This window comes from Hirundo rustica, chromosome 11 (assembly GCF_015227805.2).
Source record: "Hirundo rustica isolate bHirRus1 chromosome 11, bHirRus1.pri.v3, whole genome shotgun sequence".
In the NCBI taxonomy this organism is placed as follows: domain Eukaryota; kingdom Metazoa; phylum Chordata; class Aves; order Passeriformes; family Hirundinidae; genus Hirundo; species Hirundo rustica.
This window is the reverse complement of record NC_053460.1, coordinates 14,064,666-14,208,844: the sequence shown is the minus strand read 5'-3', so window position 1 is coordinate 14,208,844 and position 144,179 is coordinate 14,064,666. Positions and strand designations below refer to the sequence as shown.

Here is a 144,179-nt window from a genome sequence, read left to right as displayed (position 1 = left end):
TTCTGCTATGGATCAACGGGATCCTGAATGTTTTGGTCATTACCCCAGGAAGGAATAGACACATTTTTGAAGATACAGCCTACTGGCATTTCTGATAAGTTACTTGCATTTAGTAGTAAGAAGTTACTTATGCTTGCCACTAAGCATATGAATGTAATTAATTTGCTAGGGTAAGATACTACAGCCCCTCAGAAGACAGGAATCAAATCTACACCATTTTACAGACAAGAAAACCAAGCAGCAAGTCAGTGAAAATTCTGGACCAGAAGAGTGGAATCCAGCCAATTTTCCATCCTACCTGCCCAGACCATACCATTCTCTTACTCTTTATGCAGCAAAGTCTCACAAATTTGTTGGTTTGTGGGGTTTTATGTTTTGCTTTGTTTTATTTCTAATTAGAACTTTTTACAGAGTTACTTCAGTTTTGCATTCTACTTACAATTAACAGCAATTCTCTCTGCTTTCAGAGTATGTGGCTTGTAGACATCTCTTGATCCCAGTGTTGCAGAAATTTATTTCATCTTTGTTATAAAATCCCTACAAAACTTTGTGCCAACATCCAGATGTGTTTTGTTGCCTGTACTAACACTTGTGCTGTAATAGTCACCTTCTGCCATTTTCTCAGCTGTTTAAGGCATCAATTAGTCAATCACTTTTCATATTGCTATAGGGCAATAGACATGGTTTCCTCTGTATTGTACTTCATTTGACACACTCGAACACCTTACAAACCATTTCATTATAGCAGAAGAAAGAGTAAGATCTGAACTAGATTACCTGGTCATCTCTGGCACTCCTCCTCTACTGAAATCTCATCATAAGAGATCCATTCATTTCCTCCCTGGGGCAGAAATACTTCTGTTGCTGGGCACTACACAGCTTATAGGAAGTCACGTGTCCAGGGAAATGCAAGACTGACTGAAAATGAGGAAACTGCTCTGCTACAAGCCTCTGATCACCACTGTGCTCCTTATACTACACTTTATTCACTCTTTGAATGGAATCACACTTGACACACAGAATTATAGTTATTTTCATTTAAAGTTCTTATTCTCTCCTTGGGAATCTAGCTTGTGTTTGGCTGCAGTGGTGAAAAGCAGAGAGGAAAAGAAACACTGGAAGAAGCTTTTCTTCACAGAAGCAACCAAGTGGCATCCACACAGATCCCACGGACTCTTAGCAGCTGAACCATAATGCAAGTCAATAAATGGTTGGACATCCTGTCTGTGGTTATTAAACTCTTAAACTTCAGCCAGCCAGAGATGGGTGGGCACAGGGAATCAAACCATCCTCTGCAAGGACTGCACAGGCTCTGCAGGGAGATCTCTGCCTCTGGTCCCACCCTGGCACCATGGGATATGGACCTCAAAACCACAGGCACAGACCACCTGTAACAGGAAAAAGTTCAGCTCAGAGTCATTTGTCTGTTTTTTAAATTTTGTGAACGCAACAGCAAAATTTAAAAGCCTGAAAGCTTCCCTAACACTTTGGAAGCAAACAGAAAGCTGTGGTACATGGTGAGAAATTCTGCTAGAGAGAACAGCAACATCTCAGAGTCAGCAAAGAGATCACGATTATTACCCCCTCAGGGTACCACAGAATAATAGGAGCTCATTTGAAAACAGATAAAACCATGTGGCTGAATGAAGTTGAGCCTTTACTGTGGACTCCGACCTGTAAAAGACATGGCTGGTTCTTTTAGCAATATCTGCAGTACGGTTTTATGGTGCACACTCAGTCTGGCTGTAAAAAGAGATGTTACAGATGAAGTAGGAAAAAAAAAAAAAAGATTCATTCAAAATAATATTGATCAAATTGCAAGATCAGTGAACAGTGAAACAAGTACGTTTTCCTGTAGGTCTTTGTCACTGATTGACTGTAGAGCCATTAGTGTGAATGTGCTTTCCTAATGGGTGAGCAGAATTGACTTCTGAATGACAATGTTTTTCCCCCAGGCTTATACAGCCCCAAAAGTGCAAGTTTTCCTGGACTTTAAAGAACAAAGTTTCTCACTGCCCCAGAGAGAATGCAATTTCTATTTGCAAAGTATATTTGACAGTAACTTACATTTTAATTCTGATGGTGAAGTAGAAGGGAACTATAAACCTCTGTCAAAAAGCAAACCAACATCTATTCCCAAGTGGGCTTCTGCACTTCGCTTCTGACTTTTAATGTATCAATTACATGGGCAACTCACTTTGCATCTCATCAACGGTGGCTTAGCAGCGCTCTAGCAGGCATGCTGGCTCTCCTAGAGCATCCAAAGGACCTCGAAATGTCAAGAAGCAGGTTCCAAGTTCAGCAGACAATGTGAAGAACTGAAAAGGACCTAAAAATGCTTCAGCCAAATGACAACGGTGCGACACTGACACGGCTTAAATTTTCCCCTCCACCAGTGGATGCACACAGGTCATGGGAGCAGATGTGAGGCAGGGGCTGTAACTGGGGCCAGAGGCACCCGTGGGTGCTGGGGAATCTCTCCGGCGGGAGCCCCTGCAGCAGAGCCGCTCCCAGCTCCGGGGGCACCCGGGTGGGCACGGCTCTCCTCGTGTGGGCACCCCAGCACATGGAACTGTTCAGCCCCCTTCTGTGCCACCACGCAGAGTTCAGCTCTTAGTGGAGAATAAAGGAAAACTCAGCTCTGTGTCTGAGCAGCACAGCTGCCAGGGGTCCCACAGAATATTTAACAATTAGTTTTCACAGAGCTTTGTAGGCAGAAACCTTGAAGGCTGATGAGGTTTAACACCAGTATTTCACTGTCAGAGACAAGAAACTGCTCTGGTTATTGCTCATAGTGACTTCATGTCCAGTTAACAACCATACCAAATAAATTATCTGTCGCTTCTGATATTCCTGTCATTTGCAGAGATACTGCAAATTTTCACGCATTTATATAGTGGGTAATTTATCAGATATGCTTATAAGAACCCAGACAATCTAGAGAGCACTAAATCCTCAGTCATTGCTGAGATCCACTACAGCTAATCTGAAAGACTGGAGAGGAGCACTATTGCCCAGCTGGTTTCTGCTCTGCAGCTCTGCCCTGCACTCACAACCATATCACAGATTACTCTTTAGACCTTCGTCTACAAAGTGCAGTTCAATTTAAATAAACTGATAAATATTCCTGAACCACCATAACAGATTGTTACAGTACCTGGCACTAACATTTAAGAGCAGATAGCTGCAAAGAAAATTAAAGGTGTTTTTCTCTATTAATCAGGAGGCAAAAATAATAATTTTTTTTTAAAAAGTCCCTTTGGCTTTTTCAGAATTTCCCCCCCTTTCTGCCTCAGCCAAGGAAACATGATGTACTGGCAGTGGCATTTCTTTTACTTACAAACCTCATCAGAAAGAAGTTGCATTTTGAGATTAGTTTAGCAGTTATCACAGAATCTTATTGTTATTTATCCCCTAAGGTGCTTTTTAAATTTTTTAATACGGCATATTTCATAAACTACATACAATTAAAATATAAAACATATATAAAAATCACTTCAATTTTCAGCCTTACATTAATAAAAATACATAGACAAGCTCCCTTGTGAGAGACTACTAAAATACATAAATACATGATTTTTAAAAATCACCTATATAGATTGATTTAATGATGAAATATATTATTAAACACTGATAGTGATCAAAGGAGACCCAACACAAATAGGAAATATTTAAATATAGATTGCAAATATACATTTAATTAAAAAATTAAAGAGGCAAGCCTGTGTTTTGTCTGTCATACAAAAATATATATTTCAAGGTGAGAATAGATATGTGATATATATAAAAACACACACAGACACATCTGCTTCCAAGAGTGCTGCTTAATTGCCAACCTGAACAGCAAAAGTAAAGTGACACTTTAAGCATATTTGGTAAAAAGCCTGTTATGCAGGAAATTGGGGTTATGACACCAGGAGACGAACTATTACTAACAACATAATGCCAAGGGGTACAGTCTTAAGAAGCCCTATAACCAGAAAGTTATTTTTGTACTGATGGGCAGAGATTTTTCCAGCGGTCCCAGAGCAGCTCGAGCAGGAGCAGGTTTGGTTTGGCTTCCTCTGTCTGTGTGTGGCACAGGGAGCAGCCCTAAGCCCAGGGCAGCCCCTAGCTCCAGCCCAAAGCCAAGGCACACAGGGACCCTCCTTTTTCCCAGCTGCACATCAGATGTCTTCCTCTGATACTTGTCTTCCTAACAACCTTCTCTGACATTTCTAGACTTGTCTATCACCATTCTTCTAGTCAAACAAAACAAAACAAAAAAAAAAAAAAATCACAAGCAGCAAGTTAATCTTGCTTTCACCGTCAGAGTTTGTCCTTTGCTTGAAGACTAAATTCTCAGGTGTCTACATGAAAGACAAGTTTGTTTTTGCAATCCTAAATCAAGGAGCCTTTCCTTTTCTGTTCGGTCCCTTTCCAACCCCCCCCGTTCTGACACTTGCCTGTCACTGAGTTAAAGAGAGTAAACAGGTTAGACTCCTTACAAGACCATCCCTCCTCCAGAAAGGTTCCAAACAGCCTTTGGCTTCAAAGTCCTGAGTGGCCCCAACTGCTGATAAAATTAATGGGAAATGAGTGCACTGCAGCTTGCAGAATTATGTCAATTCAATAATACCCAGGCAGCCTCAATCGCTTTCTCAGTACAGAAATGAAACCACCCCAAAGATAAAATATGGAGCAACAAGAACATCTTTCCCCCTTATTCTTCAAATGCAGCACCACATCCCAAGTGGGAAGGGAAGGGGAAAATTATCACCAGGTCTGAACATCTGCCTCTGAAACAGTTTCCTGCTCCAAACCTCAACAAGTGCGGCATTAAAGAGAAAAAAAAAAAAAAAAAAGGCAAAACCAAAAAAGCATCTAAGTTCAAAAATTAAGCTTCATTAGAGTTTGAAATAGCAGATACACTACATAGAGGCCATTCTCTCCAAAAGGAAAAATTCATCCCTGTACAAATAATAAAATGCAATCCTAGAATCACAAAAATCAAAGTAGGTGCAGCTGGTTCTTTTCATACATTTTGAAAGCATAAGAAAATGAGATCAAATACATTATGAAACAGATGTTCTATATGAAATAGATGCTCTGCTAATTTAAGAGGAAATTCAAAGCAGATATTAAAGGGCTATATGGTGTAGAAAATTGTAGGAGACTCCTACTGATAATTGCTAATTACAAAGCATTCCTAATGCTTTGTCATGCAGGAGTTATAGATCAGTCCCTAATTCTAGACCCAATTCCATGTTCTTGCTATATATAAAAGTGACACATTTGTACCACTGTAGGGAAGTTTTGTAGCCCTTCCACTTTTGGACCAAGAGTCCAAACCTCTTACTGGACTTGAAACTTTGTCATAAAAATGCATGTTGGGGCATGGAAAGTCTCAGTCTACCAAAATCACAGTTAGCATCTTGCAAATATAAAATCAAGGAATGGCTGAGACAGGCCCTGTGAAGACCTTCTTGTCCAACTACCTCAGGTTGCTCAGAGCTGTGTCCAACTGAAACTGAGACACGATTAACTCTGTGCATGGAGAATCCAAAAAATTTCCAGGGAACCTATTCTCTCATTTAATTATCCTTACAGTAAAAAAAAAAAAATCTCTTATGTTTATATAGGTTGTATTTAACTTATGCATCATATATCGTATACCACATTTAAGCAAATAGATTCTGAGGGGGCCAGAATTAATGTTATTGCTAGCTGACCATGATCTGATTACCTGCAAGGATGTAACTGTAATTCATCACTGAGGTGCCTCTGTGTTGGAGACCAGCTCCTTGTGTTACTCTCATATACTGGGCACCTGCCATTCTCAGTGTTACACTTGACATGGCCTGAAATTCAATTAATTTGAATTTTCAAGCCAAAAGACATGACCCTAATGTTTGAGAAAACACTGTGTACACTTTTTGCCTAAAGGTGATGACTTCTCTCAGTAACCCAGCTGTAACGAAAAAAATGTGCAGTGGAATATGATTTTCTTTAATCCTCTTGACATAAACAATGGAATCATTTTACTGAAATGAAAAATGAAGAAATATGGCCTGGCACTTACTGTGAGAGATTTCAAGCAGGTAGTCAAAAGGATAAAATTCCAATAAATAAACCAAGGAATGTATAAATAATGAAGTTTAACATTTGAAGAACCTGCACTGGAAGGGAAAATACATTTATTTATATACAACACCATAATACCACCTAGTAACATGCACTGTTACTAGGATTACTCATAAAATATGGGTTTTTTTATAGAGACTGGTATAAGCACACTATACGAAAACGTGCAAAAGCTAGTTAACTCATTCATCTAAACTCCATGTTGTTATAACAGTTTTACAATGTTTCAATCACTTTCTCAAATTACATCAGTAAAGTTCTCAACTCCTTTTTTCTTAGTCCATTGTGGAAAAGTTATTACAGTGATAAACTTTTAAATCTTATAGGCAATTGTAGGATCATCCATGCATTACTTTTCACCTGCTTGTTCTATCATTTCAATCTCCTTTCAAAGTTTCCCATTATCTTGAGCAGATGCTTACAAATCTTTTCTATAGTTTTGCCTTTACTTGTGGAAAGATGAACTTCTTTTGGTCCCTCTAGTTTGATCACCACTGGGGTTTTTGAGATTTTTTAATGATAGGGATGTTCACATTTCCTTTTATTCCCTTTTTATTGGGAACATCTGCACATCATCTCTTTACATCATCTCTTTACTGTTATAATCATTGCCTGCTTAAAAGACAGATAATGTTGGTTCTGACAATGGAGTGATATGCTCCTAGATATGTATTTGAACTAAAAGTTTTACTCAGGACCCATTTGAAATTGGGGTTATTTATGGTGTTCCTCAATTCTCTTCTTTCCCATACGTTTCTTGGAGGCCACAGAGACAACACTAAATCTTCTATACAACATGTTTAATCGTACTGATATCCTGGGCTGATATAACCTCCGCAATCCATTCTCTCAATATGCAGCTCAGAAAAAGCCATGCCGGGTTTCTGGACTTCATTCAGGACTGGCAAATCAGGTGTGAAACTGCTCTTCCATTTAACTCACCCACTGAAGGGATGAGCCTTCCTCCCCAGCATAAAAAGCAACAGGTTTGCACTGCGCGTCTGCAAATCCAGGGCTGCCACAGGGCATTTAACAGGAACTCGGTGGCTTTGTTAAAACACTGATTCTGCTCACATACACAGAGAAAGAAAGAAAATCCATTTTGAGGGAAGGCTATAATTAACAGATCTCACTTCAGCACAGATGAGTACCCAGAGATGAAAAGACTTAGATTACCTACTTCACTCTGATAAAGTGCAAAATAAAACCCTGATCAGCTTTGGAAAGGCGTTTCACTGCATTTAGGTAAGCCATTAAAAACTGTACAAATAAAATTTGGCTGAAGTTACTTAATAAGAAATGTAACAAGGAGGTGGGGAGTATTTGGTGGAAGTTTTTTTGTTTCTGCTTTGGAGCTTTTCTGGTTTAGTTTTTGTTTGTTTGGTTTGGTTTTAGCTTTTATTTATAAACTGCTCCAGCAAGATGCAAAGTTAATTTTCAAACCTCTTACAACTCTGAGATATTCTTACTGGTCTGCCCGATTATTCACAGTTCTGAGCTTCAGTGAGAGCTCTGCATGCCCCCAGGTTACCTCTATAAATCATCTGTAAGGTGCTGTGGCTGGTTTCCCTCAGCTTGAAATCCCAGCTATCTATAGAAGAATGCATCTCCCTGCCCAGCCCCGGGTTGTTCCCTGTCTCCCATCAACACGGGACTGTGAGTAACAACACACAGATTTGGGAAGGGATCCCTGAGCTGCAGAGCTGAGCTGTGCAAACAGGCTGGAGACCTACAGGTCACTCTCCCCAGAATTCTCCCCTCCTACAGAACAAAACCACCACACTTTTGTATTCTCTTTGGGCGCTTTGGGCGCTGTGCCCATGCCTGTTCCAGCACCCCCTTCAAATTCCTCCCAAACCAGAAGTGCAGAGATAGCAAAGCCCGCACCCGACTTCTCCACATCCTTTTGGCCCTTTCAGCCCGGCAGTCTGACGTGTGACAGAAATATTAAATTGTAGCAGCTAACAGTGCAGTGAGAGTAAGTCCAAGTCGGGCAAGTGCAGCACTCTCAGGCCTTACAGTGACTCTCTGAACCGTGTGACAACTGGTGCTAATGCTTAACAAATGTCTTCCAAACACTGTGGAAAGAACATGCTTCCATCATTGATATGCTGCTCTGATGGATCTGTGGAATGAAAGGCACTGCATAGCTGCATTTCTGAGACAAGTTTTATACTTCATTAATGCAGTACATAAGCTGTACAATTATACACCCATATGTCACTGCCAAATTTATACACTTTTACATACTGTTAGATTAGGATGGTTTCATGTCGTTGCTCTGCAAATGGACTTTTGAAAGGATATTTCACTCAATTTTTTGTGCAGTACTGACAGGCAAAGCCCATGGAAGGCATGGAGCTCCTTGTGTAAATGCAGCACATACCCTAAAATAAAAAACATGATACCAACCAACAATTTTTACACTCCTCCAATGCAGTGGCCTTTTTACAGTGTAGGCTGCAGCCCAGCGTCCCCTTCCCCCACCAAGAGGCGCCATTTTAGAATCAATTCCACTGGATTAGGCGATAATGCACTGAGATGTCTCTGGATCTGACCCACTTCTTCAAGTCTGATGGGTTTTTGTTTACACTGGAAGACATCTGATCCAAAGCAGCAAGAGGATTACAGCATTGTCTAATTAGAATAACTTTTCAATTTATAGTGAATGATGAATGCACACTATTGGACACTGCTGTCTAGTGGGTGGGGCTAAGAACCAGCAGAACTGAGCTCTGCCCCTTAAGGCAAAAATGACCAAAAATTAAAAAGAAAAAAACCCACAGACATTAGCTGGTATTCTGTATCTAGCTCTCTGTCATGCAGCCTGCTTTTACATCTTTGGCTGTCATTTCTTTTTCTCCGGAAAGAGGCTGCTTTGCTGAGCACACTCTTCTGACAAGAGACTGGACTGTCAGCTGCAGCAAAGCGAGATTCACCCCGTGTTTGAGACACAGCTGGTGAAGGAGCACCACACCCACAGTGCAGGGCCACGGTGCTACAAGCAAGGAAATTAAAATGACTCTCCCCACCTGGTTATTGCTGTGCTGCGTGAACTTGGCCACAGCCGGTCACACCTTGTGTTTGAGAGCTCGAGAGTGTGCTGAGGTGGCCCCTGAGAAGTCTTAGGTACTCGTAGGGTCCATCTTCCCAAAAGCTGCCAAGGAACAAGCTGCTGGTGCTCCTGCTGCTCTCACTGCCCTTAGTTCCATGCTAACTACCATCCAGGCAAATCCAGAGGCACAAGTCTTTGTCATTACCAGGGCAGGAGACAGAGTAGAAACTGCAAAGGCATCATTGCCCTCCCCTCGACCCTTTTCCCCAGCAAGGCAATCATGGGAGCAACTTAAGTGGGCCCCTAAAACTGACACCTTTGTATGGCTCTGGCAAAAGCAAAGCCATAGGTTTTAGTGTAGAACAATTTCAGGAAACCATGCAGAATCATACCATCCTGTAACAATAAATATAACTGCATAGAGCATGCAAGGGAAGAGTCAGGGGTAGGAAACATATTGGATAATGAAAGGAGGGAGGATAGTAAGTAGTAATCATGAAAGCTTAAAGGAATTATTAATACCCTGGACAGATTTTTTTCCCAATAAGTGACTAGAGAATGTGTCTGCAACTGTTCTGCCTCGTTTTCAGAACAGAGATGCATTAATTGCATGTAGCTCATTCTCATGGCAAAGCCAGATGGAAAGTATGTCGGGCTGCTGCTTAGCACAACTGCTTACAGGAAGCTGCATTATAGGAGAAAGGCTGTGTGAAAAGGATCAAAATGATGAAATGCATCTGGCTTAGCACACAGCGGTAAACATTGGCAAATATATTATCGTAGTTCAATTACTGATAGGATACTAGAGCCTATTCAAGACTTAATACTTAATTATCTTTAGACTACATCAGTTGTTAAGCTGTCAGCAGCATCTGTAGAGGGTACACAGGTGGACATCTGCTACCGACTAAGGATGCCATACACCAGCAGAGCTGTTTGCCACAAACACACACAAAGAAATTCAGGAGCTTGCATTGCAACCACATCTACCACATTAAACATATTTACAGCAGGGACAGCAGCTTGGGGTACACTGGGGCTGGTAAGAGGCCAAAGGACAAACTGTGGGCTCACTGAGGGCAGCAGTGAATTGCAAAGCAGGGGAGATGAAAGAGCACTGTTTAAATAAATCATCTGCACTGAACCACCCAGAAATCCAGCTGAATATCTCTCTTGCATGCAAAACAGTGTTGTAAAAGATTATTCAGTTTGCAAAGTCAAGTCCAGTTAAGCTTAATTCGGCTTCTTCAAGAAGATATCACAACACTGTGCAGGCATATTTCTATGGATGTATCCTTTTTTGCTACCCTGGGAATATCCTGGGTTGGGTGATTCTCAGAGACGGGACTTCTAAGTACTCTGATCCCAGAGCTGCTGTTACCCTGCACACCCACCACCCACACCAGTGCTTATGGACCTTGCTTGATTGAATTCATAGGCACTCCCTTGCCAAGAGTCTTCCTCCAGCCACGCTAAGGCACTCCGCACCTCAGTACTCCTTTTTTTAGCTTCCAGCATTCTCTGTCCAGCCCAAGTGTCTGTCCTGAGCTGCAGACCTTGCTGCTTGTTCAGTCTTTGGGAGTTACCCTACCTCAGAACCCCAGCAGTGCAGCATTGCCCCCTGGAAGTCAGGATGTCTTACCAGGACCACAGAGCAGCTGTGGCTCTGGATGTATCCCTGAGCCAGGGCAGATCCAGGATAAGTGATGTCTTCTCACCTGTGCAGCCTCTAATGAGGCACATGCAATTAAAATCAAACTCAGTAACATGACTAGATTTAGCTGGATTCTTAAGAGAATAACAACAGACTCATCCCCAGTGACAGAACAACCCTCTAGACAAAATCTCTGGTCTGAAACACAGAGGTGTGAGAGCTTTCCGGACAACAATTAAGAATGTAATCCTCCTGCAAGAAGAAACTCAATTATTTCTGCTGATGAAGCCTCAAATTCATCCCATAGCAGCAAAGCCTACTTCAGCTTGACAAAGCTCAGCTCAGCAGAAACAAACCTTAACTCAAGGAAGCACAAGCAGCTACGCCTACATCTTCCAGGCTCTTGGCATTTCTCTGCTCTGCAGAGTGGCAGCAAAGCACTGCAGAGTTAAGTGAATCGTTTTTAAATGATCTTTGAGGAGGTAAAGGGGACAATAAGTTCCTTCCTATCTAAGCCATATGTCTAAAATGTTGAGGAATGTGAACACCTGCAGCAGATTGAAAACACCTTCTTGCACTCCAAAGTGACGCTGCACCATTAATGTTCATTTGGGAGACTGATCAGTTTTCAGCAAGCCCAAAAGCAGAGACATCATTTTCCAGTGGAGTACCTCGTGATCCTAGAAAATGGAGCACTCGGGGTTTGTGTTTGCACACTGAGCACTGTTGAGTATGGAATTGTCCAGGTGTCCTGCGAGCAGTGAGTGACCCTCTACCACCACAAGTCAGTGTATTTTTACTGTCCTCCAGAAGGTCACTAAGTGTGCTGGGGAGACTTCTAGCAATGGATAATGGGAAAGGTGACTTTGCAATTTTGCACAAAGAAACTGAAACCTTTCATTCCTTCTTCTCAAGTCTCTAGGGCAATTAGGATTTTGTACTGTAAATGAACCTTAAAGATCTGTTTAAACAACAACTGAATTTGCCTAAGTAAATTTATTTTTAGTACAAACCATTGCTTTTTCTTCTGCAAGGTCATACAGCAGGGAATTAGGGTTGTTGGGTTTTTTCCCTTTGTCTATGTTCTGTATTTTTTTTAAACATAAATTTTTATATATATATATATATATATTTTATTTTTTTTTTGGGGGGGGGGGCTCTAACCTTCCAGTGTTGGTTAAAGATGCAAATATCAAAATGCAAAGTCAAATACAAGTTATTTTCACAAGCACTAATGTAAAAAAATGTCTATTTTCTCATTTTCTAGACTAATATTTACCATCTTTGACAGCCCTATTGCTGAGCAGATTGTTGCATATTTCAGCATTATCTTTTCACAACTTGACAGATCCGCCTATTTTCCTGTGATTATTTTATCCCAAGTTGGAAGCCTAATAGTTGAGCATTTTGACACGCTGAATCACAGGATTTGCAGCACAGCATACAGACCTGTGATTTGTGGTTAGGATTTTGATGATGCCTCGTGAAGCATATTTGGATTTCCAGCAGTGTTGCTTTGTTTGGCCTGATCTGGTCAGAAATCCAGGCAGCAGCCCCAGTAACCTCGGGATGATCTAGGAATTGAGGATCAGAAGGTCACTTGGGAACCACTGATGGCTGCAACAGCAGGGAGTTCTTGCTTTCTTAGCAGAGAAGGAAATGTTGTACAGCTTAATTGTGAACATTAAGTAAATGCCAGCAGTTTCTACTGCCAATTATTTAAATATACAGTGCAGAGGCATGGGATGGACAGCTAAAAATGCACAGAGATACAGCACAATAGAAGAGGGAACACATGCGAGATGTGCTGTAGTAAATGCAAGCAAAGGATATACAGCAAATTGCTTTAATAGCAACTACCCTTTCAAGGAAGTGTATCAGAGACAATTTAGCCACCCAAATCCAGAAAGCAAAAGTTTCTGCACATTGCTCCTTCAGTCACTGCAGCTTTATGTATCTTCAGATTGTAACTGGCAATTCTACTAATTATTTCCAGCTAGGTTCCTAGGGTTATTACAGAAAGAATTTTGCACCCAGTGAAGCACACAAGAAGCTTTATTTATTTTCCTTGCATGTGCAGAGGGAGAAAGACTGGAAAGGACCTTCTGGGTCATCAAACACAATTCCCTGCTATCACAGGCAACCACATAATATGAACACTTCATAAATGAGAAAGTTCCATCTTAGAAGTGATTTGGTTTCTTGTCCCCACTACTCAAAATGGAAAGTTGCTCCAGAACCTCCCCACTCTAGTGTTTAGTGCCCTTATCATTGCTGAATTAAATTAACTTTTTAAAGTTTATTCCAGTTCTGGTGCCAACGCAGCCAGTTAACTCAAACAACAGTCCTGCCTTCCATTTGGTCCTTTTACAGAGAGCAATCACAACCACTCCCCAAAACACTTCCTTAATCCCTGGGTGACATTAGAGCACCCAACCTGAGGCTCTTTTAGGGTAAGACATCCTGATCTATTGGTGTTTTGTCAGCCGTACCAATTTACATCAATCGAGAGGGCACGGAAAGAAACACAAATTACCACATCTAACAGATGTCTCATGACATGCAAGCGAGCTCTGTGGAGTCAGCCAAAGCCTGCAGATGCCTAAAAGAGTGAATGGAAACTGTTTATCACTATGAGATGTTAAGTGGAAGGCACATTTCTCCAGATCCCTCATCATGCCAGGGACATTACAACACAGCACCAGACTTACACTGACATCAGACCCTTAAGTTTCATCTTGAAACTCTAATTAGAGTAACAACAAGGACATTACATTTTGTGTTTTGAGGACACCAGGGCATAATTCACATTAAAAAAACCAAGTATCAAATCTTTATGAAACAACATTCAGTATAGGTTATGTAACCCTAATTCTCTGTGTTGTAGCACACAAGACGACTTGTACCTATCTGTATAAACATATGTACACAAATCAACACTTTCTGCTAATTTTACCAACACATGCTTTACATAAATATATAGATAAGTGCAATAAACTAAAACAGGCTGAGAATGAGGAACAAAAATGCATAGTTTGGCTACAGAAGAGTTCCCACTTATCTCTAGCTTTACCCATGTGAGATCCGTTTCTGGCTTTTTTATCAGCATAACTGTATATAATATAGATGTTGCAGGTGATGTAGATATTTGTGATATTATACAGCATTGCCTCTCAAAATACTTGATGAGGATTGGGAAGTCAGGTCTAAAATGTGTGTCTTAAAAAGCGTAGATGATTTCTTGATACTTAAGAGCAAGTAGAAAATTTCATAGTAAAGTCCTGTCAACATTTGGGAGAGGGGAAAATTCATTTACAACAACAATGACAGACCTATTTATTACTCAGAAAATACTGATTGGTTTAGAAGGGAATTTTGTGGTATTCCCTATAACATAAGAGATTCTGGTTACAAATACTGCAATGTAAAATAAACTGTTACATCATTTGAGCAACAAAGTCTGAGAACTAGAAGAAAAAGAAGCGTGACTCAAAAGAAATTTTTGGTCAACAAGGTAGAAGTGAAATGTGTTACTAAATATGAGATCTGTCAGACAGAGAGAATAAGCCACTTCAATAAACCTGTTTGTGTCAAGTGATAACCAAGTAGATTTGAATCAAGATTATGATAATTTGAAAAGCAGACAGTTGAAAAAAGAAAGCAAGTTTGAATTATGAGAAGATAAACATGCACAGAGTGTGTTTTATGAAGAAGATTAGGACTCTGTTGTGAAATAGTGTGTTGTGAGCTCTGTAGATTTCTTAATAAAAGTGCATTAACAATAGTATCAGAAATGAAAGAAAAGCACTCATTAAAACCTGGGAGGTTTGAACTGGGCCCAGGCACTGTGGTAAGATGAGGAGCTCTCTTCATATAAAGATAAGACTGAAAATGGATGCAAATAAGAAAATTAAAGAGAGAGATAAAAGAATCGCTGATGGGAGAGACTACCTCCGACCTTGGCAGATAGGGGTTTTGGTTGGGGTTTTTTTAATATATAAATAAATACTTTTCCATGTGTATAAAAGGATATGGAGAACCAAGAAGAGGAAAAATAAACTTCTCCCCTCTTGCTCTCCTCCGTCCATAGGACCCCAGAGCTGGGGAGGTGAACGCCTGGCAGCGCCTGGCAGCGGGGCTGGAAGCGGCACAGCTGCAGCTCTCCCGCTGCTCCTCAGCTCGGCTGCAGCCCCCTGCTCAGAGGCACCACGCTGGAAGCTGTCACACTCCAAAGAGCCCCTGGAGAGGTCAGGCAGAGCTAAAGCACCAACCTACTGCCTCAGACAGCTTCCCATCAGTGCATCGACAGGGAATGGGCAGCTTTGGGACAAACTCTGGAGGTATCAATTGAAATTATTTGCTCCACCGCAGAACTGTCAGGTACCTTCAGGCAAATCGTTGAAGTTCAGGCTTTACAGCTTGGGTAACCAGGCACAGGAGCCCAGATCAGCTAAATCTTCACACAGGCCAGCCCACAGCAAAGCCCCCACACACTGCTTCACTTTCCAGGGTGTTCCAGTCACGGAGTTATTGAACTCAATCTGGATGGCTTCAGAGTGACAGAGAGTAGGTTTAGATTAGGTGTGAGGAAGAAATTCTCCCCTGTCAGGGTAGGCAGGCCCTGGCACAGGGTGCCCACAGAAGCTGTGGCTGCCCCATCCCTGGATGTGCTCAAGGCCAGGTTGGATGGGGCTTGGAGGAACCTGGGATAGTGGAAGGTGTCCCTGCCCATGGCAGGGAGGATGGAATGAAATGACCTTTAAGGTCCCCTCCAATCAAAACCATTCTATGTTTCTGTGATTCCCTTAGGCTAAAATTATGGAAATTATCTGGGTGACCTTGTAGCACACTTGTTCTGCCTTTTCTCCAGGTGTGATCCAAAACAAAGGTATTCTGTTCAAAAGTTCAGACCTGTGACAATGTGGTCCTAGGAGATACGAGAACTTTAAAGATAAAGTACCTCGAAAGTTTCCTAAGAAGTTTATCTGCATGGGTGGAGAGAGATGGGAGGTTAAGCCTCCATTAAGAGCAGATGGTAAGAGCTCTCTGTCTCTCAATCTTCATTGACAAAAATGGATATTAATATCACCTAATTCACTGAGAAGAGTGAAGTGATCCAGGATTATTACAGCTATGAGCTGCTATATAAGCATAACAAATGGCTATATATTCCACTAATTCATCATCACACACTTACAGCTGGATAAAATATTCTTCATTACATACTTTTAGATAAATTAGTGCTAACTATAGCTTTCAGGCAAACTCACAAGTACTTTGGTTGGGTTCTTCAAAATAACGTTCACAGAGGAAAAAAAATTGTTCTTATTCATGCAAATCAAAGGTATGTTGCTTTAGTTGAAATTGTACCTCCTCAACAAATATAACGTTGGTATTTCCAGATTTTTGAGTGCTTTTTCATATAGATACTTTCATCTTTGCGAGGAATAAATCTCATTTTTGCGTCCAAGTGTTTGTAGTGTACCTTAAATGCTCTAAGTAAAAATCAGCTATGCTTGGGAATAGATTGCATGTGTAAAGGAGTGTGTTCTGTAGGTTGAATAACTGTAGATAATAATTGAAAGCTTGTCTTTTGCTGGGGATGTATTCATCAGTAGACATTTCCAGAACTTAAAAAGATCACTCAGTTCATCCTGAAGCATCTTCAGGAGCACAAATTTGCCTCTGAAATCTGTATATCAGTGTTTGTGCCATTCTTCTACCTCGTGTTTGCCTGTACTACACACACGGCTCTGCATCCTTTTACACTGCTGGGAGGACGATCCTCTGGGGAACGATACCTGTAAATTACTGTACAACTCCAAATGGCAATCTCAGGAACACATTCTTCTACAATTGTGTTTAGATTGGTGCTTTAAAACTATTCAAATCATTAATTCTCCATTTGGAGCCTGAAGACAGTTGAACATCTTACTACAAAGACAATGTCCAAGAGAACAGATTAGAAGGCCCCAAATGGATTTTTTCAATTAACAAAAAAGAGCAAAACCACCACCATCAGCAAACTCTTTAGAAGGGGCTTTTCCCAAACATTTGGTGTCAGCCCCTATGGATAAAGATGCAATTCATTTTTAAGGACTCTTCATTACACATGAAGGTCCTAAATCTTTAAGTGTTCAGTCCATTCTCTCCTTAAAGGTCTCTGAAGGGAGAGAGAGACAACATTTATTAACTTCATAATGTTAAGTTAATAAATCTAGATTCCAGCAAGAAAGATTTGATGCTTCACAAAAGATGTCCTTTTCACTCATGATGAGATCCATTTATCTAGAATAGACAAAGTAATTTAGAGGGTACAGAAAGGAAAAGTTATAGCATAAAGTTATTAAGTAAAATTTAAATCACAGCTTTGATTATAAGTCTAGTCCACAGCAGCAAGTGCAGTTTTTAGAAACTTTACAAGTGCCATTTAGGCCTATCATTCTTACTGCTGAAATACTCCTTTGAAAGAACCTCCCTTTAATCCATGTTAATCCATAAATTGCTTTCATGACCACCACTTACCTAAAACGTGACCAGAATTTTTGGGACTATGGAGATATGTATAAAGCACTAAATCTATCAATTACACATGCTTTGAAGTTGCAAAGTTCAGTCTCACTCAGAAGAGTTTAATTAAAAGCAATGACTTCATATTCTATCCTCTGCACCAAAAGAGCTTGTTTTTCATTGCATGGCTTACTCTTAACTTGGAAAGTTTCTCACTGACAGAGGCAGTGTGTGCTCTGAGTCAGTCCTCTTGCAAGATTTGGCAAATGGGCTGCCAAAACATTACTGTGCTGCTGCTGTGTAGCCCCATCCATCATTGTACAGGTAATTTCAACAATTCTAAACTTGCAAAGTCAAGTCTCAGAACCTTAACCTTGATATAATTTCTTTGTAGAGATGTCCTTGACTAAAAGGAATGGAAGAAAACAATAAATTGATCTGAACCTGTTCTTTTAGTTCCCTCTAACATTTGTTGATTCAGCCTTATATTAATGCTCGTCTCAAAGTTTAATGAGCAGTGTTGAATGCACACCATTGTGTAAAGAAAGCAAAGGGACATAAGCTTAGAAAATCCCTGTAAATTTCCTGGGAACCCATTAACAGACAGCAGAGATATCTGTGGTTTTGCCCCAGTTCTGGTGGGGCAGACAGCACTAACACATGCTCTTGTTTACAGTGCTCCTCCATTCCCCTCATCCTCAGGGTCTTGTAGTGTTGTGTTCACCTCTGCTCTGTCACAGCCGGCAGCTCCTGTCCACTCCAGCCTCACCAGACTGCAATTCTCACATCACCTTCATCCTCTGTCTCCTGTCTAACCTGATTTTCCCGAGTGTTAGGGCAACAAGGACAGGAAGAACATCACTGGTTTTGCCTTAAGGTCCAGTCTAATCCCACCCCCAGTGCCAGGGCAGATGTGCTGGAGGAGCTCAGCTCATTCCCTGCAGCCCTGGGGCAGAGCTCACCAGGCAGCCACAGAATCCTCAGAACATTTGTCAGCCAAGTCCAATAAGCCTCGTGCTTCCTGTAGTTCTGCCAAAGCTGGGAAAACTTTCATGCAAATAGCAGCAAGAACATTTCCTGCATTCCCATCAAATTTAATCTCTTCTCAAAGGAGGACACTACAGTTTATTAATGAAACATCTGCAAGTATTTTTAACCAAGACAAAAATGAGTGCCATTCATTCTTTGGAACAGCTGAATCTCTCTCATTGAAAACTTAACATACTTTTTCTTTTTTTCGGTTGTCAAACACACAGGAAAGAGGCACAGTTGGAGTGACGTTAACTCCTTCCAAAGCTCAGTTAATGTTTATATAAAGTCCAGAAGAAGTTTTGGCCAAGATCTATTGGAACGGTGGTATTAAAGAGTTCAGACACCATTTGTCCCAAAAGCTTTAAAAAAAAAAAAAAAAAAAAAAAAAAAAAAAAAAAAAAAAAAAAAGGGGGGGGGGGGCGCAGTTTTCACCTGGTAAAATAAGAAACTTTCTATGTCAAATTACGACTATGTACTAGAGCAGGACTTTATGCTGCAGTAATGAGTAAAGAAAATTATATATGTTTAACTCCACTATCATTAAAGATTTAAGATTATTGCAACAATTTTCTGCTTCTCTTTTGCTTTATTGAGCTTAGTCAAACTGATATATTGCTGCGTACTTCATTCATTCCTCCTGATGGATGACATGAAGTACATAGACAATGCTGATGTCCAACTAAAAAGAGGAATTACAGAAAAGAGAAGATAAGCAGACGTAGATGATGAAGGGCTGATTAATAGATTACCCCCATCCCCATCAAGTCCAAACCCATATTTTAAACTGCCAACAGCATTGTAACTGAATGAACAAGTACTTCTGGAATCCAGAAAATGTTGAGGAGCTGACCTTTCTCAAAATTAATCCTTAATCCAGCTTCTCCCAAGATTTATTTCTTTCTCTTAGCTTCGGACAAATTCAGTAGTGGTGTGACCTGAGCTTTATGATTTCTGGCTGTGAATGAATAAAGTACTTTCTGGCCTAGAGGCTTGACGCTCTTGCCTTAGTTTTTCACCTAAGCTCTTGAGGCAGAACTGCTGACTTTGGCACCATTCATTAGGTGTGGGGTCAGAAAAGAGGTGACATCACAGGACAAATCCACAGAATCCACTCTGGTTTGTATCAGCAGTGCCAGCAGACCCCGGTGCAGGGGACATCACACAGCCCAGATCCAGGGTGTCCCAAAGGGATCCTCCCTGATCCATGGGGACTCTAAAACACCACACTTGTGACCAAGCCAAAGCTGCATCTGCTCGAGCCTGGTTTCAAATACCCACACGGGCTCTGACTGGGGACACTCTCACTCTTAATTATGATGAGGCCAAGCAGGACTGGCTTTTTAATCATGAGGGAGCTTAAACACTCACAAGTGCTAAACACCTGAGAATAAAAAGCCTGTGAGCATGAGCAGGGATAAATTAATATTCCCAGTTTACTAGCTCCAACATTTTCAAGTGAAAACTAATTTTCCCCATAGACAGTAAGCCACAAGAACATTTATTTGTGCTAATTTACCAGACATTTATTTTGGCACTGTTAAAGCCACAATGTCAAGTTTCCACTCTAAGCTATATGCAAAGAGATTCTGTCATAAAAACAACGTGCTATTTAATCATAAATATTGTGTTAAGTGTAACAAATCCTAATTTGTCCTGAAAAAATTTGTGACTTTTACAGCACACATTTTTCCCCACAGTCTCACTCAAGATCAGCAGGGTGGTTTTGAGAACAAGGATGACACAGTGATGATCAGAGGGTGCACAAGCCCAGCTACACAAACACATTCCTTAGCAGGAGGAGCAGGCGCTCTCTGATGCTGGAAATGTCCTCATTACAGCAAGGTATTAAGGACGAATCACCTGCTCCCCATTCCATTTAAAGACTTCTGGTGTTAAATTTCAAGAGACTACATTTTACTTTCAAGTATGGCTAATTATATCAACTGCAGATTACATGAAAACATGTTTATTAAAAGTACTATTGAGAATTATTCTGGTTTCTGCAAGACAACTTTTAAAGCTCCATGTTTTTGAAAATTCCAAGATATTTCAACAGTATAGGGTGAAAAGCTAGGTTTTTAATTGCAGTTGTTTTGAAATAGATGTCTGAAAATTTGAAGTCAACATTTAGCCTACAGAAAATATTTAGGACAGTTTATTATCAAATTTATTTACGTATAAAATCCACTTTTTTATATAATGATACAAAAAATGCCATTTATCAGTACCGCTTGAACTAATAAGGTGAAAAGCAGCGTACAAAATACTCCTCATGAAAATTTACTTGCTCAAATGCAAACAAAAGAACCTCAAATCTAACCCATATCAGCTTTACAATTGCAGCACTGGAAACAGAACCTCAAGAATTAAAGGTGGTCTTAATTTTATCAAATGCCTTGAAAAGACAACTTCATTTCAAAGAGACAAAATTCCCTCCCGAAGCTCAGACTCCATGTTCAAACACTAAGAATCCAGGGAATTTCAGCTAAATTCAGTTTTGAGTAGGCAAATTAAAGCCATATGAAAAACACTTCACTCAAGTCATGTGCTCATGTACACAATACATTACAGCCATGTCCCAAAGCATCTCAAAATGCCTTACATTAAAGCTAATGCAATTCCTTGAGGGCCTGGGTAGAGGATAAATTGCACTAATGTAAAACCCCGTGGGCAGAGTCTGCTGGTCAGTGCCTGTGTGTTCCGTGAGGCATTTGGGGCAGACTGACAGAGACCAGACTGATTCAGTCATTAGTGCTGCTGAGGAAGGATTTCTATTCTCTTTGCATTTTAAACTGGATCTGAAATCAGCTAAATACTCCAACCAAGTAATGCACAGAGCTATTGACAGCTCATCTAGAGACTGCTCCCAGCACACCACAGTCCTCTCTCAGACACAAGCACACTGCATGATCCATCACAAATGATGGCATCCTGCTTCCCAGTCTGGCAGTCCCCGTCTGTACCCCCATAGGACTCCTCTTCTCTTGCAGAACTCCACAAAGTATAGCAAAAGCAAGTTCAGGAGGCAAATGGGATGCACTTCCACACAGCATAAATAGCCAAACGTGGAACAAGCCAATGCAGAATCCTGGGGCTTTTTGTAGGCAGTCACATAATCATAGAATGGTTTGGATTAGAAGGGACATTAAAGATCACTTATTTCCAATCCCTCTCATGGGCAGGGAGGGATTAGATCAGACTCCTCAGAGCTCTCTCCAGCCTGGCCTTGAACCCTTCCAGGGATGGGGCAGCCACAGCTTCTCTGGGACACCTGTGCCAGGGCCTCCCCAGCCTCACAGCTGAGAGTTTCTTCCTCACCTCTGACCTAAACCTACTCTCTGTTTGAAGCCATTCCCCCACCTTGCCCTAGCACTACTTGCTCTTGTAAGTACTCTCTCGGTAAACAGTCTCACAGGTGTTGTGTTATAATGAACTTGTACGTGAAAATATTTACAGACACCTTCACCTAAACCATTCCCTCTCTACCCAGCCTGTTCTCACACTGCTGGCAAGGCACAGCCTGCAGCTCATGAATCCAGAACAGAGGGATCTGTTTGCAGGAGGAGGTGGTGGTGCTTAAACAAGAAATATTTTGGTTTGACCCTCTCAGAAAACTTAATGAAGTCCATTATCTGATTTCCCAAGCACTCAGCCTTTAGCTGGCAAACTTTTACATTGGTAAGCCTTTCTTAACAGAGACATAAGTCTTCATTAGACTCAGAGTACTCCAGAGTAATTTTGGAATGCTTTACATGTAAGGAAATTCTGTTGTAAGATGATAAACTGTAGTTACACCACAGCATTCCTCAAGAAAGTGCAGCTGTTTTAATACAGTCTGAAGCCAGAAATTTAAGAAGTTGTTTCACTTAAAGGAATTAATGATAGAATTATGTATTTCCTCAGGCACACAGAAACCCTATTCCTTGGGCATTGTTTGGGGTCAAAGAATAAGAGACTAAGTCCTAATTCCCACCAGTGGACTCTCCTTCCTTCCATGTTTCAATATTCTGAAGCCACCAGACTCTCACGAAAACCAGCTGTCAGGGGAAACCTTGCCAGAATTTGTCTCCTTTTTTGCTTCATTTATTGTCAAATCAGGATTATTTTCCTTTTTCATTCTGGTACATGGTACTGCCTGATAAAAGCTATTAACACAAAGTCAGGAATAGGAATTAGACTGATAATTAGCAAAGTTAAGATTAAGTTTAATGCAATTTTGTAACTCCTGAAGTATTTTAGCACATTAATCACGGTGATATTGAAAATAGTTTACTGAGAATTTTGAGATAGTAGAGAAGTGATTAAGCAGATGCCCATGACGTTAAAACTGACTCTCTTTTACAAGGACGTGTTCAGACCCAGTGCTGTGGATGTACTTGGGCAAGTTCAGCGAGCACCCTCCCGGCACTGGAGAGGCAGAGATATCTTTTCCCCTTGCTATCACTGACTGCAGTGAATCTCAGATAAGCAAGGGAGCATCAGCTGTTCCCGGGGAAGCCCAGCCCGTATCACCACGGTGCATCTCACAGATTGTGGGGTTTGTGTTTTCACAGGAGGCAAAGGAGTGCCCACAGCAGCTCCTTTGCTTTGCTCACTGAGCAATCTGCACAGGGCAGGAGCTGAGCTCTCTCCTCTGCCCCCAGCCCCTGAACATAAAAGACAGTCGGGATTTGCATTGGCATCTGATTGTCTCCTACATGAAGCTTGAGAGTGCTGGCAGTCACAGCACTGCAGGAGCCTTCTGTCCTTCCCTCCTCCTCACTCCTTTATTTCACAGAGCAGCCTGGAAGTTGGTACCTGCAAATCAGCTGCCCGAGTCCCCTTCAGGTGGTTCTGAAATGGGGTCTATTGATCTTTTCATAAGCATTTCTTACAACAAATCTTTCAGCAGTGAAAGTAAAATAAATGGTATCTATAACAGCAAATTTTCACAGAGGTCTGAAGCAACCCCACAACATTTATTTCTGGAGATGCGCTTTAAATGTAAGGAACAAATGAAAAACTTTTGCCTGATATTAATTGCCATTTTATGCCAATAAAAGTTCTCACAGTACATTTCTCTAGAAAAATGGTAAATATCATTGAAAATTGCTGTTATTACACAAAGCCCACCATTACATCTGCTCTCTCAAGAGAGGCTGGGACAGAATTAATACCTGAGAGCAAACTTTATTCTGTGTCTGCAGTGGCATTGCTGCCTGCGCTGGCTCCTGCCCCACCACTCCAGCTGGACTGAGGATGGAGGGGAGGGCAGGGATGTACAGACAGGATGGCACAGGATTATTTATCTACAGCTGGAAAGCAGGGCTGTTCTAGGCATGGACACGGTGGTTCCTTCTGCCGTGCCATTGTAGGAACCTGGCCCACTGTGCAGAAAGCAAACTCAGTGTGCAGTCCGGATTCTGACCTGTAGATTAACCAAAAATGTACAGGATGGCAGGAAAATTGGCCACATGTCCACAAAACTTATTTCTACCTCCTAAAGCAAAGGTTTATACTGTATTCTCACTGCCTTTACAACCACCACCAAGATTCACCTTCAACAGTCAATGCTGTTCTTGTGTCTCACTTCTGTGCAGATTATCTCAGGAACAGACATCACTGAGCAGGAAAGGTACAGAAGGACACAAAGAAAGAAATTAGTGGAATTTCTCAGATTGGAAAAGACTGAGGAAAAGACACAAATCTCATGGAGAATGGCCATCAAAACAAGGCAATAGGTTTAAATATAAATGCATACAGAAATAATGAAAATATATGCACCCTCAGTGTTGGATTTACTAATACAATAAACAGAACTGCTCAGGATTATTCTTGACTTTTTACATTGTTTTGTTTTAAACTGAAAAACAATGAGTAAAATTCTGTAAAAAATAAGTACAGCCCTGCAAAGCAATTTTATAGATACACTGCAGTTTCATTATATTGCACTAGTGCAATTTTAAGTTTCTAAATTAAAAAAAAAATTTAAAAAATAAAATAATAATAATAATTATTATTATTTATTTCACAGTAACCATACACTGCTGAAACCTTGAAGGCATTCTTTACTGAACAATCAAATCAGGTAGATTTGAACAAATAATTTGCACGTTACTAAATATATTTACAGAAAGTAAAAGTTGACTGATTTACCTTTTTGCTTTAATGAACAAGCATTTCCAAAATAGATCAAAGTTCGTAATCAGCTTTAGAAAAAGTTATGTAACTAGTGATAACAGTCTAGGGGAGAGCTCTACAACTGAGATTCTCATTTCCTGAGGGAATTGCTTGCTGGTCCCATCCTCAGCAGAAACAAACTGAGGTCCCAGAATGTCTGTCTTGCCTGGCAGCTGAAAACAAACTGCTACTGGAAAAGAGCAGTAAAAATCCAGTCGTTACTCTTTTGTTCAGAAATCCCAATAACCAGAAAAACTCTCTGCAATGATCAATTCCATTAAAAGCTTTAATGAGATTACTAAATTTAATTACACTTCTGTGCTGCATTAATTTATAAAGGGTGGGTCCTCGATCTGAACGTTTAATAGTTTCCAGAAATAGCAAATCCCATTTGAAAAGAAGCAGAATGATTTTTTTTTTTTTTTAATTGAAATAATCTAGCACCACTACAAGCTCTTTGGGCAAGATTTCTAGGAGTACTCTAGTGCCTAGGAGGTGGATATTTCCTAGGTGTCTATTTTAATTGTCATATGCTCAAAGGCCTTTTAAATGTTCACCCTCTGTATCTTAACACATAAAAAGATTGAACAGGGTTACATTTATGCTGTTTCAGTTTCGTAAATGTGATTTTACAAATTATACCACTAGAAAAGATAAGTGGAAGTAATTTTTAATACACAGCAAGATGCATTTCTAACTAGATTAAGCAGCTGTTAACATTATTTTTCTGCGCAGCAAGAGCAAATGTCTACAATAACTAGACCTTAAAGGAAGAGGCAATCCCATTTGGTGCACATTGTATACATTTGATGTTATTCCCCAATAGCATTCAGAAAGAAATAAAAAAGAATTAGATAAGGAAATTAATTTGCAGCCGTACTTCAGACAAGCACATTTGCAAAAGCATAAGAATGTTACAGGCATTAGGAAGGAGTCTTTGAGAAGCAAGAACAAAAGCATTACACTCAACTCCAACATTCAGCTCCACTGCCAACTTTTTCCCATGTAAAAATGTCAAGTTGTTACTCAAAAAAATAAAATTCAACAACCCCCCCTTCCCCCAGATATATGTGCTAGGGAAAAGGAAGGTAAGCATTTACATGAGTTGGAAGTCTGCCACTGAAACAGAAAACTACATATTGCTTGGGACTTTACCCGAACCTTATGTGCCTAATTTTCCAACAAAAGCATCATTTTGCTGAAATGCTGAGCGTTAAAGCAAAAGGCAGCTCTTCCAGGAGCTGCACAACAAGGACAGCAATGAAACAACAGCCAAAGGAGGGCTGAGATAGAACAACAAAAGGTGTGAATGAGACATTGAGGAAGCTACTAAAGAGCAGCTACATCCTGTAGGGCTCAATCACAACTAGGATGATTCTACCAAATTAAAGGCAATAAAAACCCCGTAATATAGAAATTTAGGCAAGAAGACTTGATGGTAGTGAAATGCATTCTATTTAGCCAACACAGGAAACCCCCCAAAGAATAAGGAACAGGCCCTTTTCTATAATTTTTCTAAATATTTGCTCTCTGTACACTAACGGGTTTGTAATTCTCTGTGTGGCTAAAATAATTGATAGACGGGAATTCTACAAAGCGCAATCACCACTCTTTACCAGACTGCATTGACTGCCAGGCCCTACAGGGCAGGGCAGGGCAGGGACCAGGGCATCCCCCAGGCCGGCCCCGAGGGGCACAGGATGCCCTCCAGGCAGAATTTCTGCACTGCAGGGTCTTGGCCAATTGAAACCGTCTTAACACCTTCTAAAAACCACTTGTAGCCAACAGATGGCTTGTTCATGGAAATCACAGACTGGAGCTTTCACCTGGCCAAAATGATTTTTCTCCACAATGTGTATTGGAAAGCCACTTGCACAGTGGTAATTTCAGAAACTTAACTATAAACAATTACTAAGAGTTTCAACTACAACACCTAATTAGAAGAATATCAGAGTTATGCTCCTGCACAATAGGATTCAGCCAGCTTGGTGGAAATTTGTTATTTCTGAAGTACAGCATAACCTAGTTTGAGTATAACAGTTAATTATAGAACTGACCTTAATTATTTTGTTTGTACTACAAGTATCTCTGCATTTGAATAGGTTCAACTTTCCTTGCCACATGCACTGCTCCTTTAACCTGAGTATTTGCCACATTCCAACCATGAACACAATAATCCAGAATCAGTCTTATAAAACAGTAAATCCTGCTGCAAGACATTAAGGTACATCTGTCCAGCTGAAATCCTCTTACAGCAAGACACTCATTATTGCAAGGAGACAGTGCTTAGCAGAAAAAGATCAAGGCCTGGTGACCTTACAAAAGTACAAATGCACAGATGAAACTTGTAGCAAGAAGGTAATGCATACTATGCTCTCTGACTTACAGCTTTAAAAACACTTTCTATATGGTAGTTAGAAGAAATGATTATTTTAAAACTGGACAAAGAAAAGTCTGCTCAGACCAGAAAATTCTTAAGCATCCCCAAAAATCCCCGAGTGGATGATTACTTTAATTAGTTTTAAAAAACAATTACTACAAGCAGAATTGTAGTAATCTTTTTGGAACCAAGATCTGTCTAAAGTTATTTTGGTTTTAGCAACAAAACCAATTTCTAAAAGAAACCCCATCTAGTTTGTTGCCATCCACACCCTGCAGTCTGCACAGCCCAAGGTCCACCCTCCCTCCCCAGCCCTCACCATGGTGTGAGCAGCCAGATGCTGAGGGCTCATTATTTTGAAGTCTTCATTACTTTTCAAACCTATGCCACCATAATCCAGGCTCCAAAATATTACAAAACATAAATAATCAAAGCTAAATGTAATCTGTCAACACTGCAACCATGGCATGAGGCTTATTTACTGGAGAATGGAAGAGCTGAGTCACCTTTGCACCTCCATGACCACAAAGCAGCAACAAGGACCAAAATCTGTCAAGACCTGCAATTTCCCCCAAGTCTTCCTCCATTCCTGGGCTCAGAGCAGCCCTCCCAGCTGCTGGAAGGAAGCAGCAGTGCTGCTGCTGTCACTTCACAGTTTGGCACAAAGTGAAAGATAATAGAGTTTACAAGAAGCTTTGTAGTCTATTTTTCAAGATAAGATGAAAACAAGCAAGACAAATGAAAACAAAAGGGTAGGAACCTCCTGAAAATAATGAAGAAATCTGTGTTTCTTTCCTTATCTCAGTATCACACTCCTACCCAAAATCAGAAGTGGTTTCCTTTGCTCACAAAAATATTTGTAGATTTATTTTCATTCCACAGCCCTCTGCTCCATCTGGCAGCAGCCTGGGTCAGTGTATGGAAATGAGATCCTCTGTGCTGCTAAATATTCCTGCCTACAGAGCTCCCACTGGAGAGCTGCCAGCATGCTTAATTGCAAATGGAGAGAGCGTTGGCCAAATGATTCCTTTATTTCCAAATGCACAGATGAGGGTCAGCTTAGGAAATTTCTTTGGGTTGTAAGAGATTAACCCTCAGCATGATCTGGAGTATCTCCTCTTTCAGCTGACTGTCCATATTCATCTCAAGTGAAACAGAGGCAATGGAGAACCAACAGTGCTTCACTTCAACTGGGTGAAATCAGCAGCCACAGATTTGACACATTTATTTCCTTTAAATTTTCCGTTCATCCGTGCCTGTGACAATGATTTAAGTGAAACAATTCCCTACAGAGAAATTATGGGAAGCAGCACCAGCAATATCTCTGTCCTGATCCGATTCCTTCCAGGCTCTTGGGCAGGTGGCCTGCCCTGGGCTGTCTCCTCAGCAGAGTTGCTCCTGAGCCAGGGGGTGAGACAGCAGCCCTCTCTTTCCATCCTTTAACATGGAGTTAGAGAATTCACTTTTTCCACAGTAGATTGTTATTTAATCCCCATTTAGATATTCTGCCTTTCTCCCCAGCCCAGATATGAAAAATCAAAGGTAATGAGCGTGCTTGCTTTTGGCTTCCTAGCAATAGCACCTTGTCAGATTTAAAAAAATAAAAATAATTTATAGAAAATGACACCACCACCAAATCCTGCCTGGATAGCAGTGCTGGGGCCCTTGCATACAACCCTGCAAATCAAGTCCAAATTTAGACTCACTGCTGCATGGAAGAAGGTTGAGATGTACTTTCCAAAATGATCCTGATGACCAGGGCAGCACCAATGACAGATGAAATTATGTTGCCCAGCACAAATATAGCAAACCGTATTTTTGGCATCCCAGTAAGTTTTGCTAAGGAAGAAACAGTGAAAACATTAAGGAAAATTTGTATTTCATTAATTATTCAGAACTGACACTCATCAGCAACTTTACCTTTGAACAGGATACATAAAGTGATAATAAAAAAGGCTCTCATTTCTTCACTCCTTCCAGCAGCTCTAGGTAAGAGTATTTTATTGCATAGGATGAGAGAGAGGTCTGTTTCTCTGTATATACATGCTCTTTTTTTTTCTTAATCCTTTTTTTTATGCTATTTTAAAACTAAAACTATGCATTCATATTTATCTGCATGAAAGATCATAAACAAATTTTATGAAAATTCTTGACCAAAACCCACAGAGAATAAATGTAAATACCAATTACACAGGTAGTATGGAAAAGAAAGCCGTGAGTAGAACACTTGAAAACCTCACATGACAACTTCTTTGAAAGCTGAGCCTCATTCAGATCTCCAGTTTTCTACTTGGACTAATTGCTGAAAGACTTTTGATTGATTGTGGTTTTCTTTTTTTCCCTAAAAGATTTCCCTGTGTTCTCATCAGAGCTGATGCAATTAAATACTTTTTCCTCAATTACCAAATGCTAACAGAAAAACCAGAACTTTATTACAGCAACTTCTCATCCTCAGGAAGAAGCTGTTTTCAGAAATCAATTGCAAGCTAAGGGATGGAATTGCTGGTCAAGAAATATGAAGCAAGGATACAAGTTCAGATGTTCCAGATTCTGGGTAATTGTCCAGACACTAAATCCAAGTCATCTCATCAGTCTCTGGTCCCACAGTATGCAAATCATCCAACATTCTTCTCTACTTCACAGTTACTAACCCCTTTGCAATATTCCTCACTTTCCATGAAATATTTTTAAATGCCCTATTTGTTGCAGTTCAAAGATCCCAAATCTTATTACTTATTACTTGTTACTTGACCAAATTCTTAGCTTTTTGGATAATCACAATTCCATTACTCTCCTTGGGAGAATTTTTGCTTCCTGACCATCACACTACATATTTCTGAACCCAGCTGAGTTATGAGACACACAGAGAGCCTATTAAGTTATAAACCTCAGCTATCAAACAAGCAATAAAATGCACACTTTTTAAACCCAGCTGGGTTTGTGCAAAGGGCAGAAATCTGGACTGCACGTGGAGCCCACCACAGAGCAGGAGTGCTGCTCCTGGCAGAAGCAGTGGGGAATTCTGCCCCTGGGTGTGTTGGGAATATCCAACACAAATCTGTGCTGTGCCACGTGCACATCTCTCATGAAAATTTCCAACAGCTCAAGGACCAAATATCAACATTGTTTCAGAAAAATGACTGGAAGACAGTGTTCGGGTTTTTTTCCATAACAACTATTCATACCAATTGCACCTTGCTAATCCATTTTCCTCTGAAATCTAAGATCTTTTGGGATTTGAAACTCTCTCAATAGCCCAAAGAAAGTCAGAGACTCAGAGACTGAAACAATTCGCACGTTTGTTTAGCCATAATATTTTTACTCATATTTCATTGCTCCTTATTTCCTGCAACTTCAGCTCAGTAAATGTATCAGAACCCAGCCCCCTCAGGAATTTCTGTTCCTCTGTTCCACTATCACTAAATAAATTTTATTGTTTGCTGTTATTAAACATCCAGAAGTGAACTGTGGAGCCACAGATACTCCTCCAAGGTATTCTGTGCCATAAAAGATATATAGTGCACAGAAAATCCTTCAAATTTAAAAAGCAGACCATAAATTAAGACTTTCATGTGTCCCACCAGCAGATGCAGAACATCACCAAGCTGCCAGGCCCCTCTGAGACACACACAACACAGTAATTTTATACAGAATGAAGAGAATATTCTCCACAGATTTGACTTCTAGCATATCAAGCAGTCATTTTTATCCCAGGAAAAAAAGAACATTAAAATAACTCTAAGGTTGCACAATAATAATAAAGAAATATATTACCTTAATTTTTCTACAGATTTTATTTATAATAATACTGCAACATCCATATGTTTGTACTATATCTGTACTATTTTGTCAATTTTTATATCTTTAGATATTGTCTTATCTGTGTAAATAAACCAACTTTTAAATTCATTTTATCCAAACCTATTCTGCAGTGTATGAATGAAACAATTTATAGAAAGAATAAAATTCAGCTTATGAAGAAAAAATTCTACCTTGCAAAATTTACTTTTGAATCATTTCCCCTTCACTTGATCACAGATAAGTGAATTTTAACAGCATTTTAACAGTCTGCTGAGGTCACCAAACACGGAGAAATTCAATGGAGGAAACAGCACTTCAACTATAAACCAGCAGGCATATGGCAAGTGAACCTAGCTTGAAGGGGTAAATGTATATTTATGAATCATATGCATTCTGTGCAATTAACTTTAAAACATTTTTAATCACAGCCATCTTTAGGCTACCCTAAAATAAAAATGGGAAAAAATGCAGCACACAGGGAGTCAGCAAGAAAGGAACTTGAAGTTTACTTTACCAGCATGATTTCCTTTTTCCACAAGTAGTTAACGTCACAGCAGTTTTGTTCCTCTCTGCAGCCATTATGTTGACCATTTTCTTCTTTCATTTGATGACTTGTCCGACTACAAAGGCAACAAGAGGTGGGGGGGATCAACCCTGAATTACACTACAGATAATCAGTATAACATTTTTCAGCGCACAAGATAGGAGCAGCAATATGGATCTCAGGTCTACCAGACGTTATAATCTCTTAATGGTCCATGTTTGTTATATTTAACTTATGTGATTTCTTTTATGGCAACCAGTAAAGTTACATAATGTATTAATTTTGATGGAGTCAAAATGAGACATAATATTCATCGGATAGCACCCGGAAAAAAGTGTTCAACTCTTTTTATCATCTTACTGCCATTTCAAGTTGCTAAGGTAGGAGCAGAGGAAAAATGAGGAAGATGGCATAGAAGGGTGTCATTTCTGAAATTATCAAGCCAACTCAAAAGAAAGAGAGAAGTCGACACCTGCAGAGATGGAGGCACGGGTATATTTTGAACATAAGCACATGAAAAGTGCATACGGGTCTCAAAAATTTCACATTCTTCATCTTTCAGAAAGGAGAAAGAGGTGGAATTGTGTCCTATTTTAGTCCCTTGCTCTGAAATTCCAGTGGCCTTAAAATGGCTTTTAACTTGCTGTTTGTAAGATTTTGGCCCAGAAATGGAAGAGAGATGATCATTAAAAAATTAACTCCCTATTGACTGGTCAATCACATCCACAGTGCTGATTAAGGACTGCTGGCAAACACTGGGCATTTTTGGCTTGTTATTAGGCATCCTTTCATCTGTGTGTGTTGGAAACACCCTTGCTGCACTTGCACTCTTCTCTGTGCCTGGAGCATGGATAATGGATCCTGTTTCCCTTTTATGCAGTGTACAGATTCTTTCTTTTCCTTATGTCAAACCTGATCCTACATCTCCTCCTCATGCAAGGGATCCTCACTAGTATGAAGAATGCAGGCTATAAACCATGCTTTCTTTTTCAGGGGATCAAACACGATTCATCCTGGTCACACCTGATGCAAATTTGAATTTTCATTTGTGAATTGAACTGTTTTTCAGGATTACATACGAAGCATTTGATATTTATTAACAAAGACGTGCATTTATTGCACTGGTGGACTCTGGCCCTGGAAAATCTCAACCCCCATCGCCATCTTAACTGATTTGCAGCCATGGGCTGGAATAAAAATGGAAATATGGTCCTTGTGCCACTGTAATTTTCACTGGGAAGCCCATTATCCCTCAATAACTGAGTTTGACAGCACTCTGGATGAACACCTGTATTCTATTTACAAGAGTCTACTTCATTTTCATAACACATTAGCAGAGTCATGGATCTCTGGGCACTCTGTTGGGGGTTCTTATTGATGCAGATTTGATTATTAAAAGGAAAAAGCTGGACTTTTGGAAGCTGGGCCCCCTAAGTCTTGAGACCTGTGGCAAAGCTCAGGCTCTGATTTGGAAGGAAACCTTATTGGAGCAGGTTCTTCTGTTTCAACACATCAAAAGAACTACTTTCTTGATCTATTTTTCTCTACAACCAGGATTCACTGGCTGTGCCATTTTACCTCCATAATCATGCATTGTTAATGGAATAAAAGGGGCTCTGTACACTAGGAGAGATATTCAACAGCTAATTCTTGTATTTTTTGAGCAACTGGAAAAGAGATGGGCTTTCATGTAACCTTTCAGTTATTTCATTGTGTTAAAATTAAACAGAATAAATAACACATCAATGCAAAAAAGGTGATACAGTATTTGGATCTGAGAGTATTCCAATGAGTGCAGAAAAAACAGTACATTCTCCACTTTTTAAGATTACAGCCTTCAAACACAGAGATTAACAAACAGAAGCAGCCTGCCCTGAGAGCACAGGGACTACTGCATTTGCCCCCCTACAGGAAACACCACTAAACATCTCTGGGAAATGCTCTACTCACGGAGGCAAAGTGAAAAACAGAAATTAATTTTTCATCAAATTTCAGCGCAAACATGGACCTTGTTTTCCCTTACACACAAACTCCTTTCTGAATCCAACTCCGTGACCAGCACTTAGTGCATTTTGCCTCCTTCTCCTTAACCCCATGCACCTGAGCTGTTAAACTGGTCATGACTCCTCTTCTCTCTGCCAGCCTGACTGCAGCCCAGCAGTGCCAGCTCCTCATTCCCCTCCGTGCAGCTCCCAGGGCACAGCACGTGGGGGGATCAGGGGCAGAACCAGAGCAGGAGCACACATACAAGCAGCAGGGTATTGCTGGAGCACCCCATAAGTAATCCCTTAGGTTACAGAAACAGTTCATAACATTACCCAGCACATATTACAGCAAACTTTAAAAATTAATATCACTAATAAATTGACTAAGAATGTTTTCCTAATACATAGCAGCAAAAGGAATTGCCAGAAGCAGATAAAACCAAGATAGGTTTAATAACCTCATTAAAATAAGCTATACAGTGCCAAATTCCTAAAGCACAGATATTTCTTTGTGACAACAAGGAAATAATGATAATGAGTAACGAACCAAATGGAAAGGCTGACACAAGATCCTGTGTGACTGCAAAATGTAAAGCACAGCCTCCTTGTAGCCAAACGGCATCAGCAGGGTCAGGTGCCCGACCTGTTCTGGTTAATCACATTTCCTGGGGCAGCAATAAGTTCTAAAGAGAATATGATGAGCACAATTTACTACTGGGATCATGGTTTATATGCAAGTACCAAAAGAAGCTCAACAGTGATTCAGAGAATCTCAAGGAACACACAGAAAAGGAAACGGGCTGAAACTTGTTGGATTCCCAAAGGATATCATTATGGAACATACATTTAAATCATGAACTAATGAGTTTACACACCAGGTATATACTTCTTTTGTATGCAGTGTTAAGATGAATTAAAACTCGTGTTATAAAGATTGTTTCTCCCACATTACAAGGATGCTCACGTAGACCATTATTTTGTTGAAGCAGTAAAACAAGTTTTTCTCTTTCTTCTTGTACCTATTGGATTTAAAGGCCCAAGAGAGATCAAGTATGTGTCTTATGTAAGAACAGACCTTCTTCAAAAAGCCGCAGTATGACCATATAACCTATTTAAGTTTTTTATTTTAACAATTTTTTTATTTCAATGAATATGCATACAGGTGTACAAGTGCCGAAGAGGAAAGCAGTACTGTATTTGTATTTGAAATATTTTTCCTGACATACAGTTTTTTTCTGGACTGCCTGAACAATGGCTAATCCTGTCTCAAATATGAAAGGAAAAATATAGTGTTAATTAACTTTTTAAAGAAAAAAAAGGGAGGGGAAAAAAAAAAAAGAGTTAATACTAGTATAGTTCAATACTGCTAGTATTAAAGATCTTGCAAATCCTGCGCAAGAACGGGGTCATTAGGAAACATTAATTATTTTCTATGACACAATTCTTGAACCACATCACTATTCCCTGGAACGATCACCTCTGCTGAGGCTGCTGCTCACACTTTTAAGCAGTTTTTTATATTCTGCTCAAACACTGCTGCTACAACACAGCTCCATCAGCTGAACGTGCGGCAGCTTCCCGCACCTGATGTGCAGAGGTCCCCACTCACTCTGCTCTGAAGTTATGTGTCACCAGACAGATGAGAGGGGCAGAAGATTTAATCTCTGTGTTTTGTTTCCCCACGGGATATTTAACCCAGCTTTGTGCAGCAAACCCCAGCGTTCAGTCACTTCTGGGAGCAGAGTGCAGCTGCCTCAGTGTTTGGGTCAGCAGAAGAGAGGGGCCTTGAGGCCTCCCTAAGCTCCTCTCTACAGGGCCAGGAAACAAAAGGCTGAGAACACTCCCCTGCACCCCCAGACCATGCAGGTTTTTGCTGCAACAGGGCAGCAAAGGGGCAGCAAAACCCGAGGCATCCCAGCAGTTTATTCGCAGTGTTTTGTTTCGGTTTCCAGTTTTGACAAGCTGTTGGCACGCTGAGGAGCAAAGTCCTGCGCTGCAGCTTGGTGCCCACGGCTCTGCCTGCAGTTATCTCTGGGCATCCCAGCCTTTTCCTCTGAGGAGAGCAGTGGCTGCCAGGCAGGACACTCCCCCCTCTGCTGTCCCTGCCAGGTTCAGCCTGGTGGCATTAAAGCTGACAGCCCGCCACGCTGCCACGTTAGCGCTGCACGGCTCCGCAGTGCCGCGGCCGGTTAGGGGCTGTCAGGGTTTCTATTATAACCACGCTTTTCCAGGGGCTGATAGCTTTGCTGTTTGAAATTGAACAAGGCTAAAGCTCAAAAATATAAATTGTCATTCCTCCAGTCTTTTAAATAAAGCAAGCTCCCAACCAAAATGACAGATTCTGTCCCAGTTTGACAATACATCTGTGTCTTAAATGTTTTTTCTAGGTACTTTCAGGCCCTGTTTTGCCCTCTGAAAAGCAGAGAAAAATTTCCCTGTAGATGCCATGCCTGCCTCCCTGACCCACACCACTCAGAACATTTGAAGGCAGTTCAAAGATTACTTCTGCAATTTAGAGGCCTACACAAACACTGCAACGTGTGATTCAGGTCAAATATACTTGAAACTCTATTTCTATGCAGCTTGACAACATACAGAAGAACTGACTTCTCTTACATTCCCCCAAAAAAGAAAACAAAACCTAACAGTGAGTTCTGCATTATGATACTATTTTGAAGTATTTCTTCTCCGTATATTTAGAGAACCTTTGGGATACTTGTTCCACCCCCTCTTCAGACATATTTCTATACATTGTTCTGGGCAGATGTGTCACAAATATTCAGGAGCAATGGGGCCTTGACTGAGTTCCTCTAACTGCTAAAAGGGTCACAGGTCCTTTTGCAGCTCCTAAAAGTAATCTCAGGTATGCACAGGGAGATGCACACACCAAGGGAGTGCAGAGAATGCACCCAACCTGCTGCAGGGATGGTTTTCCTGGGGAATAAGTAAATATTTTATAAAGTGTAATTATCAGAGCATGTCTGAAAAATGAAAGTTACTAAGATTACTGTACTCATCATTTTAAGTTTTGCAAGTCTCTGATAAGCCTCTCCTCTAACAGTAACCAAACAAAAGAAGTATTGATAAGGTATTGAACCTTGGAATTTGTTTTTGTTTGTTTCTTTATGAAGTTCAGCAATGTTTTCAATAACAAGACAAAAGCAGGTAGGTATTGCTTAGCACTTTCTCAGAGTCCATGAATGTTTAATAAAAGATGACTCATTGTCTTGTTTATTTGAAATAACTGTAATTTCAAAATAATGTTTAAAAATGCAATTTTAAGCAAACACTTAAAAATAATAACTTTTCTGTTATAAATGCCAATTTCAAAAGATGTTTACAGAAAGTAGATTTAGCAAAAATATAATTTCCTTTTAAAATCAATTTCTTTTTGTTTTCTTTTAAAAATTTTTCCTAGATAAGTGTTACTGACCCCAAAACCACCAACACAATTGAGCATTCCCAAGCCTAACCCATACTTGGAAGGATTTGCCTTTCTTAGGGATTTGAAACTTTTCGTAGCATGGCTTCTGATTAAAGTTAAGAGAAAAAAACTCTGCATAGAGACTGGTATTTTACTATAACTGCTGTCTAGTTAGATCTCTACAGTTTTAGTTGCAAAATGTCATGCAGAAAGAAAAGGAAGGGCACTGAACAAAGTTACCAGTCATACAAAAATTACTTAATATCAAAATATCAGTGACTTAATTCAATTTGAAGCATTATTATTTGACTCTGTTTGATACACTCCAGTATGTAATACTACTCTTAACTTTGTACGTTTTATCCATAAAGAGTGCTCTAGGACTGAAGTCAAGATGCTTACACAGTGCCTATTGCAGGCTAAATGCTTTCCCCATTCCTATTTTCAGAACAAGAGGAAAGAAGAAAATTTGATTTAAGGAGGTAGAAAGCAACCCAAAACTTCTGTCTGTGCATAAATATGAGAGTACAGGTTATATTCACAGAATCACAGGATGAACTAGGTTGGAAAAGACCTCTGAGATCATCAAGCCCAACCTATTACCTAGCACCTCCTCATCAGTTAAACCATGGCACTGAGTGCCATGTCCAGTGTGTTTTTAAACGCGTCCAGGGTTGGTGACTCCACCACCTCCCTGGGCAGACGATCCCAGTGTGCAGTCAGTCTTTCCATGAAAGATTTTTTCCTAACATCTAACCTAAACTTCTCCTGTAGCAGCTTAAGACTGTGTCCTCTTTTTCTGTCAGTTATTGCCTGGGAGAAGAGACAGACCCCCACCTGGCTACAGCCACCTTTCAGGGAGTTGTAGAGAGTGGTAAGGTCACCCCTGAGTCTCCTTTTCTCCAGGCTAAACAACCCCAGCTCCCTCAGTCGTTCCTCACAGGGCTTGCGTTCCAAGCCCCTCACCAGCCTCATTTACCCTCCTCTGGACGTGCTCATGTCGCAACGTCCTTCCTAAACTGAGGGGACACAGCTGGACACAGCACTTGAGGTGCAGCCTCACCAGTGCCGAGTACAGGGGCAGAATGACCTCCCTGCTCCTGCTGGCCACACCATTCCTGATCCAGGCCAGGTATCATTGGCCTTCTTGGCCACCTGGGCACACTGCTGGCTCATGTGCAGTTGGCCATGGACCAGTACCCCCAGGTCCCTTCCTGCCTGGGCACTGTCCAGCCACGCTGTCCCCAGCCTACAGCACTGCAGGGGGTTGTTGTGGCCAAAATGCAGGACTCGGCACTTGAACTTGTTAAATTTCATCTTGTTAGACTCTGCCCATCCATCCAACCGTTCCAGGTCTTTCTGCAGAGCTGTCCTACCTTCCAGCAGATCGACACACGCTCCCAGCTTAGTGTCATCTGCAAATTTACTAATGAAAGACTCCATGCCTTCATCCATGTCATCAGTAAAAATATTGAACAGAGCTGGTCCCAGCACAGACCCCTGAGGAACACCACTGCTGCCTGGCTGCCAGCTGCATGCAGCACCGTTCCCCACCGCTCTCTGGGCCCGGCCACGCAGCCAGTTCCTAACCCAGCACAGAGTGCTCCTGTCCTGCCAGCTTTTCCAGGAGTGTGCTGTGGGAGACAGGGTCAAACGCCTTGCTGAAGTCCAGGTAGACAACACCTTTGTGAGAAAAGAAAAAAAATCTGAAGTCCTCATATTCCCCATTCCTCTCTTCAATTTTGTTTAATACAAACATTTACATAAAAATTAGGATCGTGTTTAGATTTTTTTTTTGAGTCCCTATACTCCTTCCGAAGTTAAAACCTTATAGAATATGCTAATTTACACAGCAACCAGCAACCATTTAACATACACAAATGGGATAAATATTATGCTGAGGATTAACTGAACTACAAAGAAACGAAAGATCCCACTTTTGTGCAAATTTGAGTACTATTAAAACAAAAACAGTGAGAGGATGAAGAGTTTGTGCTTTTACACACTGAACTACATTGGATTTTCCTAAATGTTTTTGCTTTAGAAAATGCTGACTTGTCAGGACCTACAAGTGCTTTTATTTCCAAAATCTAGGATAAAACTTCAGAAGTCAGAGGACTTCTTCCCCTCCCTATCCCCCCACTTCCTGATCCTGTTTAGCTTCACCCCTTTCCCAAATCCAGCAATCAAAACTCATCCAAGGCCCGACAAGAAATTCTTCACCCTCTTTACCAAGTGTGTTTACAACCTCTTTGCTTCAGGGAAAGTCTTCCACCAACTTACTTCTGGAAACTCTCAATCTGGTTTTCACAAAATATAAACTGGAAAAACATGATACTTATTTAAAAAAAAATAATTTCTAATGACAAGCTTCAAGGATCTTAGTAACTGATAAACCAAACAAGATTTTGTGGCACTCCTTGGAAGCGCTGTAACAGCTTTGGTTCTGAGTCCACATTCAGGATGCCACTGGAGCAAATAATACTACTTTAGGTTTATGTTGCTTTCAGTTTCAGCGACAGGAACTTAAACATGACAGATTCTGAGTCCCCAAGTAATTAATTCTAATCAGCCACCTGCCTCATCTGTCTGTTGACATACCATACACAGAAGTGGTTATTGAAATAGTCACTCAAGGAAACAAAGTTATCCTCAGAGTGTATTCAGCCAGCCACCCACCTGGCTCACACAGAGCTCTCAGAGCTGAAATTGAGATAAAAGGGGAAAAAAATATTAATTCCTGTGTTAGTATTACAGGAGTCACATGCCTCTAACTTGTTAGCACACTGTTTAAAATCAAAAGTCAGGAAAGCTGGCACACTGGTGAGGTTTTCCTATGGTTTTGCTGCTTGAGATAGAATGAATTTTGCTTAGAAGCAGGCTTCTCCCAGGGAAACGGCATCCACTCCACAGCACTGCTCTTCAAAAATCCTGGGCCTCTCCCATGCAAGAGGGGATTTTCCAGAATGCACAAACAGAAACCTGCCACCCAATGTTCCTGCAGCAGACACTGCCCGTTTCTCATATTGACTCTCCAGTGCTGAGCTCTCATTCCAGTCCCCCCAGCAGGGACAGCACCCAGGCAATAACGGGATGGGAGCTGGAAGAACAAAACTGGCCCTGCTGTGCTGTTAGTTGGTAAAGAGAAGTTTCCCTAGGAGGCAGTTTTCTTTAGTTCAATGACATGCATTAAAAAAAAAAAAAAAAAAAAAGGCAGAGCTGAGTTGAGAATCATCCCCCAGGTCTGCCTTTTTCTCTTCTCTGAAAATGAAAAGAAATGCCAGGATAGGTACCTTCAAATGAAAAGGAAAGCAGACTGCAAAACATAATCTTACCCTAAACATTTTCCTGCTGCTGCTTCTCCTCGGTCAAAAATATTCAATTCAATCAACATTATACTTCTAGCATAAACATAAATCAATGCTAAGATATTTTGGCTTTATTATCAGACATGCTATTTTAATAAGAAATACATAAATACAATTAATTTTAAGATTCCACCTTTTTCAGGTTATCTGTTGCCATTTCTAGCCCTTCATAAGCCATTTTGCTGCAGTTTATGGAGGACAGGGAGTCTGGGCAGCTTTTGGGCTAACAGAAGACATTGAAATACAAGGAAAAGAAAATCTAAATTTATATGCACACAGGCAGAATTAGCTTCCTTCTCTTACAGAAAGCAGAAAAGACAGAGAGGCAGCACATAAGAAAACCTCTGTGAAAAGCAGTTTGGCACTTTGCTACTGTCTAGGAGCTAGATTGGCAATAAGTCACTTATGTTTTAACACCAGGCAGCAGCAGCTTGAGTCTGGAGATGCAGAGTTTTTAGAATCCACTCCAGCTGCTGACAACTCAGGCAGAGAAATCAGATTATTTCCAGTCATGGAGATACCCCTGCTGCTGCACACACACACCTGGCCCCAGTCCTGGGGACAGGAGCTGCTGCCTGTACACAGCACCATTTGTGTGACAACATCCCTGGGGGACTTGCCAGAATGGAGTGAAGTGTGGGGAGTGACACAGGCAGCTTCAGTTTTCTCTGAGAGAGAAATGTTCAAATACTGTCATAGAGGAAATCAATAAAGAAACAAACAAAACATCAGAGAGAAAAAAAAAAAATCAGCAAAGGCAGAGCAGGTCTGTCAGTTCACTGGCCACTGCTGTGCCATGGTTATCAACTCTGGAATGACACTCGAGGGCTGGAAACAGTTGTGCAGTTAATGAAAAGAGAATGGGGATAAAGGAGTTGAAGTCTTCATTTAGATCCTAAGCACTTTTTGACTTCACCTCCAATTCCTTCATAAAGGAACTCTGGAGAACAGGCTTCAAATTCTACACCTGTCCCTGCAGTACCTCCCAATCTCACACCCTCCCCATTCCAAATTCAACTAGCAAATTTCCTCTTCATTCAGTACAGGCTATTGCTGAGCCAAACATGGTTACTTATCTCCACTAGCTTTCTTATATTCCCCAAATTCCTGGGCTCCCAAGCTCTTCACCAGCTGCCTGGCATTCCAGCCTCTGACACAAGCAATTATCCAGACCCCTCATGTCTCCATTATGTCTAACTTCTATAACATCACCTCTGAGAATCTCTCTCCTTTTTTTTTTTTTTTTTTTTTTTTTTTCTTCCCTAGCAAAATGTTTACGATACTCTCATTACATATCTCAAATCTGCAGCTTCCTATTAGGTAGGAAACACAACCTGACACATTTGTTAACGTGGGATTCGGAAAAAAAAAGGCCCTGAGAACATTTTCTCTATCACTATCTGACTTGTTATCATTAACATCCTGTTCTTCCTCACAATTCTTTTCTTCTCCTGCCTTCCCCTGGAACACATCCCTGCATCACCTCGGGCTCTGGGGCTGACCCTGCAGCTGTCTGTAATGTCACAGAAGGGCCTTAAGTGCTCTCCTGGGGCCAGGCACTGCCTCTGCGACATGGGAGGCTCAGAGGCTGCGGGGCTGCAACTCTGTCCTGCAGAGGCAACCGGAAAGGAACAAAGAGCAATTAAGAGAGGAAGATGTGAAGGAAAAAAATCCAAAGGGCTGCAGACTCATGACATTTGGTTTGGATCGTGAAATTAGCAGGATCCTCTGGAAGCTTTGGGCAAACGGCTATTTCCAGGTATTACAAATGATGGATAATGTTATGCTGTGTTTGCACGGGGTTTAGTGGATAATTTGACAAGTTTATTGCTTCTGTGGTGTAAGAGACCAAAATATTATGGAACTTCACATCCGAGATATTTCATCATAAACCAAAGCAACTAAAACTGCAAAGCAAGGGGAAGACAACGCAGCTAATGCTAAGCTTCAAGGTAAAAGATGAAAACTGTTATAGTTACCAATTAACATTTAGATTGCATGTACAAAGGGATGCCATAAATTCCCACACCTCAGGTACAATAATTCCTTTTAATATCTCATTGTATCACTGCCAAAAGACTGTCCCTGTGCTGTGTACCATTGCAAGGCACATTTGTGCACTTTTTGGTTCCCAATAAGTATTGATACAGGTAAATGACATCAGCCAACACGTTTCCTTGTAATCCAACTAGCCCAGAGTTAGCCTCTTCCCCACAGTACCTCTCCCAGAAAAAGCAGAGACAGCTAAAATTCTACTGAGCATTACTCCAAAGGAAAGGCACCAATTTAATGGCACTGAGTAAATTCAATGTTGTTAATGGAAATAGGTAATTTCTCACAATTCTCTCCTAAGTTCTGCATAATGTTCCCATAAATTTCAGCTGCAGCCTGTACTGAAAGCAGAATATGGCTGTGCCTAGACACTGTGTTGTGAGCTCACTAAACCTGTGAGGGAATATCTGAAAAGCTTTTCGACTGGTTTATTTGGGTCTCCATCAGATACTCAGAACTGTAACAAAAGTGCTACTCTGAGCAATTCTTAGTTACAATACAAAATAATTGTACATTCATGTAATGGAATTTCTTGTTGGAAGTTTTATCATAAAATCCTGCAGTGTGATCTGAAGGGTAACTAATTTGAGAAAGGGTTATCTTTTTAACCAAAAGCACATCATATTCTACCTCCTGATTTTGCACAATTTTGCGTTTGACACATAAATACAATTTTATTATTAAATACAAAACAAAACAAAAAGTAACAAAAAAGTCCAACCAAACAAAAATCAAACCAACACCGCAACCACAAACTTAAGGAATTTCAAATTAGGAGCTAATTAATCCCTTTGCACTCACAGACAGAATTTTCACAACACGAGTAACTCAAGGGGTCAGAAACATCACTCTCACTGTTTTCAATTACCTGTACATGTGATCCTCAAAAAAAAAAAAAGGAGCCAGGCAGCTCCTCAAAGTTCAGTTTCTGGAAAAAGAATAAAAATATAGGACCCAACCAGAAAAAAAAAAAAAAAATCCAGATGAGAGCAATAAGAGGAGCAGGCTGAAAATGTGAGTCACAAGGAAAAAGCAGGAGAGCTGAACACAGAGAGGAGCAGAGGAGATGAGTATTATGCCTCAAATACATAAAGGATCTCTGCAGAAAAGAAGGGAAGAGGACTGTTTTCTATGGCCACTTCTGTGAGGAGCAAATGAATCCAGTTCTGCTAAGGGAGCTGCAGGGATACTGGAGCAGCGAAAGATGGGCTGGGAGCTTTGAGGGTTAGGAGGTTTTAGGAAGCCATTGGGTAAGTACCTGTTAAAGATGACACCAGGTTACTGCTCCTGACTTCAGGTGAGTAAGTGCTTTAGGCCTCTTCCAGCCTTGTATTACATGATTTCAGGGAAATTATGTCAGGAAACAATCCATTCCTCAGCTGAACCCAGGCTTGGAGGTGCAATTTGCTCCAGATTTTGGTCTTAAGCTGCATTTCTCTGTACATTTGCCTATTGCCAGAGAGCTTAGATGAGCCTACTCAGACCTGACAAAGCAGATATCTGGTGCAGGAAGCTCTGATATCAAATATGATGAGAGTTTAATCAGGAAGTCTGCCTAAGATTCTACAGCAATTAAACCCTACATGAAATCATCTTCAGTGAAATAAGCCAGTTGCACATAGAAACTTTAGTAGGTTTTTTAAGGATGCCTGTTAGGCATCAAAAGAGAAAAAGTTAAAAACTGGAAAGCATTAAAAAACAAAACAAAAAACACGTTAAGCATCAATCCTACACATTTCCTTTTGGAATGGGTCTCTGCTACTGAAGAGCCCACAAGAATAAAACAAATAAAATAAGAACCTAACTGTACATTTGTACCAGCAACTCAGATCAAGTCTTAGATTTTTGTGGGTTTTGGAACATGTCAGGTACTTTGCATGTAAATTTATATGTTTTTATGTATGCAAATTGATAAAATATAATCAAAGAACCAAATTCAAAACAACAAAATTCTGACTTTTTCACAGACCACTGTATCTTGGTAAGACCGGAATCTAGCAAAACCATGTTACTTGTAAGTAACTGGAAGAGTCTGTGATATTCTTGCACATTCAGTTTTCCACAGCTGTAAGCTAACGCTGATGCAAGCAGAGAATTTAATAGACACCATTAGGGAGGCTCAGCAGGACAGGGTACAACTGAGTGTTGGTTTTTTGTTCATTTGTTCTGTTTGGGTTTTCCATTAAAGCATTCACAGATAAGGAGGTGGATTTGCTTGTGGTCTCCTCAGTTTTCTGTGAAAGAGCTACTAAGGACACTCTGATATCAACAAGAACCTCCTGTCACCCAGTGCTGAATGCTCTGTGAAGAGCAGACAAAGTTGAAGTGCAACAAAAAGCAGAGTCCAGAAGACTCAGATATAAAAACTAATACTGGCAGTTGCCAATAGTCATAGAAATGGTGACAATGGTTGCCAATAGGTAAGGAGAACACTGAATTACAGATTCCAGGATCTTGGAGAAGCTGAGCACTTCCTTGGAGTGATCTTTGAATGTTCCAATTTTTTGCTTAAGAATAATTTGCCTAAAGGATAAGCAAAACTCAACTGTTTCCATATCAATGACTGGATTATCAAGAATAAATCAAGAATAAAATAATTTATCAGCTACATCTGCATAACTAATTCCTGATATTGATCAGGAATTACTGACTTTATCAACTTTGCTGGACTTGCTCTTGCTGACATAAGCAAAATCATAATCTGACAAGAGACATTTGGGCTAGCTTTGCTTCCAGTGCAGAGCTTTGTTTTCTAAAACATTTGTTCCATTTTTTTGGCAATATTTATGGTAGGTTTTACAGCAGACAGTTATTACAACTAATTTGTACTCACACAACTCATTATGAATGAGAATAATGCTGCTTACAGTACTCTCTCACATCTGGAGAAGGCCAGAAGCATACAGCAGCTGTCTGGATGCTGCCATGAATTTGTTGCAGCTTGTTCACTGAATGCTGATTCTTTTCTCTCCTGATAAAAGGTCAAAGGCAGCCTCATCCACCTCCCATCACCCTGCATCAGTGGTGTGCTGAATTACTGAGCAGGCAAATCACATTCACTTGACAAAGATGGCAAACAAAATAACTACTGCATGCATATGAATATCTTCATGCTAATCAATACACACACATAAACTGCCTGACCACCTTCCAGGAACCTTGCTCTTGGTTTTTTCATTCCTCCCTTAGTTCACATGGAATCAGTTATCTCATCTCCCCTGCCTGAAAGAACTTTGGGTCAAAATTTTTAGGACTGTTTAATTGTCTTAAGCAATAAAACTCAACAAAAAGCCCCAGCCCATTGTAACTGCAAAGGTGATGTTTGATAGTCCCAATGCAAAAATTGAAGAATGTTAATGGGCTGCAATAATTAGGCACTTTTCTGATTTTTTTTTTTTTTTCCTCTTGGACATTTTAATTTCATTTTTAGCTCATTTCTCTTGGCAGAAGGATAGGAAGAATTGGATAAATACTTTCTCAAATCCTGGATTTATAATAAATCTAAATTAAAAAGTGACTATCCAAAGCATTTTACCAGATGCACAACTACTCTTGAAAAGAAATACATTAGCATTGGTTTTTTTTCCATGTTCAGAGGTCATTAACACCACCCCCACACCACATTTTGAACTTTCAGCAGAGAGAACAAACAACAGCTTCAAACTACACAACTTTACAACAATTAAGCTGTATGAACAATATGGAATGTTCTTCTAAAGCGCTTCAGAAAATGACTATTATTGAACCTGCAGTCTTTGAGGCTATAATTCAAGTACTACAATTCCAGCCACACAGCTCAGGTCAAAAAGGAACAAGTCAAGCTGACAGAAAGCAAGTCGATGAATTCTTACATGATTTTTTCCACACAGGCACAGGTGGACAAGAATAGAAGTCACTCTACAATATAATACTTCTGTGCTACTGTTTCTGATGCAAACATCAACTTCTCTTGCTGTTACTGTCTTTCACAGGTTAAGGCATTCTCACGTTATAATTTATCAGGATTTCTAACCCCCAATCTCTCCCCTGCATCCACTATATTAGGCAATAGCATCAATTTAGTGCCTGTGAAAAGTGTGCAAGAAAAAAAAAAAATTAAAAAAAAAAAAAATCCCTAAACTACCCTATAAAGTGAATTGCACTGTGCAAAATCAGAAAGAGCAGGCTGAGGCTTTAAAACCTGACTCCAGTGAAAGGCACTTCAGAGAAACTTTCACTCTGTACCAACACAGCAAATTTTTTACTCAGATTTTAGAGTTCTACATTGCAGGGAAGTTAAAAGAAACAAGATTACCCAACCAAACAGAAGATTGGGTTGAATACTAAGGAATTGTTGTATTTTAGTGTTTGGTTTTTTTTAAACTGTGGTATGATTGCAGCATTATCTAAAGAGTGAGGCCAAGGAATGATCTTCAATTGAAAGGTCAGATAGCAATCATTACGAGCTTTGCATCTTTTTCTTCTTTTCACAGGAATTAAAAGCTCCAGCTGGTTGAACAAGGGCTCTCTGGTCGTTTTTCCCACCTGTGCTTGCTTTCCCATGGAACAGCCAGGCAGAAGGACAGCAGTGCCCCTGCTCTGGCACCCACCCTGCCATCGCCAGCCCTGCCTTGCCCTCTTTCCATGCCCATCCCTCCCCGTCCCAGCCCTCACAGCTCCCACCCTTCTGTTTGGAACGTGGATGCCCAGGATGCAGGGAGCAGCTCTGCTGCATCCCTGACCCAACCTCCAGACAGTGAAGGGCTCCACTCCACCTCAGGGAACATCTCCCAGCACACCAAAGGTAAACCAACATTATCTCCCCTGTCTGGAGAATAGGGACAGAGTCCCTTCTCTGGGCAGCACAAAGAGCAGACTGAGGGGACACAACTGTGACTGTCAGTGTTTCTTTGTCTTTCCCATATTTGTGGTATTTTTCATGGCTGTGCCCTGGATTCTGTCCATTTGGACTCCAGATTGCTTGTGCTGTCCCGTTGTGCTTGCTCAGAGTCTGCAAACAGCAGTTTTTGCCTCATCGTGTTTCCACTAGTTTCTATTATTCCAGCATTTCCATTTCTTCCTGATTCATGGCATGCAAGTGAGACCTCAAGTTTCCCAAGGAACAAATTGAGCAAACACAGACTTAGCACTAAGGGAGACAAGTATTCAGACCTTTTTCATCTTTTTCATCCTGAGACTAACTGTCAGACAACCAGAATTTCCAGTGTGATACAAGGAAACCACAGAGGAGATGAAGTACTAACATAGAAAAAACACAGGGTTTCTCGACTCCAGCCTGTATGAACAGCACCACATTCTGGGCCCAGAAACATGATATATCCCCAGCATATACTAGAGAAGTCAACAAAACTAAAGCCTTGTAAAACTAGAATGAATAGACACTTAACCTTGTCATTTCTTCTACTTTTAAGTCTTTGCAAACAAATGGTTTCATCCTAAAACAGGATTAAGGCTTAGTATTCACTGAGCACAATATGAAATGTTTTTACCTCTGTTTTACAGTCGCTGTCCAGGCTGTAAACAGTTTCTCTGGAATGTCTGAGGCTAACAGGATGCCACTGCTCCCTGCTGTGTTTAGAGAAACGTTGGAAAAGGATTTGTACCGATTATTTAAGAACAGCTCCAACCTGTATCCTTTCTTCTGCGTGATGGAACTCTTTAGAAATGTCCCTGTCTCTGCAGAAGCTCTAGAATGACACTGAACCCTCTTTCTCTCCTCCACATTGCACTGTGTGTATTCCAGTCCTCTAGGAGTGTCCTCTGTTCATAAGCATGTCACAGCGATTTCAGAAGCAAAATTCTTGTCACAGCATGCAAAGGCAGAAGGATCTGTGTAAGATTCTCTTGAGTTACAATAACCCAAAGCACTGAATCAAACTGAGCCCCCAGAGCAGAGCAGCCTTTGGTGCTCCCATGGCCAGATCCCAGAAAGTCACTGCACAGAGCTGATCAATCATAGCTTTTAATCTCATTACTGCCCCAGGGCCTTCTTTTCCCTGAAACAAGTTTTCCTGCTCTTTGGTAGCTTAGGAAACCACACAAGTGACTAGCATTAAATGACATCATTTGTCTCCTCTATATCCATTTACACACAAACTATGAGATAGTTCAAACTCAAGATGTCGTGGAGTTTCACACATGTGTCTGCTGCTAGCACTCATCAAACCCCAAGTGACTCCACATCCACTGCATTCCATTAAAGAAGGGATACAACAGAAAATATTCAGTTCTTAAAGCTTGCAAAGGAGGCAAGTGCAGCGTGGTGTCTAAGTTTAGGCTAATGGTGCCGTTAGCATGAATATATAGAGCACACATCCAGTCACTGCAAATAAAGTATTCCAGCAAATTGCTTTGGAAATAACTCTCAGGATAACACAACAGTCTGACACATGAACATTTAAAGAGATTCAACTCTCAGGGCCCCAAATCAGTTCAGCTATTTTAAATCATTGTTGTAAATATTGAATATTAAATGAATAAAACTAATTTGACAATAAAAATGTTACTTATTTCCTTAGAGCTGTTTTATATTTAATTCTTCCCAATAAAATATTTCTTGTGAGGTCTATGACAGCTCTCTGAAAAGATCTTAAACTTTACAGAAAGCAGTAAGGTAACCCAGCACATCTTCCCACACACAGACTCTTTCAAAAGGAGAAAACTGTACGGAAATCAACTCTGTGCACAGCCAGCTGGAATTGCTGCTGAATTTCAACCTACAAGAGAATACCTGCACCAGTTTTCAATCCTCTCTTGGTCCAGGTGTGTTACCCTGGTTTTTCTGAGCCTTTTGATTTTCTTAAATGGAATCAGATCTTTTAGTTATTGTACAATATTAAGAGCAGTTTTCTACCTTTCCCACAGATGTAACATAAACAAATCCTTTGGTTTTCATTCTCTGTCCTTTGTTTGCATATTTCTAACCTGAAAACAATTGTAACTGACAATTAGTCTGGCCACTGAGGCTGAGAGGTGGAAACTCCAAAAATCCAATCTTCTACTAGACCCACAAATGTATAAAAAGTAAGAAATAAACAAAGGGCTCTCTTCTCTCTGCTCTCTCAGCTGGGAGCCAGATCGGAAGGACCTCTGCGAAAATCTCTCGTCTGCGTGTGATTGCTTTGTGTGTCTCGGTGACACAGGTGCCAGTTTGATACTTCAGAAAGCTTTCAACAGTTTTATCATTCAAGAAAAAACACATCTACAGTAGAAAGAAACCCAGTCTCTGAGAAGACAAGAGCTTCTGGATTTTCACAATTTTTTAAACAAAGTTAGTGCATTAGAATAAATATCTATCATTTGGAGACCTTGCCATAAACAAAAACACGCTGAATGAAGGGGAGAACTGTTGTGAAATATTATGTGGATAGCAAAAATAACATCTTCAGCTATAAATTTTAAAGTGATCTTTACTGTATGTTATGGCAGCTTTCTACAGATGAGATCTGAGATTTGAATCCAAGTTGTCACATTTAATTACTAAATAAATCTTGGACAAAATCTTCTCAGCCAATTTTAATAATTGAAGAATTTCCTCCTACAAATCCTTCCAAAAGAGAAAACTCATTTTGTTTAATAACACTGTATGGCTTTCTGAGCCCCATAACAGGGAAATACAAACTGTAAAGCATTACTGTAACTCTGGAACATCTTAGGTTTATTTAGCATTCACATTCTTTTGTTGCCTATTTTGCTGTACAGTTGTCTTACTGTGGTCACAATCTCTCAAGAGTTTCAGACAGGTTAGGCTTGAATAAATCCCCAGACTTTACCACTTCCATCTTTAAAGATCAACATTTGACTTTCAATACAGAGCTGAACTTGAGTTTAAGCCTCATTAAACAGCATCTGGGACTTTGAAGAAACTGAATTTCTAAGCAAGGGAATGATTTTGTAGGTAAAGACACAGCCTCTTTTTTTCTGTCCTTTCTTTCTTCTTTTGTTTTTTGTACAATTGCTTCCATTTTCTGAAAAATGGATTTCCCTAGAATATGCTTACACACAGTCAGGCTGCTGCTGCTGTCAACCCTCTTACCAGTTTTCAGATAAAAATATATCCTGCTTTACTTCAAATCTGTAAAAGTCAGTGAATGATAGTTAATTGCTCAGTCATGTAGCGCATACAGCTGCAGACAAATAATGTCTGCTCATTTCCCAAGCTTATTTTAAGCGTGTTCTCATGGGTCCCTCTGTAATTCCCTCCACTCCATCCCTTATGCAGACATCATCCCTCCCCGTCCCCTCAACCAATTTGTCCTATTTTTGTTACCACTTTAGATTTAAGGTAATGATGAGTCTTTTGTCCTGGGTCTCCAGACAGCTGAAAATCTGGGTCTGGATTCTTTCAGCTGCTCCTTGCACAATAATGTGCCTGCACTGAGCCCCACTGCTTCCTCAGCAGGGCCTAAGAAGAGCAGGTTTCTATATGCACGTGGCCAATGGCAAAAATCTGCATTATCTTTCCAGCACACAAGTATTTTCAATATTTATGATGCACAAGTGTCTCTTTCAACACCAAGATGATCAATAAGATCTCATCATTTTAACAGGAACATTCACAGATATAGCTTAAATACTTCATAGTGCTTACAGATTTCTGGGTACAGTATATTTTCATTCATTTATGTTTGCTAAGTCGCAAGACTATTTTTGCATTATTATATCACAAATAAAAGCACATACTTGCTAGGAATTTAATGAAGATGCATTAAGGGTATTTTTAGTGTGCTTTTAAGGAGGGGTACTCCAGAAATCTAAAAGGCTAATAGTCTAAATTTTTTCTTCAGGTACTTTTGAAAAATCCCACTATTCAAAATTATTCCTTCACTATGTAAATACTTCTATTTGGAATAAGACTTGAGAATTCATACGCTTTAGGCTCTCTGACAACAAAATTTCCATTTCAATTTAAAAAACCAACCAAACAAACCACAAAGCCAGCTAAGAGGAAAAAAAAAAAAACAAACCCTACATTTTTTTTCCCTTCCATGTCAAAGCAGATATCTAGATAGGATATCAGTGCTTACAGCTGAAAGTCTTATTTTGTCTTTGCAAAGACTGAACTGAGCAACTACAGTGAGATGTCTGCAGTGTGGTACAATACCGGTTAATGGTGAGATGTTTTATTTGTATCTCACAATGCCTTCTAGATTATCTTATTGGATCAAAGATCAGCTGGAAGGTCTGTTAATAGTTGTGAGGAACCAGTCCAAAAGGAGAGGAGACTGCTCAGATCTGGACATTATGATTGTGCACCAGTTACATACAAGGGCTGAGAGGAGACATAATGTGTGTTTCAAAATAAAGCAGAGTTATCCAGTTCTCTCCCCTGAGGTGTCCCACAGCAGCACTGAGGCAAGAGGAACACTGGAGCCAGCACAGACAGGGCTGATCCCAGCTCCAGCTCACAGCCAGGTTCTCTCTGTGCAGGATTTATGCATTGTGTTACATGGCAGAGCAGAGCCTGCCTCTTCTGACCTAGCTAAGAATCTCAATTTCAGCACAAAAGGAACACAAGAGGTCCCTTTTGGAAGGGCTAGATTTGAGATCAGGAATGGACAAGGGCCTTGCCCATTCCCCCAGGATTGCAGGAAGCTGTACATCTTCTGAGGCCATTGACTTCACACACTCAGTGTGAAGGACCTTTTACTGACATCTCCTTGAAACTGCCCTCGCTGAAACTTGTGTCTTTTGTCTCTCGTCCTTTCACTGCCCATCTCTGAGAGGAGCCCTGCTCTACTTTCTCTCGAGCTCCTCATTGCCCTTTCTGTGAAAGACAGAATTGATCCCCTGGAAACAATGCTTCCATAATCCAAAAGTTATTTGCCTTTCACAGATGGTGGGTTAAAAGCCTGATTAAGGAAATCCTTGACAGACTGGAACAGTTACGTGGGACAGTGATACCCACACACCGCCCCCAGATTAAATCAACCAATCAGTTTCCCAGAGCAAAGCAAAACTGATCCAAAGACATCAGGAACTGATGGCTCCTGTAGTTAGAAATTACTCAGTCTACACTTGTAGGAGATGCTCTTAAACCTACCAAACCTACCAAAGCTAACAAAGGGCACAGAGCAGCAAAGGGGTCTAAAGGGACAACATAAAGTTATTTAATGCACCAAGCTGCTCACCAAACTATTACATCGTTGAATGGGAAAACTGCAACAGAGCAAAAAAGTTGTTTGTGAGAGATCATGTCTCACTGCTGCCTTATGACTGCTAACAATATTGGTGCTCTCTGAAAAAATAATGATGATTCTGGAAAATTCCAGACACATTGCAAACATATACAACAGCAGGCATAATTTCACTACTATTTATTACAAAGGAAAACATTTTAGGAATACAAGTAGCCAAAGAATAAAACAAAAGTAAAATGCTGCTGAATTTCTTTATGATTGTTTTTCTTTTCATAGCATTTATTTATTTGTATTTTAATTTACTCACAGAAAAGGAACTCACCCCTCTCTTTCCAATGGGAGACTTGTCAGCCAGCAAACTTAGAGCTGGAAATCTTTATCTCAAAAAGGCTAAAATACTAAATTATTTACATTTTAACTATAACCTATTCCAAAGGAACTGTGCTTGTACAGCATTTTTGTTATGCAAGCACAGGCCAGCAGAGAACAAACAAGGCATTAGCTGCATACGATTCCAGATTCCTAATTAACCATGCACACTACAACAAGCAGCATCACTGCACTAAACAAGTTAACATGCAAATTATGCTTCTATCAAGCCAGTGTTAGAGACAACAGAATTTGGAAGCACAGCAGAAGAACCAAGACTCTGGTTTAACTCCCCTTCATTATTAGGTAATCCAATTTGCTTTCCTAAACATTTGTATAATAACAGCATGCACATGCTAAAACTAGTCTACAGTGTTGCTTTTGGTATTGTAAAAATAAAAGGATTAGTGGTAAAAGTTTTGTGCTTATGAAGAAGTAACCATCTATTTGCACAATCTTTCATATGCTTTACAGACATATCCAGACATCAGATGTACTTTTCATCCAAATTCCTTCCCATGCTCATGTAAGACCTGCCTCTGAACTGAACACAGAATCCAACTAAGACAACCATTTTCCAGCTATTCAAGTTTATACTCTTCAGCTCAATACAAATAAATTCAAAAGTCATCAACAGCATCCTTCTAGAAGAAATAGAACAACCAGGAATTGCTACACTCAGTGGAAATACGTAATAATTTAAAATAGCGAGACAAAAACATTGTGTCTTCCTGAAATGAAACCTCTACGAAGGTGTGCATCCAGAAAAACAGAATACCATAGCACATGCCAAAAATGGATCCTAAACCATGCTCCTCCTACCTCAAAGGCAGGGCTTTAGGCTATATCTGGATTAACAGCAAAAACTGAGCAGGATTTGATTATTCCCTTTCCTGGGATGACAAGAATGGCTGCAGGGCAGGGAAGCAGGCAGCAGTGCTCAGCAATCACTGGCTCTTCTGCATCCTGCAGTGCTGTGTGGACCTTATAACCTTCAGCTTAAGCCATTCCCTGGTGATCAGAACAGTCATACTTGCTGGTGCTGAATTACTTTGTCACTGGTAATGCTGCAGGACGGGTCACATCCATCAAACCAAGTGAAACCCCGCACAGAAAGATTGATACATGGCTTTGCTGTACAACTGCTCACAACAGGGAGGGAGCAGCCAGGATCTGACACCCCGTGTGTCCCTCCTGAGCAACAGCAGATGAGTCCTGGAGAAAAAGAGGGCAACCAGAAAACACCTCAACTTCTTTAACGTTCTTCAAAGAGGAAAAAAAGCACAAATATATATATATATATATATATATATATAAAAGGACATGCCACTACAATGCAATGTTCAGTGTTTTGCAACTGAAAACAAAACAAAACAACAAAACAAAGCAATGGATAGGACAAAACACAATTATCCCAAACTAATCTCCATCAGAGAAACTATGCACTTGCTGTTCACACATGCCTGCTTCTGCTGATCTTTTCCTCCTGGAGCACAGGAACTCCTCACGAGACAGCATCAGCTCTGAGCAGCTGTGCCTGGGTACAGAAGACCCACAGGTCTCATTTCATCTCACTGCAGTTCAGAACAGAAGAATGACAGAAGAGGATTACACTGGGGCCTGTTCTGCCCGTTTTAAAATATCCACTAGTGAAAAGCAGACAGATGAAGGAATTACTTGGATAGGTGGGTGGAAATACAGTAGGAGCTCTCACACAAACAGTGGTTACAGACACAGGCTCTTTCTGTAACACTGACTATAAACTGATCTGAAATACTGCACTGGAGAACTTGGCCCTTAACAGGGGTAAAAAAACAGAAGAGCTGTAAATTATGGATGGGAAAACTATCAATGAAAATCACTGACTACTTTCCATAATCATATCTGATTTGAGTCCTTTTGGAACAAGCCCCTCAAGAAATATATTCTGTAAAAGCTATTAAACATTAGTAATCCAGAAACCTTGGGCAGGACAAATAAACTAATCAATAGCTGATGCCCCACCACCAGCTGCACAGTGCAGATCTCTTACCAAGACAGAACTGGTCCCACATTTAAAAATAACTAGAAGGAGATGTACAAGGTCATAGTCCAACACTTACTACCACACTAAGAGACCTCAAGCACCTCCATCCTCACACGTGGGGTTGCAGCAGGTGCCCAGCAAGAGCCTGGGGAGGCAAATGCAAACTTCTACCAGCTGGCAGCAACTCAAGACATCCTGACCTGTGCTTTGTAAGTCATTGCTGAAGAGCTCCCAGATGAGCTACATTAATAAAGCTGTAGCCTAACCAAACCACATCCTTCACATCGTGCTCCCATGAGTCTGGGAAGATCAATGCAAACCAAGGCAACCCAAGTGGGAATCATTAAATGCATCTGTGAGCCACGCCAGATCAACAAACAATTAGACACACGACGTACCAATCAGGATAACAAACCAGCCTTATGGCTATGATCCCCTCAGCTTAGCTTTCCTCAAGTGTACCTCCAGTTAATTATAAAACATTTCTACACACACAGTGGCATCTCTAAGTGTCTACTTTAAACATTATTAACACTGTAAATAGTCTAATTTCTATAAGTAAACAACACAGCCTTTCTCTTGACAGCAATGTCTTACCCCACTGAAACTTTCTGTGCTGCTCTGCAAGTACATAATTACTCTGACCTAGTTGCAATCCCCGAAGGAAGGGAATGGGAAATATGTGTGAACATACTAACCAGGACAATAGGGTTCCCCAAAAACCAGTGATTAATGCATTTCAATGAATATCAAAAAGAGACGACACCTCAGTGATTTTCAGGAACGCACTCAACAATCTACTTAAAGTTTTTAAAAGCCAAAATGAGAAACACACGTGCCACAGCTCTGCATTCCTGGAGCTCACACCTTTTTGCAAAGATCAGTGCTGCCACTTTCTGGACGAGTGCCTTTGCCCATTTCCCAGAAGGGTGAAAAGGCTGTGCAGTGCTGCACTTGCTGGCCTGGAGGCTGGAGCAAGCAGGCACAGCTTGGCTGGGAGAGCAGAGAGCAACACAGCAACACTGACGCTTTTATCAAGTCAGGAAAAGGTATCTTATAATCTAATGAAAAATCAAAGAAACAAATATGTTTAATATATTGAAAAGAAGAGCCTTTAGGAGCTAGGGAAGCATAAATAAGAATAGAATGCAACTATCATCCTTACAGCCTGCACAGATCTTTGCATCCTCAAAAAAAAAAGAGAAAGGACTCGTCAAAGAAATCCTCCCCATCTCTGTCCTGTGCTACTCTGGGTCAAATGGCTGATCCCAGAACACCAATATCCTGATAAATGCTCTGCTCTTGTCTTGTAAACACAAGACTTTTGCTACAGCCCCCAGACACTCAACACAGAGAATCCATCTGTCCCTTTCTCTGAAAGCCCTGACACATTCAGAACATTTTGTTTGTTTTGTTCAGAAAACAAACAAAACTACAAAAAAAGAATCTCCAAACCCTAGCAAAAGCTGAACTAGGTAGGCTAAATTATTACCAATTGCAGACCAGATGGATTTCTTAGTCTGCAGTACCATGGGAGAGACATTAATTTTTTACTTGCATATTTTTATTGCATTTATTTGTTTTTTGTTTTCCACAGTGCCTTAAAGAGTCTCCTTTGCTGGCATTTATCAACAAATGTTTGAAGACTAGAAGAGTAATAGTCACTTATGATTCAATCCAAGCAGTTTCTGTAGCTGGACACGCTTATTTGGTTTGCAATACTAAAAATAAAACACTAAGCAATAACCCCCCCACACACAGCTGCATACGTTAGCACTGCCAAAAAAACCCAAACAATTCAGATCAGCTAAGGTGACTTGGGATCATATGCTAACTCAGTGGGTCTTAAAATGAAATTCAGTTTTCTGTAGAAGTGGAAAAGCAGTTAAATCCATAGAGATATTACAGGGTGATATAACACCAATACTGTAGTATCAAATACTTACTTCAATCAATATTAACTGTTGAATGTTGTAATAATAGCAATGTCTTGTACATTATGGGACCAGCAATCTTTGGTGATCCAGGACAGGAATGTGGTGAATAGAAAGGAATGAGGTGTACTCTGAGCAGAACAGTCAGCTGCATCATCTCTGACTATCAGGGATTCTGATTTGGAGTAAGGATTTAAAATAGTATTTTTCACTTTGACCTGACTGCCCTGAACCATCAGTCCACACTTGCTCCGGCAGAACAACTTCTCCCCACCCCCCTCACACTGATCTCTATAAAGAAGCAGCATTAGTGCTGTTCAGATGACAAGATTTCCAGTTCTCATGTAACCACAGAATGAAGAAATCTGTCCATTTGTCCAGGCAGATATTTCAATGAATAGCGTGTCTAACCATTTCCTCTCTTAGGGTATCTTAGAGAAGAGTCTAAAAAGAACTTAAAACAAATCCCACCCATTTTAAAACTATGGCAGGGTTATGACTTTGCATCTCACTTCCAGTTCCTGTTTTGAGCCTTACTAAATTGCATTTGGTAACAGCTGTTTTCCCATCTTTAGGTTTTAGGAATCTCACACATGTTAGAACTTGCCAAGTGAAGATCTTGTCCACGTCAGAAAACTGTAGCAATTTGCTTATCTTCCTGCAATCAAGAGTGGAAAAGATGCTCTATCAAAATAAGAATAAAAGTCACTTATACACTGAGATAACTCCTCCATTTGTCTTTTCCTGAAGCTATCATTATAACTGCACTTCAGGAAAAAACAAATCAAATCTAAACCAGGTAGGACAGCCAAGCTGATGCACATTGTATTTAGTGTTACTGTTTACCTTAGCAGGCAGAAGATGGGAAAAAAATTAAATTTGACACATTGTTGTCCCAGCAGTAAACACAAAAAGAAAAAAATAATAAAATAATACACTCTACAACACAGCCACATTTATGGCATTTGTTACCATCAGAACAATACAGTGGATGCTAATGTTAATCACTACATGACTGCTTGATTGCTTTCTTCATATTTGCTACCTTATTTTTCCCTCTTTCACAAAACATCCAGAGTTATCAGTATGAACAAGATAAGCCTAAATAAAGGGTTAGAAGAATAGAGACAGAATCCAGAGGAGTCTTCCTCACAAGTGAAACAAAGAGCTGTGAGGAAGTGTCAGCTCCAAATACTGCATCACTATCCATGGTATATCTGGGGAAGCCAAGATATAAACAACAGGGTTTTGTTGTAAAAGCAACATTTAAATAGGTGTGCTCTGAAGGAAGAGAAACAGCAGGCTGGAAATGAATGCTGACCAAAATTAATGGAAAACTTGCTGAAGAGTGACACATCAGGATAATTGTTCAAGAAGGCCTCACACACAGGGAAACACTGCCTCAAAGCTGCTCCAAGGTCAGTAGGATTTGGGCTGGACACTTTAACAAAGGCAGCCTCTGAAGATCACTCTAGTTTCATGTTCTCAGCTCCTAATCCAAAAGGAAGCTCCTTTTAAAACTGGCATTGCAAATGATGGGAGTCTGCATTTTTTTAATCTTTTTTTTTTTTCTTCCTCTGGCAGACTGAGAATTGCTGTTCAGTAGTTTTAGGCATTAAGTAATTTTGAGGTGCACAGGACATTTTAATTAGGCTGACACTGTTTTATACGTTGGATTGATTTTTCTCTTTTTTGGCTATTAATTGATTTATTTTTTTCCAGCTGAGGATATGAACTTATCATTGATTTCTACTAAGTCAAACAGGTAAAGGATGATACAATCATAGAATACATCTACTGCAACTTGATGAAATGCCATCAGGGAAGAAAGTTTCCATTTCACTGTTTCCCAGGTGAAATGGCTCCACAGCTGCAGCCTCAGTCCTGCAAGACACGACAGCCCTGGATTGTGGCCACTGAGGAATGAGATCAGTGCCAGCCAAGGGAGGTGCTTCTGCACATCAGGAGAATTGTAAACACAATTCATCACCGCTGCCAGACACCCAGAATGTTAGAGCACTCACCTATTTTTATTCCAAACCATTAGGCATAGTAGTGTGAAAAAAGGTCTTTCAAATCAGATCTTTCAAATCAGATCCTCATCTTCAGCATTTAGGACATCCAGTGAAGATGCCTGACCAGCTTTCCATTAATCCTTTTAGAACAGGATTTCCTCTCCATCAAACAACATTGCATGAGGGTTTATATGCCCTGACCAAGGTTTTCCATGTTCACACAACCAGATGAAAGATGCCAGTGCCTGCTTCTCCTCACTGTATCTCATCATGCCCAAACATCACAGCAGGATGTTTGTGGAAATTAAAAAAAGTAGTTGCCAGAGATGCCTTTATTTTTTTTTTTTTTCCCCCAAGGGCACTATATTTTGGAGAAAAAATATGCCCAAATCTCATAATACAACAGTCATATGCTGCATGCTTGCTACCTTATCTACAAAACTCACTGAAATTAGCAGGTTAGTCTACCAGTGATTCTCAGAGGGTATAAGGTTGTTTTCAGCTACTGGATGAGATTTCAGCAATATCTTTTAATTAACTGTTTGGAAATTTCAACCACCCAGTATTGGGCATGTCAGTTCTAGAGGGGAAATATTGACCTGCTCAGCTGACAATTTAAGGATGCTGTAGCTCCAGGAAGGGCAATTAGATGTTTGTATCAGAACACTTGCAAGTGTCCCATGAAAAGCCAGAGAACTGGCTGGGATCCACTGGAAATCTGCCCTTGGAGCACTAAGCACAAGAGAAGCCTCATGCACACAGAGCAGGGAGATGTTCTCTTGCTTTGACTGCACTTGGCAGCAGCAGGACTGGGGACTGAATTTTACCTGGCAAAAGGAAAACTCCAGCTTCCAAGTGAGGCTGATGCAGTTCATTTAGCCTTGGGAGAACCTCCAAACTTGGAGTGAGCAATTCTGAGTACCAGTCCTGCTGACTCCTTTTATGGAAACAGAAGATGGTGAAAGTTTGCACGTGAAGGACGGTTAAGAGGAGGAATCCTCAGCTAATAATGGCCATTCTTTCAATACTTTATTTTCACTGATGCACTGGGCAGAGCAATTATTGAACCCAGGGTCACAGAATGAACCGCTAATATGCTGCTGAAGGCTGCAGCTGTTACTTTATGAGTTCTGAAAGTAACACTGTTGAGTAGCACTTGAGTAACTTGGAAGGGAGATGGGAGTCAAAGCTTCTTTGTGTAAGAGAAGCAGAAAGACCTGCAAGATCCATAATTTTGCCAATCTGCAACATTCTGGCAGCCTGTTACAGCACATGTGGAGTGCAAGTTAATATTGCAATTTATTAAAGCAGTCCCTGGGTTAATTTGCAAGGAGCGCTTCATTAGATCTACTTTCACTGAGACAGACAAATGTGCTACATGACATGCAGTGAGAAAAAAATAATTTTATATATTCAGCAACAGTACAGATACTGCGTTGCAAAACAGTGTGAAGAATTGCCATATTAATACTACACTGCATTTTTAATCTATACTTCAACCAGGAAGTCTAAAGTACTGTAAATATTTACTTTTGTAACAGGTAATATGATCTTTTTGTATATCAGAGGCTCAGAAACAAAGTTGATTTAACAGGAGTTTCACCTGCTAATGGTTCCCTATAGCATTCCTACTCTAACAGCTCTCATCTTCTCAAATGCAGTCATTTCTTTTGCACTGTAATGTGTCCAGCTCCTCTGCATATTTGTATTACAGCCCAGGTGCATAATACCCTGTCTTAACCCATGATTCTGACTGTTCTGACTTCCAGCAGCCTGAGGAAAGAAAGGAAAAGGCAGCACCGACACAGTCCCCTGTTCTGAGTCTTAACTTGAGATCCCATTTTGAGGCTCCATCCATCATAAGATTAGTTTCCATCCATTGATGCAGACAAAAGAAGTAGTAAGGGAGAGAGGATGAAAAGAAAGCGTTCCTCAACAATGCTACTCAACTCAGAACAGTCAAATAAAATAAACAGCCAAACCACTTGCTATAGCAACAGGCAGGGAGTGAATCACTAAAAATTTCTTGGAGTTTCATCAAGAGCGAGCCCATTTTGTAGATTAATGTAAAATCAGAATGTAAATAATGCTTAGAATTTCAAAAAGCCTTTTAATTTATTGCTTCGAACCTAATGCATTTAATAGAAAGTAGGTGTCTTCGAGGCAAGGTCTTTGGTATTTGCATTTAGGACATTGTCCCTTTCCCCCTTCATACACAGATAAAGAGTAAGATTAAAGTGTAATGTGCCATTACCCATTTTTCACTAGGAAGAATTCAGCTAAATAGAGCAGCATTGACAGAACAACTAAGCTTAGTAAATGAAAGCTCTCCTACCTGACAGTGTCTAAGGCTAACTGGTAAATAAACATAGATTTCTAACAAGATGTTTTCCTTGCTTACTACACACATTTTTGAGAAATTTCATTTGAGTCTCATTTTTGGCAGCTATGTATCAGATTTGGATGAAGATGTTTTAATGCATTTGTGAATCATTAGCAGGGAAGTGTTGATAAAGGGGACAAAATGGAGAGGAAGAGAATCCGTCTCTATAAAGCATCTTCAGTCTCTACAAATCTGTCTCTATAAAGCATCCGCAATACTTCTCTTCCAAAGGTAGCTGGGTATGAAAGTCACAAAAGCACAGCAGACACCAGGGTAACCAGCACGCTGAGGGACTGCTGGGGCCAGCCTGCCCAGCAGGGTCCTTCACACCTGAGGGGCTGGGAATGCTGGAATTTCAGCCTGGACAGCGACTGCCCTAAACTCAGTGCTGAATTAAACACTTCTCACTCACATCAGATGCTGACCTCTGAAGTGAACTGTGACAATGCACAACTGCACCAACACAAATTTCTGCACCATGCTGAAGCACTGAGCTGTGCAGTTGAGCTGCCTGTACCCTTCTGAGCCACTCCTGTCATGTATTCAGCCAGTGGTTAGTTAATACACCGTGTCCCCCAAATACATGTCAGAAAAGAAAGGAAAAGGAATCTATGCAAGTAAAGTATGCAGCCTCAATATGAACAAAGAAGCAGTATTTTACAGAATATCAGTGGAAGAAATCCATAAAATTGCATGAGATCAGAGATCAAAAACCACTGTCATTAAACTAGAAAGATACAGAACTCAATTTGGAGAAATATAACATTGGCAACCTTGCGGGCAGGAGAGAGCATTGAGCTGTGAATGTTTAAAACTCAGCATATTAAATGACTATGAGACAAAAATTTAATCCGAGTGTTCAGCAAATAGAGACAATACAAATTAGTATTGCTGTTTCAAATACTAATGTTGCCCCATCTATCAAAACATTACCAGTTCTAAAGCTTTGTTACATTTTATTACTTTTAAGCAGAGAGACTAATAAAAATAGCACAAGAACTCCTGAACCCATAAAAAGCCCCAGCTAATTAACTGCAGAACTAGAAGCACAGAGATACCCACAGTCTATTGATGGACAAGCATAGCTTTAGGCCTGAATTGTAAGTCCCAAATCCTCTTAGATAAATTCCTCTACAAGCTAGGGAGCTCTGTGGCATAATGCAAACACCAAATCCAGAGTTCTGATAAAATCCCACATAAAAGTTAAGACTGGTTTCTGACGTGTATCAAGATATGTATTTCAGCTTTAAAACACAGCTTAGCCTAATTTTTCTCCCATCATCTCATATTTTTCCCCCCTGTGACACACCACTATTTTCAGAAGAGTTTTTCATTTACATGAGCACATATACAACACATTTAGTATATTTTCATCAATCTGTTTCCTGGGAATGCACATCAAAATCTGGGAGTTTGAGACATCCATTTAGGGCATTGCTTTACTGACTGACCACTGAGGCATCCTGTCAGAACTCTGAAGAGTGGCACCTTGTCCCCTTAGAGGTTTGCAAACCTTATTCAAAGTCAAAGGGGAACTAAGGGAGGGGGAAGGAGGATCTGAACTCCTGAAAACAGAGAAAGGAGGCTCTGCATAAGGGAGGAAGTATTTCGTTAAGTTAATGTGGTGGGCTCTTAAGGAACAAGGAGGATCCTTGAGGATTACCGTGCTTTGGAGAAATTTCTAATCTTCTATTGCCTGTTCTATGCTTCCGGGACTGTTTGCTTGAAATGTCTGTTCCATCCTCTACTCCCAGCAATACTTTTCTTTGTATTTAAAATTAAACTGTGCTAAAATGTTCAAATTGAAATGTGAAAGTCCATATAAGCATGGCAAACACACAGGATCTCCCTGTGAAAGGAGAGGAGAATGCCAAGACAGAGGATCTCTTACGAGGCAGCAGGAGCTGCTCTGGAATCCACTGGGAGCTCCACATCCTTTGTGGCTCCAGCGAAAGCAGACAGCAAACAGACAGGCACATTATCACTTCTCAGAACTATTTACCCATCCCTGCATCTTACAGAGAAGCAAGTGACCTTCTCTTGTCCCACAGGCTTTATCAACTCTGATAAATAGTTCAGTTAAAAAACAGGGAAGCTGCTTAGGAGGTGATGATGTATCAGTCAAATCTGCTGAAATATATAATTAATTTTTTCCCCTGTTGATGCAACCAACAGTCAAACCCAAAACCTTGTGTTTTATTATCTCTTCCCGTTTCTGTAATAAACATAGAGTTTCCTTCTTCAGAGTCCATAATTGAATCTGGTGTCTATACAACAAATATAAGATACTAAAAAATTCCCCTCCCACAGGCAAATCCAACAGGCATTCACCTCCACAGTTTGTAAATAAAATTCAAACCTGTGTTAGAATGAGCTCTTATACTGAGAACCTGCAAAATTCATTTTGCAGTGTTTTCACCTTTTTGTTCAGAAAACACACACTGTCTGCTCAGAAGGTTCCCCACAGCTCTCTGACACTGAGCCAAGATGTTCTCTAGAAGGACAGGCAGTAACCAGCAATCAGAGGAGGGGTCCAGTCCCGCTAGGGATGTTTGTTACAAATTAGAACACTGTGAATTCCAAATTCTCCTACTTTTACACAGTGTAACATCATTTGCTACTTACAACGTACCTGAAAAAATAACCAGAGCTCACTCAAGATGGGAAGCACTGTAAGTGCTTAAACACCTCAAATGCAATTCTATATTGCTGTGTGAATTTGGTGCTCACAAACAGAAACTATCTATGGCTAAAAAGGAAGTAAAAAGCTTTAGTCATGGAAATGCAGACCTGTACTGTCGTGTACACTCCCATCACCGCTGACAGAGGATCACTACAGGAAACTCCTGTACCTATGGGATAACAAAGTGCCCAAAGAGGATTAAATGAAAACCAAAATTAATTCAACAACTCATCCAAGGGCCCAAAATCCCAAGTACATACACTTGAGCATTGCTGCACAGAGAGCATAGAGGCTTTCAAATCTCTTCTAGAACGACGTTTGCTCAAAGATCTGCCATGAGGTATAGATTCTTTCCCTTATTAATACCATGCCTTCCACTTCTTCCCTGTAAATTCAACAAGATGTCACAGGTAAAAACCACTGCTGAGGGCAACAAGGCTCAGGCACTGTTTCTCAGGCACTGTTTAATAAGAAAACAAGCATTAAGAAAAAATAAATATCAGAATGATTAATTATTATTTTTGAAGCCGGAAGGCTGGGTTTGGTTAGGTTTTGGTTTGGTTAGTGGTTTTTTTGTGTGTGTATGTGTTTTTTTGTTGTTGTGGTGGTGGGGGGGGGGGGGTGGGTGGTTTGTTTTGTTTTGTTTTTGGTGGGGTTTTTTTTTGTTTGTTTTTTGGGGTTTTTTGGTGGTTTTTTTTTTTTTTTTGGGGGGGGGGGGTTTTTTTGGTGTTGTTTTTGGGTTTTTTTTAATTGCCTTAAAATACAATAGCTCAACCTAGAACACAGAAATCCTGGTATTGTGGTAAGCAGTGTCATATTTACTAGAAAGTGCAGAGAGTTCAGGGATGCTGAAAAACTCCCAAACAATAATAACCCCAGGCAGATTTCTTGCACTTCACCATTTGTGAAGCTGGGACCAAACACATCACTGTAATTTACATAGCTGAATACTCACCCCCTGAATCAAACAACCCCCTCCAAAAGCTCCTTCATTTCTTCAACTAGCACTGGCTGTTATCCCTTCCTGCCCCCTGCACTGGAGTCGAAAAACACAACCCAACATTTCAGCCTCCCTCAGGTAACAGAGAGTTACCTGTTACTGACATTTAATCTAACCTGGGATGGTTTTCACTTTCCTAAAAGGAAACTTAGGGGAAACAGCCTCTGCCCCACAGCAGATGGGAAAAGTTGGGTATTCTGTTCCTGTATCACAATGTTTTGTGGTATAAAATATGAATGTTCAATGGACAGAACAATTCATGCCGGAACATGCACATCAAGCCAAAGGGGAAGGAATAGTTAAGTTTGTTTCTGCTGCAGCAGAGATTTAAAGTGGGGTAATACAGATGTCACCACCTGCTCTGACAAAGACATTTGTATCTCCAAAGCACTGAAACAACATGGTAATTAAGATGAAGCACCAGGTTACCTCCTAGGTAAGAAGAGAAAGAAAAGGGAGGGAAAAAGGGTTTGGAAGAAGCTGGTGCATTCCAGCAGGAAAAGACCCCCCCTGTAACAGATGCAGACATTAAAATCATGTTTATATCCAGACTGAGGGGGATTCTGCAACAACTATTACTTAGCAGTTGTCTTATCTTTCCTTGCACATAATGGATTGCTTTCAGCAGTAGTTATTTGTTATCCTGAGATGCCTTTTTTGCCACATCAACTGTGCAACAGCTAATTATTTTACCCACTTTTCATCTATCTTTCTAGCCTCTCAATTCAGCTGCTGTGTTGTTTTCAAGTTTTATTATGAATCTTGCCATAATTGGGACTTTCAACCAAGCACTAACAATGAAATAGTGGCATAACATTCCTAACTTTCATTTAAAATCACCACCTTGTTGACTGCAAAGACTGAAATGTGTTAACCAAATGAATTCAATAGCTTCAAAGAACAAAAAAGTATTACTGCACTTTCACTGGATTTCTAAGCTCTTGACCTGAGACTAGTGGAAAATAATTGCGTCAATTCACTGAGTACTGAATATATATATGAAATAACACCAAATGCTGAAAAATACTGAAAGTACAGAAAGTACTTTTTTTTTCCCCCCTCTCCTGTGAAGTTAACTGCTTCATTTCACAGATGCTGCTTCTCACGTGGAACTAGGAGCCCTGCAGCCAGGAAGGCAGCACAGACCCTGCCCATGAGCACGAGCCCATCATCATCACCAGAGCCCAGTGCTGATCCCAGCAGCAGCTCAGGCTCTGGGCACATCACTTGGTTTCACTACTGAGCCTGTTCCATCAGGAATGGTCAGAGGTGAGAGCAGCTGGCCTGGGAGCTCAGCTGCCTGGCTGGAAGTGCCTTCTAACTCCCTGTCAGCTGCTGCAGCTCCACTCACACCAGCATTCCCTCACTTGGACAGGGGCTTTGCCAGCAGAACCATCATCAAAGCACTGTCCCTTTCCTCATCCTGAGCCAGCCCTGATTCCTGCACTCTCTACTCTCCAAGCCCACTAAGAGAGACTCTGAGCAGTTTCTCAGGGATTAGAGACCTTCCTAGAGCCCAGCACTAGGTAAAACAGAACCCAAGGCTGGCCTGTTGATTCTGCTCTTAGAGAAATGTAGAGTGCTACTGCTAACAATAAATCACCCTGCGCAGGGGGAGAGGCCAGAGCACGAACAGTTGAAGCACGAGGTCTTCTGTAAGCCCCAGTTCTGGCACAATCTAACCTCACAATCATCAATTTGGCTCAGTTTACAGCAAATTTTAAGGTTTTTTAGGTTTAATTAGAACACCGTCTGCCTGAAGTTTTTCTGATGACTCCAAGAGCCTAGAAGCAGGTTGAAACATATGGTACTACAGCAGTGTTAGAATAATAAAGCAGGCAGACTTCCACAGAAGTCTATGGAATAATTTACATGAACTTTTTGCTACTAGAACATTTAAAGAATGATTATCCTTTATGAAATCCATGGAGCTTCCATTTAAGGAGCAGCATCAAGACCCCAACCTGGCAGCCGCCTGTACTGTAAAATTGCTCAGGAGGATCTCTATAAAGAGCAGTCTGGAAGCAAATGAGCAGCAGTAATATTAAAATATCTCCTGCTTAAAAAAAAAAAAAAAAAAGAAAAAAAGAGAAAAAAAAATGTGGCTGCACTGTTCAGGTAGGAAGTACCATAATTAAATATAGAATCCACTAAATAAAAATTTAACTTCTATACGTGCATACAATGCATGGACAAAGAAGCCAATTATTCATCTAGACGTGTATTTTTCAGATCTATGATAAGGAATTTATAAGCATAAAGGAAAATGTAGTTTGCAAACTGATAAGGTCGAACGAAAATGTTTACATAACTTTGCAAAAGGGAGATTATATCATATGAAAACATTAATCCCCACATGTTATTTATATATGCAGCCAGTGCCTTGGCAATAATTTAGTGATACAAGATTTCTGTATCCCATGAATTGCTGTGTAATGTTCTACACGAAAGAATAACATGTCTAATTTTACTCTGAAGACAAATGATTTGTCATGCAGAAACGTTCATTAGATTTAACCATTACTAAAAAACAGGGTAATAAATCATGATTTTGCATCAAATGAAGAAGCAGCACCTTTCCTAGGTTGGTTGTTCAGTCATAATCATGATAAATGAACATCCCGGGACAGGTGAATTTTAACAAGCATTCAATACCCTTAGATTAATTAGATTTTTGTTTTCTAGTTTCTGTTCTCTCTTCCTTTATGAATGAGAGACTGGAGTTGGAAGCAACATTGAACAAACAAGTGTTCATTGTTGCATTAAAAAGCTGTTTGCTGTCACAAGGAGTCCTTCAGTAGTTTCTCTAGTTCTGATCATTCCACCCTTCCTAACAGAAAAAGGGAACACGCTGAAAGAAACCTACATTCTAATGTAGCATTTCAACCATAAGTAGCAAAATATCATCCTGAAACATACATATGAATGCTTTCAGTCTGAAAAATCTAAATTCTGGCACACTGTGAACATACAGGCAAATAAACTTCCCCCCCCCCATTCAATACTATAGAGTCTCCTGGTACTTGCTGCATCATTGAATCTTTTTGGGATGGGAAAGAACAGGAACAGTAGGCAAAGGAAACATGGGTGAAATATCTTCAAATTTAGTCTGATTTCTTACAGTGATGGGACATCCAGGTCAGTAGCTCAATAAATCCCCAACCAGTCACTGAGTGAGAAGCCAATCCTTGCATATTTGGCTACCCAGAGGTTTTTTTCCAGGAGCAGAGGAGTGGAAGTCAGCAGATGTGACTGAAGTATGATGACATAATAGCCTGCAGAAACTATGATTGAGCATTAATTTAAATGTGGTAATGAGTAACCAGTGTTATCTCCCAAATGAGGGTCACAAGAGTGCACTGGGAAAGAATAAAAGCAGAACCAAAACAAAAAAAAAAGCCCCATTGAGCTATCTTTAAAAAGTTACACCTGCCCAGCCTGGATGAAATGTGGAAAGGGCCCAGCATCGATATGGGAATTGAATTATTTGTTCAGTTTGAGCTTTGGTGAGGAAAATGGAATCTAACACTTCTATCTACCAAGCGATCTGTCAGGGCAGGATGAGCTGAGTCAAGCTGCTGCCTTTGCTGACAAAATGTTCTGTGCATTGGTAGCAAGGAACAAAAAAACTACTACCTCGCCAACAAATGTTCTGATTTGAAATCACCAGTCACAGGAAAGACTATCTTGGAATACTAATTATCCAAGAGCAGAGATTGTCCTATTCCATACTATAATGTATGTTCAGCGCTATAACCTGAACAAATGTGAATAGAGATAATTTAGGACTATGCCAAAGGAGCAGACAAGAAAACTCCCTCGGGCACTATTGAAGATTAACGTGGTCAGCAGAGTCAGAAAATGTCCTGAACAGAAATGAAATGGAAGAGAAGGAAAAATAGGTAAGTTATTAAAGAACACTGATGAGGAACGTGTTGCCCTGGACCACAAGAAAAATTCCTGCTAAGCTTCACTTGTAATGAGAATGTGTTTAATCACTTGTACAAGTAAATAATCATCAGCTATTCCAGACCACTGGCTAAAAAAACATGCAGGATGCAGGCCAGATGCTGAAGTTCCTGGAAAGCACTGCATAGCTTTTATTGCACATACAATATAAATATTAAATGAAGAAAGAAGAGAGCAGGTCAGACACCATTTGCAGAATTTTCTTTTGAAATTAATTTCACACATGGATTTTAAGGGTTTTATAAAAAATGCCTAATTTCAATGTGAATTGAAAAATAATTAATATGGACAGTGTACATACAAAAAGGCTGACTGCTGTGGGAAAATTCACCCGAAAAACCTGGCTCTGGGAAACTCCATGATCTACAATCACACTGCTGTAGTACTTGGATGTTCCCTTTTTCCACATACTCTACCTGATCCACACTGGATACCTAAAAATCCAGAATACCAACCCTAACAAAGAAGAACAGTCCTTGATTGCAGGATCTTAACTCTTACAAAGGTCGAGGAAACGAAGAATTTAAGGAGTAAATCCCTATGAAAGCTGCCCTACTTCCAAATGTGTATTTTGTTTTCACTTATACTGATTTTATGATATTAATGAGGCTCAGAAATGACATTTTCAGGATTTCATAATTTCTTAAACTGTTCTATTTCAGCATCTATATAACACACTGATTTTTTTTTTTAAGCATTGGAATCCCAGAAAACTTGAATACAGCAATACTTCTGCCACTCCAACTAACATCTGAGAACTTCAAGTAATAAATTTGATGTCATTCAGGAAAAAAAACATCCACCAGATATGACATTCCTGATGCTAACATTAAACAAGGCAAAATGCTGTAACCTGACAAAGACAAATGAAAACCAAAGCATCCCCTCCAAGGCAGCAAACAAAAAGGCAGAAGTCTCCTGCAATTGACCTTAACGAAGTTACAGTGCTGGTGTATTAAACCAGACAAATCTATCTGAATAGAGTTTCATGGTTCAGAGTTACATGTGCAAAAGTCATGAAAATAAGAGTTATTCCCACAATTGTTTAACATGGTTCAGTGCCTTCCTCACACCGAGGGCATCTTTTCCTCTCCTTAGCCAGTGCTGTATCAGCTGTACCCACACGTGGGTGAGCAATGATAAGCAATTATGGAGACTTTACAGTGAAAACTATTAAATGAGAATTGTGACGGCAGTTCAGCAAAGTAATATTGCTTTGCTAATTACCAGTACAAAAGGCTTAGAGATTTCTTCTGAAGGGAACTCTGAGAAATTAAGCACATGCTGTTGTCATTGTACTATTTAACACTGCTCTTTGTCTTAACCAAGGACATGCAAGTTTATTTTACCTGCGTTAATCACCATAAAGCTAAAAAATCAGCCTGAGACCCTGCAGTTATGCAGGGTAGTCTATATTATAAATAGGACATTTACTAAAGACTACGTATTTTATGGCCCTTTTGTAACCCCAATTATCTATAACACACTAGTTTGAGAAAATATCAGGACCAAGGGCACTGCACTATTGCTTAATGATCAGAAATTATGAGAAATTGCCTTAATTATGAAATTTTAGGGTACACATTTACTAGAGTTCTTCTATATAATAAGGGCTAGAGCTGCTCTCCTCCAATTCCCTTCCATCCATAAAATAAACCATTTCAGCCAAACAATGACTCTTTAAATCCTAACAATATCTTGGTTGGGACTTTCACTAAAAATATAGGACATTTGCAGGCCAACATGTTTAGTGAAAAGCAGACCAAGAATAAACAGTTCTACCCTAATATCTCCCAAAGATCCTTTTAATTTTTCACCTATGAATTTTACACGCTCACTGACACAGACCTAAAAGAACATGAGTCACAAAAACCTACAGCTTCCAATATCCCAAAACTGAACCAAGCTTTTGAGACACTTCAGTACAATAAGGGTAAGAAAAGGCAGCAGCAAAAGATAAATAATCCCATGAATTTGTCAGTTAATGTAGCATTAAAGTTGTATATTTATTCACACACAGAAACTGTAGGGATGGGAAAGGCTATTTGCTAATCTCAGGCCAATGTGAGCCTGAGAGCACAGATATTTGTGATCTACATCAATGCAAGTGCCATCAATAAGTGATAAAAGATTTGTTATTGGGACGTTCAGATAATGCCCCAAATACCAACTAATAAAAATATATCTATTCCTGAGGCTTCCATTAGTAGTGTTTCACTGTACTTTTTATGTACTAGATTAAAAGCCTCCTCTTCTTTCCTGAGTAAATGCTTTCTTTCCTTCCATCACAAGTAACAGATGAAAAAAAACCAACCTGAAAGAACCAGACAAAGCTTCCAGAGCCCAAGTCTGCAAGTACAAAAACAAACAGACAAAATAAAAAATCTACCTCACTATTGTATTTACTCTACAGCTTCTCTGGTACACTCAATTTAGAGTGGTTATAAATTAGAAAACAAACACCCCAAACCCAGTGTGTTCATTTCAAAGATCTATATTCTAGTGCCTTGTCTGACACCAGTGTCAGAGCTGGCAGCATTTCGAGTGCTTTATGCTCAGGTTTGCTCTGGTGTCCCATCCTTCCAGACACAGGAACACTCATCCCACCCTGGGAGTGCTCAGCTCCTTTGGGGAATTCAGTGACACGTGGAGATGTCTTTAGAATCCTGAGTTTGTCAACTACAAGCCAGAAAAGAATTGATTACTTTGATCACAAAAGGTGCATTTGCATGAATGAATTTTTGATTGTAGCAAAAACTGTGAAGTCAGGATCCACGCAGCAGAGCAAAGAAATGGATTTGTCGCCACAGCTTCAATTAATGGTTTCGGCTCCCAGTGGCAAATCAATGTCCACCAACTCAGACACAGGCAGGCAACACCATCTATAGCACTTAAATTACAGATCTTGTAAAACCTGGGGAGCAAAACTTAACAGGAACATCTGATTTTACCTCAGCACAATTTCGAAATTAGACTCTGCTCTTCTGCTCCATCCTGAAAAGACTTTGGCTAGAAGGGTAAAATAATTCAGTATTGATGAATGCAGAAAGCTCTGGGTAATTATTATCTTGAATCACGATTATGAGCTCCAAAATAAATACAAAGCCTCTGCTTTGATTTGGACAAATGTCTACTAAACATTTTCAGTCCAGTAAAATTAGGATACACATGGCCTAAAACAAGGTTTGAATGAAAGAGCCCAGGGGCCGCAGAGAGCACAGCCTGCAGAACCTGCACTGATGGCCAGTTGTTTTAAAGAGCTTCTCAAGTAAAAAAGTACCAGAGAACAAGAGGAAATTAGGCACAAACTCACACGTCACATTTTACTTCCACATTAGGAACAGAAGAGCAGTGATATAACAAAGGCCAGAGGAAGCTTTAGGGGAAATATTAAGTAGTAGATGTGGTGTCATATAATGTAATTGAGCAACTTGTTCCTTGGTAATAGCAGTTGGAGTGAGTCACCCTACCACAGCCTTTTCTGCATAGCAACTCATTTGTGTACTGTAACAAAATGGCCCAGGAACCAGGAAATTGTGAAAGATTGATTTCTCTTCAGCAGTTAGCTGTAAAAACATCCAAAGACCTCACATGAACGTTGTGGAAAGAGTAACGGAGCTCAGCACTGAAGGCCAGGGAGTGAACATCCTGAAGGACACACCTCAGAACTCGGGAGCGTTCCAGATGGGGGAATGCACAATTTCCACTGGGGCAGCTCTCAGTCTAAACCTGCTTCCAGCATACTTGAAAAAAACTCATCACCACATCACCACGAGAGAAACGCAGCTCAGCTTTCTCACGAGCGCATTTAACATCAGCATCTCCTCACTGGATGATGCAAGAGGCCAGTGCAAGTTCCTCAAGCAAAGAACTGACACACACTGGGTGTCTACTCTGCAAGGACACAGCCTGCACAGGGGAGGTTTGCTGGGTTTGGAAAATCCATCTCTCTTGAGTAACTTGTCATGGCAGCTGATCGTGCCCAGGCACAACAAACAGCAATTGCCCAAGTGCCAGCGGTGTTTTTGCAGAAAGTTTGCTGCTACTTACACCTGTTTCCTCTGCTCTGTTTTCACCCATTACTGTCTACAGTGTCAGCATCATATACTGCAAATAATTTCATTTTACTAATTCCTCTCAGATATGCCCTGGCTATTGTCATACTGTGCACTCCCTTTTCTTCTGGGATGTACTAATTCTGTTCCTTTGATAATACAGTGGGACCCATAATTCACTGCTTAGGTGGATTTCACTGCTCCCTACATTTCCAATCAAAATCCCTCCTCTCAGCACCTCGTTTCAAGCCTCTTCAATAGCTCCCCACTCCAAACACTCCAATCTTGACTATAAAGACATAATACAATTCTGAAAAAAAAAATCTTATTTGTGCTAGAAATGCTCAAGGGTTCAGACAGAACTCCGACAATTCATGGGTGATCTCATTTGGCTTCTCTGTGATAATCAACCCCTTTTTAGTTGTTGAAAACAATGAACTCCAGAAGAGTTGAAAAAAGGCTGATAACAAGAAGCTGCTTTGGTACATAACAGTGCCACTATTCAGGCCCTGAGTCTGCAAACTTGACATGACTCCTGCAAAGACCTCAGGACTGGAGCATTTATTAAATGTACTTCGGGAATGGTTGTGAAACAAATAAGGAATTAGTAGTGGAATTGTCTTTTGATCTATGCATATTAAACAAATAAAAGTCATTGAAACATTCGCCTACATTCTTCACTGCTTAAATTTAGTTTCTAATGTATTTAAGATTTGAGCACATGCTTAAGTATCATGTTAAGTCAAAATTCTAAGGAATTATTTTTAATTGTATTAGCAATCACCCATTAATCTGAGGCAGGGTGCATGGTGTTAAGTTTATACAGCCACAGGAGAAGTGTTCCTAGTTCCTTATGCAATAAGAAAAAAAACCAGCTGCTTAAAAAAGAAAAACAACAAACCAACAAAAAACCCCACATATAAAAGTCCAAGAAAATAACAAAAAAATTTCTAACTATTGTATCATGTTAAAGTCTCCTAAAAAGGGATAAAATTATATATTTGGAGGTTTTTATGAACTTTCCTCCTACACAGACATCAGTAGTGACTGTTTCAATGACTTGTTTCTCAGTCTCTATAGCAAGCATTTTCTAATTAATGAGGAATAGATTACCATCAGGATGAAAGCTGTCATTTCAGGTGAAATATGTTAAATATGGGCATAAGGGTTCCATATGTTCACGGAGTTTACATGATGTGGAAATGCACTTTAAGGAAAGCCTAAACCAAGGCTTTAGAAAAATTATCTATTCCACCAAGTAAAATGTATTAAAACAATTATTAAACTGTTACATTTGCAAACTTGATCATATATTTCTTAACACAATATGAAAGGTTTGCTTCCCAGCAACCTGCAGTCCAGTAAATACTCAGAAATGTGCTCAGAAAGCAAGAGAATTGTACAAATGGAATAAAGTTGTTAATGACAGAGAAGTATCTCACTGGTGCAAATAAATACCTCAAAAAGAATGTGTGCATATACACAGGAGCACACACACAACAGCCTCAGGTAGCACATGAAGATGAATACAAACATTTCTGTGCCATCACCAGGAACCATTCTGGCACCAATACTGATACTGCTAATAAATTAAAGCAAGTCAAGGCCAGATGAAATAATCTAACAGGAGTCTTTTGACATTAAAAAAATGTTGAAAATGTCTTTGAATGTCAGCTTTTTGTATTTAAAACTGAACTGAGAGTTGTTTTGCTGCTTGTTTTGTCTCCTCTACCCCTCTCCCTTTCTGGAGTAGACAGAACAAGCTGAAATGGCAAAAACACTTTTACATTGTTTTAAAAAGAAATATATTCAGGCTGGACTTCTAAGGAAAAAAAAAAAAAAAAGAACAACAAAAAAACCTAAACAAACAAAAACAACAACAGCAACAACAAACCAGTAGCCTGACAAACCAGCGAGTGTGGAAAATGCCACTTTGTGAGAGCTCCCAAACTCATAATGCCACTACTACAAGACACAACAGCCTCTGTTCTAAGATGTACAACACCTGCTCTATGGCACATAAAATGAATTTCCTGCAATACCCACCACATTTCTCATTGTGAAATCTTATTACAGCTCGTGGAAGAGTTCTGTTGAACTATTTCAATTTTGTATTATAGCAATCAAAATACAGTAAAAATGAGAGGCTACAGTCTATGTCAGGAACATACAAATAGTCTGACAAAAATCACCATAAATCATCTGCTCCATCTCCTGAGCTATTGAAAATCAAGAATACCCAAGACAACCCCTGAGAGATGTTTTCTTAATAGTTCCTTAAGAAAAACTCTCTAAGGAGTCCCTACCACACACCCAGGTGCCTGTTTCTACTGCTCCACTCTTTTTACAGTGGAAAAGTTTTCAAATACCTGCATTCTATCTTCTTTCCTACAATTAAAGCTGATTACTTCTTGTTCTAGCCTCAGAGAATACAGAAACAAAGAAATCAGAGTTCTCTTTGTCGCATCTTTGAAAGACTAGATATTTGTTACTGTGGTTTTCTTCAGCTTTTTTTTTCCTAGAGCAAAATGATCTAATTTCCTCAACCTCCCCTCAGAGGGAACTTCTCATTTCTATTTTTTCCTTCCATATTCCTCTCATTTTTGTATGTCTGTCTTAAAGGGTGAAAATCAGGATCGCATCCACGTCCTAGCTGAAGGCTCAAAAATCCCAGGAAAAACAAAGCAATGTTCCTCCCTCATGTTAGATGCAAAATTCCAGTTAAGACATCCCAAACTAAAATAAGCTCCTTTTCCCCCCATTTTGTTAACAGCACTGCATTTTGTCCACATGTTTCACATATTCAGTTTACAATATGCTACGACCACCTGATCTGGTTTTGCTGACCAGCTGTCAGTCCAAATATTCTCTGTTGTCTGTGGGTTTCTTTGTTGCACTCGCCTGTCTGATGCTTGGGTCCAGTTCTCTGCCTTAAGATCATGTTCAGCTCAGTAGCATAAACAGAATTACTGATGACGGAAGACAATTTAATAGGTTTTCTGATTTCTTTTGGGGAAGGTGATCCAAAAAAATATTAGAAGCGACAAGAGCATTTGAAAGGGTTTAGGAAAAAACAAATGTGTGATCAGGGTGGAAAAGGCACAAAGGGAAAGAGCATCAACAGGTCTGTCAGTGGAACACAGGTTAAGGTGCAGGAGATATTAAACAAGCTTCTGTTTGGTGTAGGATCAGAGGAGAAGAAGGAAAAAACCTCAGAGTCTCCCAGCCTGCTGAACAGTGGGGACCAAGAGTGGATCTCAACAAAAGGGGCAGGCACAACTGGTGAGGAAACCGCAGATCTGAACCGAGAGAAGGTCTCCAAGCACATGATATGAAATGAGACTGTTGTTGCATGCAAAAATCCGGTCACTGGACACACACAGGTAAAGAAAAGGGGATCAAAGGTGAAGGAGTCACAGCAAGTGAGCTAACACAGAGAGACAGCCCAAGAATGCATCCCAGCTGTGCAGAGGATGCTGCCCATCACTCAGCAGGGAGGGCACTGAGCACAGGGATGACCAGCTCCCCAGACACAGACCACAGCCTGTGCCAAATGGGATATGGCAATTACAAGCCAAATCCATCCATCCCTGCTCACTTTTCACCTTCATCCGTGTGCCTACAGCAAGACTGATGTTGTAAAAGGCACCTGCACTTAGGTTAATAACTCTTGTACTGAAAAGAGTAGGAACCTCCATATTATTATCTGAGAATCCTTCCAAAGATGGCAAGCACATGCCTTTGACCTGTAAGGTTTGCTGAGAGACCCTCTGCAGAGTTCTCCATAAACAGGCTTTTCATTGCAGCTGCACTGCAGGACAACTGGAGAAGAGAATATGGAAACAACCAGGGGCTCTTGAGGGCATTGCAACAGTTATGTAAAAGAAAAACTGTAAATGGATTTCCTTGCTGCAGCACACTTTTAGAGGCAGAGATGTGTACTGAGGTAGAAAACTATTTGTCTCTGCCTGCAAGAGCTCTGTATTATTTTTCTCCTCTGTGCCAGGGTGGTGATCTCTTGGATACAGACTTAAAGAAAGCACTTTCTATAGAAACAGACTGTGTAGAAAATTCTTAGTGTGTTGCTCATATTATTGATCTCATAAAGGACAAAGAGAAATTGATTATTGTTTAGAAAGACTCTCACAGCTTATTCATCAGAAGTGTGTGCATATGTAGGTGCCTCTCTACAGACACATGCATACTCATACACAGTGCATGTAATTTTTAAACTAGTCTTACATTTTCGGTATTTCACCTTAATTTCCCAACACATATATTTCATGTTGTGACTACAACTGAAAAGAAAAACACGTTCTTTTGCACAAGAATTTACATCAGTTGGCAAACAAAAATCTTGTCAAAATCTCTACCATCACTTAAAGTGAAATGCAAAGAATTTGCTTCCTTTTTGCAGAATTGGATCAATTTAGTATGCTAATCATCATTATATTATAAGCCCTTATTAGGTCTTGGCAATGCCCATGGTCTATCTTTAGGCCAAGCCATTGTGCCAGCTCTTTGTAAAAGGAAACTCTCTAGAAGCTGATCCTGTTACTGTAAATGCACTTCAGTACACAAATAAAATAGAACTTCATCTCATACAACCTCTGTCTAGGGGTCAGGTGTCATGCATTCTTACACAAACTTATCACAGTACAAGGAACAGACACCACTGTTAAGGTGCAGCCAACTGACCTGTGCTCTGCCATCCTGCTGGACATGGCAAGGCAGCAGCACGTGGTGAAGTTGGTGCTTTATGGAAGATCTCAGAAGAGCTGCTGCCTCTGAGACACAGGGCTCAAATACTGACTGCTCAAGGCTTCGTTCCTGCTCCCAGGAGAGAGAAGGGCGAACATTCACTGTTTTCCAGCATCAAGTGCAGTGTAATAATGATAACAGGCACTTTCTCAGACTCTTCTACTCACCGGAATTTGGTCTAAATTAAATGTTTCTGGTAGCAGACATGCTCCAGCAGCATACTGAAAAGACAGCCTCTGAATGGGAAGCTGAGCCTAAGCATTTCTCCCTCCACAGTGCCTGGCACATAATGTTACTGTTCTATGCCAGATGCTGTCCTACTTAATTATGTTTGGATTTCCAATTGTTTTCTCCACTGCTCCCTCACTGGACACCACTCTGCTCCCCATCTCAGAGGGCTCTGTAATGCCACTGCATTTCTGGATAGATCTTGTACTCCTTCCACAATCAGCCACCTCAAAAAGTTACTTACACATTGGGCTACAGTAAAATTAAGAACTACAGAAATTTGAAATACCACTATTCTGTAGGATTATGAGTTTGGAAGGGGAGTCAAAAAACTCCGACCAGACATATTTGAGTGGCACATCATAGACTAAATAAACCAAGATTAAACACAGCACAACAGACACTGAATCTCCATAATCTGCATGTATCTGTACCTCAGCACAGGATTGCCAAATTTCTTTTGCTCATTGCACAGAGGAGTCAAATAGTCCCTCAAGAAATAAATTTGATGCAGTAAATTTTGTTATAGTGAAAAGATTAATCTGTGCACCCCCCTGCTGATCATTAAATCCAATTTATCCCAGCAGATACAAATCTATGAAAGAATTAGTTTTCCAAAGCAAATGTAATTTCTCATAAGAAAAAGCCCTGCCTTGTGAAGACAGAGTGCATGTTTCTTGACATTACAAAGTTCTCAGATCACTTTGATCAAAGCAGGTCAATAACTGATTCTAACCAGCATTCCTTTGACCTGTTAGGTATTCCTCCTGCATCTAAGTGAGCCCTGAAGTAAATGCTTTTTTTTCCTTCCTGTGAAGAAACCCTCACCCCAAGATCACAGCAAATCACTTCCATCCAGATAATGACACAATAGGGAAAAAAAAAAAAAAACAAAACGAAAAAACAACCCCAAACCCAGTCAATACAAGTGAAAGAAAAGCCTCACAACTCCCAAGCAGCAGGGTTTGAGCTGAGTGATGGAAGGAAGCAGGGCTGGAAGTGCACTGGTGATGGAAATGGGCAGTGGAAAGGGCACTAAGGGGGAGCTGCTGCTCACATAAAACAGCCTTGCTCACCCCACACCAAGGGAGTTCAGCCCTGGCAGAGGGAGGAGAAATGCAACTCCTCACATTTCAGCTCAGCAAAAACCAGTCCTGCCTTCTCTTTCCTCCACTGCCTGTCGCTTGGCTATGTGATCACCCATGATATTAAAAATCAGAGGAAGGGCTAATTTCACAAAGGCAACTGCTAAATTTAGCTAACTTCTGTTAACATGCCACATGCTCGCAGAGATTAAAAATATGGTGATGGCAGGTGGAAATAACTACAGCAAAGAGTAAATAAACCCAGCAGCAGGCACAGTCCTCCCTCTTGACTTCACACCCAAAATCTGCATCTACAAGGAGGAAAAGAAGGCAAAAATGTGCCAGTTTTAGCAAAACTTAATGATTTATAGTTTAAAAAATGTTGAAAATTGTGCAGCAAAAATTACTAAAAGGCAGTAATTTTATCATGTTCTTTTGCTTCTTTAGCTTAACTTTGGAAGGAAAGTCACAAATTTCTGCACTAATTTGATATATTGTTCCTACTTTCCTGGCCAAGCCTAACTCTACATGATAGAACTCACCATTAAAAATTAGGGGAGTTAATCTTCACCCTTGATAACTGGTAAGATAAACGTTAAAAAATAAGAGATGTTGGTCCTGGCTGAGCTACCCCTTTAGCATATCCGATGTGTGAATTCCTCTGTTCCTCTCAAGAGTGAGTTAACCCCGGGGTCCAGCGTGTTGGGACAGTTTCCAAAGGCATTCAGCACACATGCAAGTAGGACGTGTCCATTCCACTTTTCTCCCATTTATGCAAGAAGTCACTGTAACTGTACAGGCAAATTGTCCTGTGAATTAGGAGAACAGCCAAGCCAGGGAGGAATGCAAACAGCAGCTCATCAGCACTGCACTCAGGCTCCTCCTCTCTCCCTGCAATGTCTCTTTCCTTTGGAGCACCTGGGATGCAGCTCAAGGGGAAGCCAGGCTCCAAGGGGTCCAGCTCATTCCCTTCATAAATCCAGCTGACATTTAGGAGGACAGAACGACACTTTAAGCCAGTTTTTGTCCCTGTCTAGTGGCTTGCACTGTCCCTGGGGCCCTGGCCCAGGCAGCTCTGACAGAGGGCTCTCTGTCTTGCCTGACAGGGTGAGAAGGGGGAACCTCTCTGTTCCAAGCACAGACAAATCCTTGCAGGGCACTGGACACCAGCCCTTGACATCAGCAGAAACACATCTGGACCAGGGCTGCAGCCCTGTCTGCAAGTCTCAATGAAAAATGTAATTTTGCCTTCTTGCAGAGAATGTCTGATGCCAGTGAGAGCCAGCAGCACACAGATCAACAAAGCAAAATGTGTGAGGGTCTATGTTGTAACTCCTGCTCTGTATAAATAACAAGGAGGGACCTAAAAATTATGAGATGTGCATGAGATAGATGAGAAGAAGGGAGCCAACATCTGGCACTTATCTAATTAGCAACTGGATGTGGCTGCTGTTTCAGAGATCTATAGTTCAAAATGCCTTTTTATTGGTGCAAGAAATGCCTGCATGTACATTAGGGGAAGCAGTTCTACCATGAAAAATTTTGGAAAAACTGCTCCTTTTCTGCTGAAAGCATCTGCACTGTAAGTAAAGGTATCATATATCTATTTAACTAGCTGGGTAAGAAGGTAATATGAGATCCCTGAGATCATCATGAGAAAATTTAGCATTTCTTGAGGTTCAGCTGGCTTTTAGAGCATAAGGGACAGACACTAGCCACCTCTTCATGTAGCACTGCATCCTGTCAGCTGCCACAACTAGGGGGCCCAAGGCAGACCCCAATCCAGCACACAAACCAGGGGCAGGAGGGAAGGGCTGCTGGCTGCAAGGTTCCTGCTCCTTCACATAAAGCACTCAAGTCAAAATTGTTGCTATCACATCCAGGGAAAGCTTTATGGGCACTACAAAAGATAAAGTCATTTTAATGTTGAGCTTTGAAGGTTCAAACGCGTTGTGGAGGATTGGAGAAGTGTGAAGCAGATCAGAGCCTATTATTCAAGAGCAGGAAGAGAGTGTTTGACCATGCAGACCACCATGGCAAATCTTATCTGCACAGTGACATCCAGTCTGACCCAGCACCAAACCCACCATCATCACTGAAAAGAACCCTCAAATCCAACAACTTTGTGCAGAAAACTTTGGAATCAGCTGTGCTTTTGGGTTTCCCTGTAATGATATCCCTGCAGATACCGGCACACCGCAGCACACACTGCACGAGCATTAGGCAGAACGTTTCTGCCTTTCCCAAGGTTCTCACAGGAAAAACAAGGTGGTAAATCCAAGTGGTAGCATGGGAGTCTGTTCTCTTTAATTAGTTAAACAAACAGCTTGAAAAGCTTCAGGGAAATAAAGACTTCTCTGCTGTTACACTTCAGTGCTACCTTCACCGTTACTGTCCAGAACCACTGCATCATTCTATTACTGCAATATCAAAATTATTTTAAAAATCCATAAGAAAATCCCCAAGCCAAAATCAGAAGAAATCCATCCTTCTGACCACTTCTTTCCCAGACATATCTGTGAATTGCCTGAAAAAAATGGGCTAGCAATTCAATCCAAAAGCTAACAATCCTCATCTAAATGCTGCCAGACTTGGTTGCCCCATCAGGATGAAGAGATGCCACTGGCCTTTCATTAGGATGACCAGCCACCTGCCCGCCCTAACAGAAGCACTAATTGTAGCCAAAAGTGCCACCTGATCAATCCACTCTTGTATGCAGTAGTTCTTTTAAGCACAAACAGAGCCATAATCCATAAGCATTATAAAAAATCATATATACAAAAAAAGTATGCAAAAAAAAAAATCAAGTCCAACCTTTAAAGTAACAGGAGGCAACAGAAATGTGAATCACAAAGCATGTGTGAAGCAGATTACTTACAAGAATTCTTATACTTAAGAATCCTTGTATGCCCAATATGGTTTACAATTACTTACATAAAGATTAATACAGAGCTATACATAGAGTACACAAAATTGTTTGCTCCAATATTATCTTCGGATACTAAGAGCAATCAAGAAAATACTTTCAAGATAAATTGCCATTTGACAGGGGGAAAAAATTGCTCTTGAATCATTACTAAAAAAGAAAGGCTATTATAATGAAAGAATTGCTTTCAAGCCTTTTAATTATGACAAAGAAAATACTTCATAGAATTTCGTATGCTGAAATATTTCGGATTCATGGCAAGCCATGAGAACGGTCATTTTGCCAAGACAGTTATCTACTGAAATCTGAGACATAATTACAGTCAGTGAATCTCCTAATCTTGAAAGACCTGAGATTTAATTCTCTGCACGCCCAGTCTCTGTCTCTGGATTTCCTCCATGTTACATTTGGCACAATTAACTCCTCGTGGGGAACAGGTCCACAGAATTCTGTCCCTCTGAACTGGAATGAGGCAGGGATACTCAGTGCCTCCTACAAGAGACACGTGCTCAGCATTCACGCTAACCTCCTGTGTGCTGGGACATGAGGCAATGGCAGAGACAAAAACCCGTTCCAGGTGGGTCCCCAGGCACAGGAGGCAGGCAGGGAATGGTGCAGCACTGGCAGCCCCAGGCACACCCACAGTGCTGCCAGTCAGTCTCTACAGCTTCATCAGAGGCAGCAGGACAGGCCAAGCCAAGAGCGAGCGACTTCCTTTCCGTGTCTTTGGAATCAAGGCTCTGCAGGGACGACAGAACCAGGCAAAAATGACTGGGTGTACCTGAGCCACTGCCAGTAAGGCAGGCACGTATTCCAGGTAGGCCACATTTTTAAACACAACAAATATAAATGGATTAAAACACTATTTTTGGAGCAGATTGCTGGCAGCAAGGGCTGAACACAAGATCTGAGCTGAATTACCCAGATCTGTTAACTCAAACACTGCAGCACACTCACAGCTCCATGTGGCTGGGCACCAGAGGGAGAAGGAACTACCAGATCTTCATGAGCAAACAATAAACTGTGAGAAGCTGGCATCCGAGAAATTATACCCTAAAGCCCACAGTTACAAACTAGAAGCCTGAGGCAGTCTGGAATGCAGTCATTCTCCATTCCAGATCAATCCATGAAGCCTGGACTCCGTATCGCTCAGAAAGCAAAATGCAGCTTTTTCTGGTAACAATTTACTACTTCTCAGATTTCAGACTATAATGAAAAACAATCTTATTGGGATGCTATTTCACCTGGAAAAACATTTCAGCTTTGTCTGGAATGTGTGAAGGAAACAGCTTCTTTGGAACTTCTAGTCTTCCCTAATTAGAGACTGAATTGAAATCTGCTTTTATCACTTAATGACCCTAGGGGGAAAGTCCCTGATTTCTGCATCATTTTGAAAAGTGCAGTTATATTGTTTTCAGAGAAGCATCCAACACATACTGCACAAACAACTAAGATGACAGGGTGTTCTCATGACAGAGAGTTTGAGATGACAGAGCATCTTGGAGCATACAAGGATATCCCAAACTGTAGCCATATGGTTCTTTCCCAAAAGCAAGGAAAGAAAGCAAGAGTTTCTCCCTAAGATAGATCCTGCTATAAGTGGGTTACAGTCCCAGCCAAGCATTTCTGCAAGCCTGCTTCAAAATGAACTAAATCTTAAGTGAAAGTAATTGGATTGTGTCCGTCCAGCTCTAGAGCACATTTAAAAATACTAAAACTAGAAAGACTGCACGGGGCACTTGGAGCCCCTGACAGAGGCTTTTCATCAGAGCATCAACAGAGAATAGTAGAATAATAACTATGCCAGTGTTCCTTCCTACACTATTATTATTATTAATAATATTAATAATAATAATAATCTCTGAGACTGTGTTCTAGTGGGTTCTATTATTTATTCCTCTCATAAACACTGCAAATTATTACACTTACAAATTAAAAAGCTGATTTTTAAAAGTCATCACATTCTACTCCCTAATTTAAAATACTGTGTAGGTGAGTGGGACTGAAAGTTTGAAGCTTTGCTCTTATTATATGCTGGTCTTTTCTCTTTTGGGGGAGTCATAGAATGCCTGCAATTCACACTGGATTGATCTGATATTGACAAATGCTGAATTATGAGACCCTATAGGTAAAAAAAGGTTCAAGTCAATGTAATTTAGTAGCTACTACAAGTGCCAGTATGAAGATTCTCATTTTGGCAATCATACAGCAGAATAATCAATATTTAATACTATTACTAAAAAAATACTGGCAAGTTATACTTTTCAGCCATTTTATTCATTCATGTAATTCCCATATTTATTTCTGATGGGAGAGAAAAAAAAATCTATTTCATTTCAAATATCCCTTTGAAAAAAATTAATTTCAGAACAATATAGGGCAACATTTCTGATATTTTCTCCCAAAAAAGAAGGAATTGAGATCTTAGCTACAGTACAGGATTAACTATTTTGCATCAGAAATAAAAATACCTCATTTTTAGTAGTAGGGTATGATCATTCATCTGCATAAATATGTAGAAGCTATGTTACGTATGCCTGCACAGCACTTGTTGTGAGAGGAAAAAGAACCCCACCAAACTTTATATTGCAGTGATCTGGGTCATTAATTTTTGACAGCAACCATCTCCCTCCAACAAACCCCAAACCATCCCCTTTTCTCCCTGTCCCTTCAGTCCATCCAGCACGTGATGCCCTCCATGTAAATCTTAGTAGATTTATTGACAGAAATGTTTTGGACTATTGGTAAACTCTGTTATTTGCAGTGGGAGACCATTTATTACCCTGCAGGTGCTTCAGGGGAGCTCCATTGTTTGGTGTGAAAGGAGAGCAAATGGAAAGTGTGGTGTTCATTAAAACGGATCACAGAGCCAAGAATCAACCTCTCCCTCATTCATGTGGATACTGATTTTTTCCATTTCTGCTACACTGAGCTTATCACAAGAGAGTGCACCAGCAGCTGCATCTATGATATTCAGATTTCTTACCAGAGCTGATGAAATGTCCCCTTAATTGTGTTTGCTTTTTGATTCCAAGTGACAAGAATAAAATGTATTGTCTGCACTCACTGCTTCTAACCGCTGAAAGCTGTTCACAAAGAACAATTAATTTCTTCTCCTTTCTTGCCTCAAAAAGATATATTAGCTGTCTTTCCTTTAAAAGACATTTAAGTTGAATTTAATAGAAATTTTGTATTAAGTTTTATTTACTTTTTTTACTAAAATATAAAAGACCCTAGCTTTACTGTTTTGAAACAAAATTGCATAAGCTTTTTTCTTCGGTTTCAAAAAACAGTTCCAAGTAGTGACTTTGGATGATGATTTAGTAATTTACTAACTTATTGCTGAGTACTAGATTTGCTTTAGTTTTTGCCTGCGTAAATGTTAAGAGATATCTCAGACTCTAATTCTGAAAAAATAATCCCAATATTTTGAAACAGCCCAGACTGAAGCTTAATGATGAGGTTAGTTCATCAAATCAGCCAACTAAGAGAGTAACATCCCTGACAAAGCAAAAACATTTGATGGTCACAAAGAAGGCTCAGGTCTAGAAATAAAGGAAAAAACACCATGAGATTAAAAGCATGGATTTTCCACAGAAAAGAGGCAGATTCCGTGAGACAGATGTACCGTTGGAATGCTAGAAACTTAGATTTAAGATTTTTGTGTAGAGTAACACATATGAGTCAAGATGGAGGATTTGGGGTGTTGTCTAAGTCCTTCTTCTTCACCTTCCTCCTTCTTCATGGGTTTAGGTGGTTTTCTATAATTGGGTGAAAAAGGTCTGAATTGCAGGCCTTGGATGGTCATTATTGGGTCAAAGTATAAACAATACAGGTGTCACCTTGTTATTGGGGGGTTATTGCTTAAATAACCTTGGAAGGAGTTAGAAGCTCCATTTTACCTCATTTCGCTAGCTTGCTAGTTAAGCTCATGGCTTGTGAGCCTGTAAATACTATAAATAGATAAGATGTAACAAACATTCCGAGTCCAAACTCGACATCTTCATTTCCCGCGTGATTCATCCTGACCTTGGCAAAGAGCAGAAGCCAAAACCCTCACAATGTTACAAAACTGATGGTGATCAATTGAGGTTCTGCAGCTCCAGACTGGACGTGACACCCAGTCTGGAATGTCTGCACACCCCTCACAGATGCAGTGAGGACTGAATGCCTTCAATCATCTCCTGTCCTGCCACAGGAGCAGCACAGCACTGGGGCAGCACCCCACCCAAAGCAGGCTTAGACAACCCATCTGCCCAGCCCTGGCAGGCCACAGCTTGGTATTAGCTAATTCTCCCTGCTGGAAACCTTGCCTGAAGAGTTTCCAGTAATGCTACAGAATTCCAGGGGCAGCCTGGGTATCCAGCCAGGTGAGAAGTCCTTAATACAATGCTGTCACTCCTGAGAGCCCAAGGTAAGCACAGCTCTAAACTCTGGACAACGAGGCAAGCATCTGGAATTTGGTGTCTGAATTGCCTGGCTGGCTGATTTGCTTAATATTAACACAAACCTAAAGGAAACCTTGACATCAGGGCGTTCCAAGAAAGGCTGCAAGGCTTCTGATAACTGGGCTGCCAAGCAGAGTCAGGAGCTCCAGGAGAGGAGAACTGCAATGCAAACACAGGGGAAGCCAATACCAGGTCCCATCCCTTGAGCTTCAGGGCTTTTTTAAAAACAAAACCAACACACCCACACCCATGAACAAACAAACAAACAAAACACAACATTTGTATAGCCCAGACTAAATGTAATGGCAAACCCAAAGAGCGACAAGGAGCAGTGACTCCCTCGTTACTCCATCTCTTGCCCACACAGACCCAAGATCATCCTCTCTTTCACTGTTTCTTGTGATCACTGGTACTGAATTTAGCAAACAAGACTTGACTTTATACCTGCTGGGCTAGTCAGTTCAGACTAGGAATGAGACCATGGCAGACAGAAGGAATAGAAAGGAAAAGCTTTTTTCTTCCAGTTTTGATACAGCTGCTAGACCATCTTAAGCTCCGTCATGTAACTTCACTCATCCTCAAATTACATAAACTCAGACACACTTCAGTGTTTTTCCAGTGCTTTCAGCCACTTTCTGAAATGCTTTTTTTTTGCTGCTGAAAGGCTTTTCATCTCTGAATAAAGCTGGTGAAAGAGAAGACATGCAGGTGTCCAGCTAGATATGCATAATAAGCAAGTGAGTTAGGGGTAAAATTTGCACCCAGATTCTGCATGGGAACAAGCTCTACGTGATTGATCCTGGTGGGAGCAGAGCTTCCACGTTCACTTCAAATCATGGCCTGTATGAAGGGGGTTATCTTCAAATACTTACATTTGTTAGTTTGTCTTTAGTTCAGGTTTGATGAATACTCCTGTAAATAGTCACAGATGGTAAAAACTATCAGCTCCATTTATGCTCGTGCTGGACACTTCAGAAATGGATACAAACCACTAAACAACAAACAAACAAGCCTAAAAACACCAACCCCCAAAATCCAACCCAAGCAAAACAAACAACAACAAACCCAACATCCCCAGCCCCAATCCTTGCCTTTGGCGTTCTTTAAGGAATTAGCCTAAAACAGACACTGACTGTGAGAGACCAGCTGGGTCCCACCAAGGGAATAAAAGATGACATTGCACTCTGAGGAGGGGTGCCAGTACTTGCCTGTTATAACCTTCTAATTACTTCAAGGTCTGGTAAAAAGATTCAAGTCCTGAATCTGCCACCAGTGTGAGAACACAGCGCCCAGCAGCTGCTCAGCAGGAGGGTGACGTGAACACCATGACCGGCAGCTGAAAGCAAGTGCTGGGAGCACTTCTGTCCCAAGAGAGGTTTGCATCTTGCTCCAGAGCAGGGCTCTGCTGAGCTAAGCTGAACCACCACACCCAGCACAGCTCAAGAGAAGGAGGTCACAGCCCCAGCAATAATTTTTGATCATGGTTGTCTGTGGACTAACCAAGCCCCACCTTTTAAATCATGGCACTGAGAGCACCAGAGCTTATCATATTCATATTAATGGCATATTTAGTGCTGCCACCAGCTCTTTCCTACTGAACAAGTGCCTCTAAACTCACCAGCCTTTTTGCCATTTATCTGCCTGACTCTCAGTGAACAGCAAATTACAAGTTGCATCATTAAGGCACCAAGATAGCAGAAACTCCCCCACAGGCACACTGTCACAAAACTGCTGAAAGTAGTGCCACGAGTAGAGAAAAGTTTCAGACTCCTACCTAACCAGGTCAGGAGGAAGCAACCAAAGGAGCAGTCACTCCTCGGTCCTGAGCTGATGGCACTGCTATCTTGTTGACAAAGCAGAACAAATGGCTGCTGCTCAAAGTAGATCCTTGAGGGAATGGGTAAATTCCCAATTCTCATACCTGGCAGCTGCTATTTCACCAAAGGGTATATTGCCATCTAGCAAAGGTTAGAATAATTTTCAGAATACTCAGTTCTTGCTCCTCTGCAAAAGACAGATTAATACTGAGCGCATGCTGTACATATTCAATAAAAGAATATTCCAACATAGCTATTTACATATTCAGGAGGAAGGCTAGAGTAGAAATTTTCACACTCTTCTCCCTTAAAAACACATTTTCCAGAGTCCCCTCTGCTACAAGTTCATTTGATTCAGAGAAAAGAGCAACCCCTGACCCCAGCTCTGAGACTGGCCTGGATGAAACAGAGCATCACAGCACCAAACCCAGACCAAGGTGCCAGATCAAAATGCACATCCCTCAAACTGGAACCTTCTAAAGGGGCCAGTGCCATCACTGGAAAGGGCCACAATAAAGTCAGAGGTGCAGGCATCACCTCCTGTACATAAACAGAGCAGAGCCACCTGAGCCCTGGGCAGCAGACCGTGAGCAAGCTGGTATTGCAGGACATATAGTGAGATACACCAAGGATTAAACTACACACTGCTGCTGAAAAGTCAGGGACTTTTTTTAAATTACAAAATGTGACCGTTCATCCAGGAAGTCTTAAGTTTTGCATTTTCAAGTGTCAATTCAGATTTTATGTTCTGCCATAAATCTCAGCAATTTGTTCAGCTACATGGCCTCATGCACAGATTTTAAAACACACTTTTATGCAAGTGTCCAGCACAGGGACTCCAGCTAGCCTGAAAGACAGGAGTTAACTAACAACTATAATGAGGTCAGAAAGGTTTTATAATTCTTACAGCTACTCCTCCTTTGATTGAAACTATTAATGGAATTATAAAAAATTAAAATTTAAGCATTCTGATCACCAGTTGCTGCAGTCATCCTAGTGACAGCTTAGTATTCATCTATCATCCTTCACAAGTTGCACAAAATTCAGTAGGTAACAGCAGACAGAGATCTAGAAATCTCAGAAAGTAAAGTGTTTTAACAGCTTCAAGCTATTTCTACATTGCCATGCTGTATGAAGGCGTTGCTGATAAAGAGAATCAGTCTTTCAGCTAATATGAAGTTATAAAACTGAATTGAATATAAAAATGAAAGTCTTAGTATCTGTCAGTTAAGTATTAGCCTGAGTCAGTCTCAGAAGAAGATTAAAGTTTAATGGACTGTTTGGATCATGCAGATGTAATGTGAGCCCAACTCACGCTTGCTTTGCTATAGGATTTTTTTTACATTATTTTTTGAGCCTATCCTGGGGATTTGTTGTCCTTATATGAATTGCTCATGGAGGAAGCCATGTTCCAGGTCTCAGCTGTAAGACTGCATTGGTCTTACAGAATCTAAGAACAATGTTACACATTTCTGAACACAGTTAATGGCACTTTAGAAGCTTGTTCACAGGCTGACAAAGAAATAATCAAGATTGAGCCTTTTTTCCAAATCAGAAGCAAGCAGGCTTTTAAAATCAATGGCAGCCAAGAAAGTGATGACTAATTCTCCTCAGTCTTAGTTCAGTTGTAATTATTTTGTGGTACAAATATTTGATGTATGTAAAATACGGTAAAGAATTACATAACTGATTAAATATTTCTGTGAGATCTCATCACGAACTGATAGAATATCAGCAAATAAATATCAATGCTAGAAGATGAGGGGATAGCAGAGAATAAATTGGTTTCTTTGCCTCAGTGTTGATCACAGAGCTACCCAGCACAGAAGTCTCATCAGTGGATTTTCTTCATTGAACAAAAGTACATTTTGTTTACATTACACCTGCAGAGCCATTGGTATATATACTGGTAACTGAGGTGTATCTGCTGATCAAACTGGTTACTTAGCCTTGGTTAACTTCATGTAAAAGAGTTGGTGAAGACATTTAGAGAGGGAACTCACCCCCAGTCTGACCCCCAACTATGCAAAGCTAGAGATGTATTCGGCTTTTTCATCTGTGCTTGATCCTTTGTCACCCCATTTTCAGCACATTCATTATCTATGTGAGCTGGGTGCTATCAATACTTTCATGCTTCCCATTTCCTCAAGACAAACTTCCAGTGAAACAAATGTCTGAGTGAGATAATACTGCTTGGTGCAGCGTGGGGGAAAGTAGGTAGCCAGAAGATTAATTACAGGCCTTTAAAACAGACTAGGAAAAGAAAGAACAAAATACAGGAATAAACTTTCAACAATCTGGTGAAGAAATGACTTTTACAGAACCTCTGTCTATTCCATATTCATCAATTATCCAGGAAATGGAACAAACACCAAGATGCCAATGGCAGATAAACATAAGTCCTTCCTAAACAGTAATAAGCATATAAACCCTCTAGAGGAACACAGGAAAATGAACAGTGAAAGCAACCACTTGGTGAAAACCCATGCTGACAAAGTTCTATCACGCACAGAAAAACAGCGAGCGCAGACTCAATTCGGAAAATTTCTTACAACTTGGAATCATTCTGAAAAGTGGTGCATTGTGACCAACAAAAAAAGCAAAATAAGATCGGCAAATACTTGTCACTTCTGAAAACTCCACTGACTGGAGAAACCAGTATTTCTGAAGGATTATACAGCTGATTTTGTGTCAGACAAAACAAATCGTTGTACCCGTGAGGGCTTTACGAAACCACAGTGCTGCGTGTGCCCCCTGACACCGTATCACGAGCAGACTGATGCGAAGGCTGGCCCTGAACACTGGACTTTGTGAAAGTGTGCACAGACAGGTTTTTACAGAGTCAGAACCCTGGAGGTGACAAGAGAAACAGATCAACCCACACCCAGCCAGAGGCATTTTGGCAATACATGCTCCCTGCAGAACATGCCAAAAGTGGCAATCTTAATACCATTTGAAAGTGTTCTACCAGTAAAATGATGGGTTTTCTTCAGCTGGAGTTAACAAAAGTTCATGGAAAAGTATCCTGAAAGAAAAAGACATTTCAAGATTAATAAGGCAGCTAAGCACCTTTAAAAGACTCATGAATATATTAATGAGAGATCCTGAAATGCAATAGCACTGTGTTTATTTCCATGAAACAGAGCATTAGAGCAAAGGGCGATACTCACAAAAGATCTTTTATAGGTGGGAAAGGCCTACCATATAATTTATACACCACGGGCATCTTTTAGAGTAATTCCAAGTTTATGTACCTTTACAATGTCTTCACACATAAAAATTATATACAAGCCATCTTCACAGTTATAAACAAGGCATTTATGGAAAAACCAGCATTCTTGGAAGGATTACTCTATTTCAACATATTAAATATAGTCAGAAGGTTATCTAATTTGTTCTCTTTCTTTTCAAATACAGCTCCTTTGGCTGAGCCCTAGATAAACAAATATATTTCTGAAGAAGGCAAATTTTAAAAGGGTCAAATATCAATGATATATTAAAAATTCATTGAATTTTTCAAGAGGAAGAAAAAACAGCTAAGTGGCTTGTTCATCATCAGCACGGGGGGAAAAAAAAGGCAAAGATGCAAGAAAAGAGAACAGCAAAAATTCCTCCTTCATTTAGTGATACAGTCTCCAGGTTTATATATCATTTTCCTATTATTAACCTCAAATTCGGATGTACAGGGGAAGATTCCAATGCACACCTTCAGGAAGTCACAAAATGTTAACCTAGCCCTTTTCAGAGCCCTGCTCTCCCCACCGGGCAGCTGCTGTGTGGGCAGCAGCAGTGTCCCAGCGCCAGGCTGCTGTGGCCACCTGGGATCCTCGCTGCAGTCACTGCCCCTCCCAAACTCAATTCCTGCAGCACAGCGCTGGTGAAACAGAGGAACACCATGGGGACCTCAGTGCACCATCAAAACTCAATGAAGAAATCAATCTCATGGAAATACAACCTGATTAAATGGTAACGATTAATGATGATGAAGAATGTGCTTATTCATCCAAAAGCTCATCTATTTGGGTTAAACTTTGTGTATGACTAAGATCTCAAGAAAGACCTTGGTAAAAACTCAATTTTAAGGCACCGCACAATAAGACACATTATGAAGCAGTACAGACATGACAAACTTCAACAGAGAAAACACTGTTGGTACACATTCTGGTGTGCTGCTCTTACCAAGCAGTCTGAAATCACAACAGCTTCTCAGTAAATGAGGAGAAAGCATCACTGGTAATTTACTGACATTAGAGACATGTCTCTTCTTATTAACTGAAGAGTAAAAAATATCACTGACATCTTAATGCCATTAACAATTTCAACTAATGCTTAAAACAGGAGCTCTCTACCAACTCCCACACAGCTTTTTCTGAGGGTTTACTATAAATAATCCCAGTTCCAACGAATCTGCTGTGACAAACCTGGGCTCAGCAAGGAACAGTTAACTTTCCTGACACTCAGGTGAGTTTCCCTTTGTACAGAGCAGTACCCAACACACCACACTGACAACAGAAGTGCTGCAAGTTCCACAGTGGGAACGTTTGATCTCTGAAATTCAAGTTTGTGGGCCTGACATTTCTAAGTCTGAAGGGATTTTAGCCTGCTAGCAGTGCTAACTTTTTCCCAAGGGAAAAGTTCTTGAGAAAGCCTCTTCTCAAAACAATCTTGGCAAAACAAGTATCCTTTCCCAAAACAATCTTTCTCCAGGTGGTGTTTTGCTGTTTCTCTAGTTTCACCAACGAGATTAAAGGTGTTGTTCCGTGTCACCAATCATGTTGAGCCTGTATCAGAACACCCTATAAAAGGGGGTAAGAATTAGACAATAAAGCCTTCTATACTCTTTGCCTTCTGAAATACTTGGAGTCTTTTGTCTTTCTTTCGTGTCCAACATTGACAAAAGTTCATAGGAGAGCAGTTCTACTACTGCAAATCCCCCAGGCTGCTTCCAGGGTATCCCATACAACCCAGAACTCCTGAAGACAGAATCCCACTCTGTTAAATGCAGCCCTTTCCATCCCATGTGTCTGTTGACAATTATTTATTGAGTACTCCATTAACAGTCTTCCAGAGCCATGTATGCCACTAAGTAATATCAGAAGTAACAGAGAGGTTCAGGCCCCCACTAATGAAATATAATGCATCATAAAATCTCAAAGGAAAGATTTTGAAGTGGGTACAAAAGTACCACAGAACCCTGTCCCTTCTCAACTGCCTGAACAAAACATTTCATCTCTAGTCACAGAGATGAAAAATATATCTAGCATTGAGCCAAAGCAAATTACACACTGACATATAAGTTAATTTGTAAGTAATCTGGTTTTGCAAAAGATTAAATTGTTTCAAAATTACCGAAATGAGTCACTGTAATGTTCTTAAATAAGATTGTTTTTATTCCCTTCTCCAGACTATCTTTTTAAAAACATCATCTTGCCTTCTAGTGGCCCAGGAAAAAAAAAAAAAAAAAAAAAAAAAAAAAAAAAAAAAAAAAAAAAAAAAAAAAAAACACAGAAGAGGAAGGAGACTGCAAACTCTTTCCCACCCACCTGTCTTAGATACTGATCTCAGATACGGTAATTAAGCATCTTTAATACTATTACTGTAACTGAAATCTCAGCAAACACGCCAGTGATTTCTAGGATAGCACCCAGGACTGCACACTGGAGCTGGATTCATCCGTGTAATATTTCTTGCTGCCCTTTTCCAATGCCAACAGAACATGAAGCATATTCTGTGTGAGAAGAATGGAATGACTTTGCCTCTCTTTCAAAGTGGTCCTGGATGGATTGTCCCTTCCAGCAGGACTATTAAACATACCCCAATCTGACATTCCTTGTTCATGCTCCATGACATGTTAGACTGTCATTTTATTGACTTTATCATCTCTTGGGGGTTTTGTGGTTTGGGTTTTTCTGGGGTGGGGAAGCGTTTTTTTGTTTTCAAAGATTAATTATAGAAGCGTGTTGGAACCGCTGATACATCTGCAGCAAAACAACCTCACATGCTTGGTGTTTTAATTTGACCACTGTTCATATCCACAGCCTTGAAAATTTCTAAGGAGAAGCCTGTTTGTAATGCTGGAATCAAAAAGAATTTTAAATGAATAAAACAACACATGCCCAGATAAGTAAGCTATAGAACAAGAAATCAAAGTTATAGATGATGGCACTGTTTTGACAAGCATACTTAAAAAAAAAACATTAAATTTTCTTATTCTTATAAAATGTATCAGGAATATTGTGATTAGCTTAATGGAAATAAGCTCTGACGGTTTGGTTAAAAAAAAAGATGTATTTTACACTTAAGGCGAAAATTAATTTCTCTATAATATTTTAGCACAGGGATTCTCTGGTAACAGGTGAATTCAAACGAGGAAAAATTAACCAATATCCGTAATCCTGCTATTTTTATACATCTTACTTTAACTGCATTCAGATATCTACAGAAGGAAGTGGACACCACAGAACTTTAAAAAAAAAAAAAAAAAAAAAAAGGCACGCCAAAAATTAAATTATTCTAATAAAAACTTTTTGCCTTGCAAATCTAAGAATTTTTTTCCTTGGACAGACTCCAAATGCTGTTAGAGTTGTGCATCACTGAGGTAATAGTAATGTAAAGGCAGTTGTGAATTTTATTACGAGAATGTACTGACGTATTGTCTAGGGGCAGCAACCAAGCCCTGGCAAGTATTTCCATGTCCTAATTCCTGGTAACAGGAATTCAGAGAGTTTGAAACTAGTACCTGGGTAGAATATAAAGTTTGACATCATGCACCTATTTGACCTGGAAATGAAGAGCATGGGAGACAGTCCCAAGTCCTCAGATGCAAAACTGGTTTCTCCAATCAGAGTTCAGTGAAGTTATTTCCGTGCACTTGAGTTTTACCTTGAAAAGAATCCTGCTGACATTAAAGTTCCTTTGCACAATTTCACATACTGCTTTGATTTTGAAAACTCGTTTTGCTGTCATTTCATCTATTACCCCAAAACTTTTTGGGGGCTTAAGTCCTTTTGCAAAGACCAACCAGCTGGAAAAAGGATTTCTTATCTAGCCACAGCCACACATAGGCCTGCCATGCCAGATGGCTTTTTTAGGGCATACATATTCCTCATGCTTCTGCAGTAACATTTCTCTTTTCTGACATCCACCTCCTCCTTCACTATTATTACAATATCACTCGGCAGGGAACCAGGGAAGAGAAGTAAGGACTACTGTCCTCTTTAAATTCACTGCATGTTACTTAGTAAATGAAGCATAAATACACCCTTCACACATGAACTTTTGAGGATTCCTCATGCTCCTCTGCACACTCCAATGCCATCTGTAAGAATCTGGCTGGTGCTGGGCAAGAGCAAGGAGAGAGTGTGGGACAGCACAGAGCTGCTGCACAAACCCGAGCTGTGCAGGGCTGCTGGGAGACAGAAACAGGGCAGCTTCCGTGGGGCAGCACACAATAACCACTATTTATTTTGTTTGCTTTGGATCATTAGCAGAGAAGCCAACATCTCCCACACATACCAGCTGTCGGGGCTATCCAGAGATGCTTCACTGAGCACACAGCCATAGAACTTGGAGAGAAAAATGAGCCAGCCCAAGCCTTTTCACAATGAAATTGTTTCTTGCACAGACCCTCCTTATGGCTTCTGCAGTTTGGTTTTAAAAGCCCCTGAGAATAACAAACTACCTGATATTCAGCTTACCTTTCCCTTTTTCTTAATTTCCTCTTGATACTCCTAATTATTTTACCATGTACCACACTAATTGGTGTTCACACATGGCCAATTCAGCTACAGCTGGTCAAATTTACTGTCATACACCTAGCACCATTTCGGATTCCTTAAAGTTCCAGTTGTGTCTGTTAAGCACTGCCTATAAGCAAGAAAACACAACTGCACTATTTTCACACTTCCCTGGATTCCTTTTTTCCCTGGGTTTGTTCTGAAGAAAAGGCAGGTTGTCAATTTGCATTTACCTGTTTCCACCTCTTCCTCCCATGTCAATTAAATCAAACTACCAGAGATGCATTTAGACACTGCCACAAGAGAGAATCCCAAAGAGTGGAGAGAAGTCTTCCACTCGCACCTCAAACTACCACCAGGCATCCAGGATGAACCTACCAGCAGTTTTGTGACACCAGTATCAGATAATAACAGTGCATTTCATCAGGAAAAGAGCCGTTTGAAAAAGTACCAAAAACTCACATAAACATCAGCATTAACACCATGGTAAATGCAATCTAAAATGAGCTGTGGTAATTCTCTGCTGCTAACAACCCCCTCACTATATAATTGTCTCACAAATTTAAGGTATGATTGTGAGCTTGTGTGACATCGGGGAATTGCCAGCAACCCCTTCCACCAGACAGGAGGCCAGGCGATGTAGGCAGGGTTATAGGGGCAATCTGTGCGCAAAACAAAGCAAACTCATGCTCACACCAAGCCACAGAATATTTCTTTCTCCAGAAATTAACTTAGAGAATTCTTGTGAGCCATACAAAGTTATGGAGTTGAAGCAAATGACTGCATTTGCTCATACAAGCATCTTGCCCCTGCAGTACGAAGGCAGCACCTCTCTTTCTCCCTCTTTGTGATCAGCAAGGACACAGGATCCATGTCAGGATGCCAGGGACAGACAGAGCACAGCTCTGGGAGCTGCAGGTGATCCCATGTCGGGGTGCCAAGGACAGAGCACAGCTCTGGGAGCTGCAGGTGATCCCATGTCGGGGTGCCAAGGGACAGAGCACAGCTCTGGGAGCTGCAGCTGATCCCATATTGGGATGCCAAGGACAGAGCACACCTCTGGGAGCTGCAGGTGATCCCATATTGGGATGCCAAGGACAGAGCACAGCTCTGGGAGCTGCAGGTGATCCCATGTCGGGGTGCCAAGGACAGAGCACAGCTCTGGGAGCTGCAGATGATCCCATATTGGGATGCCAAGGACAGAGCACAGCTCTGGGAGCTGCAGGTGATCCCATATTGGGATGCCAAGGACAGAGCACAGCTCTGGGAGCTGCAGGTGATCCCATGTCGGGGTGCCAAGGACAGAGCACAGCTCTGGGAGCTGCAGGTGATCCCATGTCGGGGTGCCAAGGACAGAGCACAGCTCTGGGAGCTGCAGGTGGTCCCATGTCGGGGTGCCAAGGACAGAGCACAGCTCTGGGAGCTGCAGGTGATCCCATGTCAGGATGCCAAGGACAGAGCACACCTCTGGGAGCTGCAGGTGATCCCATGTCGGCATGCCAAGGACAGAGCACAGCTCTGGGAGCTGCAGGTGATCCCATATTGGGATGCCAAGGACAGAGCACAGCTCTGGGAGCTGCAGGTGATCCCATGTCAGGATGCCAAGGACAGAGCACACCTCTGGGAGCTGCAGGTGATCCCATGTCAGGATGCCAAGGACAGAGCACACCTCTGGGAGCTGCAGGTGATCCCATGTCGGGGTGCCAAGGACAGAGCACAGCTCTGGGAGCTGCAGGCTGAGCTGAGCTCTGCTCCCCTCCCCAGGGCACAGGGAGAAACCAGAGCAGGTTAACACAGCAACCTCCGCAGGAAGACTCTAAGCACACCGATGAGAAAATGGCTTTTGCCCGAGGCAAGCAGGAGGTTTGAGGTTGTCCCCAGTCCCTTCATCTCTCCACATCTCCCTGAGAAAAGTGTCTCCTCAGCAGAACAGCCGTACACAACAGGAGACTGGAAATGCAAGGCTTACCAACGCAGAGGAGCGAGGCTGTGCTGAGCTCTGCGTCTATTTTAGCACCGTGCAAGTTTACAAAATAGGTGACGATCTAACTCAAGTGTCACAGGTTTCTACAGACTCCAAAGCAGGCAGAGGAAGCCCAGGGCAGGGAGCCCACAGGAGGGAAAGGTGCCACGAGATGCGGCGCCGTGGCCAAGGGAAAGCAGAATGCACCAGAGGATAGATTTTCATCACCGCAAACGTGTTGGGTCTTTTGGGTAACAAAAAAAGTAAATAAAACTTACTATTGTTTACCATAAAAGGCTTTAATTGAACCAAAAATGGAAGATTTCTAATGATCTCTACTAATGCAAGATTTTTTTAATGATCTCTATTATAATGAGCTCTAAAAATCCGAGTGTGTCGCCAGCCCCCCACCAAGACCTCCCTGGTAAAGTGTGGCATGACACCCCAGAAAGAAAAATATCAAAATCCAAATTTAAGGGACACTGCCTCAGTGGCTGTGAGGAGAACTAAATAAATAATTCCATTAATTCAGCACTTTTAGCACACTCAGTCCCACAGAACTGTTTGCACAGCTCTGAACTGCTCAGGTGCTGGTCAAGTGGATCTGAACACACAGAAGCCAATCCTTTATTTTAATTGTTTCAAAATGCTTCAGAGATTATGTACTATCTAACGAACTACACCTAAAATTTAGCAATATACCTTTTTTTTTTTTTAAATATAATATGGCACATATTTGTTGTGCATGCAATATTGTAGATTATTTTTTCATTGTAGATTATTTTTTCATTATAGATGGTGGCTGATATTGTATATTATTAAATATAGGAAATATTAATGTATTTTTCCTTCATGCAGATGAGATTCTAAAAAAATTAAAGAAATTTGATATTTCTTCATAGATTTCTAATTATTAGTAGCATTCAATGCCATTTGACTGTAGGGAAAACAAAAAGGGAAGAAATAAATTCACCTTATTGCATCATACTGAAATTAACCTCAAGCTGTAAAACACAAATTATTTCACTTCACGGGAAAACAAAAAACAAACTCGGAGCTGAGAGGCAGGATGAAATTTTTAAGAATTACATTAAGAAAAGAAGTGATAATGAATAAAGACATAGTAATAATAGAAATACTGGCTCATTGACACAGGAAATACCTAAACCTGCACACTGCCCAGGCTGTGACACAGTCCTGGGAAACGGGGGCAAGGGAAAGCAAAACACTTTTGTACAAGGATCCCAAGGCTTCAAGAAGGAAAGTGCTGCAAAGCAGATTTTGCCTCCTGATCTGCTCTAAGCTCCCCAAATCCCAAAAGAGATGGACACCAGGGCAATATATAGACGTGTGTATCTCATGCAGCTGGGTATTTTTAATAATTCTAGGAGGGCAGTGCTGCCTTCAGCCACATTTTCTTACACAAGACAGCATTCACCAAACGTGTTGGGCTGTGATGTATCAGAGGAGACCCCACAGCTCTGCTGGGGGCAGCTCTGGTGCTGTGCAAGTTCCAACTGACACAGTGAAATTGCATTTTCACCTGAATCATCCACACTTTAGGTATTTTTTTCTCCTCCACTTCCCTAGGACGTGTCTCCACACAAGAGCACTTCCAAGTGTAAAGTTTGTGTTGAGCGTCTCTGAGTTCAGAGCTTCCCTCAATTTTTAGATTCAAGATTACAAATATATCTCGATAAAATGTTTTGGTAGATCCAAATTCCAGATTTTTCGAGAGGTTTGTTAGCCTTTGTGTTGGCCCATTCCTATTTTCAAGGCCCAGCCCACCCATCAGTATTTATGTGCAGTTTAGACAGCTTTCAACACAGTGTTGGGTTTTTTCACATCTCTATCAAAGAAAAAGAAAGGCAGTTTTAGTTCTAAAATGCAACCTGTCCTTTGTGCAGAACTGGCAACAGCGTGGATGTAAAGCTGAAACGATCAGACCACATAAACTTAATAATGTGGTGCAAAGCAAGAACATTTAGTTGATTTAGAGTGCAGCTCAATATATAATCACAGAGCTATGAGTGAAGCTGTAAGGCAGCCCATTAGTTCTTGGTGGGCTTTCTCAAGAGCTTCATTCACAAGCCTATTAATTAGCTGGGGTCCTTCAGTGTCCACCAGTCAGATTTAAATCACTTCTTTCCCATTAGTGTGTTCTATGCACTGCAGGCCCATAAAATCAGACATTAATACTTCCATCAGCAGGGCTTCTTTAATTATTACAGGTAAAACCTTCTTAATCCTTGCAAACAAAAGTGATTAAAGTACAGCGAAGTAGAAATTCCGAGATAGTGTTAAATGGTGGAATATGTTATGATCAAATGCCATAAAGTTTATTCCACTTAATAGGAAAAAAATCAATATATTTTTTTAAATGTCAGAAACTGACATGGTTTTTCAAGGAAATTCAGACAGTGAACAGATAAATTTAAGAGCTATTCAAGTTCTTTAAATGTTGCATTTTTCATCATATCCTTTCTAGACTTTGTATCAAGTTCACATGAATAAATAAGCCGGACCGTAGGGCTAAACTTGACAGCAATACTTCCTGTGTCACATGCACAAAGTAATGATACAAAATTATATTTAACGACTTTTAATATTTATTCATTCAAAGTGAATACTTCCATATAAAATGAACTATTGTATTATTTAATGTCATGCTCCTCACTTATATTTGAGCACAGCTTTGTTTTCATTGTAAATTAAGACCTGAAGCTGCTACTCAAATGAAACAGGTGTTTTTATAACTTAACTAAGGACTGGGTTTCAGTTGCAGTGAAAACAACATTTTGTTGGCTCAGCACTGGGATAAAGTCAGAAAACCTTACAGATGAAAGGGAGGAAAATGCTTATTGCAATACCTCTGAATTAGACAGTTTCTTGCATTAAAAGACACTGCTGGGTAGCATTCAGGAAATGCTAAGAATAGATAAATTGAAAGAGATAAAAATCCGTATCCTGTCATGAAGCTGAATACAGAATTCCATAGATGCCAAGAGACATCTACCAGGGTGTGCCAGGCTTGGGGGCCAGAGGCAGAACTCTCAAAGATACTTTGAAGATGACAACAGATTTTGAGAATCCAAAGTTAAAACATTTCACAGTGACTACCTGGAAACATTCAGTTCCATTTTGGAAACCATGTATAATAAAGCTCAGTAAATTAATGTACAGAAGTACCTTAATCTTTTCTCTCCCTTAAAGTCAATGAAAAGCAGTGGAGAAAAGCCCAATGGTTTCATCCTTGCCATAGTGTTATTAAGCAAAACCACCCAGCAGATGCAGTAAATAAAACCCCAACTTGGCAGGTGACAAAGCTTCCTCACACTCTGTTCTGGTACCACAGCTTTGTCCATCCATTGCCCTGTTCTTTCACTTGCAATCGCAGCTCCTGTTCACTGAGAGCTCTGAGAATCTCTGGAAGGCTCAGGAAGCAGGAAGTTATTACCTGGGGTGTCCTGTCAGGACTGAGGCTGCAGGGCAGCTCCATCCTTCCATGTGCCACATCCCACAGCAGAGCTCTGCAGTTCCCCGTTTCCGCGCCTGCTTTGCTCAGGAACGCTGGAGAACAGCTGTACTGAACACACATCTATTCACAATATGTCCCTCACTGCCTCTCAGTGCAAGAACAGTAAGTCCTCACAGGGAAATACTTCTTACAAACACTCCTGGATGGATTTTGGAGGCTGTTCCCCTTTGCAGTAAGGAGCCAAAGCTACACATACCATCAGTGTTCACAACAAATAGGATCTAGAACAGCAGATGTTCCTTTTTAGGTGACAGCATGGGCTCTTTGAAGCAGAAACCACAGACCTTGAATTAATTCACACAATCATTTTGACACTGCTGAAATCTATATAACTTATTGGTGCCATTTCACTTTTCCTGTTCAGGTGAAAGAAGCCTGAAGCCTGGAGTAGTTTGTATATAATATCACATGCTTTCCATCATCTCCTTCCACCTTCAGCAAAATTATTTACTGTCTTTCATTCTAAAGGTTTATTAATTTGATCAAGGGCAAAGGATAGGTAGTATGTTCCACCAGTTAATAAAGTTTATAAAGCACTAGGGGATCTACTTGGATGAGAATCATCACAGAAATGCAAGACTTAATCAGACCAAAACCCGCTGCTAATGCCAGAGAGATGTAAAACTCATTTAGAAATTAGAAGGGGTGGCTGAGCAAGCAGACAAAATTGAAAAGTTTTATTATGAGACACAGGTGCAAAGACTTTTAACCTAAGTTAAAGTTAGGCTTTTAAGTCTTAAAAAGAAAGTACTGTGAAACGCACTTGAGGTGAATAGTTGAAAGGCTACCCAGACATAAAGGATCTGCTGATTTTAAGAATTTACAAATGAGGGGTAGGAGGTTCTGGGAGAGAAAAACTGTATTTGAAAAAATATTTAAACGCTGAAGCTCTATGAACAATATATGCTCTGAATTACAGTAGGAGTGACAGAACTAAAGGGCTTTAAAAGAGCACAGTATAATCCAATGAGGACTCAAAGTGCAGCCTGCTCTGAGCAGGCTCACCAGAGGTGAGCTGTGTTCAGTGGGTGTGGACCCCCAGGCACACCCACACTCAGTAACAGCAGATCCACGTGTGTAACAGCATTCATCGGCCAATAAATCAGTGATATTCAAAAGGAGCTACAGAATGTAAACACTCACTGCTGCACTCCAAGATAACTCCCCTGGTTTCGGTGTTGTGGGGGTTTTTGTAAATAAATGGGGTGGTGTAACAAGTGTTATTACAGTGCCATCTAGTGCAAACGAGGCCTTGGGATGAAGATGGCAGACAGTGAAATATCTGCACCCAGAGCAGCAGCACTGCCTGCCCAGAAGGGGAGGAAAGCCTCTCCACTGGGGCCATGGGAGCTCCCTGTTAGTAGTTAGGGAATACGGCTTAATTAGAAAAATATTTCCAGTCTTGCCTTGGGTGAATTGTCATTCTGAAATCAGTGTCGCATTTTAAGTGGCACAATATGAAGTACCTGGATTATGTGTTGGGCTACTTTTTCTCCATCACTGTTACTTGCTTCTTCCTCTGACACATGAGAGAGAAGAGCTTTGTGCTGACAAACCGAAAATGGTGCGAACATGAACAAAATAGAAGTCCGATTTGCTGGAGTGAGAAAAGGCTATGATCAGCTTAACAAGCAATAGTCTGTGAAATACTCTCTACTTCAGACAGGCGGGTGCTTGGGCACGGACCAGCTTTGCACCTGCAACTGCTCACAGAACAGAGGAAGCCCCTTTCTCTCATGACCCCCTAAATATTGATAAGGTGGTCAATGCATCCGCTGACAAGCTGAGAAGAGAAGCAGTGGTGAACTGTGTGTGCTGCTTCTGCTTAATTATTCTAAAGTGAACCTCTTAGTCTTAACCTATGGAGCTTTTGCAAGTTCTTTGAGGAGAACATAGAAATTCCACAAATCTACAAAGAGAGCCTGGTTAGTGACTGTGGAGGCTGGTGACATTAGGTCATCTCAATCAGATCCTCAGGGGAACTCTATGCAGAAAGAGCTTCTGCAAGCTGCTGCCTTTATTAGAGAACTTTCTATTCCATCTTTTGTAAAGACAGATTTGGGTCCAAAATGAGAATGTCTGTTCATATCTTTGCTATGCAAGTGACAAATACTCATTAAATCTGCAGTAGTTTCCATGTGAACCCTGGAGACAACAAAAAACCCCCAAGTTCTAAGGCGCAGCTGCCATTCCAGCTTCAGAGCAGTTTTATTCACTTAACTTCCTTCAAAATTATAGTCTTGTATAAATTTTGTAGGCAATACAGAAAAGCATAAAACTTCCTATAAAAATTATGAGAGGATTGCTTTGTGACACATGAGCTGTCCCTGTTCCTTCCCAGGGGAGAGCACCCCAAAAATCCATGAGCTGAGCAGGGACAGGGGATGCAATTCCCCTGAGAGCAGTGGGAACACAGCTCCTTGCAGCAATGCATGGACCAGTTTCACTCTGGCCACACACACTGCCTCCCCCACTGGTTGATGTCTGCAGCTTGAGAGACACAATCAATCCTGCTTATTTTACACCCAGTGAGAAAATTCCTCTTGAATTCACGAACCACAAAGGAGGAGCAGCATACTTCCCTCCTCTCCTGCCTACACCCCAACAAGCAGCCCCACACACAAGTGCACTTTCTAAGAGAAGCCAGAGACACCACTGCTGCTTTCCCAGCAGCCACAGAGCATGCAGAAACCATTCTCTGTATTTCTTTGCTTCCTTAAGGTCTTCATAACTTAAGTGATTCACAAAAGTAATGTCTGGGCCCACCATGGCTTTGTCAGATGGTCTCAATGCCCAAAAGCCAAAACAAAGGAGAAGCTGTGTTGGTTTGGACCGCTCTGATCCTTGTTTTATGCTCTGGTCAAACTGCACTTGTAGCTATCCTTCCTGCATGGAAGAAATCCAACATTCTTGCTCTTCACTAGCTCCTTCCACTTAGATATTCTGTATACAGAAGTCCCATATAAATCCTAACCCCTTTGTTTGGCCAGTTATGGCTCCCTAGAGCCACATTACAATAGCTTTGATTAAAATACAAACCAAGTGAGTAATTGCAGGCTTTTTAATTTTACAGTGTCAGTTTGTCATTGTAATGGATATGTTGGAACATGAAAGTCTCTTAATGAATTAAAGGAAATGCATATTTAGAAGGACTTAAAACTGCCCATGACCAGCAACCTCATATACTCACACAAAAATAAGAGAGGGAGAACAACATATTTTGTCAGTGATGCAAACCCCTAATAAAAATGATCAACTGTATGTCCTCCTGATGGCAACTCTCAAAGTGCCCTGAGGATTCATCAAATATCATTAAGCAGAATTTTTCTGAACTTACTTTGAACAGGGTATTCTACCCCTATATATCCAAAATGCTGGGGAAAAAAAGTTATTTTTACAACACAGGTGAATAGAAAATAAAAAGGAAAGCTCTAAGTTAATATAGCTTATCCCCTCCAATCTGTAACATCTCAAATTAATATCCTTACGTTTCAGGAATGCTTGTTTCCAGGAAGCAGGTTCTTGTTTTTCCTTCTCTGTGCTGTTCATCACTCAGAGTGAACTTCACAAAAGATACAGTGAAAAGCACATTGTAGTGAAGGTGCTGGAATATCATTTTTATTGTGGAGACCTAATGAGTAGATCTAATCACACTTGGCCTCCCCTCTGATAAGCAGAGCAAACCCAAGTATCATTACGGAAACTGATAAATTTGTCCTGATGCACGCACCAAACATGTAGGAAACCCATTCTGACAGCTGTTGTAAATGGTAAAATCCATGGCTGAGTATTTTTTGTTATTTAAAGGGCAGCTGAGTAAAATAATTATTATGGATTTACACACATATCAGAAAAATAACATTGGCTGGTAGAGGGCATTTCATAAAGGAGAGACCTGCTCCCGTCCCTTTGAACCTACCAGTCTATAAAAATAACAATAGGTAACAGCAGATCCACAGTGTCACTGCTGCAGTCATGCCACAGAATATTTATGCAGCATTGTCAGGACCACTGTTACTCATCACATAACATGGACCAGATGAAACTGAATTTTGTAACAGAGCCTCTCTTTTTCCTTCCACTTTATGCATGAAAATTACATGCATGACTGTGCACACAAATGCAAAAATTTATTCAAATTTTATGCCTTTAAGGGAAGGCATTTCTGGGCATTAGAAAAGGAACAGAGCTTAAAAATAAAAACAGAATAATAATAATAATTTTAAAAAGACCAGAAACAAAATGTTTTTCTGCATATATCAGAGCTACCAAGGCAGGAGCAGACCATTTTTCATGGCTCATTGCTCCCCTCCCAGCGCCTCTTGGCATATACACACAACTCATAAAGATTTCTGGATTTGGTGGTCTCTGCTTTACATGGCAAAGCAATTTCTGCAGCTGAAAAAACAGAAGATAACAGTACACTAAGCTGTTTAAGGCAGCTGTGACTCTAGCTTAGACACCCTTGGCAATTTGTCAAGTTGCACTGTCAGAATGACTCAATTTTTTTCCTGATTTTAGCTTAAATCCTCAGACGTGCCAAGCACCTGAAATTGGCAATGATTAGAAAGTGGGAAGTATTCAGTAACTTCTCTTGCAGGCCTGAGATCACAAGCTCACTACACACTCGGAGGATTTTAATAGCTTTTCCCTGGCATTTATGCACTGACCTTTTAGGAAAGCGCTTCCCATCTCAGAGATGCAGCTCTGCTTGGACCTGGGCAAACACAGTGGCAGAGTGACAGCGGGTTTGGAAAAGGGAAATACACATTTATACTCTGCACCTTCTTCCACAGGGCTCCTCCCACAGCCCCTGAGCACACCTCAAGATGATGTATTCTGCTGATTTCTACCCACCCCAACCCCATCCTGTGGGACTTGCAGCTCTTTAACAGAGTCAACACCACCCCACCAAACCCCAGGTGTTACTGGAATTGTTATTTACTCCCAGGGAGGACTACACTGAGTAGCAGTCAGTCAGCCCTGGGTCCTGCCACATCACCACGCTCACTACTGCCTTACTCAGGGCAATTGACCCCAGCTGGGTTTTTGTGCACAGAAGTGTCCCCATCCACAGCTCACACACCAGTTACTGTGAGCATAAACTGCTCAATGCAGCGCCTGTCAAAATGAGCCTGTCGCAGCCACTAATTTTATACCTCTTGCAAAAATACCTCAGTTCCCCAATCACGTTTATTTGGCAAACAGCTTGTAATATGTAAAGGAAATAAATATACTTCAATAAATTTACCTCCCTTCACTTGAATACTTTTTGCTAAAAATCAACTCTTTTCCCAAAAGCAGTATGTGTTTGATAAGTGTAAAATTGACTCTGCTTCCCTTTTTTAGCAAAAGGATGTGTATTACGAAATAAAAATGCAAACAATTGTCCCTGCTGCTTGCTATTCATTGCTCAGATACTGAAAGTCTCTTTATGAATAACATGAATTGATGTTCTTGTCAGTAGCAACAATATTTACAGAACAATGTTACATTTAATGTTACATTAAAGATGAAATTGAAAGTAAAGATGCGATTCTACTAAAAGAGACATCGAAACATGCAGACTATCTCACCCTTGCAAAGACTGCTCACCTTTTGTCAAGATGCTTTCCTTAGTATTCATAAACCTTTTGTATTTGATGTTGACTATTTAAATCTGTTATTACCTGCCAAAGTCCCTGCAAACGTTTGTGGTACCAGAAGGAAATAAACAGCAAGTTATTACAAAGCATAACAAAAACCTGGGGTATTTCATAAGCTATACAAAGTTCCACCATTCTGTAAAGGGTGTTCCTTGTGACAAACACATAAAGAATGTTCTGAAAGAGAAATACAGAATTACTGGAGCTTCTCTGATTCCCTGGAGTCTTCCAGTGCACCCCAGGAGCTCCTGCAGCCCCCAGCACAGCGGCTTTGTGCCCAGCGCTGCCCATAAAACCGACACGGAGCTGATCACAGAGCAAACTGCAAAGGTCCCAGCAAGAGCACAAGAGGAAATTTCATCTCAATAAATTTATCTCCATGCTTTTCAAGGTGGGAAAAACTACGGCGTCAATTCCTTCCAAATATTCTGCTAAAAAATTCCTTCACTCACGAAAGGAGAAAAGCGATGCATTGAGCACACAGTGGATAGAAAATGATCACGTTTTATTATTCACTTGGAGATCAATAAATACACCCCCACAGCCATTGAAAGCTCAATCAAAACTCACAACTCATAAAATCCAAATTAAATTTCTTTTTTTTTTCCGCACACAGAAACATAATACACCAAAATATATCACAAGAAAATCCAAGAGATGACCTAGACCGGTTTTTAGATTCTCTTTGACCAAGGCAACAGGGGAGAGAATTCCAGAGAACCTCAGAGCTGTGTATTTTGTCAGCAGTGCTCTATCCTTTCTCAAGGAGAAACCAACCCTCTTCCCAAAGGAAGGAGGGAATCAGTTCAGGAGATTGTGGAGCAACCTCACATAACCTCACCACAGAGAGGAAAGAAGTGTAAAATAAACCCTTTAACACAAATATTTTGAAATTATGGGGTAGCTGACACAGGCCAATTATCACAAAAACCCAAAAACCAATCTCAAACAAATGAAACAAACCCCTCAACAACAACAAAAACCCGAAACCAAACAAAAAGAACAAAATAGGACATTTGGAGAAAGAGGGAAGGTGTAGGTGATGTTTTACCACACATTTCATCCAGAAAAAAGGGGAAACTATTTCAAAAGATTACTGCAAATTTTAAAAATAAACAAATGAAACCCTAATGAGGCTGAGTATATGTAGTAGAGACAATGCATGAATGGAGAATTGATGTTTTAAACAGGTTTTTCTGTTAGAGGTTCATTCAAAGCAGACAATTTTGGAAATAAAAAGAAGGAAAACTGTAGAGAAAAATACTTCTCTCTCACAGGAGTGAAAATGAAAACAGTATTAATCATATGCCTCTAGAGAATTTGGTATTAACCACTTCTAGTGACAAAAGGAAAAAGACCAATAATTCAAATACATTTCAACTATGATATACACCCATTAAGATTCTTATCTCTCAAATTCTACACCTCTCCTTTCTTTCCTCAACGAAATCAGAAAACAGCTGATGAGGTTAAAAAAGGAAATCAGATGGACTTGCAGCAGGTAGGTAAAAATCAACCATACTTTGATCAACGACAACTTTTTGAATGGATTTACATTATTGTATAACTAAAGAATCATGCCATGGTTTTGGACAAATCTGCTGAGGAGTGTATTCCCAAAGCCAAGCAGAAGATGCATAGCTACCCAGAAAAGAAAAAGTAGTGCTAATTTGTCCTACAAAGTACAAGAATTTATTATTTTTTGGTGAAAATACACTTTTTAAATTTTTTTTAATTTTAAGATGCTTCTAAACTTCATGCTTTTCGGCTGAGCTTACACAACAGGCATCAGCAGACTCACACAGCTCACGGCAATATTTGGCAAAGCACGCTGATGCCTAAGAACTCTCCTTTTCGTTTGAGGTAAAGAATGTAATTTTCTTCCAACTGCACAGTGAAATGAGGTACAGCCAATAGATACCTACAGTCAGTACAAGAAACAAGAGAGCAACAGTAGAAAAATCATCCTGCTTTCTTATAATACATCTGAAATAGCCAAACTGCCCTTAACCAGAGGGATAAAATTCCCACAGAGCTGAAGGTTCCATCCCCCATTGGGTGAACCATTTGACAGAAGTTGCTCCAGTGGCAATGCCATTCTGTTCCTACTGGCACTTGGAACAATGCTGTTGAGGGATTCCCCCTTCCAGTTCCTCCAGGAAGGTGTTGTGTCTCCAAACCTGTCACACTCATCCCTTCCAACAGCCATGCTGACACACAAACACACACACACCCACACCCACAAATGCACACCCAGCAGCTCACAACCCACACTGAGTGCAGCTCCTGTTCCCATCTCCCCTTCAGTCCCTCCCTAGCTCAGCCCTTTCTCCAGAGGCACAGCGATACACGTGCTCAGCCCTTTCTCCAGAGGCACAGGGATACACGTGCTCAGCCCTTTCTCCAGGGGCACACGGATACACGTGCTCAGCCCTTTCTCCAGGGGCACACGGATACACGTGCTCAGCCCTTTCTCCAGGGGCACAGGGATACACGTGCTCAGCCCTTTCTCCAGGGGCACAGCGATACACGTGCTCAGCCCTTTCTCCACAGGCACAGCGATACACGTGCTCAGCCCTTTCTCCAGAGGCACACGGATACACGTGCTCAGCCCTTTCTCCACAGGCACATGGATACACGTGCTCAGCCCTTTCTCCAGGGGCACATGGATACACGTGCTCAGCCCTTTCTCCAGAGGCACACGGATACACGTGCTCAGCCCTTTCTCCACAGGCACAGCGATACACGTGCTCAGCCCTTTCTCCAGGGGCACAGCGATACACGTGCTCAGCCCTTTCTCCAGGGGCACAGCGATACACGTGCTCAGCCCTTTCTCCAGAGGCACACGGATACACGTGCTCAGCCCTTTCTCCACAGGCACAGCGATACACGTGCTCAGCCCTTTCTCCACAGGCACAGCGATACACGTGCTCAGCCCTTTCTCCAGAGGCACAGCAATACACGTGCTCAGCCCTTTCTCCAGGGGCACAGCGATACACGTGCTCAGCCCTTTCTCCAGGGGCACAGCGATACACGTGCTCAGCCCTTTCTCCACAGGCACACAGATACACGTGCTCAGCCCTTTCTCCAGGGGCACATGGATACACGTGCTCAGCCCTTTCTCCACAGGCACACGGATACACGTGCTCAGCCCTTTCTCCAGGGGCACATGGATACACGTGCTCAGCCCTTTCTCCAGGGGCACAGGGATACACGTGCTCAGCCCTTTCTCCAGGAGCACAGGGATACACGTGCTCAGCCCTTTCTCCAGAGGCACACGGATACACGTGCTCAGCCCTTTCTCCACAGGCACACGGATACACGTGCTCAGCCCTTTCTCCACAGGCACACAGATACACGTGCTCAGCCCTTTCTCCACAGGCACACGGATACACGTGCTCAGCCCTTTCTCCACAGGCACACAGATACACGTGCTCAGCCCTTTCTCCACAGGCACACGGATACACGTGCTCAGCCCTTTCTCCAGGGGCACAGCGATACACGTGCTCAGCCCTTTCTCCAGGGGCACACGGATACACGTGCTCAGCCCTTTCTCCAGAGGCACATGGATACACGTGCTCAGCCCTTTCTCCAGGGGCACAGCGATACACGTGCTCAGCCCCTTCTCCAGGAGCACACGGATACACGTGCTCAGCCCTTTCTCCAGGGGCACACGGATACACGTGCTCAGCCCTTTCTCCAGGGGCACACGGATACACGTGCTCAGCCCTTTCTCCAGAGGCACAGCGATACACGTGCTCAGCCCTTTCTCCAGAGGCACAGCGATACACGTGCTCAGCCCTTTCTCCAGAGGCACACGGATACACGTGCTCAGCCCTTTCTCCAGGGGCACAGCGATACACGTGCTCAGCCCTTTCTCCAGAGGCACACGGATACACGTGCTCAGCCCTTTCTCCACAGGCACATGGATACACGTGCTCAGCCCTTTCTCCAGGGGCACATGGATACACGTGCTCAGCCCTTTCTCCAGGGGCACACGGATACACGTGCTCAGCCCTTTCTCCACAGGCACAGCGATACACGTGCTCAGCCCTTTCTCCAGAGGCACAGCGATACACGTGCTCAGCCCTTTCTCCAGAGGCACATGGATACACGTGCTCAGCCCTTTCTCCACAGGCACATGGATACACGTGCTCAGCCCTTTCTCCACAGGCACAGCGATACACGTGCTCAGCCCTTTCTCCACAGGCACATGGATACACGTGCTCAGCCCCTTCTCCAGGAGCACACGGATACACGTGCTCAGCCCTTTCTCCAGGGGCACAGGGATACACGTGCTCAGCCCTTTCTCCAGGGGCACATGGATACACGTGCTCAGCCCTTTCTCCAGGGGCACAGGGATACACGTGCTCAGCCCTTTCTCCAGGAGCACAGGGATACACGTGCTCAGCCCTTTCTCCAGAGGCACACGGATACACGTGCTCAGCCCTTTCTCCACAGGCACACGGATACACGTGCTCAGCCCTTTCTCCACAGGCACACAGATACACGTGCTCAGCCCTTTCTCCACAGGCACACGGATACACGTGCTCAGCCCTTTCTCCACAGGCACACAGATACACGTGCTCAGCCCTTTCTCCACAGGCACACGGATACACGTGCTCAGCCCTTTCTCCAGGGGCACAGCGATACACGTGCTCAGCCCTTTCTCCAGGGGCACACGGATACACGTGCTCAGCCCTTTCTCCAGAGGCACATGGATACACGTGCTCAGCCCTTTCTCCAGGGGCACAGCGATACACGTGCTCAGCCCCTTCTCCAGGAGCACACGGATACACGTGCTCAGCCCTTTCTCCAGGGGCACACGGATACACGTGCTCAGCCCTTTCTCCAGGGGCACACGGATACACGTGCTCAGCCCTTTCTCCAGAGGCACAGCGATACACGTGCTCAGCCCTTTCTCCAGAGGCACAGCGATACACGTGCTCAGCCCTTTCTCCAGAGGCACACGGATACACGTGCTCAGCCCTTTCTCCAGGGGCACAGCGATACACGTGCTCAGCCCTTTCTCCAGAGGCACACGGATACACGTGCTCAGCCCTTTCTCCACAGGCACATGGATACACGTGCTCAGCCCTTTCTCCAGGGGCACATGGATACACGTGCTCAGCCCTTTCTCCAGGGGCACACGGATACACGTGCTCAGCCCTTTCTCCACAGGCACAGCGATACACGTGCTCAGCCCTTTCTCCAGAGGCACAGCGATACACGTGCTCAGCCCTTTCTCCAGAGGCACATGGATACACGTGCTCAGCCCTTTCTCCACAGGCACATGGATACACGTGCTCAGCCCTTTCTCCACAGGCACAGCGATACACGTGCTCAGCCCTTTCTCCACAGGCACATGGATACACGTGCTCAGCCCTTTCTCCAGGGGCACACGGATACACGTGCTCAGCCCTTTCTCCAGAGGCACATGGATACACGTGCTCAGCCCTTTCTCCAGAGGCACACGGATACACGTGCTCAGCCCTTTCTCCACAGGCACAGCGATACACGTGCTCAGCCCTTTCTCCACAGGCACACAGATACACGTGCTCAGCCCTTTCTCCACAGGCACAGCGATACACGTGCTCAGCCCTTTCTCCAGAGGCACAGCGATACACGTGCTCAGCCCTTTCTCCAGGGGCACACGGATACACGTGCTCAGCCCTTTCTCCAGGGGCACAGCGATACACGTGCTCAGCCCTTTCTCCAGGGGCACAGCGATACACGTGCTCAGCCCTTTCTCCAGAGGCACATGGATACACGTGCTCAGCCCTTTCTCCAGGAGCACACGGATACACGTGCTCAGCCCTTTCTCCACAGGCACAGCGATACACGTGCTCAGCCCTTTCTCCAGAGGCACATGGATACACGTGCTCAGCCCTTTCTCCAGGGGCACAGCGATACACGTGCTCAGCCCTTTCTCCAGAGGCACAGCGATACACGTGCTCAGCCCTTTCTCCAGGGGCACACGGATACACGTGCTCAGCCCTTTCTCCAGGGGCACAGCGATACACGTGCTCAGCCCTTTCTCCAGGGGCACAGCGATACACGTGCTCAGCCCTTTCTCCAGAGGCACATGGATACACGTGCTCAGCCCTTTCTCCAGGAGCACACGGATACACGTGCTCAGCCCTTTCTCCACAGGCACAGCGATACACGTGCTCAGCCCTTTCTCCAGAGGCACATGGATACACGTGCTCAGCCCTTTCTCCAGGGGCACAGCGATACACGTGCTCAGCCCTTTCTCCACAGGCACACAGATACACGTGCTCAGCCCTTTCTCCACAGGCACAGCGATACACGTGCTCAGCCCTTTCTCCAGGGGCACATGGATACACGTGCTCAGCCCTTTCTCCAGGGGCACAGCGATACACGTGCTCAGCCCTTTCTCCAGAGGCACAGCGATACACGTGCTCAGCCCTTTCTCCAGGGGCACAGCGATACACGTGCTCAGCCCTTTCTCCAGGGGCACAGCGATACACGTGCTCAGCCCTTTCTCCAGAGGCACATGGATACACGTGCTCAGCCCTTTCTCCAGGGGCACATGGATACACGTGCTCAGCCCTTTCTCCACAGGCACAGCAATACACACGCCTGTCCCTTCTCCCCTTCCCTGCTCTTAAGGGCACCCAGTAAAGGGACAGTTTGTTTGTGGAGCCCTCTCCCTTCCAGAGCTGCTCCCTCGGCCCCGATTTTCACTGAACTTCCCCAGCAGAAACAGCACCACAGCCTTCCTTGAAACTCTCCTCTAATTCCCGCTGCAGACACAGGTATTTGGAAAAGAGGCTTTCCTGAGGAAATATTGGACATTGTTCAAGAACCAGTTCTTGCTACAACGAACATGAGCACTAATTTAGGGATATGTTTCTGTTTTATCAAACCAAATACCTGCTTTCTAAAGCAATGATTCCCCTCCTACCAGGCTGCTGACCAGTATATTCTGTTTCTTTTCATTGAAACTCATGATCATGCTGTGTTTTCATGTGGAGATGAAAATTGGAAAATAGATGTACAGGTTTATTCTGTCATCTTGACAATCTGATTTTGCTTTGTGATGTTTTAATCTGCTTTCCATACTTTCAGCACTAACAGCTTCTGACAAACTTTTCCTCACCCTTGAAGATAACATCCTCATAAATGACCTTACAGTTTGTCTGAGGCTTGGAACATGAATTTATTTCCTTTTATCACTTTGTATTAAAATTGAAGAAAATGAACTATTATTAAAAAGGGCTTTCTTCTCCTCCCTTTTAATTCTCCTTAGGAATGGCAGTTTCTTTTCTTTTTATCTTTTCCTTCTGAACTACAGGTACAGTCCTATTATATCACTTGCTGATGCCTTTAAGCATACTATTTCAGCTCAAATGCATTCCTCAAATCAATGAAAATGAATTAAATTAGTACCTACAGGCAAAATAAATTAAATAAAATGTACGATAACACAGGTCTTAAATGTTCTTCTCTGTGCAAAAACAGTAATATTCAGTGACTGACATTCAAATAAACAATTTTGTGTCACTAAAATGAAATATCCATATCTTCATATTTTTTTCTTTTTAAAATTTAAGATTTTTTTTCAGCAATCCAATCGAAAAAGGTAATAATCCAATAGAATAGGGTAATTTTCCTACAGAGAAAGGTAAGGCAAAATGAGGACCCTCATTTATGTTTCAAAGAATTATACCACTGGCAAAAATACTGGTTTTCTAGGGGCTAAAAGTGAATTTCTTTCTTTACCAACAGAAGAAAAGAAAATCTGTGGAAAAAGCAACCTGTGTTGTTTCCCACCCAAGGTTATGTTATCAATATGGTGTTTTAAGGAGCAAGAATCGTACACATCGTGCTTGGAGCATGAGTAAGGATTTCAGTTTCTGATACAATTATCCTCCAGAAGCAAGGCTGAGCACACCCCCACATTTAAAATGAGATGGTGAATGTTCAGTAACATTGTCACCTGTGATTTCCCTAGATGAGATTAGGATTTGTGCCAGCTGTTACTGCTAAGTGCTCAGCACCACTCCAACATCCTTGCTTACAGAATCTGAACTATGTGTTACAAACCTTTTCCATCTAAACCACAACCAAAAAACCCCATCTGGATTCAAAGTTAACGTTTGCTGTGCTAGAAGTTCCTTAGAAAGATAAATAAATTGTGGAAAATAACCTTTTGACAACTACTGTTTGCATAGCATTAACAATCTCATCTGTGGTAGCCATAAATCCAAGAGGAAGGAATTATTTCAGGAAGTAACCGGGCTGCATTAGTGCCATGAATGCATGGATTCCTAGGCCTAGGTCAGGCAGGAGTCCCAAGGGATATTTCACAGTTCCCTCTTTCTTCTTCCAAATTATCTAAAGTAAAATGAGTTTAAGCATCTGCTAGAATTAATTTTTCCTTTGAAAAATAAGGAATTTTAGAACACGGGACAACAAATAATAACAAAAAAGCTTTCAAACTTGCTTTCCTTTGTTCCTTTCTGCCCAAAGCCTACCTGATTACCTTGTTTAGCCCCAGCCACTAAGCACCTCAGGATTTTCCATGTATTAACAAGGAACATTTCAGATGAGACACGGAGACAAAGTAAATTGCCCAAGCTGCCCTCGAGCCCATGGGTTTCTCAAACTCCAGCCTAATTCCACAACCAACAGCCCATCCCCTGGCTTTGCAAAAGCTGAGAACCCGGAGCACCTTTCAAAAGCTCATTTTGAGTTTGATTTCAGCCCAGCTGATGCTGCCTCCAAGAGAAGTCACCTTCTGAGCACGTGGGGAAGGCTGTGGCTGCCAGGCTGAGCTCCCCAGAGCCCCCATGCCCAAAATTCATCCCTCAGCTGCCCAACAGGAGCTGGGAGAAACCAAAACCACCTCCTGGCCAAAGGGACACCTGCTCACAGGCAGGCACAGATGAAACCGCAGCCCTGGAATGCCTCCTTTTGAACTGGGAAAGGATGGGGCTTGTGGGCAGCTATTTTTAAATCTTCCCTTTCAAATACTCGTGAAAGCATCCACTAATTTCAGGTGACGTCACGCATAGAAAGCGAGCGAGCACGCTTTCTTTTCCGAAGATTTGAAACAGCCTAAAAAGAATAATTATTTCCTCTTATTTTTTAATGAGAATTGCCAGCCCCTCAGCAGGTGGAAGGACACTGCCTGCAGGAGCTTTTTTGTTGGCTAAAAACTTGGTTCATATAATCAGCATGGTAATTAGCAAGCTCTTTGCTATTAAAAGGAACTCATTACTGCTATATTTTGCTGATTGATCCACACTCATGAAGTAATTTAAAAATGTAAAAAGCATTTTGTGAGCCACTTAAAATCTTCAATATGAATATTGAGACAATGCAACTGACAGTTATCTCCGACTAAACTTCAACCTGTAATTCTTCAGCCCTTCAAGCAAATCCTGGGGGAACTGGAAAATGAAAATAATTCTCTAAGGTCACATATTGTTCTCTGCTACTTGTCAGAATTCCCTCACAAGGGATGGGGCCTTTGTATCGAGTACAGGCTCACCTCAGGTTCTGTGACATTTTTAGAGGGGATCTTGCAATTAAACAAAGAGGTGAAGCTCCCACACAACCGCTGGAGTCACTGGATTGCCCTGGCCAACCTGAGCTCGCTGCTGTTTGCCCTCGGGGCTCGAGGGAGCCTTGCCCTGCCCGTGAAGTCCCACGGGGAGATGGCTCTCTGAGGAGCCATTTGAAGGGAAAATCTCCTCCACACAAAATTAATAATTAGCATGGATCTCAAATTGTTGTAGGATGAGTTACTTTCAACTTTGGACCCTCTGCCAGGTTTTCTCATGCTTCAAAAAGAACTGATAAATTATCCAACAATTTCTAATATTGAAACGCCAAGAGGAGGGAGAAGAATGAGGGAAAGATGGCAAGAGGGTGGACACATGTCAACCGCTCAAAGAATTTCCCTTATTCAGGGAAATCTTGAGTGAAATTCTGCCTCCAATTAAGTCAACACTCAGCTCATTGAACTCAACAGTGCCAGGATTTCATCCTTGACCTACTGCCTTGAACTCCATCCTTTAGTGCTTCTGACAAAGAGCCTGTTCCTTTCCTCCTGACCAGCTCAGGTGCCACTTCATTTCCAAGCTGGCTGTGGCTCTGAGGCTGACACCGGTTTTTTTGGGATAAAAATGAATTGCCATGGCAATGCAATCTGCTATTTATAGGCTCCACGACTGCCCCAAATTATTTTACAGCCCGAAAGGACATCACTAGTAACTGAGACAGATACATTTTTGACAGGGATCATAAGTAACTATGGCTGGCCCAATTCACTTGCTACTAAAGTAAAAAGCAGATTTCACTGAGGGCTGGCTCTGGCCCTAAAATCGTGCAGTGTGGTCACCCAGCACCTGCAACAGGAAGGGAATGCAGATTGCAGCTCAGTCGTGAGAGTCAGGATCTGTCTGCCCCCGTCCTGGAGGGCAAAGGACAGCCACACCCTGTCCATGGGCTTCTGTGCAAAGCTGACGGGCACTTGATACGGAAAAGTGATTTCCACAGCTCAGCTGGGCCATTTTCATTCCACGCTCCCACAGGCAGATTTTCCTGCCAGCGCTACCACTGCCGATGTGCTGTTCAGAGCAATCCTTTAAGATAATGAATTTCAATATTTAAAGATCTATTTCCCTCCTCTATTCCTTCCCATTTCCATATTTTGAAGATGAAAGGATTATGCTATTTCAGCCTTTGCTCTTGTTTTTTTTTGTATATTAAGTATTTTCAGGCTCTTTTTCCACCCACAAAAATAAGTGCTTATAATATTAATTTTGCTTTAAGAAATTTATTCTTGCTTTCAAGCTGCGGAAACAACTCTTATCGAGTATTATTTTTATCTTTCTTAGAAATGGATGATTTTTTTTTTTTTTTTAATTGCTTCTTTAGGTCAGGATGCTGTTTACCGGTATGCCTACATTTACTGTGTTCATTAATTTAAGCTTTTTTAAAAAGTAATATGTCAAGTCACTTTTTTCCTCCTGGAAAGGGAAGTCAAGGCAGATAAGAGAGATCAATTGTTAATCAGCATTAACCAAAAGTGAAAAAACCCCACCAGCAAACTAAGAAGCATCTTAAAGCCTCAAGTGCTCTGTAGAATGAGTTTATACCAGGTCATACTCTTCCAGCAGAAGCTCTCCTAGGAAATTAAAGCACAGGGACATGGAGATAGATCTAAATCCTCCTATTAGGGTTCTCTGTTTGTATTTCAACACACAAAACAAAAATCCCACTTAAAGTTTTTTAAAAAATAGGAAGAAGGAAAAAAGAGAAGTAAACATAAAAGAGAAAGAACAATCTCCAAGGTTACACAAAGATGAACATGAAAACAGAGACCACAACCCGCTCTCCAAAATATTGAACTTCAGTTAATCCCAGTTCAGCTGTCCTTCCCCTCAGACTTGATAAATTAATATATTCATAGAAGCACAGGTTCCTAAATCCAGCAAATAAATTGATCACCAACAAAATTGCAAGTCAATTCACCCTTTTTAATTTCCTGCCCTTTAATTTAACAAATATGAAAAAAGCACATGTAAAATCTCTTGGAAAATATCTCTGCTTCTCAGTCCTGCATATTTATTACATGGAGCACAGGGGAGAGCCCATAAACATCCATAAAATGATTTATAACCTGTTCTGCTGTGAAGCAGTGTACTGAAAAACAGCCAGTCCAGAACTGCCTTGAAAATGTGAATCAGTGATCCAGTATATATAAAGTACAAAAATAGCTTTGAACTCCAACTAACATTATTTTTGTCTATTCATTCTCTGTTTGGGAAAGTAAATTTGGACATGATAGTGTAACTACTACACTGTGCTGAGGTTTCTGCCAGAGAATAAATTCCATATAGAGACAGTTCATCTGTTTCTACAAATAAATAAAAGTTAGTGTACCAAATAAAAAATGCCTTGTGTCAGACACCCAAGAAAAGAGCCCACAAACCACACCGAAACTTTTCTCAATAATCATCTTTCACTTTGAAGAACAGCATCAAAACAAGAAATGCAGCCACTTATAATCCTGGGATATGCTGCTGAGCACAAATGCATTCTCATCACTTCTGTTTCCCCAAGATCTGCTTCAGATCACATCCCTGGATTTCGAAGATCTGGAGGTTCTTGCCTATTACTTCCTGCTTTACTACACTTTTAAAAATTAAGTAGTGGGGGGTTGTTTCTTTGAACCAAGGACAAGGCTGTTACGGAATCAGGCTCATTTTACTGATTTAAACAGCATTATCAAAATATATTGCTTTATTTTCCTTTCAGCCACTTTGGTGCCATAGGCAGTTTTTGTATTTTCTTAGTCAGCACATTCTACAGGATCCATGGTTTTATTCCAGTTTCTCAGCATATCTTCTGTTGTGCTCAGACTCATTTTCTGCCTCCATTAACTGTTTGTCATGTAACAGGCAAGTCCCTTCCTTAGAAAATGTCACTCATGGGCCTTCATTGCTTTATGAACCAATGCTGACTTTGTGCCAGCAGTCTTGTTTTTTAAATAACTAATTTATTCATTACTCCAGGCTAAAGTGGCTTTTATTATCAAATGAGTCTGCACTGTGAGCTGAACTGATTTGCTCTTTTATCACAGAGTTCTTATCTCACAGACCTGATCTTGTGGACAGAAGTCAACCTGCAGCAGCACATTGAGTGTCAGAACTGTCCCCAGTGTGGCTGACAAATCCACTCTAAGTGACCACTGGGAGCTGTACCTTACTTTGGGGATGCATTCCTGTATGGCACTGAGGTCAATTTTCCTGCACAGACAAACCCAAGGAAGATATTTAAGGGAAGCTTATGTGGTTGTGTTAAAGAACCAAACAGAATCACCCTGTTGCTGCTTTTAAAAGCTTCTCTGCTTTATAGTGTCCCTAGAGTCAAATTCTGAAAATACAAAGCAATAATTTAGAAGCCCGAGTTTTTTCCTGTACCCAACACCTTTGCTGTGTCTGGCAACAGATTAAGTGAGCTGAGACAGAACAGAAGACAACTTCTGAGCTCTGACGTTTTATGTATTTTAAATTTAGATAATAAATAACTTATTGCTCACCCTGCTACACTACATTCATGGCATTCTTTTTATGTCATTCTTGAAAGTAAAGAAGGTTGTGTTATTTTTGTAAAGATTTTATATGTGCCCCACTTAAGCTAATGATGGCAAAGGAACCAATCTGTCTGGGATTAGTGGAACTGAGAGCTCTGAGCTGACATTGCTTCCATTCTGGGCTGCAAAGTGCCTGCCAATATTCACCTGGTCCTCTAGCACTTCTTTATGCTCTTAATTTTAAGGACAGGCAGCAATATATTTCTTTTAAACATGACACAGAATTCGAGAAGGACACTGTGGAAACGAGACCCTTTTATAATGTATTTTCTTTTGTCTTTTCAGACTACAGTAAACAAGTGAAAAATTCAAATTCCTTCTCTTCACACAATGCATCTTCACCACAATGCCATGACACACTTTGCCACTGTTCAGCATAACTGCAATAACTAAAGTGAAAAAAAGAAAGAAACATGAAGAGCCTGTAGCAGCATAGAAAAAAAAAAAAAAGACCGATATGAATGGAAAGGCAGTACGAGGCCTCCTTATTCTAGCTAATACAATTTTTTTTTTTAATTACAATAATGAATAGCTTAATAAGATACACGGAGTTACCACTGACAGCAATGAGGTAACAGGAGACAAAATTATATACATGCATTTACATAAGAACTGCAAAAATCACCCTTTTTTGCACCTTTCATCTCAGATAATCCCACATCAACATCATTAAACTAATCTATATCCCTGGCTCAAGAAAAGTAAAAACCCTCTGCAATTAGCCATTTCCTCTGAATAAGCTTTGAAGCATAATCTGCATTTTTATTCACATCGACTTCCTTTGCTAAACACACAGGGATATGTGTTTCAATAACTGAAATCGGTGTATTTGCTCTCGATTGCACGGCTCAGTTCAGATTGGTTGTTTATTTAACTGAACAAGCATTCCACAGCAATTTGCAACAACCAAGATTATCATCTGACATCTCTGAGATTGACCCACAGAGACACACTCACTGAACTGTTTGGAAAAGTAAATTTGCCAAACTGAGAAAAACATTTACACATTCAGTGACTCAGGAAGAACTTTCTACTTACGTGGGCAGGGGCTTTGCATAATAAAATTACTATTTCCTGTTTCTGCTGAAAATGTCATATTGAAAATCCCAGTATCCCACTACCTATTTACCACACACTGTGCACCATTATACTTTGATCACCCAGCACACATCTAGATCTTCTTTCTTCTCCTATCTTTAAATATTCTTGTATTTCATAATACTAAGTTTCATCCTAACTTTAAAAAAAGTTTTCTAATTATTTCCATAATACATTCTGATTTTTCCCTCAGTAAAGAATGTTTTGTAAGTTTGCCTCAGCAGATTTCCTTAGTACATGCCCACTTCTTGCACCAAGGGTCACTAAAAGTATGAAAATATGAAATCTTGGAGTAATTCCACTGGGAGCCATTAGGACCAGCCTCAGTAGCCTAATTGTTCTCATAACTAAGCACAAAAAGAGAAGACAAGGCATTTATTTATTCTTTCTATAGATAAAAGAGAGAAAATAAAGGCATCACATTAAAAAAAAAAAAAAAAAAAAAAAAGGCAGATAATAAAAAAAAAATCTTTTGCATTATAGGCAAATTTCCACAAGCTACTGTTGAAGCAGGAGCTTAAAAAATAGCCCTGTGATAATTTAGGTGATGACAGTGGGCAATTAGGTCAGTTCAGGCCCAGGTTACCCCCTTATCACACGCAGAGCTCAAGCTGCAGCGTGAGAGCAGGCCCAGCTTTTTGTTCTCGGCACGGTGTTTGCTGGTTCTGAACTGCTGCTGTCCCTCCAGCAGCACAGAGCTGCAGCAGCCCAGCTCAGAGCCAGGCAGGGACACACGCTGCAATTCGTTAGCGTTTATTGGAGAATCAGCTCCTGCAACTCACCTGCAGCAGCCAGAGGAGAAAAGGCTACGGGCAAAGCCTCTGCACAGCGATTGTAAGGGGGAGGAAAGGGAGAAAGTTATGACATGGGGACACTTTCATTGCATTAGCTCTTACTGGTGTGGCTCTGTGTTGCCAACAGCTCCAAGCATTTACAGAAAAGCCCTTCCTTTGCCATTATCTGCTTTATGCTGGTTTAAAGCTGGTTTGAAGCCAAGGTTCAGCAACCTTGCATCAGGGAAAAGCTTGCAGGACAGCATAACGATGATCAAGATCTGTACTATACACAATAAAATTGAGACAAAGCCATTTCCTTTGTCACTTTTTAAATGTTGCCCTCCTTATTCTGCCACTTGACTGAGCTTCCATAGTGGCATATCTACAAACACAGGAGCAGGGGAGATTTTTTGGCCCTGCATCAAGCAGCAAGCTTAGATCAGGCGCTTCTATTCCCTTTCCTGCTTCTGCTTTGTGGTCCTAGGAAGACGGTTATTCTGACAAACCAATAATTTATAGTGCTCTGAAACATTACAAATACTCTATTTCTGTAAGCTTTGTACTTAACTGTGCGGCTGTGAGATTTGCTATCAATCTCAGAAGAGTGAGTTGCTAGAGCAGGTAAAGCTTTACAGTTGTTACAGCTAAAGCTTTAAACAACACCTGGGGTTTCACCAGCCAAAGGTGACACTCAGCAGCCTGGGAAATGGCAGTACTCCTAATCCCTTCCTATGTGCAGATCTGGGGAGAATTTCTTGTTCCCACCCCCACAAACATTGTCAGCTGGGCACCAGACAAAAGATGGAGTTCTTCAAATGCCTTAATTGGAAGAAATATGTAAGCAAAACAAAGTAAAAGAAGCCAGGATTCTCCTTTGTTCAGCCTTTCAGATTTTAGCCAAAGATGGTAATGAAGTTGAAAAGTTTTGTTTCTAACTTCAGGTATCATAAAAAGCAAATAACATATAATAGTGGATACCAGATGTGAGTCAAACATGCGTCCTTCAAGAAATGTCAGGGATTTTTCATGAAATGTGAAGAGAGTAAACAAGAGGAAGGGAGAAAATATTCTCCCTCAAACTGACATTTTGATGATGCTCCAGGCAACTTCATTTAGCCTTTAGCTGCTGCCTTGCTGAGCAGCCTTTGATGCTGCCCCAGGCAGTTCTCATCTAGCCTTTGGCTTCTGCTTGGTCAGACACCTTTTGGTGCCATTTCTGATTTGTGTGAGATCTCATCAATTTCACATATATATGACTCTTTTTGTTCATCTCAAAATTATGTAAATCTTTGATGTAATCTTAGATCTTAGGTTTAGTCTTTTAATTTAATTTCTTTCAATTTCTTTTTTCCCCTCTCTACAACTGACTCAGAAAATCCCACTCTTTCTGCCCAATGGAATACTTCACATGCTTTGATGATTTTTTGTTGTTGTTGTTGGTTTTTTTGGTGGTTTTTGTTTGTTTGTTTTGTTTTTAGCAGAGTGGAGAAATACGCTTTCTTTATATTTATCTCTTATTTGAGTATTTTATACACAAAATGTGGAGTGCACGTCTGTCAGAAACAGATATTCCATGCCCTTCTGCTCCAGGCAATTTATCTTGGCCTGATCGAGTAGGGCTGTAAGAGATCTAGAATCAGATCGCTGCTGAGGCTGTGAACACCTGCTGATTACTCCTGCCTTGACAGAAAGAGTAGTAAAAAGCTGCAAGCAGATCTCTTCTTCCCTCATGACGCTTGAATTTAGTTCTTCCTTGACTGAAAAAGACCTGAATATAGATTAGACTGCAGCACTGAGTTGTCATCATTTCAACTAATTTGGAGTTCCGGGAGAGAAACATTTAACCAATCAAATATTCCTACTTTTTTGTTTTTCCTCATTTTTACTGTCCATTTTCATTCCGTGCATTTCATATACACTCCTTTAGATCACAGCCTGTGACTTTTCAAAGTCACAGACCAACTTCAAAGAAAATCTAACTATTAAAGGGTCTCCATAATTTTAACCTCAAACAAACTCTACTGCATACACAAATCAATCTTCAAATTTATATGACAGCTTCCCCAGTGCCAGGCCACGAGACCAAAATCATTGTAATGGACATTAATTCTGCAAAGGAACCACTGCAGACATTTGGAGCTGCTCTCAGAGTAGGGTGCACTTATCTAAACAGTAGATGAACAGTGAGCGTTGTTAGTGCAGCATGGTGAAGTTTGGTGGTTTGTTTGTTTCCTTGGGTTTTATTTCTGAACAAGCTTATTCAGGGAGACAAAAAAAAAAAAAAAAAAAAAAAAAAAAAAAAAAAAAAAAAAAAAAAAAAAAATCAACAATTCAAATCCAAGAAGTAAACCTGAAGTCTCACGTTTAGCAGCACTGAGTTACTGAGTTTTCAGGACATAAAAATGATGCATGATGGCAAAGATCTCAAAAAAGATAACTTTCTGGTGAGGTCAAATTGCCTGGGGTGACCGACATTTTAGCAAAAAGCCCTGCAAGTTCTGCATTTTATCTCTAAGGAAAACAAAGAGGAGAATGAATTCTACATGGAGAAAGGCACTGCACATACCCCAAAAAAATTACAATACTTTTCATCTACTTTGTCATGCTGCAGCCCTGACAACTTATAGCTCTTGTATTGATGCAAATGAACTTTTAACATTCGGAGGACAAGAACATTAAGCAGTATAAATTTACATGAAGCTAATGCTTGTATGAATACACAAAAACAATCACAGAGGTCTGTCTGGATGGTTTACACAATGCCATGCTAGCATTTTACTTTCATGTTTGGCTGGAAAATGCTCAGTATTGATGCTCAGTAATGCAAGCTGAACAACAGTTCTCAAAGAAACACCTACACACCAGAATTTGCCGAGTCATTTTAAAATTAAAATTATTCTTTTTAAAATTCTGATAACAGAATGTGGTTCATTTTGCTGTAATATTTTAATGTTTATTTATGTTCTAACTGCACTGGAATTTGAATCCAGACTTAAGTTTTTAAAAAATTTTTTAAATTTTTCAGCTGCTCTTTCCCAAATAATCATAGAATGAGCGTTAAAGAACAAGATGGCATCTTAAAGGTCATCTCGTCCCATCCTCCCCTGTCACGGTCAGGGACACCTCCCATTAGACCAGGTTGCTCCAAGCTCCTTCCAACCCGGCCTTGGACATTTCAAGGCTTGAGGCATGCACAGCCTCCCTGAACCAGTTTTGGTGTCTCAGCACTCTCGCAGTAGGGAATTTCTTCCTGGTATCTCAGCTAAATTTCTCCTCTTTCAATTTATATCCGTTTCTCCTTGTCCTATAGCTACTGTTCCATCACAGTCCCTGATTTTGTCAGAAAGCTCCACAAGTAGCGAGTACATTTTCCCAAATATCTCTGAGAACAGCCCCCCACAAGTCAGAATAATGTATTGTTTGGGATGAGGTCAAATCTGCCAAACAGCTGAGCTGGGTTAGCAAATTCAAAACTTGCATCATTGCCGAAAACCCTCAAAAAAGAAAACAACAATTAAAAACCCCCACAAACAAACAACCCACACCTGCTAACAAACCCTTTTATAAATATTAGCCCAAATTCTCACTTTCGTGGTGAACCACAAAATACCTCCTTTAGCTCTACTAGCACTTGTTCACTTGGGATCAGATCTTTCATGCAACCTCGTTGTGGTCTCACAAGAGAAGCAGAAAAGCAGGACCAGATCTTTTTGCTCTCGTGACCAGTGGCAGGACTTGGGGAAACGGCTGGGAGCTGAGTCAGGAGAGGTTTAGACTGGAGAGCAGGAAAAGGTGGGCAACCCAAAGTGTGGCTGGGCACTGGAACAGGCTCCTCAGGGCAGTGGGCACAGCTCCAAGCCTGGCTGAGTTCAAGAAGTGTTTGGAAAATCCCTTCAGGCACATGGTGGGACTCTCAGGGTGTCCTGTGCAGGGCCAGGAGTTGGACTCAATGATCCTCATGGGTTCCTTCCAATTCAGCACACTCTATGAGCCTATGATCATAATTTTATTATCTGTCAGGTAATGGAAAATATCATGTTTCTTTTCCTCCTAAATTATTGTTATAAAACTTGTGCTGCTAAAATGGCCTTCCCAGTTTTCTACCCCCTCTACCTGAGTACTGTTTATTCCCACCCATCTATTGAGTGATAGCTCCCACAGTTTCTACAAATCACCTTTGCTCCAGAGTATTATTATGGTGTCCTTTAATTACTGCATCACCAGGGACTACAGTTACCAAGAGTACAGTGAACTGAGTTGGGTAAATCATTATCTACTCAGGCTTAGATGTCACAAACGTGCTGGGAAAGAAATAAATCATAGATCAATAGTACCAGGACTGGAATGATCCATCCCGCTTAATTACAGCTACCATATTTCAGTACAGTTAACAGTTAAAAAGAAAATGAAAAAGTCAACCCCTTAAATAAATCTTAATAAGGCCGGTCCTTAAACTACCATTCCACAAAGATGGGGGGGAGGTTAATGCACAATCATAAAATAATTTAGTAGCAATATCATTAGCAAGAGCTGGATTTCAAAATAGTAGCTCTTCATACAGCCAGTATGAACCACTAAAGCTTTACAGCCTTGCATGAATGGACTGGGCTGGGAAATTGTTAGATTTCCAGAGGATTTCTAGGTTCTAGAAATCCAGATCTAGGATCCAGATTTCTAGGTTCAGCTCAAATGTCTTCAAACGTATCGCTGTCAAGTTTATCCTGCATTTTGGGAAATTTTCAGAACCTTGAACTGGAGCAAGTATGCATCCACCAGTGTATTCATCTGCACCAATCTAAATCTTACCATTGGAAGTTGTAACAAATCAAGCAGAAGAATGCTATTATAAAGTAAAATAAATTTTAAGAGGGAAAAAAAAACCAACTGAAACTAAAACCACCAAAAATCTCAACAGATATTTATTTGCTCTAGTTATTAGTGGAAAAGTAGTTATCTCCTTTAGTGCAGAATGACGCGTCTATGTGATATATTTATGTGATATAGTTACTGTCCCCTTAGCCTTGCAATTAACCCCCACACCCAGAACAGCTCCTAGAGTGGATTTGGTTGTTGTCAAACATGCTTCGCATTCGCAAACTTTAAGCAAAATCTATCTCTCAACCGATTTATTATGACAAGCGGAAAAAAATCAGTTTTTTCCCAACTGGAAACTGGTCCAGACAAAAAAATAATAATTAAAAAAAAAGAGTAAGCTGAGGAAAAAAGAACCAAAAAGGGACAAAAATCATTCACTGCACAAGAAACAGAATAATAAAGGGCACGTAGTATCCTAGAAGCGACAAAATTCTCTTCCAAGCATGATGATACAGCTCAAAATCGCATGCTAGGAATACCAAGGAAAAACCATGTTAAGCCCTCCAAGGCGTTTTGGGGTCACGTTGCTGTGTTTAAAAGCATCCGTGTCCTGCAGGAGAGGCACAGGAGCACTTCACGAACCCTTCCCCGAAATGTCCCGCCCTGATTTAAACTCGCTAGCGGGGATCACGGCAGGGACCCTGGTACGGGAGCACAGCACACGGACTGCCCGCCCGAAGGGTTACACGGGAACACCTCGGGGAAGAACGGCACCAAGAGAGAACGAGAGCAGGCCCAAAGGAAAGGGAAGGAGAAGGGAGAAAGACAAAAAAAAAAAAAAAAAAAAAAAAAAAAAAAAAAAAAAAAAAAAAAAAAAAAAAAGGGGAAAAGGCAAGCCAAAGGAACCGCAGTCCCTAAGCCGTCCATCGTGCACGCTCCCCTCAGGGCACCCGACCCCCCGCGCCTGCGTCACCCCCGCGCGCCGGAGCGTGACGTCACCGCCGCGCGGGCCCGAGCCCGTGACGTGTGTGCGCGCGCCGGCGGGGAAGGTCGCCGCGGGGACGCCGCCATGCTGTCCGTGGCCGCCCGCGCCGGGCCCTTCGCGCCCTTCGTGTCCGCCGCCGCGCACGCTGTGCCCGGCCCGCTCCGCCCGCTCGCCCCGGCCGCCGCGCACCGGGACCGCAAGGTGCCGCTGGACGTGAAGCGGCCTCTGCTCTGCCGGGAGTCCCTGAGCGGCCGCGCCGCCCGCGGGGGGCTCGTCGCCAGCGCCAGCCTGAACGGTGCGGGCCGGGGGAGCGGCGGGGCGGGCGGGGACAGCCGGGGCCCTCAGCGAGGGCCCTGCCAGCGCTCCGGGCACCGCCCGGCCCGGCGGGGAGAGACGGGTCCGGCCCGGCGGGCGGGGGAGCAGAGCCGGGAGGGAGAGCGGGCGGGGATTTGGGCCGTTTGGGGGTTTTAAATGTTTGATTCTGTTGTCACCCTTGCAATTGGCACGCCTTTACAACTACAGAGCTTGTTCAAGGGCACTTGAATGCCAGCTTCCTTTGATGAATGACTCACAGAATGAGGCGGGCTGGAGGGACCGCAGTGGGTCATCTGCCCGAGCAGGGTCAGCCCAGAGCACAGCACTGTGTCCAGGCCGTTCTGGGTATCCCCGCTGAGGAAGATAGCTCCCGTGACTTTTATTTTACTGCTGAGAAAACGCAGCTAAGTTCTGTCATTCGGGAAAGTTTTTAACTGCGGGCACAAGAGCAGAGGGGTTCAGTGAGAATACACCGTGTGTTTCACCCTTCGGTGCCCCCAGGTCGGGAAGGCATCACCAGGGAGTGACCCGAGGTGTTCTGAGCCCGACCTCTGGCCCCAGGGCTGTGGCTCTCCCTGCCACACGGGCTTGCAGTTCCCGGAGAGCTGCTGCCCAGCTCTGCAGCTGTCCCCGTGGAACGTTCTGCTTCACCCGGTGCAGGGAGCACACATTTAATTGTGGGGGAGCAGTGCCGTGCAGAAGATGCTCTGTAGCAATTGGAGCTGTGTACTTCACCTGACCCTCAGCTGTAAAGAGTTTGTTCAGGTGAAAGTTCTGCAAACCTGTAACTGACATAACTGAAATTTAGCTGTGCTCTGTGTTTTAATTAACATCAAACGTGCTTTTCACTGAATATAGCAAATTTTTTAGAAGTTAGTCATATTACTTGTTACCAAATGCTGTAATTCTTGATACTGAAATAACACAGTATGGAGCACTATCTGAGAATTTCAATTTTCAGTTTAATTTCTTTGCAGTTAAAATCTATAGCAATTACCTTCTCAGTGCTGAGATACTTGTAAATAAATGTAATTATTATCCTCATTATACTTGATATGAACCCCTGAGAGCTTAAAGTACACTTTGAGACATCTGTTAACTTTGTGCCAACTGGCATAAAATATAAAGACTAAATAATAGTCTTCAAGCAACAGGTTGTACTTCAGCAAGTAACATGTTCTGTCCTTGCCATGTTCTTTTCTTTGGCTTAGAGATTTTCAGTGAGGGAAGCAGCTTTTGCAGGAGAAACTCATAGGAGGCCTTTTTGTTTCCCTTCATATCCTGTTACTTGAGCACACAGGTTTGATGGAGCAATCCCACTTGAAATTGGATAGTTGTTAACTTTATCCCTAAATCTTCTAAAAAGTGAGCCTGGGGACTGAAGGTTTAAAATCATTATTTATTATTAATATATTATGAAAGAGGATGCCCGATACTTTTAATTTTAAAAATGTTTAACCACACAGTATTATTATAGGTGTAGAAATTACTTCAGACAAAAAATAGCCCAAAAATATTACACTGCAGATGTGTAAACCTCACTACATCAGATTTCTTCTTAGCAGCCCTTTATGAGGAAACGTTTGAATGGAAAACAGGTCTGTGTTTTCTGAGCTAGTCGTGGTATCTTACAGGAGTTTTTCTTGAAGTTATCTGAAAAAAGGTTCACTTTTTCTCCCAGAAGCCCAGAACTTCTCACAGATTTTCTGCACCCTGATCAGGTTTCTTTTTCAAAGAATAAGAGGTGATCTGTGAAACTGGTTCCCCTAACCTACCAAAAATTCCCTCTGAAAACCATTTTCATACAACTTAAAATTGAAACGCTTAATTAACGGAATCCTACCCAGACTTTGGCATAACTTTTACCCGCTATTCCAAAAATGCCGCTAAAAAAGTACCATTTCAAATGCACGGCAGCACGTGTTACCTGCAAGCGGTGTCATCTGCTGTCCTTTTCCGTGCAGCCCCTGCCAGCGTGCGCTGTGTCCATAACGATGTCACGGTGCCCGACTTCTCTGCCTATCGCCGCGAGGATGTGCAGGATGCCACGACATCTTCCCAAGGCAGCAGCGATTCCAGGAAAGGGTTCTCCTACCTGATGACTGCAGCGACAGGCGTAGCAACTGCCTATGTGGCCAAGAATGTTGTCACCCAGTTTATTTCCAGCCTGAGTGCCTCTGCTGATGTGCTGGCCTTGTCAAAGATCGAGATCAAGCTGTCTGACATTCCAGAAGGCAAGAACGTGGCTTTCAAGTGGAGAGGGAAGCCCCTTTTCGTGCGTCACAGAACCCAGGCGGAAATTAGTCAGGAGGCTGAAGTTGACCTGTCTCAGCTGAGGGATCCGCAGCACGACTTAGACAGAGTGAAGAAGCCCGAGTGGGTGATCCTAGTGGGTGTGTGCACTCACCTGGGCTGCGTCCCCATCGCCAACTCCGGGGATTTTGGCGGGTACTACTGCCCCTGCCACGGCTCCCACTATGACGCCTCTGGCAGAATCAGGAAAGGCCCCGCTCCCTTAAACCTCGAGGTCCCAGCTTACCAGTTTATTGGGGATGACACGGTGGTGGTCGGCTGAGACACAAGGTGCCTGCTCACCTCCATGTTCCTGGGAATGTACAGCAGAAGGGTTAACTGAGGCATGCTGTAAAATCAGAAATTAGCTATCTAGATTCTCAGCCAGAACTATGCTTGAATACTGTGTTCAATTTCAATAAAAACTTGGAGTGAGCACTTGTTCCTGACTTACAATAAAGTGTCTTTCTTTGCGTACAGATTTCTAGCGTGTCCAGCCAAGGAGATGGTACAGCAGACCCAGAACACAGAGCCCTCTTGAAGGGCTGCTGATTCAAGGTAGACATTGAGCTACAAAGCCACAAAGGTCTTTTAGCCAGCATTGGTCCTGCAAATACAGCACAGTGTTGGTACTTCATTGCATGCAGAGCAGGAGAAGAAATAAGGTTTGCTGTTTCTAGAACAAAGCAAAAAGACACCAATTTTCCTGTACTTTGTGTACTTTCCTGTACTCTTCCCATTCTTTACCACTGGTTTGAAAGTCCTGCAGTGCACTGATGTGTTCCCTCAGTTACAGAATAGAAGCTAAAACACTCGGAAACTACAGAAAAGTGAGAGAATTTTCAAGATGCAAATAGTAAGAGCTTATTCACAATAAACTAGTAAAAAAACCCAGTTAGCTAGAATTAAACAGTATTAACCAGAGACTACAATGTGGTCTGACATAATACTGCTCTGTGGATATGCTGAGGGAGAGTTCTGTCTGACACCAGTTTTACAATAGAGGTGTCATTCATTTCAGGGACTCTGTCACAATCTATGCAAGTAGCAGTCAGTAAAAACTGAAAACCATCGTGTCCAGCCTGCTTGGTGAACAACTCACATCCTATGTGCATGCAGATATTAACTCTATATTTTCCTTTGTGCCTCATGAAAGAGGAAAAGATGAGATTACTTTCTCCCTCTCTTCAGATGGATCCAGACAGCACAAAGCTGTAGCTGAACCAAAGGGACAAGTAAAGAAAGGGTGCTGCCCCCATGACAACAAACTCAGGAACTTGTAATGTGTGTGGTCCAGCCAAGGCCCTGGTTCAGGCAGGTGGAGTTAAAGGCCCGTCCTGCATAGACACAGATTCTGACTTGGATCCCATAAAGCCCACGCAGGAGAGCCCTTCATGTGTGCCAAGGAGCGAGGGTTGGGTGGGTGGTTACACTGGAGACTTGGAGCTGTAGTGCAACATGCCATTAACTCCCAGTTCTGCCTCTGACTTGGCATCCCGAGATGGCCAGAGTCTAGAGGGGACCATGACGTGAGAAAAAAGGGCCGTAACTGAGAAATGTCAACCAGCAGCTCTGTTTAACATTACCCAGCCCTATGAGTTTGTGTTTGAGAGGGAGGTTTTTCTTTTTCACATATCTAGCAACTTCGGCAGTAACTGAGAAGTCAGAAAAAACTGATAAACCTCAGGTGAATGTCATCAAGAGAAATGTGTGTTTGGAGCCACTTTCATCCCCAGCCTCAGCCCCTGCTAATACAGTGCCTTGAGGTGCTCCTCAGTCTGGGGTCGGAGCAGTGGCATGGCCAGGAGCAGTTCGCTCATTCCCATACCCATTGGATGTATTGCCATCATTTGTTGGTAGTGTGTGCAGGAGAGCAGAAAAAGGACCCTGAGCACTTCAGCAAGGCTCACTGTGTTTGAGAAATTTGTGTAGGAATTGTAATAGGATACATTGTGACACATAACATGGTCCCTGAGGCAAACAGATGGATTAATATTAAATTTTCAAAATTAATGATGCTTCAATTCATTAAAGCCTTCATTTATATTTTGTGCCTATTAAAATACATAATGCTATAATCCTATTTGTAAGCAGCTAGAATACTAGAAGGTGACAAGTAATAGCCTCCGTGGATTTACCAGGAACAAATCAAGTCAACGCAATCACATTTGTCACTGTAACAGGATAACAGGCCTTGGAAACAGGACATATTAGCAGATTTTCACACCATCTCAACACGTTCTCGTGTCTGTTAAGGAATCTGGTATAAATTGGAGTATTGTAGGGAGCAACTGTTCCCAAAGCAGTGCTGATGAATGAGGTACCAGCAATTCCCTGTTGGAGCAATGAGTCCTGCTGTGAGGAGCTCAGTGAGAACCTGAGTCCAGCACTGCCCACTTTGTTAATCAGCTGTCAGAGAATGAGCTTTGTAAAGCTGTATATGGTGGTGAACTGAGTACAGCTGGGAACTTCGATGCAGAAAGGATTAGAATTAAAAATAACCTGGATAAATAACACCCTACAAAGCCAGCGTGTGTTGTGATAGAAATTAATAGCTAGGGAGCAGCTCTACAGAAAAGGATCTGGGATACCCATGAAAACAAGAATGGATGGTTTTTTACATTGTCAATGCATCAAATGTTAAAATAACTTGAAGATTAAAATCTGTGGGGATAAATTATAATGTTAAAATGGATGGAATTCTTGATACATGACTAGAGGAAGCAGAGGGACTGGACAAATTAATGGAGGAAATAAATCACTGATTACAGAACATTCCTCTTGTCAGAAAGTTGCAAGAGAAAAAAATTGTGGGAAATACCACTGAATGCATGCGTTATGCTGGATTCTTTTTTAAGTGTCAGTTTATAGCCTCAGTCAGAGGTAGGTCACTGAGCTACGCAGGCTTTTTTTCTGACTCATTAGAGTCCTCCTTGTATTGTTTAACATGCAGCAACACCAAGAGAAACAACACATTATAACTTGGTTTGCTCAAAGAGACACAGAACTATTGGCATTTATTGTCCTAGCATGACTGGCAACCACTTCGTGTCACAGCTGTGATAGATTTTCTTCATTAACTATTTAGCATTATAACATTTTAATAACCTCAAGATATAAATTATGACATTGCCTTGTCCTAGCAATGCATAATCAAAATGTAATGTACCACATTGTTTACTAAATGCATTTTTCCCCCTATGATGTTAGAAATTTAAAATAAGCAATTCTGGAATTAAAGCACATTTGAAATGCATGTTTGTTGGTTTTACCCAACTTTTACAGGGGCTTGGAACATGAGACAGGAGGAGAGTGTCTTTTCTTTCTATAAGTAACAGAGAATTATAGCAGGAGAAGAAAACTTCCACCTCTAACAACATAACAAAGTACTGATAGCTTATGTCTTTTGTCAGTCAAAGAATTGGCAACTGTACAATGACTTCATCTTCTCCCACACCAAGCAGAAGTTACACTCATAGAGGCAGAGCTGGGATCAGAAGGTAACAATACAAATGAAAGGGTCTTGCTCTGGACTTAGCACAAGCCTGTATTTGAGTTACCTGTAGTATAAATGCTACAGTAAAAATCACCTTTAGCAAAAACTCTGCAGTAAAAATCCCCAACATGCAGGTTCTGTGCATAGCTTTCTGCAGGCAATCTAATGGTGGTGTTGGACACTTGTTTTTTTCCCCCACATTTGTAATATGCTTGGATCTTTACTTGGACTATAATGTTTCCAAAAGTAGGAGCCACTATTGATTCTTTTTCAGTTCTTTTAATACCTCTGCTTCAGATTACAGTACAAAATAAAAATATCTCTCTCCTAGCAACTGTACTTGATACAGACTAGGAAGATAAATAACTGCTTCAAAACATTTGTGTTTTTTCCAACTAAATAGGGCATTGGTATTTTCTCCCAAGGCACATCTGACATTATATATCTGACAGAGAAATTTTTGCATTATGGTAACAGAATAAAAAAAATTATATGTTTATATATATTTATTGTACATTCAAGTAAGTATATGTCAAACTGCTCAAAATTTATCATTTAATATTTACAAGGGTATTTTCTTTATCAGCTTTTGGAAGGTTGGAATCCATCCAATAATTTTTGAGCCTAACCAGTGACACTCAGAAGAGTTGCTCATGATCATTTTTCTCTCCTCACCTTGTGCCAATCATTTTCCAGAAACATTTGTTTTTGAGGACAGCTTTGTATTTTGACAGATAATGTGTCCTTACTTCTAATTCACAGCAATAGATATGGGCCATTCTTACAAGCAGTCTATAAATCATCAACTTCTCCACCCTGAATTTCTTGCCATCTAGGCTGTTCCACTGAGGTCAGTAAAGGTTGGCACTTCCACCGCTATTTGTCTTCCAAATTTTTTCTCATCTCTGCCTTTTCCTTCATTTTGTTTCCCACGCAAACACACTTCCACTTCTGCCAGCAGGCATCACATCCATCAGCTTCTCTCAGACAGGAGGGACACTCCCCAAGCTCTGCACCGGGAGCAGTCACTCCCTGAGCCCTTCCTGCCAGCTGCACTCACAACCCCAAGGAAACACCCGGGGATGGATCAGTTGCGTGGGTAAAGAAAAACCTGGAAGATCAGCGATAAAATCATGGAGTCACGGTCTAGCTTGTGGTTATGGATTAGGCAGCCCTGATGTCCAGAGCCCATCAACCTAGTGTTTTTCTGAACTAATCCAGCATTTTTTCTACAAAGGAAGCATAAATACCTTCGAAGATATCTCAAGTCAGCATGAAATGAAGCTGCTGCAATTGAAGCACAGCGCACAGGAGGAGGCAAAACATCCTACAGGTGCAGTGGTAGACTAAATATGCCTCATTTAAATACTAAACTGAACAGTGCTGTGAAGCTTCAGTCTTTAGAGGCAAAATAAATGCCGCATGAACAGTAATGAATTACAATTTCCCAATTTCCAAAGCCCTACTGAGCACAGAATGGTCAGAGGCACAGTCTCTACCTTTGGGCAGAGAAGATTCAGTAACCTATGAACAAAAATCTCTTGAATCTGTGACTGCATTCTTCCCATCATGTTCACGATGTTTAAGTCATTTTCCCTTCCATTTACCTTCCACAAAGCTCACAGGCAGCAGAAATTGCCTCAATCTGTGATTTTTAGCTGTCTTTCATTCATCTGTAGTCTTATCAGCAGTATGTTTCTCCCAGGTGAGATATAATCTATTAACATTTTTGGCAGCTTCTTGTGTGCTGCTTTTTCACTGTCTCTACCCAAGTGGGCTTTAATGGAATGCTTTTTAGCTGAAATGTGTTTGTTTGGACAGTACAAAACAGTTTTCTCCACTTTCTTCTGTAATTAGCTTTATCAGTACCAGAGGGGAAAAAATTCCAAGCACTGTACATATTTGGTCTCTATCTTACATTCTTTGGACTTAGTTACAAAACAATTCTTGTTTCTGTGCCTCTTTTGGAAATATCTACATGTATCTTTCCTTTCTATTTTGACATCAATTAAATAATACTGAAGTCCCTGATGAAAATTATCTTTAGCAACTCATTTAACTCTCATCTAAGGATCTCAAAGTGCTATTCCCATTACCTTCTAAGCTGCCTCCCAGTTGCACTGCAGTGTGTATTCTGAATGACACACTGCTTTGAAGTCTAAATGATACAAGAAAGGCTCGGCTTAGGGATGTTTCTGACAACTAATTGTAGTTTCTGATAAAACTCTTCCAACTCTGTGAGAACATACATCTCAGTGTTTTCATTATCCTTGTTTCATATTTTATTTAGAGCGGTATTAGCTCATCACTCACTTGTCTCCAATCTCTGACTCCCCAGTAACGTCCTTCAGAGTAACCACAGAAACTTCACGTGCAGCATAATTTACTTCTGTTTCAATTATGTAAGAATCTTTGATATATCCAGCTCATTTCACCAAGTGGTTATACTTGTACAGATCCTTCAGGTAGTTTGCAGTCAGATTTCCTTTCAGCTGTGGAAGGCAATTCAGGTATGACACAGCTTCTATCAGGACACAGCTCTAAGTCCTGTCTTCTCCCTCTTGGCCATTTTTAACCCCAGCAGGAGGACACTGACTGGCAAGAAATGGCAATGCTTGGAATACAATTCCTTGCAGAACAGCACAGGTGACTTTTAAACAGATTAAGGTTATGTAGGGCACCTCTGTACAGCTCCTAGCAGTTCATATACTCTGTAGATTTGTCACAGACTTGCACCAACACATTTGATTGGTGATTGACCTGAATTTAAATTCTTTTCCTGTTTCATGCAGTCCAAATCAGAAGAGAACATTACAGCAAGACAAGTAATTGAAAGAAATCTTAAAGATATATGTTATAAGCAGACTATACCTTCTGCCAGCACAGTATTTAACACCAGCCCCTTTTCCCAGCTTGTGAATTGTAAAGGCATGAGTCTTCCCTCACAGAGAAGGAGAATAAGTGGGTGGGAAGATGCTGGGGAAGCATTTTAAAGCTCTGTGACTGCACAGGAACCTAACACTGCTCAAAACACTGATCTTTGAAAGACATCAAGGGAGCAGAGGAGAATGTTCTGGTATCAGGATGAAATACATTCAGTGGTAGCTCTCAGCTACCTTAAGTAGGCTGCATTGGGAAGCCAATGCACCATTTAGATCTTCTTCCAAATTAAAAATAAATAAAAGGACAAAGAAGGGATAAAAAGCATGCAGAAAAATCACCAAACTACAAAAGCAAAGCAAAAGAAAAGTGCATTCCATATGCTATCATTGCTTCAGAATGTGGGGAAGACATAAAAATACAAGTGCAACACAAGTTTTGTGAAGGAAAGGTCCGTCTGTGGATTAGGAACTCAAAGCTTCCTGCTCAGTCTCTGGTTCAAGAGAAGCCCAGAGCAGAATAGTGCTGGAAATCAGCACTGCAAGTCCACATGAAATACAACTAGTCTTGCATGTTTCTTTTTCTCTTTCCAACAGTATTTGCTGTTGGTTGATGCTGTAGACAGGGTGGGCCAGTCATGACCCCACAGAGCTCTCACAAGGAGCTCAGTGGCACTGAAAATTGTCTTTCTCAGTGCCAATAATCTGCCTTTCATTTTACAGTATCTACGGGTAAGCATCAGATTGCTGCAGATTTATTTAGGACTCTTTGGCTAAAGTACCCTTTATACAGTGGGTGGCAGTTACCAGTAATGTTGTTGTTATTATTATTACTGTAGAAAAGCTTTCAGCGTGAAAATGTTTATGGAGCCAGGGTTTATGCAGACTGATTTCCCATGCACCTCCTACACTAAAGGTACTCCACGGAATGGAAGCCACAATAATTCCATGATATGCTGCATGCAGAGGTTTGAATAGCCACTGTAATGTCTCCCTTAGAGAACTCCCAAGCCAGTTCCAGAGCAAACAGACATTCCATCTTCCAAATGAGACAAGAGAAGGCCAGTAAGAACATCCTTCACAGACAAAAAACGTTTAAAACTTACATATAGACTTTTAAAACCGATATATATTTTAGGTTATTGGTACTTGGATGTTCTGTAATGAATGCTGGGGTCAATAAATATCCTTGGGCAAGGTAAGGATGATCTTGGATTTAGTCACCAGCTAAGGAGGAACAGCAGCATAGGATCCTGTTTGGGTTTGCATCACTTCATTTCTGCTGTGCTCTTTGGCAAGAAAATAATGCTGTCATTTACTTAAAAACATTTATTCCTAATGTTACACATGGATGCACCGTTTCGTGACAGAATTTACTAAGTTGGATCAATGTTTTATAGACGTTGCTTATAGAAATTATTAAATAAACTTTGGACCAATCCTGCAGCACCAATCTCCAAATCAAGGGGGAACAAGATTTCATCAACTAATATGGATTTGTAGGAACATTGTTTTGAACAAAAAAAAAAAAGTTTTTTTTCTAAACTATTCATTGTTTAATCAAGCCTATTTACCTTAGAATGATTATCCAGTTATTTAAATTGTGTTAATGCAGTTGTAATTCTTCAAGCATTTACAAAAATGAATAAAAAAACAGGTAAGCTGCTTTTTTGAAATAATATATTAAATTTTCTTCAAACAAAATAATTAATTCTGAACAGGAACACTGCATAATAAAACAATTCCCAATAAAGCATTCTCTAATTATAATTCCAAAGCTCATACTATTTTTGAAACTTGTGTTGGCTATTTGATAGATAATTAAAGCAAATTACTGTTTGTTTTAATAACAGTTGTCAAATAACACCATAATGCCCAGCTGATGACTAATCACAATGTATAATTCCCCATAAAAGCTAATTGACAATTGATTTTCTTAAATGCTGAAAGAATTCATCATGATGAACACTGCTACAACAAAATCCTAAGGAATTAAAAAAGATTTATCTCTATTTGAGCATTTCTGCAAATATCAGACCTACTGAAGAGAATAAGTAACAAAGGTAGGTCGGAAACACAACATCCTCCTTGTTCTCAGACAGAATATGAATAATGAAGATGTAGCTAAGGGGATCAGTACTTTTTTGTAGGTCCATCATGGTTTATATGCAGAGTTGGTGCATTTGCTCTCAAGCCCTGCCAACACACTCAGCTCTGGGATCACCACCACCTCATTGCTTGCAAATATGTGACAGAAATTGGGGAAAAAATAGAAAGATATTTAAAAAAAAAAAAAGGTAGTAATAACACAGAACACAAGAAGGTGAACCCAACAGATGTGAGAACAGGCAGGTGAATTTCAGGATGGAGGGGAGCCACCAAGGGAGACCACAGTTCTGGCTAAGACCACCCCCCGCTAAAAACTGGGTAACTAGGACAATAAATTTGTCCATATAATGTTAAACACAAAACAGGAAAGCCAGCAAACGTGATTTTTATCTATTATCAGCTCGGCTAAGGATCTTTAGGAAGTAGTTAAAATAAAAAGACATTTCCTGGCAGTTCTGCAATGGCATGGGGTGGGGAGTTTGGCAATTTGGGTCCTTCACTGAACTTCAGTGGGGTTTTAATGAGAAACTTTAGGTCGTCGCTGTAGGGTCAGTCAGAAGGAACAAGTGGCACAGAGTGGAACAAAGTAAAGGCTATTGGAACAAGGTGAAAGGCTATTGCTGCATGAGCACGTGACAATTTAAATTGGTTATGCACTCTCAAGAGCCCAGAGGAACGGTGCCCAAGGGCAGCACCATACCAGGATGGCTTTTAAGCTGCTTAAGCTTCTTTCCTGTGCTTTAATACTAGAGTTGCCAGGGTCATTTGGACAGTCCCTCTTCTATCCAAAATATCCAGATTTTACCTAGTGTTTGAGTAAAAACCTTTTGCTTTACACTTTTTACAGCATGCTCTGCATTCCCAGCTACTGGAGCAACAACTTTTCTACGGAACAAGATTTTTGCATTTATTTGATTAAAAGTTAAACTAAATGAGAAAGGATGTCTTTTGTATAACTGATAAGGAAAAAAAAAATAAAAAAAAAAATAATAAAAAAAGGCAAGCAGAACTGAAATTCTTCGCTGTGAGGGCAGTAGAACAGGTTGCCCAGAGCAGCTGTGGCTGCCCCAGCCCTGGCAGTGTCCAAGGCCAGGCTGGATGGGGCTCAGAGCACCCTGGGGTAGTGGAAGGTGCCCCTGGCCATGGCAGGGATGGAACTGGACAACCTTAAAGGTCCCTTCCAACCCAAACCATTCTATCCCTGTATAATTCTATGATTGAAAAAGTCAGCTGAGTCATATAAACTGGAGCAGTTTTGAGAGGTGTCTCAGTTCAGTAAAACTATGTAACATTAAAGAGGAAACTCAGGTAACAGTCTCCACCTAATGAATCCACGTGCAAACAACTAAACTACAGTTTTAAAATGTAATTTATTTTCCTTACATGCAGGAAGAATTATATCAGTTTAAATAGAGCACAGAACTAGCCAAGCTGCTCAGGGCCTAGAAGCCACATTCTACATTGTGATGCCCAAACACATCAGTCTATAAATTATGCACATGAAGCAAACCAAAGAAAGCCTTAGCCAAATCAACAGCAACAAAAACAATCCCCACCAAACATAAACCATACTGGTAAAAAAAAAAAAAAAAGTATTAAATTATTGAATGAAACCACTTTCAGTGGGCAATTTTGAGATAATAGGCTGAAATGTAACGGAAAGCACACCATTGCCTGCTCAAAAGCTTGTCTGAAAGGAATGCTGAACTGTCAATAACACAAACAAATAGTAATCCACTTATTGTCCAATATTCCATAACAAACAGTTAGAATGGTCAGATCCTCTGGGAAAAAATCCAGAGCTCTGTATAACACACTAACTCCAAACCCATAATCCTGTTTACTGTTTTCCATAAAACAAGAGTAGGAAAGCATTTGCTGAAATAGAAAGCCACACACCTCTGAGCTTTGTGTAAGTGGATAATGCCAGTCAGACTCCTGATTTCCTCTCCCTGTTCAGGAACTGCCTTCAGGATGAGAGTACTAAATAATCCATGCTAGTTAGCTCTTCTTTGCATGGACTTTTGATCTGCCACCTCAGCTGAGGCAAATGAACCCTGGTTTAAGTCTCTTTTATGGCAAAGACTGGGAAGGGCTTAAAAAAATAACACAAAACCAAGGGCCAGCACGATACAGGATTTGCATATGGATGTCACTGTCAGAAAACAGGAGTGAGAGGAGCAATTCATTAGGTTCAGTTAAAAGGAAACCAAACTCTGAAAACTGTTTCTAGCCATGTAGAACAATATTATCTCTTTACTGCCACTAGTCCTCATGTTTCAAATCAATTACCAAACTAAATTAGGAGAGCAATCTTTTTCATTAATTGGGGAAAAAAAATAAAAATCAGTGAACAGCTTGCTGGGTTGCCTTCCTGCAAGCCTTTTATTGGAATCAATGTACTCATCCTGCTGTGTGTTCGGTGTATTATCCATGGACAAACTCCTGGATTTACATGAAGGGATGTGCCAGCTGGAGTTTGTGTGCTTGTGTTCACACAGGTAGTGAAGTCAGTTAATGTAAACATTGCCCGTGTTACTCCCGTGCTGAGGGGTGAATGTGTGTGCAAATAGGAATTTCTATTAGAGGAAATGGTTGCATATTTCCACAGGACAATTTCTACCCTCTTGAGAAGACTCCGACCTGCTCCGTCACATGAATCCCACACGTGAGGTCACACTGCTGCTTCTGCACTGCATTTTGTTTTCACTGCTCCCTGCAGGGTTTTTCTGGCTATAATTAGAGTTAATCACATTTCAAAGTACCAAGATAATTATCTCCGTGTCAAATTAGCACTTCTCAAATTAAAGACTGTCTCTGCTTCATTTTTCCCATTTTGAAAGAAAAGCAGTGATCCCCAGATCTTTTATGTCATTTCTTTATGAACATGAGGTTACGATAAGCTACTTTCTGAACCACTGCTTGAATGCAATTTATTTTACATAGCTTTGCATAATAAAATAGCATTTTAGATAACTTATTCAAAGGGCAGATAGTAACTCTCTGAGGATTTCATTAAATCACTCTTTTCATGTTAAATTAATGTGCCAAGTTAATTTTGGAATAAACAAACCAAGATATTTAATTGCTTTGTGATAAATATATACTCCTTGCCTAGAATTTTATCATGTCATTTTGCATTTTTAAACTCCATATATTTGCGTGCATCTCAAAAGCCTTAAAGTGATGTATTTACTGGTACACACAACAAGGTGTATTTAATAAACTGGTAACTCCACGTTCACATCAGAATATGGATTTAATTATAAATTTATCTTTCATAATTATTTTGTATCCCGTGTTTTCCTACAGCATGAATGGCAGAGGGGACTTTTTTAGAAGTCAGTTCTAAACCATTTGACACAGGAAACCTGAAGGATAATGATAAGTGCTGACAAACGAGAAACAAGCAAAAAATGCAGCTGCACAAGAGCGAGACAGAAACACTCAGGACTGAAGCCAGATTTGCTTTCCATCAGATTTCACAAGCCCACTCCCCTCGTTTTTCCCCGTCAGTAAATGTACAGGTGTGCTCCAAAACTGCACATGCAAGCACTGCTGAAGGAGCTTCACTCCCGCTTGGAGTCTCAGCACACGGCGCCTGTGGACGGTTCCCGGCAGCGTGCCCAGCCCCAGGGAAGCTGAGACACCCCCGAGGTGTGAGGGAGGCTCCAAAGGGACACAGAGCCCCCAGGAGTGCAGAGAAGAGCTGCTTACTGCAAAAAGCAGGCTGTTCTAAGCACTCAGCACATTATCAGCTACACAGCTTGAAATCATAACAAACGTAATGCAACTAAACACCGTACAGCACGATGCGAACACGGGATGTGTTCCTTGTTTTCCTAGCCCTAATTCTGCTGTGCCCCTTTCCCACGGTCCTTTCCCACTTAGCCAAAGTAGCAGGCCTGAGCCATGGTTTTACAAGGCATTCCTTCTGAAAGGTTTTACCTAAATGCAACACTGAGACACCCCTGATCCTGCAAGTGCTCCTTTCAGCCTTTGGCACTGCGGAAACAACACCATCCCTCCCTAAATCTGGGCTTAGAAAGGTAAGTGCGCACTGCCAAGCAGCAATTAATGCAGCATCTTTAATAACAGAGAGATTTTGATGAGCTTTGTTGGTACGAAATAAGCTGGCAGTCCAGCAACAACTATTTACTAATGCTCCTAACAGGGAGAAAGATTTAACTTGAGATTTTAGAGCCAAAAGGGAGCTTTGACACCCATCAGCAATTATTACTATTGCTTTAGCAATACAGCTGGATGCATATTTTACTTTATTTCTTGGCAATATTTCATGCTACTTTTAAAGGATACAAAATCCGTTGCAATTCTGACATTTCACGCTCATTTATGCAAGCATAATTTTGGAATTAGTGCTCTTGATGTTTTCTTTTGATAAGGTTGTAAAACATTCTTGGGAGTTTGTTGGGTTTCTTTTTTTAAATTCTTTCCAAGAAAATTGTACTCAGCTAGAATCTATTATTGCAGTTCTTCTGCTACCAGTGAAGTACAATCTTATTTATTTACTTATTTAGTACAATCTCACAAACTGGAGAAGGAATACCCAAGCTGAACTGTCATACAGATACCAAGAGCATATTTTTAACTAGAAAAATCAGTTATTTCACAGTTTTGTAGCTGAAAAGTTTCTAGTGAAACCTCTATAGAAAAAAAAAAAAAATAGTGATACTTGATTATATTTATGAAATATTTTCATGCAGGAAAAAATGGCTGCTGGATTTTATTCTTAGTAGTTATAAGGCCTAAGAGATTTTCTCTTCCTTGTGTATCCATAATTCTCCAGCTGATCTCACTACAGGCTCTGGTGCCAGGTGGGGACACAAGTCAGGAACACATGGAGGTGATGCCTTAAGTTGTAGCTTTCGTGTTTTTCAGATTCTGCGCTGCCCAGGGTGCAGTTCTGAGCTCACATTCAGCGTCACTCAGCTCTCTGCACACAGCAGGGGCACAAAACAAATCCTTTTCCTGCTGAAGACCAAGGACAATTTTCTGGCCCAAAAGCACAAACCACGGTGGCTGAAAGGAGGAACAAGAAGGATGGGACCTCACAACCTGGAACTGTAACTGGGCAATTAAACCCCAATATGCAAATGGACCAAAACTTTTATAAAAGTGTGAGACCTCATGACCGGCTGTCCATTTTGTGACCATTTTGGATCTCTCTTTGGGTGTAGCCCCTGGGGCTCTTGTCCTGCCCAAGGTGTACCCTAAAGGCTTTTCAATAAATATCTACTTTACTCTCTAGCTCTGTCCAGTCTCTGTTTCAGGTCAGCCTTCCCAAGGCATCAGAGGAAGGGAGCCAGATTCTCATCATCCTCCCAAGATTTGTCACTTTGTTTCTCTTACACCAGCCTTTTAGCAGCAAAACTATCCATTTCGTTTTACCTCTCTGTGTGACAGTATTATGACAGATTCCTCCCTCTCAGGGAAAAAAAATTAAAAGCACGTTTC

At 41.2% G+C, this 144,179-nt stretch overlaps 1 protein-coding gene and 1 long non-coding RNA gene across 2 annotated transcripts; one reads left to right on the top strand and one right to left on the bottom strand.

Annotated features, from left to right (window-relative positions):
* Positions 1-24,588: 24,588 nt before the first annotated feature.
* On the bottom strand, positions 24,589-105,894 carry LOC120758025 (uncharacterized). The gene is made up of 3 exons (XR_005702750.1): positions 105,833-105,894; positions 31,229-31,334; positions 24,589-24,723 (listed from the first exon to the last, which is right to left on the bottom strand). It is a non-coding gene; the product is annotated as an uncharacterized LOC120758025 (long non-coding RNA).
* A 21,783-nt stretch (positions 105,895-127,677) lies between these two features.
* On the top strand, positions 127,678-130,680 carry LOC120758007 (cytochrome b-c1 complex subunit Rieske, mitochondrial). Its single transcript, XM_040075779.2, has 2 exons — positions 127,678-127,908; positions 129,893-130,680. Exons 1-2 carry the CDS (start codon positions 127,698-127,700, stop codon positions 130,501-130,503), a joined length of 822 nt encoding a protein of 273 aa, XP_039931713.1. The 5' UTR covers positions 127,678-127,697; the 3' UTR covers positions 130,504-130,680.
* The last annotated feature ends 13,499 nt before the right edge of the window (positions 130,681-144,179 follow it).

Excerpts from the sequence above, each read along its gene's own strand:
- LOC120758007 (XM_040075779.2), top strand. The coding sequence starts at position 127,698 with ATGCTGTCCGTGGCCGCCCGCGCCGGGCCCTTCGCGCCCTTCGTGTCC. Across the intron at positions 127,909-129,892 it reads CGCCAGCGCCAGCCTGAACG|CCCCTGCCAGCGTGCGCTGT; the intron begins GTGCGGGCCGGG and ends TTTTCCGTGCAG.